The sequence below is a fragment of the Heteronotia binoei genome, chromosome 6, assembly GCF_032191835.1.
Source record: "Heteronotia binoei isolate CCM8104 ecotype False Entrance Well chromosome 6, APGP_CSIRO_Hbin_v1, whole genome shotgun sequence".
Taxonomy (NCBI): domain Eukaryota; kingdom Metazoa; phylum Chordata; class Lepidosauria; order Squamata; family Gekkonidae; genus Heteronotia; species Heteronotia binoei.
This window is the reverse complement of record NC_083228.1, coordinates 98,668,504-98,812,682: the sequence shown is the minus strand read 5'-3', so window position 1 is coordinate 98,812,682 and position 144,179 is coordinate 98,668,504. Positions and strand designations below refer to the sequence as shown.

Sequence of the window (144,179 nt, the reverse complement as noted above, 5' to 3'; positions counted from 1 at the left end):
ATTCCCTATTATCACCTTTTCAGATAATCCCATTTAACCTTAAGTATCCAGCCATTCCCATTCTTACCCCAGTCTAACACCTTGGAGCCGCCTTAGGCCATATTGCAACTTGGAAATTTCCAGGTTCACAGGACTAAGGTGAAGTTCATTGGTTAAAGCTGACACCCAATTGGATGTCACCAAAGGACTCACCATTGGCTCTGCTAATGTCCAGCCTTCATGGTCATCACAGAGCCTCCCATCTCTCCTCCCCGTCACCTCCCATCCCCTAAGGGGTCTAAGGGTAGTCTATTTAACCTCTGACCCAACTCCACTCATGTGTGCATCTAACAGTATCCCAGTTCCGCTGTCTAGATCCATCCCCAATTCTGGCCACAGTTTTGGGTCCATTTCCCCTGTTCTCTTATGTCGCCATTGGAACCTTCCTCGAAGACTACGATGGTAAATATTACCCTGTCTGTTTACCCTTATATGTTCCCCTATCAATCTATCTGTGTTTCTTAGGCCTGTGTGAATGTGTGATTGTATTGTATTTTTATCTTGTGCGGAAGAACTATTATTCTAAATAAATCACAATTGGTTTTATTAAATTAGAGTCCTTTTATTGAGCATTACCCTCTGGATGGTTGAGCCTGGTATATATTGGTAAAAAGATTCCTAGTGAGCCAGGTGCCCACCTAACTAATTCCCCAACCTCGTTTTGAGGACATTTTGGCTAACAACAGGGTGATTTTACCATAGAGCTTTAAGGGTGATTTTATCATACAGCTTTGCCCAAAAAGCAGAGCATTACCACATGTCACCAACATGATGATGGCACTTCCATGTGATGCCAGCACATCACAGTGCTCTGCCCCCACTCTCGGAAAGTCCCTCCCCCACCAGCAACCCTAGGTCATAAACAGTCCCTGGAAAGTCCCTGGCAACTCTAGGTCATAAACAGTATCATTTGCTAATTACTGCAGAACCAAAAACTGGAAGAGGCACAGCTACAGGGGCCAGTTCAAAAGCTGGCAACTCTAACTTGCATGAATCCATGTCAGTATAGTATTGTATGACTATGTCCAATGAGACTGTGGCTCAATGGTAGAATTTCTGCTTTGTGTGCAGATGGTCTCTGGTTCAGTCCTTGGCATCTCCCTTAAAAGAGTTCAGGCGGTAGGTGATGTGAAAAACTTCTTCCTGAGAAAGCATTCTTACAACTGCAACCTAAATCTTGAGAGTAGTGATCCATGATCATGTCAAAAAATGCTTAAAGCACTGGCCTGCTCCTTTTTTGCTCAGTTGCATATATGTAAATGAGAATAATGTCTGACCAGGATTTCATTGAGCTATGATAGGCATAACTGACTTGAGCAACTGGCCCATCATCCCAGTGGGCAGTTTGCCATGCCATTTTGTCAGTTCTGTTATTCAAAGTCCAGCCCTAACTTCAGTGGACTCTAAGGAGTAACAAACAAAAACACCATGGAACAATCCACAGAACAATGATTGCTTTATTTAAATAAGTTCAGTGTCATCAGAAAGGAACAGTTAACATTAAATATACCAGACAAATATATACAGCTTGGTATCAAAGGTATATGCAAAACTGTCTGTCTTTGAAAGGGGAAAAAAGAGTCACCACCGGCATTTGTATTAAAACAAAAGAAAGAAAACGGGGAAATGTAACAGGTCACACATCAGTCTCAGTTGGAAAGTTTCAGGATTCAAGTGACTCCAGGCAAAATGCCAAATATAAATTTGGCATCTTGGAAAACTTAAAGCAGCTCCTCTTGGAACAAAGTAACCCAAAGCTTGTGCTCAGTCCCATGTTCTCCAGTGGGATTTGCAGTTGGACCTCAGAGAACAATCAAGCCTTCCAACTAGACATAGTAATCTCCGTGACTCCAGAAAAAAAAAAGAGACAGTTCCTGTATGGCATTAGAATAGTCCCATTTTGATGGAACTTGGAGCTGAAGCCTTAAAATGGAAAGTGGAAGGGGAACATTTGCCGCATTCATGCCTCAACACTGCCCATGCCATTTTCCCAGACTGTATCCCAAGTTTTAATGGGCATGAATATGTCCCCAGGCTATTTTAGCTTTAAAAACTCAGGCATTTTGGCAGCATTTCTGTTCTCATGCTTGCAAAAGCAATCCAAACATTGGCAGTCTTGTCAAATGCAAGGCATGGTGGAAGTAATTCTCTTCTTCAGTGTTATAGCTTTGATGACTATTGTGCAATAGTTTAATTGTGGTTTAATTGTGCAATGCACGAGCATTAGTGAAAAAACCACAGCAACTCAATTCCTACAGCACACCAAACCATAGCTGAAAAAGCTTACCTGTGGTTTCATGCCACATCTGATAGAATAGTCAACATCCTGTCCCTTGAATAGAGGCTTAATGTAAGGAACTGGGCAGCTGAAGGTTTTCACCACATGGAGGTAAACAGTATCACCTGGTAAATCACAAACTGTTAAGTCTCTATTAAAGGGATGAGACATTTTTCTCCAGTCAGTTGGTGACACTATTGATAACCCACAAACTAGCTGGATCCTGTGTAAAATTTCTGCTAAAAGAAGGTATATCCATAAGCAGAACACTTCTGCCTCCTGCTGCAGCACAAAATGGCCCCCCAGATGCTGTTCCTGAAGAAGGGGGACCCCAGGAACAGCATAAAGGAATCACAGGGAGTGAGGAATCAGTGACCTTCCCCAGTCAGTACAAGTTTTCCACTGTCTGATGTTCCATCTGAATTAGCAAGCCACAGTTATAGCAGTTATTTTAATTTTTGAGACCCCTGTCCCATCCAAAGAGGAGTGCTAAGCAGATAGAATTACAAAAGCAAATGAAAAGGAGCAAAAGTCCTCCCGACAAAAAAAAAAAGGCCAATCTGTACAAATACATGCCCCACATGCAAGATGAATGATGCAAAGCTGCCCTGACCTATACCCTCAAAAGAAAGCTTCCTTTACTTTACTGAGCTTCTTTCAAAATGGCAGCTTAAAATAAAAGAAGGATGAGTAACCCCACAAATTGTGAACACAGTCTCTGCCGGTGGAAACAGATGCAGCTTCATTTCTTCATTTGTCCTTGACCCCAAAAGCAAATTCTACTCAGGTATCCTTTTGCAAGCTTATGATTTACAGATGTCTTGCAGCCATGTATGGCTAGCCCATTGTACTTCATAATCCCTCCTCTTGATGACCACATCTCTATGATGTCACTTTTTGTCTGCAAGTGCTCCTTGAAGAATACTGTCATTTTATGTAGTGAAATACAATCACAAATCCATTGGGCTAGCTGCTGATATTCTGGTGCTTGCCTCTGTCTCCCAGACACTTGCAAGATTCTAGAGAAAGCAAAGGCTATGTAAACTACTATTTTCTTTTAAAGAAATATTTACCCTTTTCTTTATTTAAAAGGGCAATCCCTTATACATTACAATGACTTGCTCAGTAGCATCCATGTTTGTTACCTCTCCTTCCTGCTTCCAGCATTACATAGGCCACCCTTTCATCTCTGGTGAATAAATTATCAAAGTAGGAGGCAAAACCAGTAATCTGCTGTTTCAGAAAATGCTGCCTCCTGAATACCTGCAAATGCTAGGAACTTTGGTGGATGCTTTCTGAAGACCCCTCACTACTGCCATTCAAAAAGGGTGCTTCAGGCATTTCCCCCAGGTCTGCATCAGCTGCTTCCTCTTGGATTGTGAGGTGAACATCTGGCAATGAAGACTCGCTCACACTGCTCCCTTCCATGGAGCAGAGGGTGCAGGCCATGCTCTCCTGCAGCATGTTCAGCATCATTGGGATCTGCAATGACTTCAAGTCTGAGATGGTTGACAGAGGTTTGATGGCTTGGCCCCACTCCCTCTCTTCATCTTTGTAAAGCAGCAGCAAATTGGATTTCTTTTCTTTCCTCTTGGATTTCATGTAGCCCAGTGTTATTCCCAAGAGAAAGACTCCATAGAAGGACATAACAATCAGGATATAGAAGTATTCATTTCCATTCCCGCTACTCTTCTCAGTAGTAGACATTTCAGTGGTATGACTGACAGCAGCAAGGACAGAGTGGGTCATATTGGGATGATCCATCATGAACATCGATGTTCTCTGGAGAAAGGAGGAACCTGGAACACAAATGGATTTAGGAATGAGAACCAAAATTTACTTCTATGAAAACAAAAGTTATGTTAGTGAGATGTGAATGAAAATATTTAGTCTTAAATTGAGATGTATTACTGTTTTGGCTGGTGTACACAGGTTCAGCTCTACAGGCAAATTAGGACATTGTCTCCGGGGGAAATTAGGGGTGTCACCGACCAGTCTCCTGTCCTGCCCACCCATCACTTCTGTATTGCTGCCTGTGCTTGGAGGCCAGAACACCTAAACCTCTTTGCCCTCTAACCTTTGCCACCTAAACCTTTTCCAGTCCTCTAACATAGCAAGTCACAAGTTCCCAACAGGAATTCCTCAACTCCTGTGGCATTCCCTCCTTTTTTGAAAGTTTGGCTATTATTTTACTAGCTCTGGCAATCCTGCCAATTGCTGTGGTTACCTAGGCAACCAAGATGATGACAAAACTCTTACAAGCAACAGGAGTCTGCAAAGAGTTTGGGAAGCCCTATGGAGCATGTGTGGCTTGCTGTGTTTTTAGAGATCTGGGGAGAAAGGGGACAAGGAAGGATTAGTTGTTCTAAATGGTGGGGAGGGATGGAGACAAGACAGTGTGCATGCAAAGGTACAGGGACATTTGGAGGAGGGGTGGTAGGCAGGGCAGAGGGGTGGGGTGCCATTTCATGCTCTTCCTCAGGCAGCAATGTGTCTTGAATTGGATATAGGGCTTAACAAAGGAGGAATATTTCAAGGGAGACAGGTTCAGGAGATCAGTCTCAATGATAGTTATGCCATAGCTGTATGAAGGCCAATGTAGTGTAGTGTGTAGTCAAATAAATTCTGGGTTCAATTCATATTTCAGCCATAAGCTCAACAGGTAGCCTTAAGCTGGCCATTCTCTCACCCTTGATCTTCCATGGCAATAATGGAATAATAATGCTGGCCTACTATACCAATTCCCTTGAAGAATTACTGAGATAATCTTATGGAAAGAGATTTGAACCCCAAGTATTGCTCTTATAATTTAACTCTATATCACCCCACATTGTTCCTTTCCTGTAAGCATACTGTCCAAATGGATATGTATATTATTTCATCAACTGACTTTCTTATGAGCAATGCATGCTTTTTTGTGTTAAGATCAGGCCTCAGATTCAGTGGGAGCTCACAGGAGCACAGCTCCTGCACCTTTCTGAGAGTTCCACCTCCTTGTCCATTGAATAGTATGTGCAGCTGCATAACAATGCCTGGATGAGCTCCACCACCTATTTTTCTACAAAATAACTGCTGGTTAAGACACATATTGAAATAGATGCCAGAAACAATGCTGGATCGTGAATGAACAAATGACCCCCTCCCCCAGCAATTCTCAGATACAAGAAATACATAAATGGGAAAGGCAGAAGTGGGGAGAGACTTATTGACAAAGCTTTGTGAATTGGTATAGCTTGTCAGCATTATACTAGAGGAAACAGTAATAGGAAAGTGCAGTGAAGCAAAAAGAAAAATTATTTGAACAACTTACGTGAGCCTGCAAATAATTTCTTTCTTCCCAGAGCTCCAGAGAAGACTGTTCCTGTCTCAGATTCCTGTGTTCTGAGAACTTTTCCCAGCTGAGGCCAGAATTAATAGTCTCTGAAGAAATGTTTCATCATGTGACATTGCGTTTACAACAGTTTCATGCTGGAGTCAACGAATGAACTCCAAGGCCTGTGGTTCAGCGGCTGAACTCCTGACACCTCTGTAAAATGAAAAGGGTGAGAATTCTGAGTCACGTTTTCCGTAACGAAGACCAGTGCCAGAGAGTTTGGGTCGGCATGCTGCACAGACATTCACAGTCCAACACTGAGTAATGTTACTTGCACTGAAAGCTGTTTTGTGTATATTAGCCCTGCTAATGGCTTTGCCAAGCAATACAGTGAAGTGAAAAAGCAATCAGCAGAAAGTCCCTTTCATGGCCATGTGCAAGTGCCAGTTTCTTCCTGGGGCTAAAAGATTGCCAAGATTCACAAGGGACCCCCAGACTTCAGGCAATTTCTGCTCAGGGGTGATCCCTGCATGGTTTTATCTTGTTGCCATTGTGAATGAAAGGAATATAATGCTTCAGTGCTTCCCCATACCATTCTTCTATTGTTTCTATCATTTTTTGTGGTGCCAGTGACTTGGGGCCTCTACTGCAGAAAAAGAGGGAGAAAGAAGTAAACAAATAAAACATAAAGACATACTTATTCATCAGTACACTGATATCCACAGAATTCTTTTAAGGAAGGATGAATAGAAATGTGGTGGTGGTGATGATCATGATGATAGATGGAGAGGAAGGGGGGCAGCCAGACAGATAGATGATAGATAGTAGATAGCTAGATGATAGCTAGCGGTAGGTAGGTAGGTAGGTAGACAGACAGACAGACCTTGGGCCAGAAAAGATAGATTAGATAGATGATAGATAGATAGATGATAGATAGATAGATAGATAGATAGATAGATAGATAGATAGATAGATAGATAGATAGATAGATAGATAGATAGATAGATAGATAGATAGATAGATAGAATTAGCCCTGTGCATCCTCACAAGCACTCACTGTGTTTAGACTGCAACCTGGAACTTTATGAGTCATGTTGCAGATCTGGCTGGAAAGAAATATTTTACTGGAAGCCTTGGTGAAAATACATTTTTGTCTTCATTGCAGGTAGTAGATAGTATATATGGTGAGCTATTTGTTAGCAGCTATGCTGAAGGGTTAAAAAAATGTCTGGAAAAATAAAGTAGACATAATAAGCATGAATGGTACATACTGTATTATTGTTCAGGGGACCCTGCTTGTAATCACTGCCAGTTAACTGGCTTGCACCTGTTTAGCTCAAGAAGAAACTGATATTGTTTAAATAACTATGTTACTGTATTTTCATTGACTGAGGGGAGGGACCTGCTGTTGAGAGATTTCTCCTCTCATGTTCTGTTGATGTTCCTTAACCAGATTCAGTTTGCAAGCTTAGAGTGCTAGGCAGTGGAAGAAGGAAGAAATGGAAGTATCCAGATTTTCATGGGGTTCAAATTTGGATTTTGAAAAGTCAAATCAGTCAGCAGTAGATTTTGTGATTGTTGAAGGAACAACTGAGAAGGTGATCTAGTTGTTAAGAGTGATGGACTCTAAATCTGGAGAACTGGATTTGATTTCCCACTCCTCCTCCACATGAAGCCTGCTGGGTGACCCTGAGCCAGTCCCAGTTCTCTCAGAACTCTCAGCTCCACCTACCTCACAACGTGCCTGTTGTGGGGAGAGGAAGGGAAGGGGATTGTAAGTAGGGTTGCCAGGTTTCTTTGTTGCTCTGGTGGGGAGATCTGGGGGGTGTTCCAGGAGTGGATGGGGACACTGAACGATGTGCTAACATCACCTGGAAGTGACAACAGTATGTCAGCAACATCAAGGGCAATGCCATGCTTTTTGAGCAAAACTCTATGATAAAATTGACCTCAATCTATAGAGTTTTGGCCCAAAAGCAGAGAATTACTCTCCCTTATGTCACTGACACACTGATGGCACTTCCAGGTGACATTTAGGGTTGCCAAGTCCAATTCAAGAAATATCTGGGGACTTTGGGGGTGGAGCCAGGAGACATTGGGGGCAGAGCCAGGAACAAGGGTATGGCAAGCATAATTGAACTCCAAGGGAGACAGCACACCTTTTTAAATGTCTTCCGTCCATAGGAAATAATGAAGGATATGGGCACCTTCTTTTGGGGCTCATAGAATTGGACCCCCTGGTCCAATCGTTTTGAAACTTGGGGGGTACTTTGGGGAGAGGCACTAGATACTATACTGAAAATTTGGTGCCTCTACCTCAGAAAACAGCTCCCCCAGAGCTCCCAAAACCTCCAGGTCAATTCCCCATTATACCCTATGAGAATCGATCTCCACATAGGGAATAATGAAGTGCTCAGCAGACTCCCCTCCCCCCCTTCGTTTTCTGGCACTCTGAAGTGAGGGCTTTGCCTCTCTACTCATGAGTTGCAGCCAACTTCTTCCAAGTAACACAGACACCCCATCCCAAGAGGAAGCCTTTCCAATTGGAAACTGGAGCCTCCAGAGGGGGAAAGTCACATGGTGGCTTTGGGGGGTGGGGCTCCCCCCCCCCCCGGCCAGCTGACTGGGGGTGGGAAGGAGGCTGGGAAAGAGGAAGAACCTTCGCTGGGACCTGGGGATTGGCAAGTCTAGTGACATTAGTGCATTGTGTGCAGTATCACTGTTGGGAAGAGATGGGGAAATTTCCTCCTACCAGCCAGCTGGCAAATGGTATCCCTAACTGGAAGCCACTTTGAGACTCCGTAGGTAGAGAAAAGCAGAGTATAAAAACCAACCCTTCTTCTTCTCTTCTTCTTCTTCAGCTCCCTGCATCACCAAGTGATTAAGATTATTTATGAGGATATTTCTGTCAAAATAACAAATGGATCAGTAAAGTTGTAGTAGGTGTCATATAGTTTGGAAGTGAAAGTTTTACCAGTGCCACTCCAAGCTAGAATCCTTTTCCCAGTTCAGAGAATCTTGGTATTGGCTGCTTCCAATCAGGGCCTGTAATACTGCTGAGTCTTTGTCCTTCTGCAATCATCTTCTGGAAGTTGAAGAGCCATTGGTGACATAGTGATTAGTCTGGCAAACTGGGGAGGTTCGGTTTCAAACTTCAACTTTGTTGTGCTCACTGGGTGACCTTGGGCCAGTTTCTCTCCCTCATCCCCGCTCTGTGTGTATGTGTCATCCATTTTGCTGCCTGAGGCAGAATATAGCAGAGTTTTATGCAGAAAATAAAGGCTAAATTGCATTCAGTCGATACTTGGTGGGAAAGGGGAAGATGAAACCTAAATCTACAGCCTAGCTTCTTCCCCTTAACTACTAACTGTTCTATGAAAATTCTAACCTTTGTGAAATTTGTACAACTTTGTATATTTGTACAACTGTGGTAAATGTGGCAGGGCAACCAGGAAAAGCAGGGTGAGCTAAGCAGAAAAGTGGGTTTTACTGACCGTGTCATCACTTGCCTATAAACCACTCCTCTTCTATATGGCTACAACTAAAAACTAATGCTGGGCTGACTATTAGCAAGCAAATATTTTCAACACAAGGGAGCTTTTGGGATAGCAAAATATTCCCACCAAATTACTCTTTTGCACCTTGTTTGCCCACTATCATTTTTTGTCTTCTCTTCCTTCTTGTCTTCTTTTTTCACATTATCCCATCCAATCAGATTTAGCATTGTGATGACACTGAGGGCAAGTATAGCCAATTAAGAGAGAGAACAGTGCTCCCTACATCACACTGTAGATGGGCAGGGAGAGAGAATGCATGTTGGACTTGAAAGGAATGGGAGCACGACTGCTGCTGTGGCTACTGTTGCCACATTCTCCTAAGTAAAAATGGATAAGATTCTGCAACCCTTTTCAAAATCCCTTCTCAAAATGATGGCACCTGGGGACCTCTTTGCGCTACTGGCAAATAGGGTTGCAAAGTTGGAAGGGGGGGGAGAGAGTCTGCTTCAGCTCCAGCCTCCTGAAATTTTGCTCTCTCTTTTTTTTTGTGCTAAATTCTTTTTTTTTTTTTTTACTCAGTACCCTTTCTATGTTTTATGATTTGTTTTGCTGGCTGCTTTAAATGAATGGATTCTTTGGGAAGGCAAGTAATCAGAGTATAAAATGAGCAAACTCTGGGTGGTAATTGGTCAGATGTTTCTATTCTGTTTTTGCAGAATAAGCTTAACCATTCATTCACTCTCTGCCATGCTGCTGTCTTCCTTTGTACTGAAATTACATGTCACATAATCCATTTTAGAAGCAAATGGACTAGACTGTTCTGCAGCCAACATGTGAAAAGACTCCTAGTCAACCATGCTCTGGATGTATAGAATAAATGTCATCCACAATGAATAACTTTCAGGGATGTTTATGTTAAAAAGACATTTCAACTTCTTGTCGGGATCTGACAACTCTGTTATATGATCTGGATGTTTCCCAGTCAGATCTTGCCTCTTTCTTTAGAGGTTAAACAAGCATGGAATTACATAATCAGAAACTTTCAGTGTTATACTTTAAAAATAATAATTAGAGACAAAGAGGCTGTAATGATTGGCTTCCTGTCTTCCCTTGACCCATGCGGCTTTGTTCTTATAGGATGTTGATTTTAAACCCATTCCCATACAATAGCTCAGGGGTCACTGATATTGCTCAAGAGTCCATTGAGATTTAATGTGGCAAAAATCTTTCTGCTACATTACTTTGCCAAGTCTGTATGTTTTTCCCCACCCTGTCTTTGCCTCTTAATAATATCTTTAATGTTGACTTAAGTATATCACATCTGGCTTTTCACTACCACCTCCTCCCATAGAGAGAGGAAGAAAAAGCAAGTTTAAAGATGCAAGAGATAAAGACTGTCATAAATCTAACTTGTACACCAAAGGATTGCTTGATTTGTTGTAGTTTTCTGGAAAGTGGCTGGTGCAAGGCAAAATCCAAGCCCTCTCTGCTCCCAATCCCTGAATAAGTGACAATCAAGTAGCACACAAAACACATGCTTTTCTTCCTGAAGAGAAGCGGATTGCTCCAGTAGTTTTTCTGAAACATTTATTTATTTTTATTACATTTGTATCCTGCCCTCCCCTGACGGGCTCAGAGCAGCTAGCTACAATAAAAACAACATAGTGACAAATAAAATCACAATAAAATCATTAAACATTTCATATAATTATACAATTTAAAACAATCCTTGTTCATTAGGGTTTGTAGAATCTTTTGGGCTCAAGTGCCGTGTTCTACTGGAGAAAGTTTTCCTTCCAGAAGTTTCGTTCTCAACTGCGGAGAACATCCTCAGTGGCGTTGCAGCCAGAGCAGGCGCTCTGACCTTCTTGGCTGCTGTGCATTGAGTGGGGCCAGGGCTGCTGGAGAGCTGCTATTTCTAGGCTGGAGGGGGTGTGGTGAAAGGGCAATAGGTTTGTGGATGTGCCCATTGTTTGGTGGGACTTCCTGGAAGGGTAGTGATAAGGAAACAGGCTGTTGAATGTGACCATTGTTCTGTGTTAATTGCTGGGAGGGTTGGGAGGGGTGTGAAGATAAGGAAGATGGTTGTTGACTGTGCTGATTGTTCTGTGGAATCCTTGTTCAGTATAAAGCAGCTTCATATGCTCAAGTGTATTGTTGAATGTGCTATACTGTCATCCTCTAGCACTCAGAATTTGACTAGTAGCACACATACTGAAATGGTTAGCCATCACTGAATTTTCCTGTATGAAGAAATTAAATGGGTCATGGTTCTACCTGCAGTGATAACGAAAAGCATCTAGCTGGGCATCCATAACACATATCATAGGGAAGAGTCAACTGTTGGCATGATTTCATACAAAAACATCCATGGAAGGAATAACAGCAACTGTTCTACAGCCACTTTGCATCCTAGGTGTATAATGGCAGAAGGAACTGAAAATTTCTCTACACTAAACCACTATCCCAAGGAAGATTCAACTGCATACTAGCTTTTCCCTCCCTAAAAAATCTATACATTTTCCCATCGTATGGTGTTCCAGAGAAAGAGGAAATGACCACAGCATTCATCATCGCTAGAGAACCTGTGCTAAAGCAAACATTCCTCGCAGTGAGCTGCAAAACGAGTTCTTGCAAGGGTCCGTGAAAATTGCAGCATTAACCCTTTGGGAAAGATCACCCTCCTTCTGCTGTGTTTATCTGCTAGATTCTGTTTTATGAGTCAGAGAGGATTAATGACATCAACCCTCTGGGTTTTCGTGATCCTTGAGATGCTAGTCCCCTTTCAATTCCCACTGGCCCTACAACCCCGTACATGTAGCTGAGTGGTGTGTATACAATTCTTTCTTATCCTTTTCTGAAGCAATCTGTTTAAAATCAGTGTAAAAGGAAGGGACAAGGGAGTAGGAGAGGTCAGGAAATCCCCTCCCCTCTTTCCAAAGCAAAGTTTTAGTAGTGAATTAAAAAAATGGGAACAGCATATTTTATTTTTGATTTATTAAACAGACATGATGTGGCTGGGTTGATGCAAAACAGATCAAAAGGTAAAGTATAGAGAAAATTCCTATTGCCAGATGACTGTTACATAAAATCATAGACCAAGTTCTGTACATGATCATTGATTTGCTTATTTCATACTCAAAATGTACTTTTAAGACAATCATTGTATTTATATTATAAACTGCCTTGAGTTCCACAAAGTACAAAGGCAGCTAATATATGTTTTTAATAAATACAATAAACAGTTTTATTGACATTTTAAACATTTATGTCACTATTTGTTTCCCATTGGCCTGCTTCACATGTTCCATAGAAAGAGAGAAAAGGTCCAATGTATTTGTATCTTTGTATAATGGCTAAATGGTCAACTGATACTTGAGAACTGAGGCTCTCTGAAGTCAGAGCATATTAGGAAACTGGGTCTCAACTGGAAGGTCATCATTTCTAGTTTCAGAAATGGGGTTCCTAAATTCAGCTGTAATACTCAGACGAATTTATTTCTCTAGTACATATCCATTGTTGTTATAGAGCACGTTCAGATGGCAAAATAAACACCTCCAGTGGTAAGTCACTCAGGCAAGTTTTGAGAGTTTCTGGAAACATTAGGGCAAAGCTTCAGTTTTTGCCTTTAAAAATACAAAAATCAGAAAAAAAAACTGAAAGAAAGTTTGGGCACGTTATGAATTGTGCTTTTCACTCAAGCAATAAGCTGAATAGAACAAAAGTTCTGGAACTTGCCGTTTTAAGGCTTGTACTGCTCTTCGTAGTAATGATACGGTGTGATTTCTCATGCGCTAGACCTCTTCCACAAAAAGGAAATTGAACAGCAGGGAAATCAAATGCTCTGACATTGGGGAGCCTTCTTAGGTATAAGTAAAACTGACAGATTCAACCCTGTACTCATTTCAGGTGTTTTGCTCTTGTGTGCAGAACAAAAATATTCCATGTGATTCCTTACAATTCTAATCTTCTGTTGAGGTTGATTCTTCATACATTGGTGGTACACAGGTGTTTCCTATATCAAAGACTCCTGTTTGATTGACATACTTCCACTTCAAACTGAATGTGCACACACTTCTGGAATTGTCCATGGATTAAAAAAATGAATGTCATTCCACTTTTTAATATGTTTTACATGTTTGTTGAGGAAAAATCGGTATGGCATTGTTGTCTCACTGCGGTTGTAATACAGCTGCCGTGTGTTAAGTATACAAAAATATGTATGTACTTACTACATGAATATTAATAGTAGTAATTACTAGTAGTAAGAGCAGTAAAGTGGAAAGTGTGGGGCACATACCCATGCCACAGCCACTATTTTCAGGAAGGGAGTCTGAAGAACTGAGCCAAATTGAGGTGACCAGAGATGAAGTTCCAGACCTACTGGAGAAATTAAAAACCAGGAAGTCTCCAGATCCTGATGGCATATGCATGAAGGTTTTTAGGGAACTCAGATGTGAGATAATTGATCTAACCCAGGATTGGCAAATGTGCAGCCTGAGGACAAGATCAGGCCCCTGGAGGGTTCCTATCAGGTCCATGAGCAACTTAGTGTCATCTGCTTTCTTCTCTCTCTCTCTTGCTTCCTTCTGAGTGACAGCTTGCTTTGGCCAGACTTTCTCAATTGCACAGTAGCAACAGAGCAAATCTCTATTTTATCCACTGCCTGCCCAGCACATGAAGCAACTTGTGCACAAATTCTCACAATACCTAGCCATTTCATGTTTTCCCTTGGGTTTTAGTCTCAATGAATTGACCATGAGATTTCAGAAATGTATGTCAATAAATCAAAAGTATGTTTGCAACTTACACACGCACACCTGAACAACACCTGAACAGCATACTCAAGATTGCTGTAGCACAGACATTGTCTCCAGATTTTGATGCAATAATTCAGAACAAGAGGTGTCAGTTATTAGTTGTTGCAAGAGTGCTAATCTTTTAAGCATATTTTATTTTAAATTTTATTTTTAAAATCTTTAATTGTGTTTGTCTGGGTTCTTTATAAGGTTTATATCTCCACCACCAGGCATTACATTTTATGACACACATGGCCAACAAGGTCTCATTTATGAACGCATAACAAATGAGTTCAACACCCCTGTTCTAACCCATATACGTAACTTATCAGTAAATTTGACCACTGTACTAGAAGACTGGAGAGTAGCAAATGTTATACCCAGGGGTCACTTTATAGAAAAATAGGTGGTGGAGCTCATCCAGGGATTGTTTTGCAGCTGCACCTACTATTCAATGAATAAGGTGGGGAGGAAGAGGGGGAACCCTCAAAAAGGTTCAGGAACTGTGCTGTGAGCTCCTGCTGAATCTGAGGCCTGGTTATATCCATGTTTAAATGCGGATCCAGAGGGGAATCAGAAAATTGCAGAACAGTCAGCCTAACATCTGCCCCAGGCAAGTTAGTAGAAGCTGTAATCAAAGTTAGGGGGACAAAACCTGTTGATGGAAAATTAGCATGGCTTCTACAAATGGAAGTCCTGCCTCACCGACCTTTGGGAGTTCTTTGAGAAAGTGAAAAAGCATGTAGACAACAGTGACCCAATAGACATTATATACCTGTACTTTCAAAAGGCTTTTGACAAGGTACTTCACCAAGGACTCTTGAGTAAACTTAAAAGTCATGCGATAAGAGGATGGGTTCTCTTATGGATTAAAAACTGGTCAAATGACAGGATGCAAAGAGTAGGAATTCTCACAATGGAGGGAAGTCCCACATGAATCGATATTGGGGCCAGTACTATTTAATGATTTCATAAATGATCTGGAATTAGGGGTGAGTAGTGCAGTGGCCAAGTTTGCCGATGACAGCAAATTATTCAGGATGGTGAAAACAAAAACTGACTGTGAAGAGGTGCAAGAGGACCTCCACAAACTGGGTGAGTGGGTAACAATGTAGCAAATGAAGTTCAGAGTTGGTAAGTGTTAGGTGATTCACATTGGGACAAAAATTTCAACTTCAAATTACTCCCAACTCCAATAATTAATGAACAAGTTAAAAAGTACTGGACCTAGTTCTATGCCCTGGGTACCCCACTGCTTACCACCTTCCCATGGGAAAACTACCCATTTATACTGTCTTTATTTCCTGTTAATTAACCAGACGTCCTCATAGACTGCTGAATTATGAGCTTTTGATGAGGACATTATTGAGAGCTTTCTGGAAGTCTAGGTAAACAGCATCTACAGGGACACCCTTGTCCACATGTTTGTTTACCCCTTCAAAGTCCTCTAAATTGGTTAGTGAGACAAGATCTTCCCTTACAGAATCCATGCTGATTCTTCTGCAATAGCTTTTGTTCATCAATGTGTCTACTAATTCTGTCTCTAATAACAGATTCCATGTTATATATAGGTATGGGCACTGGAGTCATGCTTGCTGATTTCATGCCTGGATTTATGTACATAAATCTACAGACTACAATTGAATACTGTAATTCTGAATGCCTGTTCATAGCTACAAAAGGAAGTGGAATAAGGATGGGTAACCAATAAGCAAAGATCTACAGGGATAAATATCTTCAAAGTTTAAAAGCCGACTCCAAGGATGATTTATTGCTGTATCTGGAAAAAAGTTATCCTGGAATTACAACTGTATCTCCAGGCTATAGAGATCAATTCTCCTGGAGGTAATGGCAGCTTTGAAGTGTGGACTCCATGGATTCCCTGCCTCAAATTCCACCCTCCCCAGGCACTGCCCCAAATCTTCAGAGATTTCCCCAAGCAGGGTTGGCAACTCTACCAGGTCGTCATTGTGGGGATAAAATGGAGGAGGCAACAATGATATTGTAACCCACTTTGAGTTGCCATTGGTAGAAAAGTGGAGATTTAACTTAGTACTATTCATTCGCAGAGGTCATGCTGTGATTACTTGTCAAGTGGTATTCCTTCAAGCAGCAACAGTTTCCCAGTTTTATATATTAAAAAAAAGTATCATGGGTCCTCATGCCCTTCCATCTGCCTTCCAAGTTAACACTGAGATCCCTTTAAAAATGTTGTTGTGCCTCAGAGACCATAGCAGTAGAACAAAGTTTTAGTTCAGTGGTACCTTTAAGACCAACAAAGTTTTATTCAAGGTATGAGCTTTTGTGTTCATACACACGTAAAGGTGCCAACGGACTCAAACTTTGTCCTACTGCTTCAGACCAACACAGCTGTCCACCTGGATCTAAGAACATGGCAGTTAAGGACCTATAATGCCCCTCACTGGTTCACACCAACAGCTCCTATATTATCAAAGATTTCAGGTTTTCACGGCTGGTAACATCATTAGGGTTTGTAGAATCTTTCGGGATCAAGTGCCGTGTTCTACTGGAGAAAGTTTTCCTTCCAGACGTTTCATTCTCAGCTGCGGAGAACATCCTCAGTGGCGTTGCAGCTGGAGCAGGCGCTCAGAAAACACCCTACAGACTATAAATTGCAGAAAGTCTCAGAACAACCAGCTCCTATATTGTCCGGGCCTTGGTACTGAGACAGAAAGAGAAGCTCTCAGCTATAAATGGAACTTATGTTTAAAAAGAAAGCAAGAGCATGTCCTGAGAAACTTGTTCAGCATTTATACTCAAAAAGCAAGACAACAGGAGACCTAGTGACATTAATGAAGTCTGGCATTTTCCTTTAAAAAAAACTGACATTCTGCAAATGCTTGCTTAAAAGTGCAGAAAAAAACACTGCATGTACCTAAGATGTGTGTGCCTTATGTTGGAGGAAGGTCTGGATACATTTGAAATGCAGTTCAGGCATCTGCTATCCATGTGAAAAAAAAAATCTGCTGTGCTATTAAGGTCACACTGACCTAGGATGCTCTTCTGTGATTAATGTGAAATAGTGAGGACAGCTTTTTTTAACACTACCAACCATTTTTCCAGAGTTTAAGCATACATGCAAAAGGGCAGTTTGTTCATGCAACTCTACAGAAACTTTGGGCTTGGACTACAAGAGCAGACTGGAGAACAGAGTTGGTTTCTGGCTTTTAATTTAGGCACATCGAGGGAGAGGTTTATAGGGAACTTAATGATAGGCACACGCTTCTCTGCTACCCACTTTCTCATCATGGGAATTATATTTCAAATGGGTGGGGTTTGAGGTGGCATAGTAGCTGGCGGTAGAGAAGGGAAAATTGGAAATGGCTCAGATTCTGATCTGTTTGGGCAAATTAGGGTTGCCAAACCCCAGCTGGGGGCAGGGGATCCCCCAGTTTGAAGGCCTTCCCTCCACTTCAGGGTTATCAGAAAGCATGGGGGCGGGGAGGAAAATGTCTGCTGAACACACCATTATACCCTACTGAGACCAATTCCCATAAGGTATAATGGAGAATTGATCTGTGGGTATCTTGAGCTTGGGAGGGGAGGGTAGAGGCACCAAATTTTCAGCATGGCATCTGGTGCCCCTCCTCAACCCCCCCCCCAAATTTAATTGGACCAGGGGTCCAATTCTATGAGCCCCCCTAAAAAGGTGCCCCTATCTATCTATCTATCCTTATTTCCAAATGGAGGGAAGTCATTTAAAAGGTGTGCAGATGGCAGCAGCATGAGGCTTGGGGAGAGGGGGTGCCTTGTGCCATCCCTAGGCCAAGTGGCGCCCTAAGCAGCCGCCTTCTTGGCCTACTCCCACGCACTGGCCGTGTGTGCAGTCCCTTTAAATGTGATTGCCAGAACTCCCTTTGGAGTTCAGTCTTGCTTGTCACACCGTTGCTCCTGGCTCCACCTCCAAAGTCCCCAGATATTTCTTGAGCTGGTCCTGGCAACCCAAGGGCAAGTTCTTTCCCCAATTGTCCCTTCTGTGGGTTATTAAAGTTTTATTACATTAAAGTTAAATCTGTACCGCACAGGAAGGGTACAAGTTTTGTACCAGGCCCAAAATTACAAGTTTTGTACCAGGCCCAGAAAATCCTGTTTGTGTTCCTTTACTTGCTAACATTTATGCCCAAAGTTCCTGATTCTGCAAATAAAGCCTATTTGGAAGAATATTCCATGGACACATCTTATCTGGATTGCGATGACTGGCTGATGAAAGATGCTGAGATTTTTGAACTGATTTGGCTTGGCTGGTTTCTTTTTTCTCTCTCTGTCCCTCACTTGGAATGTCTAATTATTCTTGGCAAGGTGGAAAAATGTTTAGAATATGCTAGTTCAGTAATGTGCAAACTATAGATCCATTTCTGATTTGCTATTGCTTAACAGAGCCAGTGCTGTAATTTCATGCAATAGTGTGGAATAAATGAACCAATGTGAAGTAGATCTAAGGCACAGACCATCCTCCCACACTTTGGGATTTTCCACAGAGTTTTTGACGCAGCTCAGCTTCTTAACAACATTGGATTTTCTTCTCCCTTACAAGCAGTATCATTTGTTGGACATTGTAAGGGAGGGGAAAATCCAGTGCAGTTAAAATAAAAATAAAGATCATTGCTAAACCAGAGGAATGATGTGGGTTCATTTTGGGTTTTTTTAAAAATTGTATCCAGTAATCTTCTAATGACATGCAATTAGGGTCTCAGTATCAACAAATGAACAGCTGGTGTGCAGAAATGTACAGAATTGCTATACATAGGTCGTTGTGTTTTTCCAAACATGTATAAGAATCCAGGGAAAAGGGAACAAAGTAAATGCTTCAGTATGATGCTTTCTCTTGAACCAGTTAAAAGAAACCTTGGTAGCATGTTGTTTAATAACTTTGTATTTCCAGAAAAATTACTTTGCACATGAGGCAACTGACACACAGAGAAAAGTGTACGTAATATGGAGATTAATGTCCAAAAATAGTAAAATGTTAAACTTGGCTTCTTCCTTGAATGTCCATTGTTCTTGTAAGCAGAACGGTTTTGTGAACATACTAGGAATAAGGCCCATTGTGGAAAAAAATACAGTGGGCTCTAGAAAGAGGCTCTGGATGAGTGCCCCACCACCACCATTGCCCATCTACCCACCCAAGTCAAGGCATTCACTCCACCCTCCTTTGGTTTCTTCCCACCCCCCAATTTCCCACTCCCAGCCCCCCATCCTAATACCACCTCCCCAACCACCTCTTCCTTTTAACTACCCTCGCACCCTTGGCACATCACTACCCACCCCCAGCCATGACATTCAGTCACCTGCATCCTTGCTGTTTTCCCACCCACCCCCAACCCTTGACATTCACTCACCACCCACCCTTGCAGTCTTCCCACCCACCCTGCAGCTGAAACAGATGCTGACTCCCCCCCCCACATGTGTTTGTGTCCTCATGTCTGTGGTGGCTGAAAGCTCTGAAAGAAGCCCAGAATGGAGATAAGGAAGAATAATAATTGGGGGGGGGGGCATAATGACAGTCAGACAGATGCTGAAGCTCAGCATTCCTTTTGTTTGCAGTGATTTTTTGCAGCCTTTTCCTGTCATATTCAGCCTTGTGGTGTTTAGCATCAGTGTGAGCTTGTGGCATTATTTGGGGTGTTTTGTCTGGCTTGGTCGTGTTATGGTAGACCATAGAGTATGCACCTCAAGGTGGCTATTTTCTATAAGGGAATTATTCTAATTTCAGCTTTCCATCTCCTCTTCCCTCTCTGCAGCCTCTACCTAGGAAAAGGACAGTCTTTCTCCACAGTGGAGATCAAAGCGGGAGGGAAGTGACCTCAGCTGAATATAATGACACAGAGCCCACCCTGCAAAGCTGTGTGCAGACCAATTGCATTAATTCAAGAGTTAATGATATCTTTCTATGGCTCCAAGAAAAATTATCATGAGGGATCAAGCTGAAAAAGACATATAAAACCATCTTTAGCCCCGTAAAGGATGAGTTCTCTTCAGGTTGTTTTATTTTCTGTGGATTGTCTCATCTGTTCATCAGCATTCCATATCACTTCAATGAAAATGGATTTTGTTTAGAAAGTGATGACTGCCTGAATCTTTACGTGAGCACACAGACAACGGTGTGATTTAGCTCCCTTGTAGTGTCTTTGGAACATAAGACTTAATTTTTTTTAAAGGGAAAGTATCAGTTTGAAATCCTGGAGGAGTGCCTATTGTAATTGACATGAATGAGTATTAAATTGTATTGTATATGTTATTGTATTGGAAATTTTGTATATGTCATTGAGTGTTTTTCACTTTAATGAATTGCAGTAGATAACTGTATCTTTTACATTTTCCTTCAGTGACTTTTTTGGATTGCTCACCTGCAGATAGGCAACAATGGTTCCCCAGAAGGAAATTGTTTGTTTGGAGTCTATGGCATTGTACCTGTCTGAGGACCCACCCTTCCTCAAGCCCCACCCTCTCTAGGGCTCCACCCTTCAAATCTCCAGGAATTTCCCAACCTGGAGTTGGCAACCCTATCTCCTTCTCAGACAACCATCCTGGGGCGAGGCTGAGGGGAGGAGGAAGAGAGGAAAAGAGGCAGGAAAGACAGTAAAAGTGGGACAGTCATTCCCTCTGAGAAACCCTCCTGGCAGTGCCAGGCCTTGCTGCCTCGTCCCATTGTGGTGGTGGCTCCCTGGCTATTTTGGTGGCCTTAGAATCGTAGAGTTAGAAGGGGCCATAAAGACCATCTAGTCCAACCCCATGCTCCAGGCAGGATCAGTCTAAAGCATCTCCAACAAATAATCATTCAGCTGCATTTTGAAGACTGCCAATGATGGGGAGCGTACCACCTTCCTAGGCAGCTGGTTCCACTTCTGAACTACTCTGATCACCAGTACTTTTCTGCTTGTAATTTGAGCCCATTGCTTTGAGTCCTATCCTCAGCTGCCAAATGGAACAGCTCCTTGCCCTCCTCTAAATGACAGCCTTTCAAATATTTAAAGAGAACAATCATGTCCCCCTCAACCTTTTCTTCTCCAGACTGAACATTCCCAAGCCCCTCAGCCTTTCTCAGAGGGTTCTTCCTCCAGGCCCTTGGTCATCCTTGTTGCTCTCTTCTGCACCTGCTCAATTTTGTCCACATCTTTTTTGAAATGAGTAGAGCAGCCTTTGGAGACTGTGTGTGCTGGGAGGCCATCTGTCTAGGCCATTGATGGGGCAGCAGCAGATATGATGCCTTTTGCAAGGCCACAGTAGAGCAGCAGGCCTTTCTGAGGCCGGTTGACAGAGAAGATACAGAGAAGCATCAGAGATGTGTCTATTTCTGAAGCAAGACTGTTTCGGCAATTTGTTCAACATTCCTGGCCTGCAATAGGTGAGGTCAGGGGTAGGGTGGCCAGACCGTCCCGGGCGCCCGGGAATGTCCCGGTTCTGGCCCCCTATTCCCGCCTCCCGGGCTGGCTATACCGGGACCATTTAGAGGTCCCGGTTTAGCCAGCCCCGGAGGCGGTGGGCCGCGGGCGCCGGTGGGGAAGGTGGCGAGTGAGGGAGGGAGCGTCCCTCCCTCGCCGCCTTCCCCGCCCGCGCGCGGGGCCCAGCGGCGGTGGCGGAGGCCTCTCCACGGCCTCCGCTGGTCGCTGGAAGCCCTCCAGAGACTCTGGAGGGCCTCCAGCGACCAGCGGAGGCCGCGGAGAGGCTGCGGAGCAGCCGGCGCTGGTCCCGGAAGGCCCTCCAGAGACTCTGGAGGGCCTTCCGGGACCAGCGCCGACCAGTGAAGGCCTCTCCGCGGCCTCCGCTGGTCGCTGGAGGCCCTCCAGAGACGCTGGAGGCCCTCCAGAGACTCTGGAGGGCCTCCAGCGACCAGCGGAGGCCGTGGAGAGGCCGCGCAGCAGCCGGTGCTGGTCCCGGAAGGCCTTCCAGAGACTCTGGAGGGCCTCCAGCGACCAGCGCCGACCCGCGGAGGCCGCGGAGAGGCCGGCGCTGGTCGCTGGAGGTCCTCCAGAGACCAGTGGAGGCCCTCCCCGGCCTCCGCAGCCGCCGCCAGCCTCGCCAGCAGCACCAGCCGCCGGGATGAGAGGCCGTCACCCGCCCTGGAAGAAGGTAAGCAGGGAGGGTGGGGGCCGAAAGCGGGGGGGGCTGGCGGGAGGGGGTGGTCTTCCTTCCCTCCCTCCCCCCTCCCTTCCTTTCTTCCTTCCTTCCCTTCCTTCCTTCCCTCCCTCCTCCCTTCCTTCCTTCCCTCCCTTCCTTCCCTCCCTCCCTCCTTCCCTCCCTCCCTCCCTTCCTTCCTTCCTTCCTTCCTTCCTTCCTTCCTTCCTTCCTTCTTTCCTTCCCTCCCTCCTCCCTTCCTTCCTTCCCTCCCTCCCTCCTCCCTTCCTTTCTTCCTTCCTTCCTTCCTTCCTTCCTTTCTTCCTTCCTTCCCTCCCTCCCTCCCTCCCTCCCTCCCTCCCTTCCTTCCTTCCTTCCTTCCTTCCTTCCTTCCTTCCTTCCTTCCTTCCTTCCTTCCTTCCTTCCTTCCTTCCTTCCTTCCTTCCTTCCTTCCTTCCTTCCTTCCCTCCCTCCCTCCCTCCCTCCTTATGTTCTTATGTGACACAGAGTGTTGGACTGGATGGGCCACTGGCCTGATCCAACAGGGCTTCTCTTATGTTCTTATGTGATGCAGAGTGTTGGACTGGATGGGCCACTGGCCTGATCCAACAGGGCTTCTCTTATGTTCTTATGTGACGCAGAGTGTTGGACTGGATGGGCCACTGGCCTGATCCAACAGGGCTTCTCTTATGTTCTTATGTGACGCAGAGTGTTGGACTGGATGGGCCACTGGCCTGATCCAACAGGGCTTCTGTTATGTTCTTATGTGATGCAGAGTGTTGGACTGGATGGGCCACTGGCCTGATCCAACAGGGCTTCTGTTATGTTCTTATGTGACGCAGAGTGTTGGACTGGATGGGCCACTGGCCTGATCCAACAGGGCTTCTCTTATGTTCTTATGTGACGCAGAGTGTTGGACTGGATGGGCCACTGGCCTGATCCAACAGGGCTTCTGTTATGTTCTTATGTGACGCAGAGTGTTGGACTGGATGGGCCATCGGCCTGATCCAACATGGCTTCTCTTATGTTCTTATGTGACAATACTGACTTTGGTGGACCCAAGCACTGATTCAGTGTAAGGGAGCTTTGTGTTTGTGTCTTCTGGTGCAATTTTGTTCTCAGATCCTGTATTTACTTCATCAGTATATGGGATAAGGCACTTTCTCAACTGTGCTGCATAATGCAGCCTATTTATTTTGTCCTGTTTGCTCTGTTGGCTCTATCTTCATCACTTTCGGGGTGTGGATCCCCCAGTGGGGTGGTCTCCCGACTCCCTCCGCCGGCTGTTTCTGATAGCCCTGCGCCCCCTCTTTCATTTGATATGTGTCCCGTGCGGGTGCCACCCTCCCACCGGGAGATGCCGCAAAATGAGTCCCCTTGAGGCTTATGGCGGCAGGGCTCGGGGGAAGCAAGCTAGACTGCTGTTCTTTTGAGGGGTTATAGAGTGTTTTGAGCCCGTCCCTGTGGCATCGGTCCCATCGTTGTAGGGCCCAGGGGGCCGGCGCAGCGGCCCGCTGAAGCAGCCTGTCGGTCACTTCCGGGTTCCTGTCCTGCATCTCGACCTGTGTTATTAGTGACAGGCTGCTTCGGCGGGCCGCTGCGCCGGCCCCCTGGGTCCCACAATGATGGGACTGATGCCACAGGGACGGGCTCGAAACACTCTATAACCACTCAAAAGAACAGCAGTCTAGCTCGCTTCCCCCGAGCCCTGCCGCCATAAGCCTCAAGGGGGCTCATTTTGCGGCATCTCCCGGCGGGAGGGTGGCACCCGCACGGGACACATATCAAGTGAAAGAGGGGGCGCAGGGCTATCAGAAACAGCTGGCGGAGGGAGTCGGGAGACCACCCCACTGGGGGATCCACACCCCGAAAGTGATGAAGGTGGCGCAGATAGAGCCAACAGAGCAAACAGGACAAAATAAATAGGCTGCATTATGCAGCACAGTTGAGAAAGTGCCTTATCCCATATACTGATGAAGTATATACAGGATTTGAGAACAAAATTGTTTCCGGCGGTGATATTTGGGGGATTTTTGGGGACATCACAGGAAGTGCTGTGAAGTCACTTCCTGTTTCCGGCAGTGGCATTGGGGGAAATGATGTCATTTGGGGGAAGTGATGTCACAGGAAGTGATGTCACTTCCCGTTTCCGGCAGGTGACGCGGGGAAATGATGTCACAGGAAGTGGTGTCACTTCCTGTTTCCGGCGGTGGCATGACATCACCGGAAGTGATGTCACCGGAAGTGACATCACTTCCTGTTTCCGGCGGCACGCGCGCTTCGCGCGTGCACCCCTGCCTCCCCCCTTCCCCCCCAAGGTGTCCCTGGCTGGCCTTCAGACATTATGGTCACCCTAGAGTCAGCCAATGGGAGGCCAGAGATAGTGACAGACAGTTCATGAGCCAATAGTTCATGCAGAAAAGTTCCAGCCAATGAGGGTGCTTGATTTTGCCACTACCACAAGGGAATTATGTATAAAAGCTGAAGCTGCCATGTATTGAATCAGATCATTGATCCATTGCTTTCTCAGAAACAGAGAGTTCTTTGCTGATATCTACTTTTTTTGCCACCATGTCACAACTTTCTTGTGATGACCCAGAAGGATTTTCAAGGAAAGAGACATTCAGAGGTGATTTGCCATTGTCTGCCTCTGTTTAGCAATCATGGTCTTCCTTGGTGGTTTCTGATCCAAATACTAACCAGGATCAGTCCTGCTTAGCTTTTAAAATTTGATGAGATCAGGCTAGCCTGGGCCATCCAGCTCAGGTGACACCAACTCTAAGATCCTTTTAACTGGTGGTACCTGAAATTGAACTTTCTGTATGCAAAACATGTGGTCAGCCACTAAACCATGCCCCCTCCTTAAAATGAAGCACTTCGGGCTGATAACAAAAGTACTTTGAATAACACGTTGGTGGCAGCTGATTCTGAGGATAAAATTTTCCTCTGTGTAGCTGAACTCTAACAGAGGAAATGACCTTTGAGTTTTGTTTTGCTTTTTGCCTTGTCTGCAGTATCTGTTTATCGCACATCTCTGATGATTTCAGGTGACTGTAGCGTGCATCTCTCTTGCCTTTCTCTTCACAGATGACATCTTGGAATAGCTCTTGGATAAATGTCAGAGCATTTAAAATTACATTAGTTTTGAAAAAGGGCAAATTTCTTCCTTCAGTATTACTTTAAAAAGAGTCACAGAGATCTTAAACCATCATGATGGCTGCCTTCAGACTGAGCCTATCATGCCTCCACCATCTTGCTCATTCCATTGTCCAGGGTATTTTTAACCTCTTGCTTACATGAGTCCAATGTAACAGTAAAGGCTGAGTGATCTAGCAAGGTGACAGAAAAGCAAATGCTGCCCGTGAACCTCAAGGGAAAATGTAGTTTCCTCAGCATCGGGAGGTCAATTTTTAAAAGTCATCTTTTCCAAGAGAAAGCACAGTAAGAAGTTGTGGCAATGTAAAGTAAACTCTGGATGCTATACAAAACATAAATTAATACCTGAAGTGTTATTATCATTATCATTATTATTATTTATAAAATTCATGTCCTTCCTTTCGGCTCTTACAAGGGCCACCAAAGCAGCAAATAATTAAAACATACAAGATAAAATTACATTATAAAAACATCAAAATCAACTCCCTCCCAAACATACATCATTAAAACATTATTTAAAGTTAAAAAACAGAGTTAGACCATTTAGTGAGTCAAAACATTGATGAGCCTATTGTCTAATCTGACTGACAGCTGCTTTCCTGGATCTCAGGTTTATTTATTTATTTATTTTGGGCAGTGCACAACATATCATATAAAAGATTGATTAAAACAGTCTAAAATTCATAAAAGTAGATATGGAACTAAAAGATGGTGCTATACAGTCCAATTGCACCTGTGTCTTATGGTGGGGAGGCAGTGGAATGGGAGTGCCGGGATGGAACCATCAACGCCCTTAACCATATGCCTGGTAGAACATCTCTGCCTTACAAGCCCCTTGGAACTGTAACAAGTCCCGCATGGCACAGATGTTAGTTAGCAGAGAGTTCCACCAGTTTGGGTCTGGTTGAGGATAGCCAGATATCCCTCAGGCCGGGGACCAACAATAGGTTTTGATCAGTAGAGTGCAATGCTGTCCTGGGGGTTTACCAGGAGAGATGGTCCTGAAGGTATGTAAGTCCTTGAACATTAAGGGCCTTAAAGGTCAACACCAGAACCTTGATGCAAACCCAGTAGTTCACTGGAAGCTAATACAGTTCACACAGCATAGGATGGATATGTGCTGTGTGCCAAGTCCCTGTAATGACTTGCACTGCTGCATTTTGAACCAGTTGGAATTTCCAGGTCAGCCTCAAGGGTATGCCTACATAGAGCAAGTTACAGTAATCCATCCTGGATGTGACTATTGCATGGATTACAATGGCTAAATCATGGCAAGTCAGTTGCCTGACTTTTTGAAGTTGAAAAATTGCCAGCCTGGCAACATTGGTGATCTGGGCCTCCATTGTTAATGAGAAATCCAGATCACCCCCAAGCTCTTAATGGTGGGTGAATTCAAGAGCCAGGAGTTGGCATCATATACCAGAATCCCCCTGGCCCAGCCACAGAGGGTTCTTTGAAGGATTCAGCTTCATTTGGCTCTGTTTCAGCCATCCTACCTCCAGCTTGTCAGACAAGCTGGTATCAGGCTGGTCACCCACCAACAGAAAAAGTTGGGTGTCATGAGCATACTGGTGACAACCCAGCCTGAGCCTCCAGACCAGCTGTGCGGGGGGGGGCACATATAATGTTAAATAACATTGGGGAGAGGATTGTCCCTTGAGGAATCCCACATACTAAAGGGAACCTGGGCGATAACTTCTCTCCCAGAGCCACCCTCTGTCCCTGACCTTGGATAAATGAGTTAAGCCACTTCAAGACTATTCCCACATACTCTAATTTCAGGGGGCAGTGAGTCAAACACTGCTGTAAGATCCAACAGCAACAGCAGCACTGACCTGCCTCAATGCATCTGACTGCAAGTTCATCTGTGAGGGCAATCAGTGCTGTCTCCATCTCATGGCCCAGGCAGAAACCAAACTGGAACAGATCCAGAAAACTCTGGAGCTGCTCAGCAACCACTCTTTCAATCACCTTGCCCAGGAATAAAAGATTCAAAACTGGGCAGTAATTGGAAGGATCCAGAGTTAGTTTTTTAAAGCGTGGTATAACCACAGTCTCTTTCAGTCCCTCTGGAAAGACCCATGAATCTAGGGTCAGAGTGATAATGTTCACCAGAGGGCCCCATATTTCTTGCTGCCAGCTTTCACCAGCCACAAGGGGCACCGGTCTAAGAGGCATGTGGTCAGCCTGACAGCACCAGAATCCTGTGAACATCAGCCCAGAAGAGCTGGCTGAAGCTGTCAAAGCTGAAACAAAAGATGACCCAGGGACCTCCTGTTCAATTACTGTATCAATATTGGCTGTGAGGTCACAGTGGAGTGACAAGACTGTCTCCACAAAAAAGCTTGCAAAAGCCTCACAGCTAATGGCCAAATTCCTAGAAATTTAAGAGATGTCAACAACTGAATTACCCTAAACAATTGTGCCAGGTGAAAGCTAGCAGAGGCAATGGAAGCTGTATAGCCTTCACCACCATCTCATAGAATTTCATTTAAAACCCTATAAAATATCCTTGTAGCCTTATCAAGAGTTCATTGCCAAACTTGCTCTAGTCATCTTAGCTCCTGTTTCATCCCCCTAAGGTCTAAAGAATACCAGGAAGATAGACTAAACTGGGAGCAAAGAGGACTTCAGAGAAACAGGAGTTCAAGTCCTCTTTTAGCTCATCCAATGAGTTGCTGAAGGACATCAGATCCCACAGAGCATTCTGAAACCCAGTTGGGTCTATTAGTCCAATGGGGTCCATTAGTCTTAAGATCTGTGTGGCTCTTTTTATCATTGAAGCCTTTCACAGCATCCTCCTTTTAGCTGAAGATTCCAGGAACCGAAGATGGAATCATGTGGATGTACATTTGATGCTCTGCACTGAGACACAGCCTCTCCCCTGCACCTAAAATACAGAGACATTTGCTTCTGTGAGCCCCTAAATTGGTACACAGTCACCTAAAATTGTAGTATTATTTCTTGTTAAAATTTGGTTACAAATATATACACTAGAATACAAAGCAAAAATCTCATTATACATTATAAATTCCGCAAGCGACATTAAATGTATTCCATGATATAGTCAATAAGTTGCCAACATTTTTTCATTAATCTAATTATTTGGTTGTTATCTAGTTATTCTATGCCTCATTAGGGACTGACTGCATAGAATCATCGAATTATAGAGTTGGAAGGGACCTCCAGGGTCATCTAGTCCAACCCCGTGCACAATGCAGGAAATTTACAAATACCTCCCCCTAAATTCACAGGATCTTCATTGCTGTCAGATGGCCATCCAGTCTCTGTTTTAAAACCTCCAAGGAAGGAGAGTCCACCACCTCTCGAGGAAGCCTGTTCCACTGAGGAACCACTCTAACGGTCAGGAAGTTCTTCCTAATGTATAGCCGGAGACTCTTTTGATTTAATTTCAACCCAATGGTTCTGGTCCTACCTTCTGGGGTGATGGAAAACAATTCCACACCATCCTCTATATGACAGCCCTTCAAGTACTTGAAGATGGTGATCATATCACCTCTCAGCCGCCTCCTCTCCAGGCTAAACATGCCCAGCTCCATGTGCAGGACAATATTTTTCCATAGTAAGTCCAGGTTTCTAATGTCACCATTTTTGTTTGCAAAGTTAAGAGTTCAAATATAAAAATCTACTATTTTCTTATTAGGGTGATATTGCCAAAATCTAGAAGCAGAAAAGAGAACCAGCCTAGCTGCTGTCACTGTATACAAAAACTGTTTCTCTGTACTGTTTAGGAATGGAAACATGCACGCTGGAATACCTTTCATTCTGTAACAGATGCCACTGATTAACTTTCATATTGCCATTCTCCAAAAATATTTTGCTCTGGCACAACACTGCATATTTTCACTGAGATTTCTTTACAGGTCTTTAAAGTAAGAGCAAAGGTTGCAAGATAGATTACACCCACATGGCTACAAATGTAAAACTTAATTTGATCTGCTAGGTCAGCATAGATCCAATCACAAAACCACAGCTTCTTTGCAAATAAACACAAATAAACATTGCTGAATTTTCTAAATAGACCTCTTTAGAAGATCTTAGCTTTTTGTCACTATTCTAGATATGTTCCTATTAGAATTTCCAAGGCAAACGGAGTAAAAATTATATCTAACAGTTTTTAAAAATTGTTATCCCAGTTATGAGACAAATACTATGAACGTCAGTGGGGACTTCATGCTCAGTGGGAGGAAATTAAATATGGCTCCTTTGGCTATTCAGAAGTTGGCAGCCATAGCCCATGTCAAGAAAATTATGAACATCTGAAAATAATGTTTAGTTTGGAAACTGTTGTGGAAACTAAATAGCTGTTTCTATTCCAGATATAACAACTTTATCTTTGTTACATGGTATGTGCAAGAAATCAAATTTCCTTCATTAAAGCGTCACTATATTTTAGGGAGTTCACGCCATAGATGAATGTCTCTAAAATATGTACTAATCACAATTTTGTTTAATGCTCAAAAACAACACAGTAAAACTGATACATATTTTCTGATTTGGTTTGTCTCTTACTTTTTGACTGGACTCCCTAAAGCAGCTTGCAATATTCATAAAATACATTTGAGTTAAAAAAAACCTTACTATTTCAAAATGAAAGCAATAAAACAAATAGACCCATGAGGAGAGACTGAGGAGAGCAAAAAAAGCTAGAAAATGAGATTTTCAAATACCTCCCCTCCCCCAAGGTTGCCATCTCTGGGTTGGGAAATATCTGGAGATTTGGGGGATGGAGCCTGGGGAAGGGGGGCAGGAACATCAGCAGCCATAAAGTCCACCCCCCAAAGCAGTCATTTTCTCTAGTAGGAGATTTCCTGGTGGCAACTCTACCCCCCAATAAAATTTTAATACATACAAACATACAACATTGTCTACACATGGAGAATGTTTAGTTCCTTATGACTCAGAGAAGAAAACCATAGCATGCAACTCTTCACTGATTTAGGCGGGTCATGATAGTCTTTGCCCATCTCCCTGCTTTTCCTGGTTCTTAGCTCTGTTTTCCATCAGCACTGAAACAGATAACCTTATTGGGTCAGATCAGCTATATGTCCATGTCAAAGGGGGTGATTATATTCATTGCTTGTTGTCCTATAGCTGGTGGGAGAATAGGGGTGATAGCAAAAGTACACCCTACTTCCCCTTTGAAACTGGCACTAAAATCTGTGAACTGACAATATGAAGTGGATCTAAATCCTTGGCACTGTATATTTGTAGTCCTTGTTTGAACATTATGACACTTTACAAAGAACTCAGAGCTTTGGAGGTTGAGCAGGTGTACTAGATGCTCATGGAAGTAACCAGGGCTTTTTAAATAGAAAAAGCAGAGCAGGAATTCATTTGCATATTAGGCCACACCCCATGAAACCACCATTGTTTCACACAGGGCTTTTTGTAGAAAAAGCCTGGCAAGAACTCATTTGCATATTAGGCTACACCCCCTGATGCGAAGCCAGTCAGAACGGTGTTCCTGTGCATTCCTGCTAAAAAAAAAGCCCTGGAGGTAATTGTCCTGCCCTCACTTCAGTGCCCCACTACATGAAATGCATGTGATGGCTTGAGTTTTCCATCTTTTTGTCTAGGTTTTCCTTGAACAACCCATGAGCACAAGCAAGATGTCATGCTACTGAAGGTATCAGAATAAAGCTAACTTGGACAAATACACTCTTAGACGGACCAATATAAAAATCAACTCTCTTTTTTTAACCTCTATATTTAACTTTCTGTTCTCAGGGTTACCCCTGAACACAATCCAGTTGTTACACCTTTTGTAGTCCCCTTGATTTCAATGAGAGCAATGTAAGTATGTGCTTAATTTAAATCAAAAGGAGTTAGAAATGTTTAATGTTGGTTGGATAATATCCTTCAGTTTTATTTGGCTATTAATAAAGTATGCAATGATGGTGTTTATATGTCTACTAATTATTTATTTTGCATTATTTTGTATAATCATTACTGTTCATAAGAATTCATGGCTGTATCTGAGATTGTTAAATCCAACAAGATGTGTTACAGATCTGTTCAGGGTATCTAGGACTAGCCATTATTAATATATGCAATTATTACAAAGAAATCAGATGATACTGCCAGACCATTATACCTATCTTTTCCTTCTCATCTTATTTCAGACTCAGTTTGTATGTTTGAGATTGCCTGCATGTTGTTTTCTAGTCAGGGTTGTTGTTGTTTTTTTGTGCCCAGCAGTGAAATAGCATGACTTGATAGATTTTTTTTTTTAAAGAGTAAATCGTGGGATCAGAATGAGAAAACCAACAGGAAACATTTCAGTTCTCTTGCTTCTAGTGGAAGTTGCTCCTAGGGTTTCTATCCTCCAGGTGGGGCTGGAGATCTCCTGGAATTACAGCAGATCTCCAGACTTCAGAGATCAGTTGCCCTGGTGAAATTAACAGCTTCAAAGGGTGGACTCTCTGGCATTATTTCTCTCTTGAGCGCCCTTCCTTCCCCAGACTCCACCCTCCCCAGACTCTATACCCAAATCTCCAGGAATTTCCTAATCCAGAGTTAGCAACCCCATCTTACTCCTGAGTAAAAATAGTTAGAATGTTGCTGAGTGGGGCAGGTATTACAGAACTTTACTGTGATTTCAGTGCTATATTAAATTTGATGTGGAACTGCATCTCTAATGTTGCTTCCAGCCCTTGTGGAAGAACAGTCCCTCAGCAGCTCCAAAGGATCCTTTTGTAGAAACAGATTTAAGATTGGGGGTGGGGGTGGGGGGGAGTGTACTAAGCAAAATACAGCATGTTAAACCTCATTATTTTCAGTATTGTGTCTCGTTCATTTCTCTCTCATGATCTGGATATTACCTGGGGATTACACAAGTATTCCATCTCCCACCCAGTTTGCTTAAATTGTGACATCAGAGGCAAGCATGATTGAATTTCCCATTATCGGTCTTTTCTTTTGTGTTCTCACAACATGGTGCCTATTTATGCAGTTCAGAAGTATAATGACATTTGCAGAACACACCAGAGTCTTTTAAAAAGTAGCCATAATTTTCTTAAATAAGTTATTGCATTATCCAATGGCCTGGTTAGACTTCACTGGCGGAATGCTTGTTGCCATAGTTACCTACAAGAAAAGCATACACACACAACAGACTGCAATGGAAATTAAATTACTGAGACATATCAGACATCTGGATATTGCATGGATATTATATTTTGGGCGCTGCATAACATTCTAATTAATTTAATAATCAATATATATGGTGATTTCCCCCATGGTCAGCTCATGCATACCTTTGAAAGAATTCAAATGGGACAAGATGTATTTTGTGCTAACTCTTCTAAAATGAATGAAATCACAAGGAAATAAGCCAACAGTCCATGTATTTAACATAACCAAGTTATATTTTTGTGTTGCACATGCAAGCAAAAAGTGCAATCCATAGTCGCTTCAAACAGCTTGGAAATTATTTAATACATTTTATTTCCACCACCACCATCTGGAGCTCCAGGCTACACTCTTGGTTCTCCCCTCCTGCATTTCATTCTGATAATAACCTGTAAGGTAGGTTACACAGACTGACCCAAGTGTTCACCAGGCCTAACCCAATACTCTTACAGTACTTCACAAGAATGAGCTGAGTTTGACACCCTCAGTTTTCCAGTGAAACAAAATTCATCTGAAGGTACAGTAAAGAAAAATGCAAAACTACAGTGATTTGGGAGCCGTTTTCCTGATCTACTCTATATGCACTCCTTCCTTATATGTTAATGAGGACTGACTACATGTTTTCTGGACATAATTTTTTAGGTGTTTTCTGTTTCTCTCCCAGAAGAATGGACTGTGAAAAGAGACATCATTCCTGCCAGGAAAGCCTGGCACTAAAAGAGCTCCGCTGATTGGGAAATGGTTCCCAGATCATTGCATGAATATTGTAGCCTGAAGTGTGGCACAGCTGGCAGATCTGTGAAATGGAACAGTAGCTGAGTTATACACAACAGGCAGGACTAAAGTAGGTATTCCATCAGGCTGATGATATGATTATGGTTTGCCTTGACTGAAGGAGAAGATGAAGCAAACTGTCAAACAATCCTCATTTTATTTTATAAATGTTATAAAGTGACACCCTGTAGCTTTCCTGGAAAACTACAGAGACAGACAGTTTTGTTTCTCCTGACATGGAGCTGCAGTGATGGAAAAAGGTGTACGGTACCTATTGCATTTCATATGGTTGAGCAGCTGTTAAAGGTGTGCAATTGGGGGGAAATGGCCCTGGGGTGCCAATGACCTGGAAAAAAGATGCCTTGTCCCTTCAATGGGATGTGATTTACCACGTAATGTTATTTAGTTCCATGCCATGAAAAGCTTTGGGAGGCCATCATCAATATATTCAGTGCTTTTTTGGGGTGTGGGGGGAGAAGCCCAGCAAGAAATCATTTGCATATTAAGCTATCCCCCTGATGTCACCATTGTTTCACACACACAGAGCATTTTTGTAGAAAAAGCCCAGTAGGAGCTCATTTGCATATTAAGCCACACCCCCTGATGGCACCATTGTGTCATACAGGACTTTTTTGTAGAAAAAGTCCAGCAGGAAATCATTTGCATATTAGGCCACAAACCCTGACACCAAGCCAGCCAGAACTGCATTCCTGTCCATTCTTGCTCAAAAAAAGCCCTGAATATATTTAATTCTCAATGTGGCCCCCATCTGTGGATACTTAAATCTGGACAGTGCAGCTACAGACAGACAAGCAGAGCCACCTGAAAAAAGTCCCAGATTTGCAAAAAAATCTGAAAAAAGTACATTCAGGGGTTACCCTCTCAAATGATAGAAGCAGTACATGTAGTTTTAATGGTCATGGTGAGAGTTGCTAGGTTTCTTCTGTTGTTAGGAAAAAGCAGGGGGGACAGGGCTTTTCCCAAGGCTGTTTTGGCCTCACATTTTATCTCAGTTTCCCGACTCTTGCCCAGGAGGAAAGACTCATCGGGACTAATTCTGGCAGTAACTGCTAGGTCACTGACCGTCACATGACTTGCACAACTCATCCAGGCCCAGTGGTGAGCAGCAGGCAACTCACTGTTCTTCTGCAGCAGCCACCACACAAAACCCAGTATGGTGTAGTGGTAACAGTGTCATACTAGGGTCTCGAAGGCCCAGATTCAAATCCCCACTCTGCTATAATTGGGTGAGTTTGGGCCAGGCACTCACTATCAGTGTCGCATGTCTCACAGGGTTGTCAGGAGGATAAAATGGAGGAGAAGAAAACAATATTAGCTGCTTTGGAAAGAAAGGCAGGGTATAAAAATAAATTATATGGGGAGCAGGGAATGTTGATGGATAGGAGAGAAGGAAGCAGGGAAAGGTTGAGGATATGGAGACTGCCAGGAAGAGGAAATAGTGTAGGGAGGGGTGGTAAGGGTTTTTGTAGGATCCCAACTTGTTTCTGTATATTAAGCCTCTGTTAAAGGAATAGTTTTTCTGCAAGCTGGTTGGCAACCCTATTGCCCACCTTCACAAAAAGTAATGGTGAAAACAACATGCAGTAAGATAGCTGATTATAACCATTTTTGTTGCCATTATTATTTTTGGAAAATAGGAGTTGGGGAGAATGAATCCAATTAGTCTACACATAGAGAACAAGAAGGCCATGGAGCATGTACAGCTCTTTAAGCTGCTTCCATAATAACAGCCAGGGCTTTTTTGGTAGAAAAAGCCCAGCAGGAACTCATTTGCATATTAGGCCACATCTCCTGACATCACCATTGTTCTACACAGGGCTTTTTAGTAGAAAAAGACCAGCTGGGACTAATTTGCATATTGTACACTGTAAACCTAATACAAATTTTAGCCAAGAACATAACGAGAAAAAAAAGGATGTACTTAAGAGTCTGCTTTTATACAGAGGGTTATTCTGGTTGCCTCAGTGGAGAGATTTTTTGGAAATTACATGTGGCTTAATTACGTTATGGTGATGTAGTATTTATAGAATTTAATTAAGTCGAGGGAGACCTGGGTTCAAATCCCAATTCAACCATGATGCTCCCAGGGTGACCTTGAGTGAGTTCTACTTTCTCAGCCTAACCTACCCCATAGATTAAGATAGAGGTGTGGACAGCCATTCATTGTCTCTTCCCTCTTACTGCTTGTCCCCTGAAGATGCCACCCCTGCTCCCACGTTACCATTAACCAACAAAAATGTTTGGGAAATGTATATTTTCTTCCCTTCCTGAATTGCCACTCATTTCAATGCTCCCCTTTAAAGGCGCACACACTCTGAACTTACTTTAACAAATGGAAAGCACTTTTTTGGGACACACTGTTGATTCATGTTCTGAACATTCCATTTCTTTACCTATATATTACTTTAAATGAAGTAAAAATCCCATGGAGGCACTGCATTTTGCAGCAGCCACTCAGATGGTTCCTCCCTGCTTTTCTTACAGCACAGTTCAAAGATGTCCTGCACCAGTAGGTTGCCAACTCCAGGTTTGGAAATCCCTGGAGATTTGGGGGTAGAGCCTGGGGAGGGCAGGGTTTGGGTTGGGGATTGACCTCAGGAGGGTCTAGTGCCATAGAGTCCACCTCCAACACAGCAGTTTCCTCCAGGGAAACTGATCTCTGTCATCTGGAGATCAGCTGTAATGCCAACAGATTTCCAAGCCCCACCAAGAGGTCAGCCAACCCTCTGTGCCAGAAAAGAACAGCTTGCGTTTGACATACCAACTGCTGTACTGCTGTCACGTCACTACCCACAATATTACCCTGGCATTGTAGGAAGAGAAGTCAACAGAAATATTTAGAATGGGAGGTCATTCAGCTGGCTCCACGCACTCAGCTGGCTCCACGCACTTCTTGCAAGCACAGGCATTTGCATGAGTCAATGTCTGCATTGCATTACAAAGGTAGAATTGATTTCTCTCTAAAAAAGAAAACTTCACTATGTTTAACTTTCCATAGCAGCATTCATTTTTCTTTTTGAAGTGCTGTTTCCTCAGAGCTTTGCAGAGAGAGCAGCACATATGAAGATATTTTCCAACACAGACTATTGCCCAGATTCTTTTGAAGGTGATAGTCTTTCACAAGATTGTACAAAATGCATACCCATCCTGGTTTTTAACCAACTCTTAAAACCCAGCGGTTTGGAACAAACGTTACACCAGTAGCTTTGAAACTATTCAACCTCCAGGGAACATTTCCCATACTGACTCATATGCTGAAGAAGTCCTACATATCTCCTGGGGAATCACAGCATGTTTTAGATTCTGCAATGCTCAGTTCACATAGTACATTCATAAAAGATGTTTGCCCTCCTGTGCTTAAAAAACGAATAAATGGGTGCCATGTTCCTTCATCCTATCTGAGGGATCCCCCATGAAGGCTTTACCACCCCAAACAGAAGAACAAAACAAAAACATGGCAACAGTAAACAAATTTTAATATTATAAGTTCACTTTAAAAAAATATTTTGCATGCTATTAGTTGTCTGCACTGTTTACATTTTTCCTGTTTGTGGCAGTGTATCAGTTTACAGAGTATCAAAATGGCTGTGATAGATGGGCATGTGACGGAACCGGCCCGATTTTGCCTTCAGACCCGGTCCCGTCAACTCCCTATTGAGTCGCCAACTCCTGGAGGGAGCTATTTCTCCTCCGGCCACTTGGGCTCGCTGCCACCACCTGCTCAGTCTAGGGGTTCAGATTGAGAGGAACAGGACTCCCAATCCCCCTCTCCAGCTATGAGGCCAGGCCTCAAGGTCCTCTGCCACCCTGTACTTGGGTATCACAGAGACCACAGCACTTCTTCGGGGAACCCCTGGAGGATTGGCACCTTATCCAACTGCATGCCTTTCCCCTTCCCCGGGGCCCCCTTCATAAAGCAGCGTGGTCTAACGCGGTTGGGGATCTATGTGGTACAGAGTTTGACTGCCAGCATTCAAAACAGTAAAAATGTTTAATAAGAAGAGAAAGAAAAACAAAAACAGTTACATGTAAAAGTTTAGCACAGCACCTAATCAGCAACAAGAAGGGCAAATAAAAGGTGGGTTCAAACGCATCCTCTCATCTCTGGTGTAAACTTGGTCTACCTTGTGAATTACTTACTCGGTCTGACTGCCTGGGGTCCTCCTCCTCTTGAGTAGGCCTCTCCCACAGTCAGGAGCCCACAGACTCATAACCTCTCTCTTGAAGGGCCAGCTGCCAACTGACTTTTCCCGCCTAATTCAAATAAATAGAACCAAAAGAACTTCCTGCCCCTCTAGGAGGCTTTCCCCCTAGAGTTGCTGGTTTAACTCCGGAAGGGAGGGGGTGGAGTGAATGGAAGGCTAGGCCACACAGCCTGCCTAGTAGTTTCATGTTCCCCTCCAACCAAGCACCAACATTAACCAAGATGGCATTTCTCCACAGAGCACATTGGCACTGTTCCACAAAATAACTTTGAAGAAGAAGACTGCAGATTTATACCCCGCCCTTATCTCTGAATCAGATTCAGAGTGGCTTACAATCGCCTATATCTTCTCCCCCAACAGACACCCTGTGAGGTGGGTGGGGCTGAGAGGGCTCTCACAGCAGCTGCCCTTTCAAGGACAGCCTCTGCCAGAGTTATGGCTGATCCAAGGCCATTTCAGCAGGTGCAAGTGGAGGAGTGGGGAATCAAACCTGGTTCTCCAAGATAAGAGTTCACGCACTTAACCACTACACCAAACTGGCTTTTGAACTTTGAAAAGGCTCTGTGTGATTCACTGTATCCCCTACACCCATGTACAACACTTGATTTTTTTGGCAGAATGCCTGTGTAGCAGTCAGGACACTGAACTGGTTAAGAGTAAGAAAAGCTTTGTTTGTGGAACTAATCAACAGGATAGGAAAGAGAAGAATGGAACATAGTTTCCCTGTTAGCTGAAAGAAAGACTTCTAGGCTGTTCTAGAAGAAAAACCTAAGGATAACATTCTACAGCCAGACAATGAAAAACCCTTTTTTACAAAGAAGCTGCAATCCTGTCTAGCTAGAGCTTGCTGCCCCCTGCAGGATCTCCTTCTTTGTACAAAAGACATTGCTTCCAACAGAATTGCCTAGAACAGGGGTGGCCAGTGGTAGCTCTCCAGATGTTTTTTGCCTACAACTCCCATCAGCCCCAGCCAGCATGGCCAATGGCTGGGGCTGATAGTTGTAGGCAAAAACATCTGGAGAGCTACCATTGGCCACCCCTGGCCTAGGATATGACCTAGTTAGAACACAGTATCCTCCTGTGGCTACATGTTGTGAGGGAAGGTTGTTTACCCAGAATATTATTCAGTAATATTTATCTTTTCGTTGAAAAACCCGATAAGCTTCTTAGAAGTGTAGGCTTGCCAGTCCCCAGCTCCGAGCAAAGGAGCCCCCAGTTTTCCAGGCTCCCCCCTGCTGTCAGCCAGCTGGCCAGTAGGGGAAAGCCCTGCCCCAACAGTCACAATGTGCCTTTAAGCTTTAGCAGGCTTAGAAGACACTTGCAAATGTTTGTGTTTTGGAATGTGTGTGTGCCTTTAAATCTCAGCAGCAGGAAAGCAGGGGGCGAGTTGAGCAGACAGAGCCATCAGTGTGTGAGGCTGTGAGAAAGGCAGAGAGCAGAGTTCCTCTGTTTTGCATTCGCTTCAGAAGTCATTTCTAGTAAAATGGATAGGAAAGAGCTAGCTAGAACCAGACTATGAGATGGAGGAAAACTAGGCTGCTCTCCTTTCCTATTCCTGTCTGAAGAAACTGTTTGAAATACAGCAGATTGTTACATTCAGCAACTCCCAGGAGTAAATTGCCTCAGTGAGATCATAAAAGTGGGGGCTTGCAAACTCTGTTTATTTGGCTACTTTGTGAGTGTGTGTGCATGTCCCCTGGAAATACTTCCAAAGTTTGACAAGTGTACATGTGGGGATATGACAAATTTCACATGCATTTAGTGGAAGTGCAGTTGCCAGAATTGGGAAAAAAAACAGGATGAGGAAATGAAGACTGTATTCAGGGGAACTGCACTGCTGTATTTTACTTTATTTCCTTAAGGGAAAGGAAAGTCTCCTGGCTTCATCCCCTAAGTCCCCCGATATTTCCTGAGTCAGACCTGGCAACCCTAGAGAAGTACAAATAATATAATGAACTCAACACTAGGTTTTTCAAGAATAATCACTTGCACGTGTAGTAAAGTTCTGCCCACTCAGTCCCAGATGGAGACCCTGGGTTCTTTATTATTCCGTTTCACAATTTCTTCAGTGGTGTAAGCTACAACAGAACAGTATCCATAATTAATTAATACTTTAAAATACAATTTATGATAATAATCTCATATCAATTTCATTTACAGGCTGACCTTCAATCAAATAATATCTGGCCATTGTGTTGTATGTTTCAATCAATATTCCAATCTCTAAAAAAAATCATTAAATGAATTATTTCATACAATAGATATTATATATATAGAACAATTTCCAGTAAACTATTTTATACAATACCTTTATTCTGTTTCAATTTCTTTTATTTCATGTACTAAAAATAAACAATATATTTGTTCAAATATATTATTCTAGCCATATGTGCTTACCAATCTATTTTCTGTAACCTCACTCTCTATGGAATCAAGCCTTCAATCAATTTGCGTCTTAGCCCGACTTCAAGTTGCTCCTGTTAATATGCTGAAACTTATCTCACTATTTAAAGGGACCGTATGTCAATTACAAGAAACAGCTGAAATCAATTTGTTGATTCAGTCCGTGGGGAATCAAAGTTTGTAAGCGATGTTTGTAAAAAGATTCTCTTCTCAAAAGTGTAGAATGAATAACCTAAAGGGTGTGTTTATTTATTAATATGTACTTGTGGTCTTAAATATGTCAGCATGTCCATAAGATCTATAAGAACACGAATAATAGAACATAAATCCACAATTAGAAGGGGCATGATGGAGATGGCTCTTGTGAGCCACTTTAATGAAAAAAACCATGTACCAGAAGATTTTAGATTCGTGATTTTAGAGACAGTTCAACATCATAGATACAATAGAAAAGATATTCATTCTATACTTTTGAGAAGAGAATCTTTTTACATACATCGCTTACAAACTTTGATTCCTCACGGACTGAATCAACAAATTGATTTCAGCTGTTTCTTGTAATTGACATATGGTCCCTTTAAACAGTGAGATAAGCTTCAGCATATTAACCGGAGCAACTTGAAGTCGGGCTAAGATTCCTCACTCTCTGATTCCATAGAGAGTGAGGTTACAGAAAATAGATTAGTAAGCACATATGGCTAGAATAATATATTTGAATAAATATATTTAAAGAGTGAAAGAAATGTATCCTATAGTAATTAATTATTTTGATTATTGTTTATTTTTAATACATGAAATAAAAGAAATTGAAACAGAATAAAGGTATTGTATAAATAGTTTATTGGAAATTGTTCTATATACATAATATCTATTGTATGAAATAACAATTCATTTAATGATTTTTTTTTTAGAGATTGGAATATTGATTCAAAAATATAACACGGTGGCCAGATATTTGAAGGTCAGCCTGTAAATGAAATTGATATGAAATTATTATCATAAATTGTATTTTAAAGTATTAATTAATTATGGATACTGTTCTGTTGTAGCTTACACCTCTGAAGAAATTGTGAAACTGAGTAATAAAAAATCTAGGGTCTCCATTTGGGACTGAGTAGGCAGATTGATTGGGTCAATATGTGTTCTGGTCGAGAGAAAGAGATTGAGTTTCTTGATGCTCTCAATGACTGTGCTATAGAGCAGATGGTCTCAGAACCTACCAGGGATGGGGCGATCCTGGATTTGGTCCTAAGTAATGCCCAAGACTTGGTGAGAGATGTAAAAGTGATTGGTGAGAGATGTAAAAGTTGTGAGAGATGTAAAAGTGATTGCGCCGCTTGGGAGCAGTGACCATAATGTTATTGATTTCACCGTTTGTATAAATAGGGAGTTGTCCAAAAAGACCACCACAACCACGTTTAACTTTAAAAGGGGTAAATACACTGAGATGAGGAGGCATGTGAGGAAGAAACTGAAAGGAAAGGTACATACGGTCAAAACCCTTGGGGAAGCTTGGACGCTATTTAAAACTATAATCCTAGAAGCTCAGATAAAATACATACCACAAGTTAGGAAAGGCACAAACAGGCATAAGAAAAGGCCTGCGTGGTTAACAAACAAAGTAATGGAAGCTGTAAAAGGTAAGAAGGACTCCTTTAAGCGGTGGAAAACCAGTCCAAGTGAGATTAGTAAAAGGGAACACAGGCTGTGGCAAATCAAATGCAAGACTGTGATCAGGCAGGCAAAAAGGGACTATGAGGAGCATATTGCAAAAAACATAAAGACCAACAATAAAACTTTCTTCAAATATATTAGAAGTAGGAAACCAGCCAGGGAGGCAGTGGGGCCCTTGGATGACCATGGGGTAAAAGGATTACTGAAGGAGGATAGGGAAATGGCTGAGAAGCTAAATGAATTTTTTGCCTCCGTCTTCACTGTAGAAGACGAGAACTTTTTGCCCGCCCCAGAACCACTAATTTTGGAAGGGGTGTTGAAAGACCTGAGTCAGATTGAGGTGACAAATGAGGAGGTCCTACAACTGATAGACAAATTAAAAACTAATAAGTCACCGGGTCCGGATGGCATACATCCGAGAGTTCTGAAGGAACTCAAAGTTGAACTTGTGGATCTTCTAACAAAAATCTGTAATCTTTCATTGAAATCTGCCTCCGTTCCTGAGGACTGGAAGGTAGCAAATGTCACCCCCATCTTTAAAAAAGGTTCCAGAGGAGATCCGGGAAATTACAGGCCAGTCAGTCTGACTTCAATACCGGGAAAGTTGGTAGAAACCATTATCAAGGACAGAATGAGTAGGCACATTGATGAACACGGGTTATTGAGGAAGACTCAGCATGGGTTCTGCAAGGGAAGATCTTGCCTCACTAACCTGTTGCATTTCTTTGAGGGGGTGAACAAACATGTGGACAAAGGAGACCCGATAGATGTTGTTTACCTTGACTTCCAGAAAGCTTTTGATAAAGTTCCTCATCAAAGGCTCCTTAGAAAGCTTGAGAATCATGGAGTAAAAGGACAGGTCCTCTTGTGGATCAAAAACTGGCTGAGTAATAGGAAGCAGAGAGTGAGTATAAATGGGCAGTCTTCGCAGTGGAGGACGGTAAGCAGTGGGGTGCCGCAGGGCTCGGTACTGGGTCCCATGCTCTTTAACTTGTTCATAAATGATTTAGAGTTGGGAGTGAGCAGTGAAGTGGCCAAGTTTGCGGATGACACTAAATTGTTCAGGGTGGTGAGAACCAGAGAGGATTGTGAGGAACTCCAAAGGGATCTGTTGAGGCTGGGTGAGTGGGCGTCGATGCGGTTCAATGTGGCCAAGTGCAAAGTAATGCACATTGGGGCTAAGAATCCCAGCTACAAATACAAGTTGATGGGGTGTGAACTGGCAGAGTCTGATCAAGAGAGAGATCTTGGGGTCATGATAGATAACTCACTGAAAGTGTCAAGACAGTGTGCGTTTGCAATTAAAAAGGCCAATGCCATGCTGGGAATTATTAGGAAGGGAATTGAAAACAAATCAGCCAGTATCATAATGCCCCTGTATAAATCGATGGTGCGGTCTCATTTGGAGTACTGTGTGCAGTTCTGGTCGCCGCACCTCAAAAAGGATATTATAGCTTTAGAGAAGGTGCAGAGAAGGGCAACTAGAATGATTAAAGGGCTGGAGCACTTTCCCTATAAAGAAAGGTTGAAACGCTTGGGACTCTTTAGCTTGGAGAAACGTCGACTGCGGGGTGACATGATAGAGGTTTACAAGATAATGCATGGGATGGAGAAAGTAGAGAAAGAAGTACTTTTCTCCCTTTCTCACAATACAAGAACTCGTGGGCATTCGATGAAATTGCTGAGCAGACAGGTTAAAACGGATAAAAGGAAGTACTTCTTCACCCAAAGGGTGATTAACATGTGGAATTCACTGCCACAGGAGGTGGTGGCGGCCACAAGTATAGCCACCTTCAAGAGGGGTTTAGATAAAAATATGGAGCAGAGGTCCATCAGTGGCTATTAGCCACAGTGTATGTGTGTATATAACATTTTTTGCCACTGTGTGACACAGAGTGTTGGACTTGATGGGCCGTTGGCCTGATCCAGCATGGCTTCTCTTATGTTCTTATGTTCTTATGTTAACTTTACTACATGTGCAAGTGATTATTCTTGAAAAGCCTAGTGTCAGGTTCATTATATTATTTGTATTGTCTTACACCATCACTCTATTTGTTTTTAACTGTAGAGAAGTGTCAGGGTTGTTTGGAAAAAGTTTGAAAGATACTGCCTTATACAAATGTCGTTGGGGTCCAAACAAGATCCGAAGTGTGATATATTCTCAAAAGCAGCTGTGAGTAGGGATCGGCACAACCAGGGAAAATGTGGTTTGGTTTGTGACCCATGGGATGCGCAATTTGCAAGCCACAAACCATCACAAACTTTCAGCCACCAAATGAACAAGTTCAGTTTCTGAGATTTGTGATGTGGTAGAATGCTTCCCCCCTCTCTGGTGTTCTAGAAACACTACACTCACAGGGGATCTCCAACTGACTCTTCTCTACTTGCCCTCCAGGTTTGGTGAGGATTGGATTTATGAGGTTCAAGTTATGCCCACACACCACAAAAAAGAAAGCGTCCCCAGGAAAGTGCTTTCTGGGGAAATGACAGGCACAGGTTCAAGCGGGAGACATCCAAGTTATAGGGGACCTTCCCCAGATGCTACTCTCAATGCCCTCCAATTTATGTTGCTTTGAAGATTGGTGAACATTTTGACTTGAATGGAGACAATCTGTCTGGAAATGTATCAGTTCGCGAACCACCACACATGCCACAATCAGCTTGAAAGTTCATGGAAATTTCATACCGGTTGACCTTCCATGAACTTGACTTTGCAAACCTCAAACTGGCCAAAATTCATCATGATCTTTAGTTCATTATCCAGTTGTGCCCATCTCTAGCTGTGAGGACATGTGAATTGAGGGTGTGGCATCAGGTGGGGGGGGCTCTCATACTGTACCCTTTCCCCATATTGTGCTTATGGTTTCCCCGCCCTCCCTACCAGTGCTACTAGCTGCCCAATGGGACAGTTTCACTTTGAAGAAATGATACAGGGAGGCAGAGTTAAATGCAATTTTGTCGATGCTGCAGTCCCTATCCATATAAATCCCATCATCAGTTTTTTGAGGCCAGCACATTAAGGATCTGATGATGGATTCCCCAACATCATATGTAGTTTGGCCCTCAGAAAGAGTTCTTTCTATAGTCTATCACAAGATCACACTGCTCAGAATCTAGCTTTCAGTAACCTGAGTGTGCTGCACTAGGTGTACACAGAATTTCAACTTTCTATTGGGTATACATTTCAATTATTTTGATACCCTCATCTACAAATTAGATCAAACATCTTTGTATACACAAACAGGCACATTATAAGCAGTCAGAGGCCAAGGAAGGAAGTCTATTTCATCTTTTTTACTCTTTACTGGTTTAAAGACTTTCTTTCCTTTTTTGTTTTCCATCTAGTTAAATGCCACACAGTTTTCAAAAACAGATCTAAATAATTTAAATATGTTTCTTTGTGATGGTGGAAGCATTACAGGAAATCAGCCCAAATGATCTGTTGATCATTGAGATTTTGTGTTTATTACCCTGGGAAATCTTTATCAACAATCATTTTAACCTCCTGATGATTTCTTTATTGATAGCTTCCTCTAATAAAACATTACTTCTCTCTCTGGGTAATCAGATTTCACTTTAGATATGGCCATCTTTTGTACTTTGCTCTACTAGACTTCATCTAGTTATTGAGAAGGATCTTTACTGTGGCAACGGCTCTTTGTTATTAGCACACAGCTGGTATTGATTCTCAGAACTACAAAGTGTCCTACGCTCCAACACTGACATTTGATATCATCATGGAAAACTCTTTTGGCAAGCCTCCTGCTGCAGGGAGGCCAGGAAGGCCCAGTCAGCTGGTGGAACCAGGGAGTTTTGTAGAACTCATCTGGAAAACACATGCTTTTGGGATATGTAAGTAAATATGAAGTGCATATTTAAGACTTTTCAGTTTCATTTTTATATCTACTAGGCTGAATGCTGTACGTAGCAAATATTGGTGCTCATTGAATACATACACACATTATAAAAGAGGGGGATACATACACACAAATGCAGCGCTTTTAACAAGAATATATAAGAGCATTCTAGAATGTAATTGAACAAAGCAGGAGTCAAGTGGCAGCTTTAAGACCAACCAAGTTTTATTTAGAACGTAAGCTTTCGTGTGATCTCTAAGCACACTTCATCAGACGAGGGGATCAGGTATTGTGAGCTGAAATACAAGCAGTTTGTTGATTAAGAGTGCAGTCTGGTCACATGGTAAAACAGTGTGGCTTGGCCATTTGGTCTGGATAGCCATAAAAGGTAATAAGCTCCTCTGCCAATTGGTGTTTCTGTAAATCTAGGTGAATCACAAAAGGACATGCATTTCCCAGTTGTAGTTGATGAAGTGTGCTTAGAGAGCACACGAAAGCTTACGTTCTAAATAAAACTTGGTTGGTCTTAAAGGTGCAACTTGACTCCTGCTTTGTTCAACTGCTTCAGACCAACACGGCTGCCCACTTGGATCATTCTAGAATGTAGTTAGTGAGGTATAAAAAGTGGAGGGCAGTCTTTTAAATTGATTTATATTTCTTGTGGCTATGAAATCTACAAGTCAATCTAAGTATTGCTTGCATATATCATCACTGATTTCCCAGCCCTAACCATATCCCCTTATCACCTAAGAAGGAAAGCTATTTTTAATGTATAACTCCAGGAAATGTTTTCATGCACAAGTCATCACATCACAGTGGCTTATCAGGTGGAGGGATGCAAGAGTGCTTCCAGAAATGTCTTTGTAGACAGCTAAGGTCCAGTAAACTGGGCCATTAACCAGTGTGATGTCAGCACTATGTAATTATTTTTCAGGTAATATCAGTCTTGTCATTTGCATTCCTGGACAGCTGAACTGATTGGTTTGAGTCTCTAATTCAGAACATCTTGTCCTGTGAATACCCACATATCATATGTCTATATTAGGTATGTTCAATAAATATTAAATAATGTTAAAAACTTGTAGGTCATTATCTGTGCTAAAAGATTGCATCAATACTTTCTGAAATGCAAATGAAAAATAGTTGGGGAGAGGGTTGGTAGTTTTCAAATTAGTCAATATTCATTAAACAGTTTAAAGTTGTAATATAAATATTCTTACCAATTTCCATTTGTCATGCCAGAAATTAAAAAGATGGCGTAAATCTGTGCTTGAAATATTGGTTAGATCCCAGTTTTCTGTGAACAGAGTGAAGTTACAGAGGGTAGTTTTGCCACATGCCTTCTGCAACTCCTTACAGTCCCATTGTGTGTAGTGCAGCAGGGGGAAAGGGGTCTGTGGCTAAATGGGAAAAGAGCAAAAACAAACAAACAACCACCACCATTTTACTTTTGCACTATGGAACTGATTTGCTGGATGCAGCTAAAACCCTATGAACAGAGAAAAGCTCATACAAAAGTAAAGGAAAGCAACTTCTGCCAGTTTTTCCTTGTTCCTACATCCCCTGTGCTATACTGCAGGGTACAGGGATTTGAAGAAGGAAGCCAGCAAAAATCTCTTCTGACAACATGCTTCATTTGCAGAAGGCTTGAATTCAACTCTGTGTAGGAAAGGTTAATGCCCAAATAACTCCATTACAGTATATCACACAAGATCTTAAGTTGCCTGTTTTAAAATTATTCATCTGCAAAATTTGTATCCCACCTTTCTGCCCCTACAAGGACCATCAAGGCAGCTAATAATTTAAAATGTGCCTAATAAAATCACATTTTAAAATGGTTAAAATCACTCCCAACATGTATCATTAAAATGATTAAAAACAGGATATCTACAAAACATAAAAACAGCAATTAAAACATTGGTTAGGAAAGAGAGAGAAGGCCAAAAGAAACAAAAAAGTATTTATCCACTGACAGAAAAACAACAACAGAAGGAATCAAGAGAGCTTTGGTATCATAACTCAGAAGGCCCTCTCCCAGGTAGTCACCCACCTGATTTCAGAAAACAGGAGCATCTGAAGCAGGACCTCTGAAAATGACTGTAGAGGTTGGGGAAGTTCTTGTTTGTTTGTTTTGATTTATACCCCACCCTTCCTGCAAGTGGGCTCAGAGTGGGCCACAACAATAAATTACAAAAGCTAAAACAGAAATAAATATCAACATAATTAAAACAATTGATTAAAAAGGTAGGCATTGTACAGATTACAGTTCAACCATCTTAAAGCCAAGAGTGGTTGGACCATAGCCGAGCTATGAAGGTCTTATTAGTAGCAGCATTCATAAGGGAGTAGGTGGTCCTTCAGTTACGTTGGTCTCAAACCATATAGGACTTTGAAGACCAAGCCCAGAAATAAATTGGGAACAAGTGTAGATGAGTCAAGACTAGAACAATATAGTCTCTACAGCCCACTCCAGAGCTCCAAATTAGAGCTGACTTATAAAAATAAGAGAGTAACTGTTTTAGAAAAAAGTGAAGTACTGGACTCAAATTTTGTTCTCTTACTACACACTAGCACAGCCAGCCACCTGAAACTCTTTGCCAGATATCCCTTGTTTGTTTGTTGTCTATGTCCAGATTAGATTTATTCTCTTAAACAGCCCCCCCCCCTCGGAAAAACAGCTGCTGGAATTCTCAAGAGGGAAACAATGGAGAAACACATGAGATTCTTTGAAACAATATCATTTTCTTACACTCATGACTTCAGAAAAACTATTTCGAATTCTTTTTTTCCTTCTTTAATTTGAATCCACTTATTGCAATGCATCCAGAATCAAGATTTTAAAAGTAATGAAACTCATAACTTGTGATATGTTACTTTTTAGTTTTCATTAAAGTCTCATTAGCTATCCAGCTTGTCTTATGTAGTTTATAGGCCATCTGGTACCATTCTTATTGGAACCTTTCAGATAAGGCAATTCATTTTTCACTGGTGAGGAATTCAAGATAAAAATTGGTAGCTTGGGCAGGGCTACTTAGTAAAACTCGTTAAATTATTGGTTTAATTGATTACTACAGCAGCAAAGTGCACAATTGTGTATTGGCAGAATTTAGTGAAGCCAAGGGACTCTTATCTTTTACCTAATAAACATTTTGCAGTCAAGGTTCTGCCAAATAAAAATACAAAAATGATGCTAAAAACATACAACTGGAGAAAAAGAAGATACACTGTAGGCTCCCTGGGAAATAAGCATACTGCAATCTTGCTTCTTTCAACAGAACCTACTAAACTAGGTTTAGGCAGCATTTAGTTTCATGTCCAAACAGAGCCATATCGTCCCCCACTACTTAAGGGGGTGGGGAATTATTTTCCTTTAGCTGTCCCACCAAAATTTCTGTCATCTGCACTTTAACTTAAACTGGGGGGTGGGGAAGAGGAGACAAAAGGACTACCATGAACTATCATCACATAACACTAACATCATTTAAATAATCAGGTTTAGGAACAAAGTATTTCAGATGCATAGGGCATACAGCTAAGGTTCCAATACAAGTGAAGGGAAACAGAGAAAGGAGCATCTGAACACTTTTTCTCCTCCCAACCATTTTCATTACAAGAACCTGCCTGAATGACACAGGGGTTTTGGCATTGACTTCCCTCCTAGACGGTGCCAGGAAATGAAATTTCTCCTTTCATTCTCTTCCCAGTCTGCAGACTCACAGCAGACTTACTTGGGAATTGTCTCAGGCAAAGAAGAGGACAGCCTGGCGAGGATCCCAGAGCTTAGCTGAGGCAACTGGCAGTCTCTTCTTCACTGTCTGAATGGGACAGAAGAGGACTGTGAGTCATTTGTTAGTTTTTAAACAAGCCTTAGTAATGAGTTTTCTTTTGTTGTGATTGGAAAGTGAGTCCTGTGCAGTGTCGATTTCAGAGAGAAAGTCTTCAATCTTTTTCACAGACTATGAGGGAAGGAAAGAGGTTCCGGAACACTGTTCCAGCACATTCTGCCAGACAAAAAGCCCTGTTTTAAACCAGATGGAAAACTTAAGCACTCCTACAAGTGAGAGAGTAGTTTCTTGCCTTGTGTTCAGACTACTCTTGTGTGAAGTTGGGACCTGATTGAAAGGTGGTTCCCATTCACACAGACACACATGTAAAGTACCTGCGTCTTCCCAACAATGCATGATAATAATTTGATTACAACTCAGAAATGGAATTATTTATTAACATTTTCAAGGAAAGTTGATTCCTGAGTTGGCCAGGTGTTTAATCACATCTCATATCCTGAGCAAAATATACTGCTTTCATGTAATTTCTTTCAGGCTCAACCAAAGTCCCTTAGCCAACCTTTCAAATCAAAACAAGTGTTTATCAAATGGGATTGGTTTAACCTTATTTTTTTTTTAAAAAAAAAATATTTTAAGAAGCTCATAATAGTGTAAACAGGCAATTCACCTTTTGTTGACCTCGAAAAGGAGACATACTAATCATGTGTCTGGATTTTTTGGGGAACTGGCATGTTGTTATCAAGAGGAAATGGTCCAACATACAATAACATCTTGTCAACTTTTGTTGCTAGACAGAAATTTAAGTCCCATCAATGCTGATTTCAGTGGGCTTTGGATCAAATCATTCTCCATGAATCAATTGGTGATTGTCAAAGATCATAAAGAACATCCCTGGAGTCCTTCACACACAACACTCCACCAAGGAACACATGATTAGCTTAAATATTAATTCTTCTTGATGGACGGACCAGTCCTGGAAAAAACCTGAAAGCTCATTTCACAGACACTTTCTGCAGTTGGCCTGTCCTTTGAAACTTCACTGAAAACAAAACTAAAACAAAGGATTTTTGTGCAACTTCCAGTATTTTGTACTGTGCATTAATCCAGAAATATGATGAACATTTCATTTTTACATCCATTTTCAGATTCCGACGTTTAATAATGCTTATTCTTATGGCTAAAATTTGTATTAGATTTACAGTGCACAATCAGCTAGAAATTGAAAAAAGCAAAACAAAACACTAGAGCACCACCAAATGCATTCAATATTCTAAGAAAATAGAAAGTGAGCTGCAAAGGATCTGCAGTTGTACTGACAGATCCTCTGAGAGTTCCTCCTCACAGAAGGTGCCTGGTTTTGACCCCCTTCTGACTACAAACTCTCACAGACAGCAGCTTATTTCAGTTCTGTCTCCCAAGGAACTCAGCCGCACTGGCTGTTCTCAACTCCTTCCAGTTACTTCACAACAACTGTTCACCTTAAGTACTCAGTCTTCACCTCACTGTTCAGTACTCAAGCTCCAACTCCAACTGAACAGAATCTAAGACCCTGAGGCATTTTACTTCCCTCCAAGTGTCTCTCAATTCATTACATTTCTGTTACCATAGCTGCAGCCCAGCTAATCACTGCAATGCTGTTCCCAGCTTCCAGGCTAACTTGCCTGAGTTTGTCACAGCTTAGTCTCTAGGCCCCTAATAATCTTTGTTGCTCTGTACTCGCTCTATTCTGTCCACATGCTTCTTGAAGTGAGGTCTCCAGAACTGCACACAATACTCCAGGCCTGACCAATACAGCATACAGTGGGACTATGAAATCTTGCAATTTGAATGTTATGCTTATGTTGATACACCCCACGATCGTGTTAGCTGCTCATATTTAACCTACAGTCCACACATATTCCAAGATCTTGATCATACACACTGCTACCAAGAAGTGTATCCCCCCCATCCAGTATGCATATTCCTCATGTTTGTTACCCAGATGTAGAACTCAGTATTTATCCTTGTTAAATTGCATCTTGCTCACTTCCACTTACTTTTCCATTGTGTTCAGATCTCATTAAATTCCTTCTTCTGGTGTGTTCACTGCTCCTCCCAATTTGGTGTTATCTGCAAATTTAATTACCCCTACACACCCTCATCCAGATCATTGATAAAAATATTGAAAAGTACTGGGCCCAGAACTGAGCCCTGTGGCACCCCACTGGACACCTACCTCCATTCAGATGGAATGCCATTGACAGCTACTCTGACTGCGGTTCTCCAACCAGTTCCCTCTCTACCTAAGAATAGGTAGAGTCCATAGTCCTCTAAGTTTACCCCTCATAACATCATGGGGAACCCTGTGAAAAGCTTTACTGAAATCCAGAACATTTTTGTGAACTGAGTGAAAGTGGAAGCTGTTTCTGTGAGAGCTAGTCAATAGGCATATGATTTTTATCTCACTACAGATGCTAATTTTCTATCCCTTCTCTAACCAGACTTATTTTTGCACTGTATCTTTGCATCCTGACTCTCTTCTTTGCAACATTCCTTCTACCTCCTGACTGTAACATAAGGGCTCAGAGCTCTCCATTCCTACTTGTATCTGATGAAGCCAGCTTTGACTCTTAGAAGCTTACACCTGCCAAATCTTGTTGGTCTCTAAAGTGCTACTGGACTCAAATCTCACTGTTCTACTGTGAACCAACATGACTACTCTGAAACTGTAAACAAGAAAACTTTTTTCATTTTGATGTATAAGACTAGCTGACTCAGATTTTTTTCCACAAGGAAACATAAAATTATGTAATTCAGACCTCTGGTATGAAGAGATGCTGTCTAGGAACAGTTTTACTTGCTCATATTCTGCTAAAAACCCAAAAGCATACTCAAGATGGGGTAGTTCAGAGAGACCTCCCTTTTCCCCCCTTGCCATGGGAACAGAGAATAAAACCATTATATTGACTGACAGGTCATGGTGATGCTGAAAGCAGGTGTGTTTCTATGTTTAGACTCTCCCCTTCCCTGTTAAGTTACCGATCACCTTCCAATTCCTGTCATTATGACTCACTTTACTAATTAATCTTCTGTGGGGTAAAGACTGGAGCTAAGACCCTTGAGTGAAAAGCTGGAAACAAATAACTTGTGAAACTCAATTTTAATTTTATTTTTGAAGTGTAAATGTCCAATTACAAATAAATAATTCATACAATATAACTGAGTTATGATAGACACATTTTCAGGCAGTTCAGAATAACAACCAAGATTAATGAATTTGCATAAATAATCAATTACTATAACGAAACAACTGGTCATCCAGTTAATTTTCAGCTTTGTCTAATGTGTATAAATTCTTTCCTTTTGCCAGTTTAGAAGACAACAGATGAGTACAATTCTCTTACAAGCCCAGAAGAACACAAATATCACATACCTAAAAACCATTTTTTTTTAAAGAGTCCAATGAGGAAGAGGAAATCTAAAGGAGGAAAAAGGGAAACCTTGTGCACGTTGGCAACGAACAGTTATTTTCTATGGGTTTCTATTATATTGAAACTGCCATATAAATTCTCATGGATGAATCACATTAATGTCACAACTCCAAAAGAATTCCTCATTGTTATTAAAAGCAATGGCCTATAGTATATTTACAGGCTTCATTGTGAATTTTAATTGCACACTGCTTTTAGCCTTAACTTCAGAAAACATTGAACTGCTAAAAAGACAGCTTCCCCTTGAGGTAAATAGATGTGGTTTCTGTAAACTGCAATAGCAGCAGAATCAGTAAAACTGTTCAAGGTTTTTCTGGCATATAGAGGTACAATCCATCACTGCTTCTGTTCTCCTTTCAGTGAAACTTGCATGGGTCTCTGTCACAAATCTTAATGAAATGAATGAATTTCGGGCAGAAGCAGCGCTGGGTCGACATCTTCTCCTGCCCATCTATGAAACAGCTTTGCTTATCCTTGTTACAAGATACATGCAATATTTGGAGCAAAATGGCTTATGATTAAACCCCGCAGAATTTAAAAATGCTTAAAATGAGTCACTGTCTTGAGTTTCTGTGTACATTCTATCTCAGAGAATGAAAATCTCCTTTACTTGTCCAGTGATATCTGAGTGACTCCCTTGTGGCAGGACCCCATATAGCTACAAACAGTGTTCCCAGTGAGACAATTATTAAGTGGGAAAGACTCACACAGTCAACCCTGCCCACATACCACAGCCACATGGAGAGACAGCTCCCAAGCCGTGAAGAGGCTTTAATTTTTAATGCTGCAATCTATCTTTCATAACTTCTGTAACTGGAAATAAAAAATGCCAATGAAGAGGAACAGCACGAGAAGAACAACATAACCCTTCTGTCTCCATCTGTTTTTTCCCTAATCAGCAGCAACATCACAGTAGCTTTGCAAAGAGCATCCTTTCTTACCATCTCTCCCTGTGGGGGTATAGATGTTGAGCAGAACAGCTGGAAAAGGGAGGTTAAGAAGCTCCTCCCCCTTTCCATTTGTTCAAGATTTCAGCCTCTCTTGTATGCTTTTCATTAAAAGCACATAAGCCAGCTTGGGGGTGGGGGCTATTGCATATGTCATTTGCATAACTTCTGATTTGGCCCTAAAATACTAGAAATTTAAAATGTATAAGAGGCTATCTTCCAGCAGTAAGTGTTTAAGTTTTTAAAGTTTCAGAACATGCTTCCAGATCTAGTTCCTAAAAATATTACTTTCTACTATCTGTTGTCCCTTGGCAAGCACCCATCATGGTTTATAGCTAGAGGGGGTCAAGCAAACTAAATACAGTTTAGCAAGTCATAAGGTATTAAAGGACAACTAGGGAAAATTCAAAAACAACTGCAAGGAACTCCTGCATTATAATTTTAGTGATCAAAAGGGGAGTGATCGTTTCACTTTGATTGGTTTGGTCTTACTACCTGAATCTGAAAAGCAGAAAAGAACCCACATGTATTAAAACCATTCAGCGAAAGTCATGAGACTTTACAAGTAACCAAATGTTAGGCTATTTGGTTCCTTCCCTGTGAACATGGAAAAGCTTCCATATGAATTGCCATATATAAAACACCCTCAAATAGAGAGCACATAGTAATGCACACAAAAGCTAAACTGGTTTCTATTCCTAAAGATAAAATGTTAGTATCTAATTCATAAACTCTAGCAATTGGCAGGGATTGGTCCCATGGAACCAGTAAACATGGAACTTAACATTTACTAAGAATAGATTGCTTTGTTTCATGCTGCAGTACAAAACCCCTCACAAATGTCATCCCTGGATTATTAAAAAAGATCTCCATATCATCATAACATAATAAAGGAACCAGATACATGGAAACTCAACATTAAACAAAAACATAAAATATTTGCAAAGGCCACATATGTCAACTGTGTTCTATCTACAGAGGGCATGTAAGAGCCATAGATTTCAGTTACAAATGTTTCAGTTACAGATGCATGGCTGTGGGTGCTCATGCCTTTTAAAAGGTTTTTTTGATACTTTTTGAAAAGATTTTAATAAATCTACTGGAATTTCATTCCATGATGCCAAATGAACAAGATTCTTGAGAGGCAAAACCAGTGCAAGTTATTTCCATTTGCTAAGCAATGACTCAAAATGTATTTTAGCTATTACAAAACATCTACTTGTCAATATGAAACAAAACTCCACAGGTGAAATCCACATATTCTCTTTATATTTCAAAATTTATTTTCCAATTAAACCACAACTGTAAATTTGTTTCCTGAATCTGTCAAGTTAAAGCTTTCTAAGAGTAACGATAAACAGTAATAATGAATTGTATCAAGTACAGGGGACGGGCATAATCCAATGCTAAGTAAGCATTTCTGAATCATATTGCCTTCAATGGGAGAAAGTTAACTGCTTCACAGTGCCATCGAAAGCAAGTTACAGCATTTTAAGTCATACATACAGCATAAGGTAGCACTGTAACTTTCCCATTGCAGGTACCAGGATCTAAAATTGATTAACTCAGATTGCATTGTATCAAAAGTCTTAAGTATCTAAAGACCCATTACCAATACTACAATTCTTATACTTTTTTTAGGAAAAGAACTGAATTCTTACCAATTAAAACCTTGCACAGTTGCACAGATAAAGTTAACTAATGGATGCCGTTCATAATATCAAGCGTCCAATACGATGTGTTTTTAATATCATAATGAAAAAACATGCTGGTGAAAGGCTCTGCAAATATAGACTAAAGTGGTACCCAGAATTTTCAACTCAGCACACTAATCTGGAGATCCACAAGGTTCAGCTGCACATATAGAACTCTGGAAGAAACAGGGACTGCACCATTCTCTTGAATGTCAAGAAAATCACTTTTACATTCATCCCCAATTGCCTGTGCAAAGCTTTCTGCAGTTAGTTTCTACATTTATGGAGGCCAACATGTGAATTTATAATGAAAGCTATTTTCAAACTAAATATTTTGGGCACAACAATGAAACATACAAATAAATGTGATACAAGTTATGATCCCGTGCATACTTAATGTAGAAAGATGCTTTATGAGAATGAGCAAAACTGATGTCCAACATAATGTACCTAGAATTAAAATTTCCACCAGCATTCACCCACAACCTGCATATCTGAAAAGTTCCCTTCACAAAGAGCACAATCCACCATCAATTTTTCTTCTGCAAGTCCTATCGTGACAGATTTGCACGAATGCAACTTCAACATGTTGTGTCTGGAAATTTGCAAGAAAACTTCATAATGGACTGTATTCTTGAACATTTGAGCATCAGCTAGCCTTGAACTGGACTATAAGTTTTGATTTATACAAAACAAGACAGCAAGCCTGAACTGTAAAGCTGGTAAAACTCTTTATCATTTGAAAAAGACAATGTTGAACATTGGGATGCATTTATTTTTTAAACTGAGTTCTCACTATTTTTTCTCATTATTTTTTTCTTTATAAAATGGCCTCAATAATTTTTGAAAAGTAAACTATATCTGTTAGACAAATTGAGCTTAGATGTAACATTTGCCATGTTAAAAGAGAAAACTTTGCATGAATAAAGTCTTCAAACGGCTTGTTCTGCAGGTACACCTGCTTATTTACAATGTTTTGCCATGACCATTTTTCCTTATTTCAGATAAAAATAAAATATATAGGTCGGAGGAAACTGTCAGGCACATACTTCAGCTGCTGTTCAATAACATCAGAATATCAGACTATTTCTCTTTTAATTTTATACAAAACAATTGCACAGCAACAAATAATCTGGTCTTCTGGCCAACAATGATTTTTTTTACCTATAAGTCATTTAATTGTTCATAATTTCACATTGATATTTCTTTAAAATTTAAATACTTATGTAGAAAAGGCCCCCCAAGCTAATCTTTTAGCCAAGTTATCCCTCTATATATCTAAACTTCAAAAAGTTACAAACAGAACATTATACAGGATTTATAAATCAGGTTTAAAAACTTGAGGCTTCAAAATCATGTTTGTCCAAAAGGACTTTTAGGAAAAGTCACACACTGACAAGGTAGCAAAGGAAACTGGGGAAAAAAGGAGACAGACACACAAGTTTGCTGCCTTAAAATTTTACTAATCCTGCCAGTTTAAAGATGTTGATATTTTCAGCATAAACTGAAAGTGATGAAAGATGTTTTTATATTGGTCCCAAGTGATGAGACATGTGATTCAAGTATTTCCTATTTGATCTGAGCTCACCATAGCAAACTGGTGCAAGAAAAGAGGAATTATTTTACTTTTGTTCCATACATTTGATTAATATCTGCCTGGTAGTGTGCAGTAAGCTCTTTACGTTTTAATTTGAAGGCATCCGTCACCAAGCCAGTCTCTGGTGTCCAAGGGTCAGGGCACAAACGAATTTTCAGTGGAATTTCAAATTTCTCCAGATTTGCTGCAATGACAGAAAAAAGTCAACTTAACTGACAGACAATTTAACATATTCATTATATTATATTTCTAACAGCTGACTGCTGCTTACAGCAATTACGATATCTTAGGGATACAATTACGATATCTTAGGGATACATCAGACTGTTTTGCTCTCACTCAATAGTGATACTCATGTGGACAGTGCATGTGGGCCGACTAAGGGCCTGCATGCTTGAAAGCTCAAACAGTTCTACACAGCATTTGTATATCAGGCTGTAGGGGAAACCTGAACAATGAAAGGAAACAAGTAACAGTAATTAGTAAGCTATGTTTTGGCTCTTTTGATCATTTTTATATGGTGCTGCTACTTCTCCATAAACATTAGAACTTTGCCAACCAACTTGGTTACACATGTCAAAGCAAGCTAGCAGCGGTGAAGGATATGGGAAGTGTCACTCAAAACAAAAATTAAACATAAATCACGCATGGCAGAAAAAGAATGGTGACTAATAAAACTTCAAGAAGCAGAATATAAATACATAGATCAAATGTCCCTAAAGTTCTGTGTAATTTGTTATTCCATAAAATCAGTCTAGAATAGGGATGGGCACAAACTAGCCCATGAACTTAATTTCACAACAAAAATCATCTGGTTCATGGTTCATGAGCCAAGGTCCATGAATCTCGCTTGCAACGAACCCCCCATGACCTCTGGCTGTGATCACACACACTCAATAATGCACTTTCAATCCACTTTCAGTGCACTTTCCAACTGGATTTTACCAGTTCACACAGTAAAATCCAGTTGGAAAGTGCACTGAAAGTGGATTGAATGCATTATTTTTTGTGTGTGATCACAGTCTCCATGTGGTTTTTGGAGGCTCAGGTGGGTTTGTTGTGATGCATGTGTGGCGTCCGTGGCAGACGTGTTGCCACAGATCAATTACAATCAGCAAATCAATGGGGAAGATGAACTTCTACTGCTCTGAAAACTTCAATAGTGGTCTATCAAAGTCCAACAGACAGTGCTGGCCACCAATAAGAGAGCTCAAATTCTGCTCTATAAGAACAAAATGGTACATATATCCCCAAGCTCACAAGTGACTATTTTTTTGCAGTCAGCAGCAGGCATGCCATGTGGCAGTTAGAGGCGGAGAGGGAAGAGAACTGGAAGTCATTCCTCAGTGTGAACAGCAGGGTTGGGTTGTTTGGTTACTCTGGACTCTGAGGCACCTGTCCTTCTGCTCAAGCTGAAACTTGGAGAGAAGAATTGCAGATTTATACCCCGCCCTTCTCTCTGAATCAGAGACTCAGAGCAGCTTACAATCTCCCATATCTTCTCCCCCCACAAGAGACACCCTGTGAGGTGGGTGGGGCTGAGAGGGCTCTCATAGCAGCTGCCCTTTCAAGGACAACCTCTGCCAGAGCTAAGGCTAACCCAAGACCATTCCAGCAGGTGCAAGTGGAGGAGTGGGGAATGAACCACAAAACAAAACAAATCTTGATTTGTCTGGTTTGTGCCCATCTCAATTTTAGAAGGCATATGAACGACAGTATGATTAGCAAGAAGAAGAAGAAGATGAAGATATTGGATTTATATCCTGCCCTCTACTCCGAAGAGTCTCAGAGCGGCTCACAATCTCCTTTTTCTTCCTCCCCCACAACAGACACTCTGTGAGGTGGGTGGGGTTGGAGAGGGCTCTCACAGCAGCTGCTCTTTCAAGGACAACCTCTGCAAGAGCTATGGCTGACCCAAGGCCATGCTAGCAGGTGCAAGTGGAGGAGTGGGGAATCAAACCTGGTTCTCCCAGATAAGAGTCCGCACACTTAACCACTACACCAAACTGGCTCTCCAGATGTTGCAAGAGAAACCTGCACAAGCACTAGTTGGTGTTGATGCAGCTAAAAACAGCATTCAGGACTTCCAAAAGGGGTACAGCATCCAACCATCAACACTCACCATTTCCATTTCATTTATTAGCTTCTATGACCAAAGGCCTTAAGCTCAATCAGGATGTAACAATCGTCAAAACATGCATTGGTATACAACAGATCTAACCATATTAACAGAATTCAAATGTTACAGTCAAAATATTCAAATCTAAAGGTGAATAAATGTTAAAACAGGAGTTTCTAATAAAACCTATCATACAGTTAAGTAAACCTAAAATAGTCATGTTAACCACATATATGCCAGATTCCATTACCATCAGATCAATCCAGATTTTTGTTGTTTTACAGATAAGATTATCGTTAAACATTTTGTAACAAAATAGGTGGTTTCAGAATCTGCCAGCAATATCTGCCAGCAAATAAGGGACCACCCAAAGTTCAGCTGGTAGTTGGTGTTTAATAAGAACAGGAGTCAACACTCAGCTAGTTCTACTTGCTATAAAGAAAGAGATGAAGATCTATACTGTCTCAAAGCACTGCTGGATGACCTACCAGAATTTGGTTATAGAATTCGCCCCCCCCCCTCCTTTCCATTGCAATTTTGTCTTTTGCCTTACATAAGCCCTCTTTACACATAACAAAGTTCTAAAATAATAACACAACAATTCAGAACAGGGGTATCAAAATTATGGACCACAACTGACCCTACCAGCTTTAATCAGACCCATGGCTCCTTTCTCCTCCCTCTTCCCCCTCCTGTCCTCAATCTTTGACGCTCTAAGGCTGCCAAAGTTCCCAGCTTCTTCTGCTTTGTCTTTGCCTGTTTCAGCAGGAAGCTCTTCTGGGCTTGCAAACCTTCAAAGAAAATGTGGAATGAACTTCCCATTAAGGTCTCTGCGTCCAGATAGACTCAGACTGTTTCGAACAATAGAGTCTGTGTTCTGGGACTGGAATGATGGGGTGCAGCGTGGAATGACAACCCCTGGGAATAGCAGCAGTATTCTGAGAATGGAATTCCACTCTGGGGGGCCTCATTTCAATCCCAGAATGCTTCTGCTACTCCCAGGATCTGTTATTAAACTCTGGGAGTGGTCATTTCAGTTCCAGAGTAGTCCATCTGGGCCCTTGAACTTGTTTGGAAGTTCTAGCATGGGAGTGCAGCTATTGTATGCCCAACCAAAGAATGGTACACTCCTATCTGGGATGGTCGTCCTCTTCCACTGAGTGCACAGCTTCAGGAGTAACGCACATAGAGCAGTGAGGGAGGTAGGGGACACCTGCCTGGGCAGCCAGATCAGCCAAATCAACCCTGGCGATCAATGGGGTGACAGATGTTGTAGCCAGATCACCATCACATCCATGTTTATAGTTTTAAATAGCATTTTCTTTTATTATATAATTGTATTGCCTCCTACTTCCTACTACCTGGATTCCTATGAACAATGCCTAATAAAGGTTTCAGTATCAATATCTGGGTCCAGAGACCTTAATGGAAAATACATTCAGCATTTTCTTTGCAACACTGTCTGTGCTGCAAAGTATTTCACTTGACTGGAGCTCAAGTAGTTTCACTTTCACTTTGTATGGCCAGTTGAAGATGTTGCTTCCTGGAGTTGGCTCCTTGCAAATAAAGGGTTGAAGCTTTGAGCCAGCTTGTCTCTGCTGAATGGACCTGAGAACTGGTGCCTAGTGAATACTCTAACTTGGGAACTCACAGTCAAGGGGGGATATTACACTGGAGAACCAGTGCCAATCTGAGTAGACTGGGTGGGGGGGAGAGAAACTTACAAATGCCCAGCCATTTCATGTTTTCCTAGGTTCAAAGTAGTTTATATTTTTAATTTCTGTGATCCTTGTGCTTTTTCTTGATGTTTTATTTTAAAAACTTCAATTGCCAAATTCCACTATTCCCCCACCTTTCTATTTTAAACAAAACATCGCAAGAGTTCTAAGCATGTTTTTATAATATCTTTGTGTTTGTCTTCATCTTTTATAGAGGTTATATCTCCACTACCTGGTATTCCATGTTATGACATGTATGGCCTGGCCACACAAAGTCCCATTTATGTCTGATCTGGCCCTTGTAACACATTAAATTTTGTTGCTTGCTTTCAGCAGCTCAGATAATTACTGACTATTTTATAAATTTTGAAATATTCTTTCTCATTTTTTAAATTCCAAAGATATAGAACATTAGTGGTATACACTGAGATTCCAAGAATCCTGAGAATAAGCCCCATTCAGTAAACATGGGTTGGATTCTTGCTAATGTCCTCTGGTGCCCTAATATTCTCATTCCCTTGTTCTGGTGTTGCTTTAAAGTGAAGTTGATTCCCAAGTCACCATGTAGGTAAGAAGTGCCCCACTACTTCCTAGATCCCTGGATAGTAGTAGGGAGATGCTGACTGCTAAGTGTCAGTTTCCTAAAAATGGTGGTGTAGTATCTACCCTGAACTGGATTTTCTCTTCCACTGCATGGATGAGCAAAGGTCTCTAACCTGAACAAAGGTCTCTACCCTGAACATTCCAAGAATTCTCAGTTCAACTGCCCTTTTTCTGGACACCAGTATTGGATTCATTTTAGCAAAACCACTATTCCACACAACTTCTGATAACAAAAACTAATGTAATTTTAGGGAGATTCTTCTGTATATCTAATTGTTTCTTTTAAATGCAGTACTTCTACATTTTTAATATTTGTTTTCATGGAGAAAATGAAACACCCAGTATGTGTCCTTTGCTTACCTGTGTGAGCAGCATTTGCTAAAACGTTTTGTACTTCTTTCTCCATTTCAGCAGAGTTACATATCTCTTCCCAGGTTCCTTTAAATCCTCTCTTTCTTGCTAGCTCTGTAAGTTCTTTATGGTTTGGCACAACAAATCCAATGATGTAAGACTGGAAACTAAGATGACAAAGATCAATCAGCATGAAATCAATTTTTTTTGTTCTTTGCTTTATGAAACTATGAGGTTCTGTAACACTTCATCACATTTTTTTGAATTTTTTTTTAAATTAAAACTAACAGGGATGCTGCTGAAGACAGTGCCCCAGTGGCAAGTTCACCACATTCACACACCTTCCACTTGTGCACAGCAGTTATGCATATAGACATTACTGCTATACAGGATGGAGAGGTCTGGGATAAAGGGCCTGCATCAAACCATCCAAAATCCTGCACATTTTGCATGGGGAAGAACAAAAGGCCTAGCTACACATGACAGCTGCTTTTCTGAAACTCTGAAAGTCAACTCTCACAACCAGCTCAATAGAAAGGAGATGCTGGATTTGTTCTGATTCTGCCTGTCTTGCATTTTTGTTCTCTTCTTAGATTTATCAGGGTGAGTGGGGAAGACTCATAATATGAAAGTTAACAGCTCTTTCCCCCATCTGAGATGCAGAGATGGTTTGCCATTGTCTTCTTCTGTACAATCTTCCTTGGTGGTCTCCCTTCAAATAGCAACCCTGCTTAGTTTCTGAGATTGGGCTGTATACCATGCCGCCTTCCCTTACTCTAATCAAAGTTGTGTGATTCTAAGTCCACAGCATTATAAAGCTGAAATTTACTTAAGATGGCACTGTTATTTGTCTAAACATTTATATTCTGCAATGGATGAGAACCCAGCTCTCAGCTGATCACCAATCAACTGAGAGCTGGCTTCTCGCCAACAGAGAGGTGCAAAATGGTTTGGTAGCTGTTAAGAGTTGCTCAATGCAATCTGAACACATCGCTGATCAACTCACAGTACAACTGTGAATCTTTGATCAGGTAAGTTTGACTGCCAAAGAGGTTCAATGAGAAATCTGTGGCATCCCTAAAAGGTTCAATACATATAACAAATTAGATCTAATGTTAAAACAAATGACAATAATAAAAAGTTCAATAATCCACCATATTACATGTGGTACAGAGATTTCTGAAGAGCCACCCACAATTAAAAAGCAAACAGTGCTTGTTCAAAGACTTGTAATGATTGAGTTAGAAGGAATCTATTCTGTTAAACCTTGCACTGTCTATACATATTAAAAAAAGGTGTTCTATAAGCACTGAAAAAAGTCTTGAATACTTTGCCATTTTAGCACAAATAATAAGGTACTCCAGCTAACTTACCTGTTTGCATATACACAAATATTATCTACCAGTGGAAGATTTTTCAAAGCTGCTTCAACTTTACCAAGAGAAATGTATTCTCCCGCTTGAAGTTTTACAAGATCTTTTTTACGATCTAGAGAAAGTAGAATAAAATAAAAGTTATTCATAACAAGATTTGGCATGCTTTAAATAAAGATATATGAGACTCCTTATAGACCTATAAAGGTTTAACACTTTAAGAAGTCTTACTATATGCTTAATCCTTTTTGAGTAATAAAACTGGAATTTTAGCAATAAAACACAGCATTACAAATACAAATAATATGTTTACTTTGTATTAAATATTTTGTCTAGTGAATCCAAGGTCTTGTGTTAAATTTCAATTACATTTTCTTTTGTTTCTAGTCATTTTTATACACACACCCAAACATATGTCGCAATCCAAAGAATACTTTTGTAAGAGTAAGCCCCATTGCATAGACCTGAGTAGGATTCTGAGAAGACCTGCTTAGGATTGTTCTCTTAATCAACTACTCCAAATGTAACCATTCTCACTCCTTTCCCCCCTCCTCTTTACTCCCTACTCTTAGATGCCTGAATGTGCAGCTTTTACTTCTTGTTGATAGGCTATGTTGGAGAAAAGGGGGGGCAGTACAAGGAGTCAGTAGTTTTTAACTATCTAACATGGAAAATAATAAAAAATACTAATGGGGGGGGGGGACATTAACAGTTTGATCTACTGCACATTTTGACAGGATAAAATCCCAGTGAACTCAATTTGTTTTAAAAGTGTTTAAAAAGTGATTTTTTTTAAAAAAAAGCCTATTTGTGTCTATCCCATCTTAACTGGCCAGTTTAATTTTAAATACATAGCACTTGATCAGGGAGAAGTATCTATGGTATGATCTTGCTACAGTCAAGAACTTTTAATGCCATTCAACTCAACAGAGAAGACCATAAACTCTCCCATTAAGTCACAGTAATATCAAAATGCCTGAACGTTTGCATATCAATCATTTATTATGGTCATAAAACATACAGCAAATTGTTCCTGTCTCTAAAAGTACATTTTGAAAGAAATGAAAGGTAAAGTGTATTCATGAAGTAACATTTAGCAGAAGAAACTATTTTATGTATGAAATATGAAAGAATTTGAAATAAATTATAGAAGAATTGTAATACCCCCAATATCCATGGAAGCAAAAAGTACATTAAGCCAATAATATACACATTAGTAACTCACCAATAATTTTTAAACACCCATCGTCATGAAATTCCCCAATGTCTCCAGTGTAAAGCCACCTCTGTCCATTCTCATCTACCATAAAATCTGCTTTGGTTCGTTCTCCATTTTTGTAGTAGCCCATTGTCACATTTTGGCCTCCAATAAGAATCTCACCTCTAGGATGTGGTTTATCGGTGTTAAAGTATCCACCTACAGCATTTTTATAAAGTAGAAATATTAACATATATTCCTGTACAGAAAAGGGCATTCCAAAACACAGTATAAAATTTTTTCATAGAAAAATGCAAGATCTATGCATATAGCAACAGATAGGCCACAAGTTTTCATCTGAAATGGCTAACCACAAGGCTTATACAGATGATAACTTAATTGGCTACATTACGGAAGACAGTTCTATCTCAGAGGGTGTTTGTAGGAGGGTGAACTATCTAGCTATGTGTTTCTAAATCTCTCTGTTTTTAAACCTGTGTGTTGTTTTCATCTGCTAATAAACTTAGATGACTTATGTCTTTGTATCTTGTAGTTGCACTTTTAATTGTTGTGAAACAAAGGAAAGAAGGCAGGATATAAATATCTGAAATGTGAATAAAATATATATACTTATTATGGTCACAATTGCACAGTGCACTGAGCATGTGAAGAAGCCTTCATCTGCATACACATTTTCTGACGGAACTCTGCACACAAAGGTTGATGTACAGGGGTTCCTAGTGCTACAGCTTTGTATCCAGCAGTTGAAGCTACATGTACAGTTCTCAACATTGGACTGAGAACTGTATATGCAGCACCCACAAAAGGCTGATTCTGTAGGTATGGTAGCAAAATGATGGAGTCACTGGCCAAGTAAACTTGCACCCTTCCAACCCTGCTGACTTCAATGGATTTAAAGGGGTATAACTCTGCTTTGGACTGCACTGTCAAAATACAATTCTAAACAAAGTTATACCTTTTAAGCCCATGTAACACACCAACTCTAAACCTGGAGAAAAATTAAAATGTACCAGTTGGCATGCATATGCCATGAAAACTGAAATAATATCTGTATTTTCCCACCTAACCCCAAAGGCTTAGATGAGTTAAAATAGAAGTTTCTCAATTTATACTTCCAATCTAAGTCCCATTTTATTGAATGGAGTTTACTTCTAGGATAGAGTTTTTAGGATTGCAGCCTGTGAGAGCAAGTGGCTCACAGGAACTTCTGTAGACAATAGCCTACTTCATTACATGAGGCCATTTCACACATATATACTAACACAACAACAAAATGAAGCAATTTCTGATAGAGAAAATTACTTTTTCCAGCAAAGAGATTTGGGTATGCTACGGATCTGAGAATCCTAGTTAAACAAGATTTGAACTCAGGTCTTCCACATTTAAAGCATGCACTGCCCACTGTATTGTGCAGCTCTCAGGTTTTTAGCTCCATTGCTCAAGTTTTCTGCAATTATTTAATTAACAATGGCTTACAGAATTTCCATCACTGACAACTTAGTACTTAGCTCTGTACTTTAAAAATTCGCTTCTAGAATACTATATTCATCAAACACTGCAAGCCTTCTTGCATGTTCCCTTATTAATATTTGTTTACCTAGAAAAATCTAAAGTGTGTATCATAATTTAAGAAGGAAGTAATTATATTGTGCGTGGAGAAATTATCCAAACTGCTTAAAATAGTACAAAATAGTACAAATAGTTCAAATATGAGTATCTAAATATAATTAATAATATTTCAGTTTCTTGGAACAGAATTTTAATCACAGCTTCTTTGCACAACAACAGAAAAAGGATTTATTTAAAACTTTGCAAAATTATTAACAAAACAGGCCAGTAAAAGAACAAAGTCATGAATATTTTTTCTTAAAGATCTCCAGACATATATTATTTATTCTTATTAACTGGGAAACTCATACTTATTAATTATACAGAGGAGAAGGTGTATTACTCTGCTGCAGAAAAATTACAAAAGGAATTTTGTGGCATTAACAACATTTTATTCCAGCATAAATGTTTGTGGACTAATCTATCTGTCAGCTTTTAAATTATCTGGACATTTACCTCCTATTGTATATGCATGACATAAGCCTCTATATCTATTTTGGAGAAAGCATTTCCTCAGTAGTGATTTGAGCATAGCTAGAACTGCTCATCAGAGGCCAGAAAAGATCATTATAATTGTGCCCTATTACCAAAAGAAATTGGAGAAAAAAGATCAATGCTGAAAAAGCTAAAAACATGTTTTTAAAAAAGAGAAACAAAATCTAAATTCAACAAAAGTTCTAAATTTGCTTGCTGGACTTTATTACCTGGTTCAGAGAATGTCAGCCATCAGCTACAGTATTGTCAAATATCAAATGCTGACAAATATGTCATAATGTTAGAGATGCCAAACTTGCAGTGAGTCTCCAGCAGACTCTTCTCTACCTGCCAAAACCATGACAAGGAGCAAGCAGAGCAAGGGCAGCTGATGGTGTTAAGCCCAACTGGGGTGGGTGGGTGTGCCCAGAAGCATGGTAGTTGGGGATCCTAAGGTTCCAAGGGCAAAAGAGGGGGGACCCTGCAGGAGCTGGAAAACCATGATGAGGGGGCAGGCAGAACAAGGACATCTGATGATGTTAAACCCAGCATGGGGGTACACAGAGACACAGAATTTTAGGATCCTAGTGTCCAGAAGGCCGAGCACAAAATAATAGATGCATTTGAGATGTGGTGCTGGAGAAGAATCTTGAGAGTCCCTTGGACTGTAAGAAGATCAAATCAGTCAGTCCTAAGGGAAATCAACCCAGACTGTTCCCTGGAAGGTCAGATGCTGAAGCTGAAGCTCTAATACTCTGGCCACCAAATGAGAAGGGAGCACACACTGGAGAAGATCCTGATGCTGGGAAAGACAGAAGGCAAAAGAAGAAGGGGACGGCAAAAGATGAGATGGTTGGACAGCGTTACTGATGTAACAAACATGAATTTGAGCAGACTTCGGAGGATGGTGGAAGACAGGAGGGCCTGGTGTGACTTTGTCCATGGGGTCACAAAGAGTCGGACTCGACTTTGCGACTGAACAACAACCAAGTGACCGGAGTGCAAAAAGGGGATCTAACAGAAGGTCTAGCACAGGAGGGGAGGGGGGTGTAGAGTTGGAAAACCATGATGAGGGGAAGCCACAGCAAGGGCAGGTGATGATCCAGGGATCCATAGGGCAAAAAAGAGGGGAAGAAATTGAGGGTTCAGAAATCCCACTAGGAGGGAGTGTGAGTCTTTAGCTAAGGAATCCACTCGCTGAGCCCCTCTCCTTGATTTGAGCAGGACAGGTGCCTCAGAGCCCTAAGTACGCACCAAACACCCACAACCCCAGTGCTTTCACACTGAGGAATGGCTTCCGGTTCCCTTTCCTCTCTGCCTAACTGATTGTTGCAAGTAAAAACAGCTGCATGTGAGCTGGGGGTATATATCCATTTTGCTCCCACGAAGCAGGATGCGAGCTCTCTTTTTGGCAGTCAGCACTGTTAATGGTCAGCACTATTCGGTTGATGGACAGCTGGTTTTCCACAAAAGAAATAATCCCATACATTAAAAACCAGATATCATGATTATAAGACACTGCTTGGCTTGAATGTGACCCTAAGTGCCAAGTAGGAAACCAGCATGAGAAAGGTATTTAGTAAGTGGTCCAAAGGGCTGATTTGCAAGACATACTTCTCTCACCCCAACAAACATCAGCAGTGGATTTATTAGGGAAGCAACACTTTGTTTTGGTCATGCACAGAAGTGATTGTTTTCTTCTAATTAAGTTCCTTTCCCTACACCTGGCCCTCTTTTCCATATGTCTACTCCAATAAAGTAATACTTCAAACATGGTATCCTCTCCCATTCCATAAATCAGGGTGTTATCAAGGGATATTGATACATTAACAACACTCCCATCAATAGTTATCTCTTCGGAAAAGCCATAAAACACCTTACACATTCATTGCTTTTCATCCAGCAAACTCACCAAAATTCTGATCTTGGGCACATATGTCACTCAGCTTCAAACAGTTTTCCGATATTATGGGGACCCAACCCCCATTGCATATATGTGTTCCAACGTCAGCCATGCACATCAAACATTGGTCGCTCTGCTTTCCATGGATTGAAACTTCAATATAGGTAAGTATCACCTACCCTGAAAAACTACTCCCTGCTACAATCTTTGTTTCTTGGTTAGACCTTATATGCTTGATTACTGTGTATCTTGTATGCATGTTTTGCCCTTCTATTAGTTTCAATAAAACTCTTATTAGTGGAACATCAGCCTGGTGCATTTAAGAATCTCTCTAAGGGAAATCTCCCAGTAAAAGTTGGTGCAGATCTCATTGTTGCTCCCTCTTGCTAAGCTAATTTCCCCAATAATTAATAGACCATTCTGAGTAAGAGTTTTTGGTGGAGAATGTGGGCAAGCGCCCTACTTCTCTGAAGCATCATGAGTCAACATACAAGGCTTTTGAGTGTGGACATAGAGAAGAAAATTTCACAGAGAAACTTTCACAGGATTATAGGAGTATGAGTGTGGTTCTGTGTATGTGTGGCAAACAACAAACAAGGTGGGAAACTTCTCCCCTTTCATATCCTCTGCCACGAAGTTTAGCCGCCCTATCTGGACATGCGTTCGTGCAAGCAACCATGAGCTGTAGTAGATCACAAGGGAGTGATGCAAGGCTTAGTTTCTGGGCTCTCCAGGCTACCCAATAGGCTCTCCAGCCTACTCAGCTATTGATAACATTGGAATATTAGTGATTTGTTTCAGTTGGACTGAACTTGAAGCTTAAAGGGGCACTGTTTCAATGGACTCTAATGACAATGAACAGTTCACAAAATTTGGTTTAGTAACAAGTACTTTATATCATCCACCCTACCTATTAATTCTTCTCCTAGGTCCTCTGGCAGAGGAGTGATCTTTTTTCCTTTGAACTCCTTTCAAAGAGCCACAGGACCAGAAGGACCGATGTCAGACAAGTTACATGCCAAGATTTGGTTCAGGGTCAAAGAAGTATATCCTTCAGCCCCCAAAACTCCTGGGGTGCTTCTTGGTTCAAGTAAAGAGACGGCTAAGAAAGCAACCTGAGGCTGAAGGCTGGATAGAGTACGATTAAGGGAACAAAGCCTTCCTCTTTGCCCTGTGGGTCCACACTTTTTCAGTTTATTTCTAAGGTATCACTCCTTGCAATTACCCCACATACACTAGAATAAGGCTATGAAGCTTGATCTACATATACAGAAGAATGAAGTGGAATCCTGAAGTGGCAAAATGGGCTATACCTCTCTACAATGCAGGCAGGGTAGTGGTCACAATGTTCCCCATTGTAAAAATTCCCTGCCCAAAAAAAACACACTACCAAGCCCTTCACGTGCTTTCCTAGTTCTTTGCATACTAGAAATGATTGACACTGATTAACTTTAAAGTGTAATCCCTTATTGGCACTCTGAAGCAATAATACAGACCATCCTACCACTTCAGCACTCTGCCACTTCATTCTGCTTCACAAACAAATCAGGTCCAAGACTCCTTAGAAATACAATAAAATAATCTCCCTCTTTAAAATGCCAGCAGAGTACATAGAACTGCATACTCTTACAACACCCACCAGCACTTATGAGCTTTTTGAAGGGGAATAAAAAAGCATGTGCAAACAACTATCTTCAGTAACCCTTCTGTAAAATTTAGGTGTTAAAATATAGTAGAAGGGGATCCTTCTAATTTCGCTTGATCTTCTAATTTCACTTGGGAAAAACTCATTCCAGTATGATTTCTCTGTAAATTTCTATATAATTTAGCATTTCTATTGCACATTTCAATTCTTCTGAATTGCTTCACACTCTTCAGAAGTCACAGGAAGCTATTTCATAACTGAGAAAGAAGAAGTTCTTTGAATATATTATTTCTTCAACTGTGGCTTGGCAAAGAAAAGAGAGACACCATTCAGAAACGGAGGTCAGCAGATCACGCAGCACTCTTCTCCCTATTACCCACCTAAATTCTCATTCCACAGCAAATGGATTTTAAAATTCAGAAGAGTATTTGAAGCAACAGCAGAAGCTCTTTCTAAAAAGTACGTCAGAACACAGATAGCCAGTTTGGTGGTATGGTTAAGAGAGTTGGATCAGTATTGATGGTGATTGATGATGATGAGTTGGATCGGTATCTGGAAGACCGAAGTTTGAATCCCAGCTTGTTCCATGGAACCTCACTATGAGACCTGGGGCCAGTCACACACACTTAGCCTAACCTACCTCACAAAGTTGTTGTGAGGATAAAATGAAGGCGAGAAGAGGAGAATGATAAAAGCCATTTTGGGTTCCCACTGAGGAGAAAGGCAAGTTGTAAATAAATTAAATAATAATAAATAATACAGACGAGCCTGTGATGACACAGAATAAAGATCTTGGAATCAGAGTCTTACTCATCGTTTTAAACCACACACACCCCTTTTAAAGTTTGTACTGAATGGAAGAGAATGATCTTCTCACATTTATTAAGGTATTATGGACAAAGAAAACCTTCCTACCTTCTTTCCAATTCACTAGTTTGATTTCACAGCACACCAAGGGCGCACCCACTCTGCCTGTTGTATAGTCCCAAACTGAAATTGAAAGACAATGACATTAAGATCAGAGGAGGCTTGTTGTAGTTTACTTACATGCGGAGACGAAGAGCCCATGGTTAATGGAGCTCACTTTGTGGAGGCACTTGCTGCCTCAAACTTTCTCAAAGGAGGTGAACTGATATCTGATTAGGTTCAACAGACTAGCAAATCCCAGGCAGCGGAGTGCTTTGTCTGCCATTTAAAAATCTTGAGCCAATACTGCTCTGTGGTAGTTTAAGGAAATGCAGTCTTAATTTTTTTAAATATTAATTTTATGTAAGCCATAGCAGAAGGGGGTGAGCACTGTAGGATACAAATGCAAAAATCAACTATAAAAAATGCTACAAACAACTACTAGAACTCATAACAGTTTCGAAAGCAGTTTGACATTCAGTATCTGGGCCTTCTACTTGAGGAAAAACTAAGCTTGAGTGAAGTTTCACTGTTCTTAGGTCTCTGACAGAATGCTTCATGGGTGATTTAAAAATACATTTTTATTCAAATTGCCATCTGCAATTTAAATTATTTAACACATATATGAATAAAAAGAGAAGATATGATTTCTGAGTATTTCCTTTCCCTATTTCTCACTTGACGTTGTTCAAAAATTGGACTCATGCAATCACTTGCCATTACCACCACATAAAAGGTCAATTTGTAGTAATCTGCAGAAAAGGTACAAGGTAATTTATGTGACCTCCAGGAGGTTCCTTTGCAGAGAATCAAAAAAGTAACAGTTTCAGACTGAACAGTAATTCAAAATACTTTTTAAGAAGAAGTAGAACCAATCTTACTGTTCCTTCTCAGCATTTAAAAATACAACCCTCTTCATCCACCCCACATTTTAAGATATGCAGAACTATGCTAGTTACTAGGAGTTCCCACAGGCCCCAACCTACTGAACACTAATTGGCATTCCATTCAACACATTCTACTAACTTTCAGTTATTGTTCCAGCCCCAGAGGATTCTGTTAGGCCATATCCCTGTCCCACAGGGCAGCAGAAGCAGATGTTCATAAATCTTTGTGTTGCTGCAGAAAGCGGAGCTCCTCCACACAACAAGACCCGAATCTTCCCACCTAGCAGCATTCGGACTTTCCGAAAAATAAGACTAAAAAAAATAAAAAGGAACAGTATGTTTTGGGAAAACAAAGACCTTGTATAGCTTGCACCATCCAATTAAAAAAAACCCTTTTTTAAAAAAATCAAATGGCTTCTTAGTGCTAATGGGGCGGCGGGGGGAGAAATAAGGAGTTGTTCACAGAGACAAGAATGTTCTTCTTGCTCAGCATTCCAGCTAGTTAATAACTTTTAACAGAGACTTTTCATTTAAGAAAACTTAAGAACATAAGTCATGTTGGATCAGGCCAATGGTCCATCTAGTCCAACACTTTGTGTCACACAGTGGCCAAAAAACCCTCCAGGTGCCATCAGGAAGTCCATCAGTGGGGCCAGAACACTAGAAGCCCTCACACTGTTGCCCCTCCCAAGTGCCAAGAATACAGAGCATCACTTGCCCCAGACAGACAGTTCCAACAATATACTGTGGCTAATAGCCACTGATGGACCTCTGCTCCATATGTTTATCCAATCCCCTCTTGAATCTTACTATGCTTGTAGCCACCGCCACCTCCTCTGGCAATGAATTCCATGTATTAATCACCCTTCGGGTGAAGAAGTACTTTTATCCATTCTAACCCAACTCCTCAGCAAGTTCATTGAGTGCCCACGAGTTTTCATATTGTGAGAAAGGGAGAAAAGTACTTCTTTCTCTGCCTTTTCTATCCCATGGATAATCTTGTAAACTTCTATCATGTCACCCCTCAGTCGACGATTCTCCAAGCTAAACTTCGGATGAAGGCATAATCCTCCATACCAAATTACACTTGCTATGCCACTGCTGGCTAGCACAAGTTTCTTTCCAAACATTTATTTAGTTAGTAAATTTATATTACATTTTCCTTCCACTATTGGGAAGTACATTGGATTCACAGGAAGTCTCCATTCAGGCAATGACTAGACTCATACCAGCTTAAATTCAACAAGGCTAGGTTATCATATGCCTCCCAGGCACCAATACCTGTTACTGTGTTAGTCAACCTATCTAAATCCTTTGCCTCTTAAGAAAGCTTACTTACCTGTCACAGAGTGGAGTCGTGTAACCTTTTGAAATCTGTTCCATCTTGTAATTGTAAGCCAATAGAAACAGATTACGCTGGAAACTGGACATTTCATTAACTCTACTCATGACATTTTTGTAGATTCGATCCATGATTTCCTAATTAAAGGAATCGATTACCCACATCAATCAAGAAAGATAACTGTACAATAAAATTAGCTTACTGAGTAAGACTGTGAGATCACACTATTGTTAAATCAGATTTCAACCTAATGTAACAGCTAAGCATTCCAGATAAGACATGTATGCACACTTAGGGAACTCCCCAGAAATGAAGAAAAATACTACTTTATAATCTTTTTTTTAAAATCCCATGGCCTTATGGGGACTGAGCATACTCATTGCTCTTTGGGAGGCACAGAATGTTGAGGGCAGTTAAGGAGAGGGAAGGAAAACAGTGAAAATGGAGGTAGGACATATTTCCACTACCCATTTTTGGGGTCAAAATTTAAAATGTAACATATATCACATGATAAATTAAATTCTTCCCTAAGCCTCACTAGCTAATAATATTACCAGAATGCTAAATCAATATCTCCTATGAAATATAATAAAATATTTGCAAGATTTTATTAATAACCATGCCTCTATTTTTCAACACTATTTCCTAAAGATGAATTTGTTTGTTCAGGTTAGTTCAAGTACTGAAGCTTGCTTCTGATTTACTGATTTACCCACAGAACTATTTTTGTGACAGTATCCCTGTAGAAAATGCACAGTATATTTATTTTAGACAATATAACACAAACAATATTTTTATTATTAAAAATTCTGGGAAATCATTCAACTACACTGATTTATCAGGTAAGCTCTAGAAAGAATTCAGCATAATTTTCCTGAGGGGGAAAAACCCTGACCTCTGGCATGTTTGTATGCATCAGCCAACAGAGGAAGTAAGCAATATGTGGGAACTTCTCTCAAAAGATTGTCCTTTTATGCTATATTTTTAAGATGTATATTTTAAAATGAAGCTTACCGGCACAGCAGCCATTAGAGTTGGCTTCAGTGTAGAAACATCACCTTTACTTCCTTTTTTAATTTTAGAGGACTAAAAGAAAGTAAAGTAACTTAAATTCAGCCCACTTCACAAATATCACAATTTGCTTGATAAGAAAAGATTCATGTTTATAACATCATATTTCACCATATCTAACTAGACAGTAAATATCTATGGTAATAATTTGTCATAAATATCAAAACGCTAATCAAAATACTGTTTTAATATTTAGATATATATTGGGCAAAATTTAACATGAACCCTTCACTGGTATGCCCTGATTTATGCAATCACCCTACCTGGTCACTTAGAGTCTGAGGTGATGAGTAGCCAATGCGGCATCCATGGGCCAAGCAAACAAGTTCAGCACTTAACTCCAGAACATGAGCAAGAGGCAGGTATCCAATGTAAGTATCTTTCTCTCTGAAAAATATTATAGCATGTGCTGTGTTAATTATTGCATCCCCCACACCATTTTTTTTTAATCCTACTGTCCATACAAGGAGTTCAAAGGGCATATTCCTCCATTTCATCCTTACAACAAACTCGTGACATTGGTAAAACTGACAGAGAGAGACTAGCTCAGTGAACTTTGTGGCTGAGTGCATATCTGAACCCAGCTTTCCATAATCCAAGTCTAGACTATACCCTCACTAACCAACGGTTGCCACTCCACTGCTACGGCTTCAACACTGTGATCCAAATCCTACCCTGCTATGGCACCTTTGCAATACAGACATATTGTCTTATGTAGCAACAGGGAGATGGTGAGGATGAATAATGCTGGCTCTTTTTAACTGCAACCAAGGGCTCCTGTTAACCATCTGATTGGAGGCTCTCTTCCACAAGCCCTCTCTTCCTTAGAACAAACCTCTTTTTTTAAAACTTTATTATGATTTAATACTGGAATACTGTAGGTATCCACAAAAAATCCATAATATAAATAAACCATTTGTTCCAATCATCAGATTATGAAAAATGTCCTTTACTATATACAAATTTAATATAGTATAATTTGGCTATATTTTAAAATACCCTTGACTTCACAAATTCAACACAAAACAACACAAAACTAATTAAATCAAAATTATTGTGACCTGAACAGTGGTGTTTATTGGTAAGAGGAGTCCTACGTCTGTGATTCCATGTCACCAGATAAGCTATAAAATTATGGACCACAAACTAACAAACAACTTAGGTGTTGCTGTCGTTATTTTTAGACATATTTTCAACAGCAGACTCTTCCTTTATACCCCTTAACCACTTAAACAGCTATCTTTGAATACCTGTACTTTAGGTTCACAGTTTAAGTACTTGACTTCCCAAGAATTCTTGCATTTGGCAAGAATAATTGGAACATTACTGAAATAACAATATGGGGCAATCAACCAATGGAGCAGGAGCTATGACATTACAGTAGACATTCCAATGACTGTAGATGTTCTTTGACCTAATTAATCCATTAATTAATAATTAATCAATTAATTAATTAATTCATAATTAAATATTGATATAGCTGTTTCGACTGTCTTCAAGACCCCTTCATCCTCGACTCCTGATAGGGCAACATGTCCAGGTATTAAACCGTCATGCCTTGCATTTGATTTCCCTGTTGAACATTCATCAGATTCTAACTTTGGAGAAGCTGTTACATTCCCCAAAAAAATTGGAACCCTTGTTGTTGATTGGTCAACATAGACTAATAACCTGCTTTATAACAGTCTATAGTAATTGGGGACTCCACTGTATACTGTACAGACCGAGGCCTACACTACTTATTTGCTGAAATAGAGTACTGACCTAGACCTCCTGCAATCTTGTACAGAAGCTTGTCTGCACTAATGTTAAGATGACACACTCTTTTCCTTTAACCAAGATTTAAACCACAATTCAAACTATTGAGACATTTTTTCCTCTTGGAAAATGCAGTTTTATTTGAAACATGAACCACGTTTGTCACCTCAGAGAGTGCTGGCCAAGGCAAATGAAAAGCCTGAAAAATTCCTTCAATCCCAAATGGCTGAGGTTTTCAACTTTTACAATAAGGTTCACATTTCAATAATGAATCATTTCTGAATATCTATCTGAAAAGTAATTGTTCATTTATCTGGCTTCCAAACAATTAAGAGTGCTGATCTTTACTGAATAGTCAAAACTAAAGATCAGTAGATCAAAATTCCAACTACACAAAAAGTTTATGTCTGTGTAAATATAAGTATTTTGTTAATTTATTCCAGATCTAGAAATAAAGCCTGGTTAAGTTGAGCATGCAAGCTTGGAAGAAAGGTGGGCTAACAAATACTTTTGAGTAAATAAATAATATATTTTCCTTAGCGTTTGTAGAATCTTTCGGGTTGGAAGGGGTTTGAAGATAAGGAAGATGGTTGTTGACTGTGCTGATTGTTCTGTGGAATTTGCTGGTTGTTCTGAGACTTTCTGCAATTTATAGTCTGTAGGGTGTTTTGCAGAGCTGGGTACCAAGATTGGTGGATGAAAATGCCTTCTTCCTTTCTGTTAAAATTGTGCAGGTGTTTGTAAATCTCAATAGCTTCTCTGTTCAGGCGGGTATGATAATGTGAGACCGTAGAAAGGAATTCCTTATCTTCAAACCCCTTCCAACCCTCCCAGCAATTAACACAGAACAATGGTCACATTCAACAGCCAGTTTCCTTATCACTACCCTTCCAGGAAGCCCCACCAAACAATGGGCACATTCACAAACCAATTGCCCTTTCATCACACCCCCTCCAGCATAGAAATAGCAGCTCTCCAGCAGCCCTGGCTCCACTCAATGCACAGCAGCCAAGAAGGTCTGAGCGCCTGCTCCGGCTGCAACGCCACTGAGGATGTTCTCCGCAGCTGAGAACGAAACGTCTGGAAGGAAAACTTTCTCCAGTAGAACACAGCACTTGATCCCGAAAGATTCTACAAACCCTAACGATGTTACCAGCCGTGAAAACCTGAAATCTTTGATAATATATTTTCCAATTATATTGGAAATGTATCCTCTTGTGTTAATATAGGAATTGTTTCAATCATTCTAGAAACGTAAAAAAAAGTTGACCATGGATACATGGCAAGATTTCATGCTTACCCCAGATGAGGAATCCTTTCAGCCATTCCAGTTATACCAGAAATAAGGTTACAATGTGAAATCATAACTCCTTTGGGAATTCCTGTAGAACCACTTGTGTACATAATGACTGCAATATCTGATGATACTGGTCTCATCTTCTGTTTGTTCAGTGACACTGCAAAACAATAATAATCAGGAAAAATGTAAAAGCAGCTGAACATACAGAAAAATTGCAAGCATGATTTAGTGACTATAATGATGAATAAAGAAGTTACAAGAGTAATTATTCTATTATTTTAAAAACATCAAGATGTCCCCGAAGAACTGGATTCACCTTACCTAAACCAACCAATCAACCACCTAAGTGATACCTAGCAATAAAGATTCCACAACATACTGTAACTTATTCTAGCTTTACATCAGTTAGAAAGTTATTTCTCTGCTGAATCTGGTCTTTTCAGTAAGGTTGGACATTTTTGCTCCTCATCCATGGCAGAAGACACAAATTGTACATACAAACCAGAATGTAATCTGGGAATCCTGCTGTGGAGACGGGAGGAGTATTAGTCAACACATCCATAAAACTGATAATTTTCCTGCCTTTCTCTCTCTCTTCCATATTTTAGCCATAAAGTTAACACTGGACAAACATGCAAATGAGAGCTTCTGTTTGGTTTGGTAAAACATCCTATGCACACTGAAACTTAAGGTACAACAACCATCAGCAGCAATAAGGAACCATGCACATGTATCACAACAGCAGATACTCAGCACCTACCCTCTAAGCAGGATATGTTTGTGTATACCTAGAGATACAGCAGCCTTCCAGAATTACCATTCCTTTTACCTTTCTCACTCCCCCCCCCTCAAAAAAAAAACCCCACTACCAATACAAGAAGGACAAAAAGATGATCAACCAAGTACATACTATTTTCTGCTTTTGCTCCCATAGCTTGAACAGATAGCATAGTGTGAACAATTACACCCTTGGGGAATTCTGACCATGTTGTTGGTTTGCCATCCACAGTAATAATATGGCGCAGTCGTGGAATCTGAGTTGCAATACTCTGTGGAGAAGGATACATACACACATGTTTTAATTGTTCACAGTCCAATACAATTTGCCTTGCTTTTTTAACTTTTCAAACACTTAGAATATGCAACCTTCTCACATTATGGATCTGACAAGTCTATTGCTTCCTGGAGTTTACTCAACCAACCTACTCATGTACCTCAATTCACAGAAATCAAGTGTTTCAAGATACTATGGCTGCAGAATCTCTCTTATCAGAAAGAATATTCATACACTCTATAGATCAAGATGGGTGGTCATGTTAGTTTGCAGTAGTAGAAAAGAGCAAGAGTTCAGAAGCACCTTAAATAATAACAAACTTCATGGCAGGGCAAGAGCTTTAATGTGTCACTGCTCACTTCTTCAGAAGCCATGATATCTGAAGAAGTGAGCAGTGACTCATGAAAGCTCATACCCTGCCACAAATTTTGTTAGACTCTAAGGTGCTACTGGGCTCTTGCTCTTTTCTGCTCATACATTCTATAATATCAAATCCCATCTGCCATTAGGTGCCAGAGTTCTTACTACCACTATAAAATCCTTTAGTAAATGACAACCACATTGTTATTAAGAAACATATGATCTGTGAATTATATTTTTAATATGCCATGAGTGGGTTATAAGTGCACTGTATCAAGGTTTTCACTTATGAAGTTCATGTTTTTAAAGGCATTTAATAGCTTTCTTATTGGGGGGAAACTGAGACAGAATAATTTCTATATCAAACTACATCACTTCATACTTCCTTTTAAAAATTACTAGCCTTTTACTCAACTCTTGTTAGGAGTATTTATGTTATATAAATATCTAATCAATATAAGCAGCATATCTGCAGAAGCATACAAACAGATATCTGCAGAATCATATAAGCTAAACTTATATTTAGTGCCTATGAAACTAGGAGAAAGGACTATACTAGAAGCCTAAACTAGGGTTGCCAAGTCCAATTTAAGAAATATCTGGGGGCTTTGGGGGTGGAGCCAGGAGACTTTGGGGGTGGAGCCAGGAGACTTTGGGGGTGGAGCCAAGACGAAGGCTGTGACAAGCATCATTCAACTCCAAAGGGAGTTCTGGCCATCACATTTAAAGGGACGGCACACCTTTTCAATGCCTTCCTTCCATAGGAAATAATGAAGGATAGGGGCACCTTCTTTCGGGGCTCATAGAATTGGACCCCCTGGTCCAATCCGTTTGAAACTTGGTGGGTATTTTGGGGAGAGGCACTAGATGCTATACTGAAAATTTGGTGCATCTACCTCAAAAAACAGCCCTCCCAGAGCCCTAGATACCCGCGGATCAATTCTCCATGATTTTCTATGGGAATAAATCTCTATAGGGAATAATAGAGTTCCCAGCAGACATTTCCCTCCCCTCCCCCCGCTTTCTGATGACCCTGAAGGGGGGGGAGGGCCTCCAAACCGGGGGATCCCCTGCCCCCACCTGGGTATTGGGAACCCTAGCCTAAACCCATCCTGTGGTGTGTAATTATCAGACAACTAACATATTCAGCAAGCTAACAAACTGTAAGTAGAATTTATATTTCTCTGGTATTACATTATAGTATAAGCAAATCTGTATATTAAAGGGAGGAAAGAAAATAATATCAAGTTCTACAGTATTCATATTGTATTTTGTTTTATAATATTAAAAAAACCCCTAAAACCTATGCATACAGGCACCTAATCATACATAATTACTCCTTACCTTTAATTTTGTTTGCATCAGTTCCCTGCTAGTAATAATAGTTGTCACTTCAGTTTCATTCAATCCATGTACTATTGCAGGGCCGCCCAGAGTAGCATATAGTGTAACAACTGAAAAAAATAATGAATTAGCAATGTCCATGACCTCAACACATACACTGCATGCTGAAAACACTCTCAGTACAGTTGCTTCAAAGGCTGCATTTCCTCAAAAGAAGTGTGACTTGGCTTCTTATGCCCTATAGCAGTATCTTTTACTTCTGTATCCAAATACCCTGAATTTTGAATCATTCATGTTAATTGTATAGTAGTAGGAAAGTTAAAGGACTACACAACTAAATAGTATGAACAGACTTCAATTTTACACTTTGTATATCTACCATTCCATGCTATTAGAAAAAAACAAGCACGTGTATTATGCTGTATTTTGAGAATATGATCCAATTTAGATAAGTACAGGAGTGAACTTACAATAGTTACTCGGACTTTACTTTGAGTCTATTGGAATACTCTATGGTCTTGTTATTTGTAATGATATATCAATATGCAGAATGTATGATCTTTATTTCTTTATCTTCTCTTTTTACCTATGTACCTTTCACTTTTATCCTATTTCTATTCCCCCTCCCTTTTTATGGAAAATTAATAAAAACCTTAACCCAGGGAAAAAACAAGCCGTGAACCCATGAGGACTTGTAGGGGAGAATTTAATTCCCCTTCTCTCGTTTTTACTCATTAGCCAACCCACCTTTATTTGCCCCCATATCCAGCTTTCCCCTTTCCTCCCGCTGGCAGCCTTTGCCCAGGAAAACTATGGAACAATAGCACAGCTCTAGCTGCAAGGCTGGGCCTAGCTGGATGATAGAGAACCAGCAAGGAGCTGCTGGGGGACCTCACTTTCCCCTGCATCTCCCATTACACTTTAGTTTCTCTTTTCTTCCTACTGCGTCCCCCCATAACCTCACATTTTCCAGCTTTCTTCTCTCCTGCCCACCTCTCCACCCAATCTACCTTTTATCTGCCCTCTTCTTCAGCTGTATTTATTATATGCTTCGTTTATACCCCATCTTTCTCCACAATGGGGAGCCAAAGCAAATTACACCATTCTCTTCTATGCTATTTTATCCTCACAACCCTAAATGTATATAAGGCTAAATGTATATGACTGGCCCAAGACACCCAATGAGCTTCCATGGCAGAGTGGGAATTTGAACCTGGTTCTCTCTGATCCTGGTCTGAAACTCACATGGCATCAAGTTGCCTTTTTGTTGCTACCAAGCCTTGTCCCAATGTGTCCTCTCCTCAAAGGCCAAAACAGCCTTGGAAAAGGCCCTATCCTCTCACTCTGCCTTTTACTGATGAAAAGCAAGACTGCAACTGGCAATATTGTGGTTGCTTAGTGCTTTATTTATTTATTTAGATTTTTCTGCAAAACTGGGGCTTTTTCTCAGATTTGTAGAACTATTTGTTCATGGCTTCAATCTTCAGATTCAAGCATTGACAGATCTGACCATGCTGAGAACTGGATACGTTGAGAATAATGAATTGTAACTAAGGAGGGGGCGGGATTACAGACCAACTACTTTCCCCTAATACATGAGGACAAACTATAATACTGACAGTCACTAAATTTAAAAAGAAGCTAAGATTTAATAAAAGTGACTCTGTATGTGCAAAAGAATATGTCCAGCACCTGGGGAAATGCTACATGCTCATTTGTTGGGGAATGTTACTTTCAGATACCTTCTTCCTTTCAACAAGTAATTCTCAGTGTCAAAACTGAGTGTGCTGTTTTCTGCTTGGAAATGGATATCCTCATACACAACAACGTATAATTCAGCTCATCACTGTATATAAAGATTTCTGGGTAAAAGCCAGAGGATTTTTTTCATGCAATGCAACCCACAAAAAACATTAATTTGGGAATTCTCAAAGGCTATTGGCCTAGCTTTACTCAAATAAGATTAAGAAAACTTTGTGGACACCAGGTAGGGTTGCCAAGTCCAATTAAAGAAAAAGCTGGGGACTTTGGGGGCGGAGCCAGGAGACTTTGGGGGTGGGGCCAGGAGACATTGGGGGTGGGGCCAGGAACAAGGATGTGACAAGCATAATTGAACTCCAAGGGAGTTCTGGCCATCACATTTAAAGGGACAGCTCACCTTTTTAAATGCCTTTCTTCCATAGGAAATAATTAAGGATAGGGACACCATCTTTTGGGGCTCATAGAATTGGACCCTCTGGTCCAATCGTTTTGAAACTTGGGGGGTATTTTGGGGAGAGGCACTAGATCCTATGCTAAAAATTTGGTGCCTCTACCTAAAAAAATAGCCCCCCCAGAGCCCCCAATACCCACGAATCAATTCCCTATTATTCCCTATGGGAATTGTTCTCCATAGGGAATAATAGAGTGCCTAGTAGACATTTCCCTCCCCCCCCCACGCTTTCTAAAGGGGGGGAGGGCCTCCATACCAGGGAATCCACCCTCCCTGCCCCCTCCCTCTCTCACACAAATATTTACCAGATCTTTTTCCGGAGAACTCTTGCTGTGAAAACGAAAGCAAAGAAAGGGAGGGGCCGTTCTCCGAAGCCCTTCCTGTTTCCTCCTTCCTGCCCAGCCTTAAAGGGGCAGACGTTTTACAAACTGCTCAGGAGCTCTACACCAACACGAACCCTACAGGTATGTTCTCCCCCCCCCTCCACCCCCCCACCCCCCCGCTTCCCGATTTCTGGAGACCGGGGGATGAAGATGCAAACCCAGAAGTCTCCCGGCAAAGCGGGGGGGGTGGGGGGGTGTTGGGAAGCCTACCTAGTTTTGTGCTCTGCTCTTTCACCCTCAACAAGAAGTTCTTTAGGTCCTCCTCACTTTCTGCCATTAGAGTTGTGTCATCTGCATATCTGAGATTGTTGATGTTTTTCCCAACAATCTTAATTCCAGTTTGTGCCAGCATTCCGCATGATGTACTCTGCATATAAATTAAATAAACTCATACCCTACCAGAAATTACCCTAATTCACAAAGCTCATACCCTACCACAAATTTTGTTAGTCTTCAAGGTGCTACTGAACTCTTACTCTTTTCAAATGTGTTTGTGTGTGTGTGTGTGTGTGTGAGTGAGTGCAGAGAACTTTATTTCCTCCTGTGCCCCAATCTGAAGTCAACCCTCTCTTCCCCTTCTCACAGTTAGTTTTCACTGTTAAAGGAAACTGTGAGCTCCTGTCATAGAAGGAACAAGTAGTCTTGCTGTGTGTCTTTACATTCTTTAATAATGAGTAGGACTGCCAAACTTTGTAGAACCTTCATTGATGGTAGAATGGTAAACTATTGTATCTGGTCTCTGCTTTTTCATTGGCCATCTACTGGACATATTTAGAAGTCCTAAAATTTAACAAAAATTCTGTCAGAAAACTTTCCTAGAAACAGCCATGAAATATTCAGGAACCTACAAACCAGTAATAATATATATTTGCTAAACTTAATTCACATTCTAAGGCCTACAAAACGTGAACAAAATAAGATACATCGTACTGTATTTACAACTGTGAAAAACACAGGTGATCCATATAATAATGTACAGAGGTTACCATATGAATCAATCTGAGATTTTAAATTTTCAGTAAGTCCTTTTTTTAACAAGGCAATGAATTTTTGCCATGGGTTTTCTACAGATTAAGGGCCCAGTCCTGCCTGGTAAAGGGCCCAGTCCTGCCCACCACCAGAGCATTACCAGAGTCCTGTTCCACTTATTCATATAGGTGTGTATACATATGGCATAGGAGTCTATTAGGTTTATGTACACTTCCCTATCTCCGTGCAGCCTGCCATTTCAATACAAGGAAAAAGTCTAGTTGTTGATATGAAAGATGTACATGGATCTCAATATATGCAGTGGCCCCTACTGCTTTCACGCACAGTCATACGTAAAGAAAGATAAAGAGGCCACTGCATGTAAAGGGAGGTTCTTTGCTGGCTGGCTGCCACAGCCAACTTAACACAGCTGCCGCCGCCACATTGCGTGGCTGAGGAGGGTGGGTAGAAGGAAAAGAAAAGTGGGGTGGGGGTGGGTGGGAAAGGCAGTACACAGCTCCCTTACAAAGATATTACGCTCAAGTAAGATTTCAAAATAAATAGAGTTCTTTGGCAATATTTGAACTCAGGGAAGTTTGCTTACACTTCTAGGGTTGCCAAGTCCCATTTTTAAAATATCTGGGGACTTTGGGGGTGGAGCCAGGAGACTTTGGGGGTGGAGCCAGGAGACACTGGGGTGGAGCTAGGGGGAGAGGGGGAAACGGCGCCGGGGAGCGTCGCTGCGCTGCCGTGGCTGCTCCTCCGAGATGGGCTCAGGCTGGGCCCATCTCGGAGGAGCAGCTGCCGGGGGGGGGGGGCCGTCGCGGCGGCGTCGCGCGCTCCGCCTCTGCATTGGAATGGGGGGGGGGTGGAGGCGGGCCAGGAGCGTGGTGAGCCGCGAGTCCGGGTCCTAGAGGGGCCCGGATTCGCGGCTCGCCATGCTCCTGGCCTGCCTCCACCCTCCCCTTCTCTGGTTTGGCTGCTCCTCCGAGATGGGCTCAGGCTGGGCCCATCTCAGAGGAGCAGCTGCCGGGGGGGGGGGCAGCGCGGCAGCGTTGCGCGCTCCGCTCCGCCTCTGGGTTGGAATGGGGGGGTGGAGGCGGGCCAGGAACGTGGCGAGCCGCGAGTCCGGGTCCTACAGGGGCCCGGATTCGCGGCTCGCCATGCTCCTGGCCCGCCTCCACCCTCCCCTTCTCTGCTTTGGCTGCTCCTCCGAGATGGGCTCAGCCTGGGCCCATCTCGGAGGAGCAGCTGCGGGGAGGGAGGGGGCGGCAGCAGCGCGGCAGTGTCGCCCGCTCTGGGATGGGGTGCCCGCCGTTTCCCCCCCTCCCCCCGCTTCTGTTTTTTGGGGGAGCGGGGGAAGAGGGTGGAAAACCTGGCATCCCCCGCCAGAGCGGGAGGGTTGGGAAGGCTAACACCAGGGCTCTGAAACTAAGCAGACAACTTGGAAATGAGTTCTTATCAAAATCTGAATATACAACCTTCTTCTGAACATTGTGCGGTCACTCCTGAGAAAAGCCTCTATGGAAGACTTATCCTTGCTGTAGCATGTTTTCTATATTATTCTCACCTGCTTCCCAGCAGCAGTAGTACCAGGACTTTTTTTGAGCAGGAATTCACAGGAACGCAATTCCGGCTAGTTTGGCATCAGGAGATATGGCCTAATATTCAAATGAGTTCCTGCTAGGCTTTTTTGTAGAAAAAAATGGATGCATTGAGAATAATGAATTGTAACTAAGGAGGGGGCGGGATTACAGACCAACTACTTTCCCCTAATACATGAGGACAAACTATAATATTGACAGTCACTAAATTTAAAAAGAAGCTAAGATTTAGTAAAAGTGATTCTGTATATGCAAAAGAATATTTCCAGCACCTGGGAAAATGCTACATGCTCATTTGTTGGGGAACGTACTGAGTAGTACTATGTGTAGCAATTCTCATGCCAGAATGGCAACAATAGGAGAATCTCACCACACCTGAAACAGCTTTTTCCAACTGCAATTGAGGTCATAATATGTTCACTGGCTCTCATTTCCCAGATACTATGTTTACAGTACTGCATGCATCAGTTGCAATTACTATACATGCTAAAGGAATGTGAAGTCCTTCTTAAAGTCAGCCTCACTTCTCTGCTCTGATCATATTGAAAAACACCTCACAACCAAAACTGACTGAAAATGCTGGTAGCATAATCATTAAGCATTTTCACAGAACTCAACTCCATGGCAAGCCAAAACTGTGTGTATAACTCTAAACTGAGTTTACTGCAATGTCCTCCTGGAATCATGCAAACATCTATAAAACTGGAGCCATATAGCCCAATCCTATGCACTGAAATCAATGACCTTGGACTAGCAACCCTATGCAAAGTTAGGTGTGCATAATGAGGGGGAAAATGCAGGTCTTGCAGCTAATACTTCAAAACTCAAAAGTAAGCTGGCGAACTTAAAAACAAAACAAAAAGACTATTTAACAATGAACCACAGTTCCAAATTTTTGCAGAGCAAGTACACATGCACATTGTTTTCTTTAATTTGGTGGGAGCAAAGTACAAAAGATTTGCTTTATTAGTTCCCATGAGCTCTTTCTGTTTAGCACAGTGACCCCTGTTATGTAAACATAAGACTCCCCACGCCAACTTTCTGCAAGATTGGGGGGGGGGGAGTATAATCTCTTGAACAATAACTGATACATTTATTCATTCATCTAAAGAGTGTGAAAATATGATGTGAAAATCATTCAGCAGTTAATGATGGCAAGAAGTATGTGCCGTTTACAAAGTGATGTACTGACGTCATGGAGAAAGAGATGAAGTGAGCTCCAGCAGCTGTAAGCCATTATCATGCAGCCTGATCTGCCGAGTTACCATTGATCAGTCAAAATACGTAACACATCCTTGTGCATACATGAAACATGATTAAAAGTTGCAAACAACTCTATAGTAAAAAACATCCAGCTGCATGATCCAAGGCAACCCCCCCCCCCAAAAAAAAAAACTCCTTCAAAGATAATTTTGCCTAGTATGAAGCTGGTCTCAAATAAAATAGCATACTTAAATGTCCAATGCATAATAAAGCAAACAATAAAAAGCTAGCTGATTCTAGAATACCATGGGTTGGATCCCATCTGAATTCTATGCATGGAAGCAACTCCCCCACCTCTGCCTTTATGCTGCAGCCTGCAATACCCACAAAAATACTGCTCACAGGGAATAGGAGCAACAAAAGGCTGGCAGTGATGGGTTACCACTGCAGGGCAGGAAATAGGTGAAAATCACCTATATCCCCCTTGCACACCTGGATCTTTTCCACAAGATTCAACCTTATACAACAATCATAAGAGCCCTGCTAGATCAGACCAGTGGTCCATATAGTCCAGAATTCGATTTCACACAGTAAATGCCCAGCTGCAATGGAGAGCTGACAAACAACACAGAGAGACCAAGGCTTTCTCCTGATGTTGTGTCCTAACAATGATATGTAGAGTTTTTCCTTTTAGTCACTCTGGCTACAAGCCAATAATAGCATACAGAAAGACCTGTTGCATCATGGTATCTGAAGATAACTGAAAAAGGAAACACTAAACTGTTGTTCATGTGTACTATGGACACAACTGTCACTGATCCCCAAAGAAAAACATGAGGAGTACCTCAAGCATTTTGATTTTTTTTTTTAGAAACATACAAAACTAAAGAAAGGTTCAACAGAAGTTTATCATACTAACCAAAGTATGAAGAAAGAAGAGATAATTTATCCTCTCAAATAATGTTAGACCTCAATGACATCAGCTGATCAATGACACTGACAGGAAGTAAAGTCAGGACAGACAAAATCAGGCAGTGCTTCACATAATGTGCAATCAGGTTGTGATTACATTGCCAAATGATGGAGTGACAGACACCACCTTAGCTAGATTTAAAAGGGGATTAGAAACAAATTCATAGGTCTTAGCCATAATGACTAAATTCAATCTTCATTTTCACAAGCTGGACAGCGTGGGGGTGGGGGGCACAGCAGGAGAAGGTTGTTGCTTTCATCCTCCTTGCTGGTTGAAACATCTGGCTGGTCACTTCTGAAAACAGGATGTTGGACTTCAGTATAATCCAGTAGAGCTCATTTCTTTAACAAGCTTTAACAGGAAGAATTATGGGAGAACTTCACGGTTTGGGGGGTTTTCTGTTTGTTTCATTTTGTTAAATAAGGTACTATTGTTTGTAACCACTAGGTTAAAAAAATAATGAGGTACTTATTGTATGCTGATGCATGCACATTTTATAGGAAAAGAACACAGAAGTTTGTTGATTAACATACACAAAAATAAACACAGCAAGATTAAGCCTAGCGTATGATGAACATAGGAAGAGAATTACTTGTCCAAAACTGGAATAGCAAACATTTTTCTTTGCAAAAATTCAATTCATGCTATTTCCTTGACTGCAGCGCAGTGTTTAGAAACGAGTACGTGAAAAGCATATGACTATATTACCATCTGCCAGAAAATAAGTCAGCCAAGTTCATTCATTTGAGATCATGAAGTGATGTGTCATGCTGTGAGCTGAGGCACGTCTCAAGAACTTGAGATGTCCAGCTAAATCCCCCCCATCCCGTCCTGATACAGATGCAAACTTCTCTACAACAGATGTTTCAATATTTTGCTACATTTAATGTAACAAATGAAAGCTTCCTTTTGAAAACTGAACAGTTTTTAATGGGCTATTGAATTTGTCAGATAACCTCAGGAAGAAATATTTCTTAATATTTCTGAAGCTTCTTTAAATAGACAATATTTTGATGCTTCAGGTTCTCAACTATAATTTTAAAAGAACTAAGAATTCAGCACAACTGTCCATAGATTCTGCCTTCCCATAGGGCATTCCCAAATGTATTTTATTCCTTTCAAGTAATGTTTCTGCAGTGAATATCATTGTGAAATACATGTGGAAAATATTGTGTCAGACTGAAAATCCTGAGATTTTTCAGAAAAGATCAAGAAGCAGGAATCTACTATCCACTCTGTACAAATGATGTCCATGTTATTGCAAAATGTATATCTCTTATTGAAATTTGAAAATGAGGAAGAACAAGAATGTTACATGAAACAGACTAAAACTTTGGACATGACATATATATTGAACAACGGGAAAGTATGTGGACAAAGGCTTTGAAATTTACTTTAAACTCTAATCTTAAGAACTTTTATAAGATGATGTATTGTTGGTATATGTCACCAGAGAAGTTGTCTAAAAATATACAAATATACTTATAGTTTATGTTGGAAATGTAATCATCATACAAAAAAACCCTAGACACAAATACAAATATAATACAAAAAAATTAAAGACTAATATACAATTGAAGCGAAAGTCCCTCTTGTTAGGACTAATGGACAATCTGTTAGAAAGAAGCCATTGAACTTTATTTCTATACATTACTATGGTAGCAATAATATTATATGCGCAGAAATTGAAGTGTCCAACAATACCTACAATAGAACAATGGCTGGAGAAGATTTGAACCATGCAGTAACAACTGAACTTACTGCACTGATTGGGAAAAAGACAATTAGCTCATTCATTACAGCTTGGAAACCCCTTATAAACCCCTTATAAACTGTTTACAGGAAAAAGACAATCATCAAAACCACAAATCATCAAGTCATTATTAAAATATTAAGCTAAAAAAATAGTTATTTATTCTACATATAGAGCAAGGAAAAACCTCTGTAATCAATTTGTTGCAAAGAAAACTGGAAACCTTCTACTGTTGTCCATGTTGGTGCTTTAAACATTGACCTGAATAATAAGAACCAAGTAGACTTTCCAGTTGCTTCCTACAGTTTCCACACAGAACTTCAGAGGAAGGAAGGAAGGAAGGAAGGAAGGAAGGAAGGAAGGAAGGAAGGAAGGAAGGAAGGAAGGAAGGAAGGAAGGAAGGAAGGAAGGAAGGAAGGAAGGAAGGAAGGAAGGAAGGAAGGAAGGAAGGAAGGAAGGAAGGAAGAAGAGTCCTGGCAAATATGGCTATCTGTTCCCTTGCAGCAGGGCGCTTTTTTGTAGAAAAAAAAGCCCAGCAGGAACTCATTTGCATATTATACCACACCTCCTGACATCACCATTGTTTCACACAGAGCTTTTGTAGGAAAAGCCCAGCAGGAACTCATTTGCATATTAGACCACACCTCCTGACATCACCATTGTTTCACACAGAGCTTTTGTAGGAAAAGCCCAGCAGGAACTCATTTGCATATTAGGCCACACCTCCTGACATCATCGTTTCACACAGAGCTTTTTGTAGGAAAAGCCCAGCAGGAACTCATATGCATATTAGGCCACACCCCCTGGCACCAAGTCACCCGGAACTGCATTCCTGTATATTCTTGCTCAAAAAAAGCCCTGCCTTGCAGCAATTTTCCTCCCCATGAAGTCTTAATCCACAGTTACACACAGGCAGTATGCTGAAAAAAGGGGCAACCTATATCTCACAGGTGTAATGTAATATTATTTCAGACTAGTCCATATTATCTGGGTTTAAAAATAAGTCCATTACAAAAGAACACTACAAAAAGAAAATGATCGAAACAATTGCTAGGCAGGTAGACCTCAATACATCTGAACTGTTCTTCCTCTCCTTGGATTCAAAGGTACATGGCAGAGTTGCTACTCAGCCCTTCTTGCTGCATCATAAAGATGCAAAAGACAACCCTGAGAGTGATCTGAGTCATACACTCACACATAGTCACTTTACTCACTAACATCGCACAATGGCAAGTGCAATCTTACAGTGCAATCCTAAGTAGAGTTACCCATTTCTTGACTGCATTGCACACAGTCAGATAACATATAAGGAACAAGTGTCCTGAATTAATTACTCCAAAAAGCTGACCTGAGCGGTCCTGGATTGCTTGTACAATCTATACAGCACCTGTGATACTAAGGCATATGTTGCATTTATTCAGAGAAGTTACAGCACTGAGATGGATGCATTTCACAGCAATACTTCGTGAGACTCAGGAACATGGACACTATTACTTTTTTGTGCCAAATATTTACTCCCTGTTGCTGCAGCACTGTAATGCTTCCTATAGGTACTAGATGACAGGTACCATAGCTTTTATGCCACTGCATCCAAAATTTTCAATGAGATGCAAGTTAGGCAGCATTTATTTTCAAACGTAGCAGACATACTCATTGTTTCTCCAAAAATGGAGAACGAGTTTACTACAAAAATCCCGCTCAGCTGTGCCTATAGCACAGTGGCAAAAAACAAAACCATTTATTCAAAAAGTGTTTGGTTAGCTAGCCTGTTCCACCTCATCTTACTTTCTAGCTGACAGAACCACCAGCACCAGGGGTACTGGCTTTACTTTGATCCTCTCAGCCAGAACCAATGCAGCCATACCAGCTCACACAGCCATCCAGCAGCCAGATCTTGCCACTGGCTCAACTCTACAAGTAGTGTTATACTGGTAGAACAGGCCACCAACAACCACCATACTTATTCTGTTTTGATCCCATTTAAATTTTTTTCTGAGTAACACCATAATGTAGTTTTAATTTATTTTGATTGTTTAAGTTCATTGTTTTTAATACTGCAACTCAATATTATTATTTTTAAATTATTGTTAGCTGCCCTGAGTCCACTTGTGGAGAGGGTGGGATATAAATCCAAAGAAAATAAATAAATATGCACTACACCTGCCAATATGCAAAACCCTGCAAAAGTCAAAAGGTGATGAAACATGACGGTTCTTCAAAAATACAAATTGTACATCCAATTCTTAAATTAAAAATTAGAACAAACACATAATTCATGTAACAGGATCTAGTTCTTACAGCAATAATCTCAAGCCAGAGAAAGAAGCAGCGTCCAGTAACAGCAATTACAACATGACCCACCAGGAAAGAGCTGCCAAATCCAAAATGATTTCTGCAATTGCTTTAAATGGCCTATTATGCCAGCCTAACTTACAGTTCAATCCTAAATGGAGTTATACATTTTTTGACTGCAATGGGCTTAGAAGGGCACAATTCTGTTTAGGACTGCACTGTTAATTCCTTTATATCCATGGCTTACAGAATTTAAAAGATGAAAATGTCCTCTGAACAATATACTTTCATTTGTATATGAATCTTATGATTGCCACCTTGATGGATATTTTAATTGGTCTGATTTATGTGCTGGTGAGCATTCAAGATACAAAGACATAAAGGCCTTAAACCAATATGGTTGCTCTGTTTCCTACCAGTTCCATTACTCTCTGCCTTGCACCAAATGTCAGCAGCACGGGAATATGGGAAAAGTCTTCAGAATGAAAGGCACATTGTTTATAGTTACATTAGCATCTTTGTTAAGTGACTATAGCCATTCAAGTGATCTGAAAACTTCACTGATATACAAAGGTTGATATTCCTCCCAGGAATACTTTTGAGAGACCAGATTGGCCATAGCCATCAACCAGAAGAGGAGCAACCACAAGGAGCTTACTTCCCACCTGTTCCCTCCAAGGAAGAACTCTTTACTGAGATGCACAGGGACTGCAAAAGAAAGGAGGACAGCACTCTGCCACTGCTGACCCAGAGACCTCTGGGAAAATACACCTCCATCACACCAGAAAAGAAAGCTAGTAAGGGAACATTATCTTAATCTCAACTGGATACAAATGCTTCAGAAACTGATTTCTGTTCTTAGCCTTCTCCCTTCACTCCCTTTACCAAGTTGGCCTTATCCACCTGAGGGCAGGGACTTGTGTCTCTTGACTGATGTAAGCTATTTGGGAGACTGCTATTTGAAAACAGGATATAAGCAAAATGAAGAAATGAATAACACTGCCAAAGAAAATACCTACGCTGATAGTTGTTCATGAAACAAGCTTGTGCAGCGATCATCCATTCTGCTCGAGTCTCACAGAAGATGGCGATGGTTGTCTTTGGTTGCTGGCCTAACACTGCTAATCCTTTCCCAAAGTTATTAGCTTTATTGTAAACATCTTCATACGAAAGCCAGCTATATTTTCCAAGGATGACCTGATAAAAATAATACAGACTTTTATTCAGAATTCAAGCCTAGGCAGTTAGCTGCTTTCATGCAGCCTTTACACAGCACAACCTGTCCATCTTTTCACCCTTTCCTTCCCCATGTCCAGCATTAAGATGTAAGGCCCTTCAAGGCCCTTTTTGCTAATGCCTACCTGAAAAGCCTTTTGAACAGATTCAGTGCTACACAAATAAGAGAAACCAGCAATAAAAAATGCAACAGGAGCAATGAGGGATTTCCAAAGATGTTTGTATTGTGTTCCTGTGTCCCCCAATCAAAGGAATCAGGATAATGCCCCCCCCCCAAAAAAAAACCCCAACTTTAAAACTATCTATACAGACTTCTTAAGAATAATGATTCAGGAAGCTGAAGAATCCCCTCCAAAAGCAAAAAGAAGCAAAGCGTCCTGTCACCCATAGAATCAAGTGGGCCTGTTCTGTTTTTTCAAGAAACTCAGTGGCCATGAAACCTACTTGCTTAGCTATCAGGTATTTATGGCCTATAAAGACATAGAAGAATTCAGCTGTCTATGGAAGACACTCCACAGAATGCCCACGGAGACACTCACTGCCTGCTGTGCAAAGGCCACAAAAACACAATTCTTCACTCAGCTGCTCTATTTTAGAGAAATCTGTATTACCAATATGTTGAGCCATCTACAGAAATCAGGAATACTTATGCTGTACTGAAATCTTATTTAAATATGTCTTAAATGTATTTGCCATTTTCTAGGATTTCATCACAACTACTTAAGATGCGTAAGTTTTGATTTCAGGTTTGAAAAGCCACTAAAATTAATTTTGTTTCATAAAGGAAGTAAAGATGAAGGCAACTTATGTCTAATAAGCACACTAGCACTTTTGCTGATATGTATTTATAGTAAGGTTACCAGATCAGGAAGATGGGGAAACCCCTTTACCATTCTAGCCACCACTCAGTTATGCCAAAGGCAGTCCATGTGCTGTTTAGCCAAGCAGTAGCCAATCATGTCACCAGTGACATTAAACAGAAAAGTGTTCCAGGTGCCTCATCTCGCAGTTTTATTTATTCAGTTTTGCTTTTTATGCATCTAAACTGGTACTGTATAAAGAGCGCCTTCCCTATGAGAAAAGGCTGAAGAGTCTGGGACTTTTCAGTTCAGAAAAGAGACAGCTAAGACAAAGAGAACTTTTTCTCCCTCTCCCAAAATACTAGAACTTGAGGGCATCCAATCAAGCTGATGGGCAGTAGGTTCAGGATGGACAAAAGGAAATACTACTTTACACAGAGAGTGATTAAAATGTGGAATTTGTTGTCAGAGGATGTAGTGACAGCCAAAGCTTTAGGAATAAGCAAAAGACAGATTAATGGAGGATAAGTCTATCAATGGCTACTAGCCATGGTGACTGAGGGGAATCTCCACATTCAGAGGCACTAATCCTCTGAACCAGAGCCAGGGGACAACATCAGGGGAAGGCTTTGGCCTCTATGCTCTGTTGTCAGCCATCCAGAAGAACAGAGCTAGGCCACTATGTGAGACTAGGATGCTGGAGTAGATGGACCACTTGTCTGATCCAGAAGGCTCTTCTTTCCTTAAAGATGAGAAAACAGCTAATGTTGCCATTTACAAAACCTTGGTAAATTTTTGACAAAAAGTTAGCATTAAAAGATAAATACTGCCCTCTAGTGTGCAACTAGAAAGGAAAACTGGATTAGAGTTGGATGAAGGTGGAGTGAAAAGTGGTGGGAGGAACATTAACAATTTGAGATATGTAGATGAGGCCAGATTACTAGCACAATATAGTGAAGACTTCAGACATCTACTGATGAAGGTTAAAGCAGAAAGTGCCAAAGCAGGATTACAACTGTACACCAAGAAGACAAAAGTAATGACTACCAGACAGTTACACAACTTTAACACTGATGAAGAAACTGAAATTATTCAAGGTTTTCTATTCCTTAGGTCCATCATCAACCAAACAGGAGACTGCAGCCAACAAGTCAAAAGGAGATTTAGACTGAGAAGGAAAGCCATGAAGGAGACAGAAAAGTTACTTAAGTGTACAGCAACCAAGATTAAGATAATTCATGCCATAGTATTCCCCATTACTATGTATGGGTGTAAAAGTTGGACAATGAAGAAAGCTGACAAGAATAAAGGTTCATTAGAGATGTGATGTTGGAGGAGAGTTTTGTGGATATGATGGAATGCCAAAAAAACAAATAAGCAGGTTGTAGATCAAATCAACCATAAAAGCCCAATAGATGAGTCTATCATACTTTGTTCAAATTATGAAGAGACAAGACAATAATAATAGGAAAAGTTGAAGAAACCTGGAATAAAGGAAGACCCAACATGAGATAGACTGATTTAACAAAAGAAGCCATGGCCCTCAGTTTGCAAGACCTGAAAAGGCTATAAACATAGGTTGTTATGGAGATCATCCATTCATAAGGTTGCCTTACATTGCACGCAACCTGACAGCACTTAACACACACAGTATGCAACACTCATTAAAATTTCAGTATATAAACAAACTATATACAAGTAAATTAAACTACTATATGGCTTCTACGTGGTTAACTATGCAATTTACACAAAGTTAACCCAGTGATGTGTGTTTAGACTGAAGTAACTCTGCATAGAATTGCACTGTAAAAGCTGCAATCCCAAGCAGGTGTGTAAGGGAACAGGTCGTATTTAACTCAATTAAGACTTAATTTTGAGTAACCATGAGAAGAATTGTAGTACGTCATTCTGATGGCTTTCAGTAATGAAATATGTACTTTTCAAAATTCCATGCTTACTCAAATTGTAAACCACAAACATCACTTAAAGGGTGAGGAAGATTTGTATGCTTAAGACTGTAGCCACACTTATTTTGGAAGCCAACTTAATAAAGACATAAGTTTCATCAGCTGGAAGTGCTGAGCTGTTTGTACTTCTTATCCCCCATTTTTTTTTAAAAAAAACCCTAACTAGTGCAGATTTTAATCATTTTTAAATAGTGGAAGAAAAAAATTCAGTCAAATCTGATTAATCAAAGAACTGAATAAAAACATAAGAAGAGCCTTGCTAGATCAGACCAGTAGTTCGTCTAGTCCAGCATCATGTCTCACACACTGGCCAGCTAGTTACTCTGGAGGGCCAACAATATGGCACTGAGGTCAGGGCCTTCCCCTAATGTTCTTCCTGGCACTGCCATTCATAGGTTTACTGCCTCTAAATGCAGAGGTTCTTATTAGTCACCATAGCTGGCAACCACATACAATACATATCAATGAATTTAATGCCCTTTTAAAGCTTCCCATGCTTGTGGCCATCGCTATATCATCTGGAAACAAAATCTATATTTTAATAATTTTGTTGTGTAAAGAAGTATTTCATTTTGTTTGTTCTAAATCTACTGTCCACTAACCTCACTAAAAAAAAAAAAAGTAAAGGTAGTCCCCTGTGCAAGCACCAGTCATTTCTGACTCTGGCCTCAAATTGTAATACTTTGGAAGAGGGAGGAAAAGGTTCTCTGTCCAATCTCTTTACCCTGCGTATAATTTCATAAACCTCTGTTTCCTCCATTAGTCACCTATCAGGTCCCTTGATTATTTTGGTTGCCCTCTTCAGTATTTGTTTGTGCTGTGTCTTTTTGAGATACAGTGACCAGTATTCCAAAAGAGGCTACACCATAAATCTATATATAAGAACATAAGAGAAGCCATGTTGGATCAGGCCAATGGCCCATCCAGTCCAACACTCTGTGTCACACAGTGGCCAAAATATATATATATATATATATATATATATATATACACACACACACACTGTGGCTAATAGCCACTGATGGACCTCTGCTCCATATTTTTATCTAAACCCCTCTTGAAGGTGGCCATGCTTGTGGCCGCCACCACCTCCTATGGCAGTGAATTCCACATGTTAATCACCCTTTGGGTGAAGAAGTACTTCCTTTTATCCGTTTTAACCTGTCTGCTCAGCAATTTCATCGAATGCCCACGAGTTCTTGTATTGTGAGAAAGGGAGAAAAGTACTTCTTTCTCTACTTTCTCAATCCTTTTACAATTATCTTGTAAACCTCTATCATGTCACCCCGCGGTCGACGTTTCTCCAAGCTAAAGAGTCCCAAGCGTTTCAACCTTTCTTCATAGGGAAAGTGTTCCAGCCCTTTAATCATTCTAGTTGCCCTTTTCTGGACTTTCTCCAATGCTATAATATCTTTTTTGAGGTGCGGCGACCAGAACTGCACACAGTACTCCAAATGAGACCGCACCATCGATTTATACAGGGGCATTATGATACTGGCTGATTTGTTTTCAATTCCCTTCCTAATAATTCCCAGCATGGCGTTGGCCCTTTTACAAGGATATTACAAATAAGACTTTAAAATCTAACATGGTTCTGTTATAGTATGAAAGTGTGTTCTACTAGCAAGCATATCCAACATTGCCATTCTATGAAACAAAACAGAATAACAACAAAGGTGCCCATCAAATCACCGGCTCTAGGGTTTATCTGTGCGCACATTTTAGAAAGTCTGACTTCCTTTGTTCAACTTGCTATGCCAGACTCTGTAATTTTCATAGACTAGTGTTTTCAGGCGGGAAAACCTTGAGAGGCTTTTGGAAAAAAATTAACCTATAATTCTGCCAGCTACCACATGAACTCCAAGGCTACATTCAGTCATTAGATTAAACTAAGACAGAGCCTGAATAGGCATCAACCATGGCTGTTGTCAAGACTCACGTAAATGCCTTGCTGCTCCCTCCTCATTCGATAAAGAGGTCTTGGTTTAAATTTAACTCATTTTACTTGTGATGTACAAATGCAAGAACTGTAAATTAAACAATTAAACAGAACAAAGTTAGAGCCCAGTGACACCTTTATGACCAATGAAGGTTTTTTTTCCAAGGTATGAGCTTCTGAGTGCACGCACACTTTCTCAGATACAATTAAATGGAATTTATTTGAGAAAGTGTCCGTGCACACAAAAGCTCATACCTCAAATAAAACTTTGTTGGTCTTTAAGATGCCACTGGGCTCAAACTTTGTTCTGCTGCTTTAGATTACACAGCTACCTATGTACATTTCTTAAACAATTACTCATATACAACACAGGTTACTGGAGTTTATATCAGGATTCCTTCATTGTGCTTCATCAGAGAAGAACCAGAAACATGAGTCCAGAAACAAGCTGGGTTCCTCTGCATTTCGACTTAGCATGAGGCCTTGACATCATGTCTGAATGCAGCCCAAGTAAAAGCTGAAAGAAGGCACTGAAGAAGAATCATAGAGTTGGAAGAGACCTCCAGGGTCATCTAGTCTAACCTCCCTGCACAATGCAGAAAATTTGCTAATTTCCCCCCGCCCCCAAACACACCCAGTGACCCATTTCATGCCCAGAAGATGGCAAAAAACCTCCAGGATCCCTGGCCAAACTGGTCTGGAGAAAAATTGCTTACTCACCCAAAGTGGCAATCAGCATTTCCCTGGGCATGTAAGAAAGGGCCACGAGAACTAAGCCTTTGTTTAAAAACCTCCAAAGGAGAGCCCACCACCTCCCAAGGAAGCCTGCTCCACTGAGGAACTGCTCTGTTTAGCTGAAAACTCTTAGAGGCAGTGGGAGGCAATGTGTGTACTTGTGGAACTTGTCTCCTTAGAGGGAGATGTGATTTGCCTCATCTCCTCTGTAGCAGACTGGACAAAATCAGTGGAAGAGCTCTAACAGTCATCACCCCTAAGCTGTCACACAATTGTGGGAAGGATGGGTTTGCTTTCTTGGACTGAGGATGATAGCCAAAGTGAGGTCTCCCTGTTCATTCTGCTACAGAGAGCAAGGAGTAAAGAACCTGAAACCTCCTCCTCCTCCATTGCTTCCACTGTCCCTACATAAAAACTCACACAGAAACCACAACAGGAGCAGACACCTGCTTCCAGAGCTATATAGCCACCCTACAAGATTCTTCCTGACATAATCCTACAAAAAAATGAAAACTGTTTTGTTGGGGGACAAATACACACAGGAGCACTAATGGGCACTTTATGCCCAAAAAGATAAAATGTGGCTTTTTAAAAAAGCCCTTCAAGTGAATACACCTAAAGTCTTCAATCAGCCCATTTTTTTCTCTTTCTCAAGATAAAAATAAGCAAGTTTCACCATTTCTAAGCTTTCTGGTAGTTTAACAACTTGTGTAACAGAATGACCTTCAGATTCCTAATACTAAGCATTCATTCCACTAAGTATACTTACAAAAGAAACTAAGTGATAAGAATGCTAATCTAGCCTCAAAAGCTCAATTTGTAAGCAACAACATGCTTTCATTTATTCTTCAAACTAACCAGGATCAATGTTTTGCACATTTACAGACCATGTACACTTGCTGTTCATTAATAGTAAATGGTCCACAAATGTTGGCTTGCGACAGCCCAGGCTGCCCACTATTGCCAGTGGCCCTTACACTCTCAGAAGCCCATGGCCAGGAGAAGAGAACTCATAGCAGTCTTTCATTTTGTAATCAGGATCCTTACCATCTTGTAATCAAGATCCTCCAAGTAAGGGCAGTGGCAAATTGCAATATTTATCCACTGAGTAGATTTTTGTCCCACACTTCCTCAAGCTCAGGGTGGCCTTCCCTTCTTCATTTTTTTCCTTGCAGCAACCCCCTTAAATAGGTTAGTCTAAAAGCATTCTATTGGTTCAAGGTCACCCTGTGAATGCCATGGAACCGAGGGGATTTGAAAAGGGGTCTTCCAGATCCTGTTCCAGCCACTATACTACAGAAGCTCAGTATCAGATCAGCAGTTTGCCTAAAAATGGTAACAGAATGGGTGATTACAAACTCCTTTCCACTGCAGTGCTTTGAAATCAACACAGAAAAGTTCTTTTGCTCACTGAGCTATTCCTGTAAGCATGCATAGATGGTTGATGAGTGCAGCTCAGAAGACAGAAGTCCAAAGCTTGTATTCATTCTATGAAGGTTAGGTTGATTTGTCTAGATATAATTATTAACAAGCACTGTAGTAATTGCCTTCCCTCGATCCATAGAACAACAAACAGAAATGCTACAAGTGGCGGTGAAGGTCTGACCAAAAACTAGGTCCTGTTCTGGATGTGACTGTTCTGAATGTGGTTGCATTTCCCCTAAATAAGCACATTCTTAGCTTGGGGGTGCTGCTGGGCCTGAACTTCCAGCTAAATAAACAAGTGGCAACCAGGGGCACCTTTCATCTGCTTTGGCTAGTAAGTCAGCTGTAGGCCTTTGAGGGAAGGAAAGATCTCACCACCAGCAAGTGAAGACTTATGTTTGATTGGTGTTTCTTCACTAGCTTTTATTAGCTCTCCTCCCTTTGTGTGTATTTTTATGTGTTTATATTATGTTTTAAATAGTTTGTATACATTTGTATTTTAAATGCTTTTTAATGTCGGAAATGTTTTAATGTCTGCCACTTTGGAGAATCTGAATTGAGTAGAAAGCCAGCATATAAATGTTTTAAATAAACAATGCAGATGGCAGTTTAAAGTAGTATTTTGCTTCCTACTCAAATTATATGATTTGCCAGAAAATCAGAAACAGAAGATTATAAATGGTCAAAAGGTATAGCAAAGAAAAAGGTAATTTGGCCAAAATATGAAAACCAGATAACTGTTGAACAGAAATGTTAAGGTCTGTAGTGAATGTTTGCACTGTCAGAATTGAAATGGAGATTTTAATGCAGGCAGCAAACAGCTCATGACAGTGTTTTGGAAAATGCATTGACAACATTAGAAGTACTGAACTGAGTTTCTGTGCCTTTAATAAGCCTAACAAGTAGAAATTCAACAGATGAAGCCTCCCCCCTGCCTTCATGCAAGGGAAGAAATGTGCATGCTGAATTTCTGTCCACCATATCACTTTTAAACACAAAGAAGTCTTCCTTTCTCCACCTCTGAATTTTCAACCATGTTTAGCTTTGTCTTCTAACTTTATAGAGGTCATTATTCCTTCACAGGCATTATAACTACTAATTACTCCTGTGCCCTTAAAAAAAAGATCAAAATGAAAGCCTCTTTAATTACAGCATCTATCATTATTAAAATTCTGCTTGTCGTGAGACATTTAAAAATACAAGTCCTACCACAAATAAAGGTATGAACTGTTAGAAAAGAAAAAGTTACCCTCGTTTCTTAGCTTTTTTTCCAGAAGGGAAACCATTATTTCAAAGCACTTTAAAATAGGAAGGGGGAAGCTTATATTATATTATTATTTCACATTTTATATTAATTCCTAGGCATTTCCATGGCTCTGTCCATCCCATCCTCCCATCCAAACACAGGGAATAATCTGCAAATGCTATCAATCCGGTGCCTGAAGACCTGCTAGGAGAAAACCAGGAATATAACACTTTGTTTCATGTCATGTTTTGTAGAAAAGAAGTGGCACAAGCAACTTTTGCCACTTTTTCTCTTCTCTAAAATGTTGTGCAAGAGAAAAGGCCCAAGGAATTTAGAGAGGGGAAGGTTACACCAAGCACAGAGGTCTTCTCTAAAGGTTACTATAATGCACAGAGAACTAGGGGGTGGGATTTTTATACTGGCCAAGGACACTGGCAGAGGAAGGGCAGTTGCACCAGGTGACCTGGCAAGAGGATTTGTAAGCTAGTGCTTATGAAAGCAAGGTGGAACCCAGTTCAGCCATTCATTACAGTAACAGATCCTCTAAAACCAGGGGTGGGGAGAGGACCTGGAATCAAAACTGAAGTGCAACTGAAAAATCATCTCCACAATGCTTTTCTGTTTCATAAAAACTGCAATGTGATATATGGACAAAGTGATCCTCCAGGATACTGCCGCCGCCATTACTCTTTTGTCTCCTGTCCTTCCAGACTGACAGACCTCTTGTAAGCCCAGGAAAGAGACAGAGATAGCTTTTGCAAGCTTTTTATTGTACAGCCACTGGAAAGACACTCTACAGGGCCTGAGAGATACTTGCAAGGGAGAAAGAGTTGACCAGCCATTATTATATCTACCCCTGTATAAAAATGGTGCTAGAACTCCAAATGGGAAGCCTTAGAGGCAGCTATCACTTCCAAGCAAGGAAGCAGACACTGCAAATTATCTGTTCCTGACCCAAATGTGTAAATATGAAAACACCCTAAAAATATGCATTTCCTTTTGGTAACACATCTAATTTGACGATCTAAGTGGTCCGCCCTCTCCTGAAAAAGGTTACATCAGATCCAGCCAAATTGGCTCACTATCGGCTGGTCTCAAATTTGCCCTTTTTAGGCAAAATCATTGAGAGGGCTGTGGCGTTGCAGTTACAGGGTTTCCTGGATGACGCTTTCACCTTAGACCCCTACCAGTCCGGCTTCTGCCCGGGCCACAGGACGGAGACGGTGTTGGTCGCCCTCATGGATGACCTCTGGCGACATCTGGATCGAGGCGGCTCGGCGGTATTGCTGTTGTTAGACCTATCGGCTGCGTTCGATATGGTCGACCATCAGCTGCTGACCCGCTGCCTCGCCGACGCAGTGGCTTTCCTCCTTCCTTGAGGGTCGGGGACAAAGGGTGGCGATTGGAGGAGAGCTGTCCCAGAGACACCTACTTAACTGTGGGGCGCCTCAGGGGGCAGTTCTCTCCCTGATGTTGTTTAACATCTACATGCGCCCCCTTGCCCAGATTGCCCGGAGGCATGGGCTGGGTTGCCATCAGTACGCTGATGACACCCAGCTCTATCTGTTGATGGGCGGCCGGACTGACGATGTCCCTATAAACCTGGACCGGGCGTTGCAAGCCGTGGCAGGTTGGCTTAAGCTGAGTGGGCTGAAGCTGAATCCAGCGAAGACAGAGGTCCTTTGCGCAGGTCGCGGCGGGCTGAGAGAGGAGATCTCCCTACCAGCCTTTGACAGTGCGTCACTAATACCAGTGCGCAGCGTCAAGAGCCTGGGAGTGCTGCTGGAGCCTTCCTTGACAATGGAGGCACAGATAGCAGCCACTGCTAAATCCGCCTTTTTCCATCTTAGGAGGGCGAGGCAGTTGGCCCCCTTCCTGAAACGTAACGACCTGGCAGCAGTGATCCATGCAACGGTCACCTCGAGGTTGGAGTACTGTAATGCCCTCTACATGGGGCTGCCCCTGTACCGAACTCGGAAACTGCAGCTAGTGCAGAATACGGCAGCCAGGCTGTTAGTGGGACTACCTCGATGGGAACACGTACAGCCTAGGCTGCGGGAACTGCACTGGCTGCCAATTGTGTACTGAGTTCGTTACAAGGTGCTGGTTATTACCTTTAAAGCCCTATATGGCCGAGGACCTGCCTACCTTAGGGACCGCCTCTCTCCATATGTTCCCCAGAGAGCACTGAGATCTAGTTCTCAAAATCTTCTAAAAATCCCTGGACTAAGGGAGGCCAAACTGAAAACAACGAGGGAGCAGGCCTTCTCAGTAATGGCTCCGCATTGGTGGAATCAGCTACCAGAGGAGGTGCGAGCCCTGCGGGACCTCAATCACTTCCGCAGGGCTTGTAAAACTGTCCTCTTCCAACTGGCTTTTAACGTGGAATCCTGGAAATGACACCTGGCCATCTTGATATATATGTATTGTACTGTAGCACCTTCAATTTATACTGGATTTAAATTATTTATCTAACGGCATTTTAACTGTATTTTATTGTATTAATTGTATTTTATTGTAATCATGGTATGCGCCATGTCCTGTGAGCTGCCCTGAGCCTCCCCTGGCGAGGAGGGAGGGATATAAATAAACGTTTATTATTGTTGTTATTATTATTAATTTATATATAGTGTAAAACTACTACATTATTCGACTATGAACAGTGCAATAAATTCTGTCCTTTCATACTTGCAGGAATTTGCAATGTGTAGCCAAGCCTTCTGAGACTTTCAGTTCATCAGGCAGGCATCCCTCAGATTGATCTTTCCAAGGAGCACAGCTTTATATTTATGAAGTAGTTTGGAAGATCAACAAGCTTGTGTTCTTCCAGCAAAGTACCAATTCATTACACACAGTGCATGCTGCTTAAGATCTCAACTCACTACAGAGAATGCCAATACAATAAAACTTTAAGCTTTTCCTCCCTTTATAGTAAAATAACAATAAACAGAGGAGTAATGTACCTTTTTAAAAACTTTTCCAGATGGCTGGATTTCATCTTCTTCCTTTAAGATTTCCCGTGTTCCCAAGAGTTTTTTATCCTTAAATTTACTTGTGGCGTACTTGAAAACTTTGTCGAGCGTATCACATCCAGGATATAACACAGATGCTAAACAATGCAAACTGTTAACAGATCTGTATGCACTACCTGGCTTGTTATTCACTGGTTTTGCTTTAATTTTCCTTGATTTGGCGATGGCATATCTTGATCCAGAAAATATATACCATGGGATATAGGTTATAATTGTATATATCAGGATTACAAACTTTATAACATGAAGAAGAAAAGGGTTGATATTATGTTTTAGCTTCATTGTGTCCATTTCTGAAGAATATAAACTATGCAGAACAGCTTGACATATCACATAGAGATCAACAAAGTCCTGAAAAAGAAGGGGAACAAAGAAAATATATTCTCAGATACAGAAAGCACTTATTTAATCATTTCTGGTCACAAAAATACTTATTTCTGGTCATTTCCTCTCCTGCATGGAGTCTTGGAGTCTTTCCTCTAACTGATGCTAGAATTAATTTTAACAAGTTTGCCAATTCAGATACTATAGAGAACTATAGTTATAGTTAGAAATTGTTTAAATATTAGTAAAACTAAAACAAGGATGGAGTAAGAAACCCCTTATGTGTCAGGGGAAAGGAGAGCATGTACACTTGTGGCATATTTACAACTTGATTTGGTGGAATGGCTTTGTAACATATACATTAAAACGGTTTCTTTGTATCCCTAAGTGCAAGATGTGCTGATGTAGACATTTATAAAACCTATGTATTATTTTAATAGCATTTCATATCCATTTTCTTAAAATATACATTGAAATAGTTTCCCAGCTGTAAAACAGATTTTGTCCAAATATCTCACATGCATTAGCAACAAATTTTTCAGGATCCAGATAAAAAGGTACCCAGGAATATCATTTCAGACGCTTGGATCCACCAGAATGTTTCCACAGACTGAAGGATTTCTACCCACAGAGTGCAACTGGGGACTCCAGCATTTTGGGGGGGTACAGGGCTATTTTGGGCTGCAGTGTGGGGGGAGCAAGAAGACACAGTCCATGAACAGAAATCATCCATGAAAATGGTCTAGTACATCCAGGTCAGATTTTGGAGCAATTCAAGACGCAGAGAAATTTCAAAAAGGTAGCCCAAGACTCTGAGTCAACAGGGTTTAAAACCCCAACCCTGAAATGTTACCAGAATCAAGTTGCAAAAGACCAACTTGTTTTAAGAACATTGGTACAGATTTTATATCTCAGAATAAATAGAACAATGTTACACTTCATCTGTCTACAGTAAAAGGGATTGTGCTTTTAGCACAGACTATATATGTATAAAAGTGAGGCCCTCAGCATGTAAAATTAGTGATGTAGCCAAAGATACTGGTGGGCCTGAGGTGTAATCACTTCTATTTGCACCGGAACCCTCCCTCCACCTGTGCTCCCCAAAATGTACCTTGCCAGCCTAAGATTCAGGAAGAATATCATAAGAGATCGCATCTTGTTCTATGTAATCAATATACTACACTGCTACATAAAATAATCAACTGTGATTTTTCATAGATGTGACAGGTTCAACATACAAAACTCAAAGAACTATTACTTGGATTAAAATTTAGGAGTTACCTAGTCCCCCTCTTGCTTCAGCACCATAACAGCATGCAATGCAGGGAAAGGTAGTTGGGGATTTCCTACTGCAAACCTCACTTCCTCACCAGACCCTGACCAACTGAACACAGAAGTGCATGTAAACTCTGCAACGCACTGTGGATGGATTGAATTTTCCCCTTGTGTTTTAGCAATTTGGGTCATTATTTAAACAAAATCTGTGCAGGGCCCAATATCAAGACCATATACATAGCTTTCATTGTAAATTATTAATTTGGTAGGAGGAAATATTTCCAAAGTATACTAGCGAAGTTATGAACTGTTTACACTTTAATACTTCCAAACAGTCCTTTATTACAGACAGGAAGGGGTATTTGAGAAACTACTCAAATAGTATTTAAGTTTCTTACTTGTTCACCTTGGCTACCGAGCCATATTGCTATCTGATGCAGCCATTTATCATCTGTTTAGTTCACTAATAGAACTTGCATTGCCACCTTCTCTAGCAGCTGTAATAAAAAAGAACAACACATTTTAGTTAAGTAATGCAAAGTGTGAATACTGATGGAAGGAAACGCTGTCAACTTTAAAAATGTTAAAAACAAATTTTATTGTAAAAAGCCAGAAGCAATTTGCTGGAATAAAATTTTATACATAACTCTGCCAACGTCCAGCCGACGGGCTCATGAGAGGTGGTACTTCTATCCTATCAGTAAGAATCCTACCAAGGGAAAATCAGTTTGCTCCCAATGTGATATAACTGCCAATGTCATATTGACACTACCAACCTGATCTCCACTCTTCTACCCTATCCTCATTTTTCCTAATGTGTCTTATAATTTAGTCTGAAAGCCTGGAAACAAGGACCTATGTCTTTTCAGTGATGTGAGTTATTTTAGGAGAAGTCTAAAAAGTAGAATAGAAATATAATGAATAATCAAGAATGCACTGTAAATCTAGATTATACGCCATGTTTCAGTACAATAAAAACTGTACAACAGGCCTCATTTTGAGCAGGAGCTCACAGGAGCAGAGCTCCGGAATCTCTAAATTTTATTGTGCTCTTTCTTTCTTACCCCCCCCCCCCCCAAATGCTTTCTTCTGGGCTCCATTGTTCAACCCTGCCGTGAGAATTTTGCTGAATTCTAAGATTTGACAAACTTTCTAATATTTTTTCCCCACAAAAAATGGGAAAATAATCAAAACATTTAAAGCAGACAGATGGAAATCTTCATCACGCAACTGTGGCCACATAAGAGAAAGTAATTTAAAAAATATGATGGGAGTAAGGTTTTAGTGGACAATTATAATTTAAGAAGCATTTTAAATAGTTCCTGTTTGTAAATCACATTTGCTATTAATCCTATATGCGACTGTTAAAATTTTGGTTATTATTCTCATTGACTCCTGTAACCTGATCACGATACTGTACTATGTATGGTTTTGCATTTTTTCAATAAACTTGTAAAAGAAATTTTTTAAAAGGGGAAAAAAGAAGCATTTTAAGGTAGATGCTGAGCTGATATAATTCAGTACACCTTCCGGTGATGTTAAGGGTGTGTGGCATATGCAAATGAGTCATGCTAATGAGCTCCAGCACCTTTTTCTATGAAATGACCCCTTGTATTTAACAAATACAATGGTATATGGTATAGTGGTTGGGGTCAGTCCAGGATTGGAGAGCTTTGCCAGGTATTCACTATCACATACAAAGCTATTGCCTTGGTTCCTTGTATCTCCAGGACCATCTCTCCCCAATGCTCCATCACAACAACACTCATCTGAGCAGGACCTTCTGCAGATACCACCCTGCAAATGGGCAAAAATCACCAAGCACATGCATTCTGTGTTGTGGTACCCACTTTATGGAACAGCCTGCCTAATAAGGTTAGCAATGCTCCTACTTGCCTGGCTTTCTGCAAATTATGCAAAACTGAATTTTCCAGGATGGGCTTTTATACACAGGTAACAGAGGTGTACTCTAGTGATTCAGAAGGATGCTTTGGTAAAGGGATAGGGACTGGAAACTATACTACTGTGAATAGTACATAATGTCTGATGCTTTATGTATGCTCTTGTACAATTTCAGCATTGTTTAACATGTTGTGTTCAAATGCTTATACTCTGGTTTGGATTTCTGCAATCCAAACACTATTGCATTGTTTACTGGATGTCCCGTCTTGTTCTATGTAACACACCTGAAGTCTCAGTGAGCAAGACAAGCTATAAATAAGGTAAATAAATGTAAATAAATCTAGTTTATATAGCTGAGACAAAAACAGAAGCTACAACAGTTATATTAGTTTTATTTTAAAATGAAAAAGAATTCTAAAAACTGTATGATTAAATTTCTGCCTGAAATAAGCTAACAAAATTACTTCCATATCCAGTCCCAACTGCTGCAATTAAATTCTACCAGTAGAATGGAGAACTTAATAATTTTCTCAGATGTGCCACTTTAAAAAGCTTGCATACTGATTTACAGTTTGTAATCAGCAGCCACAATATGAGACAGAGTTAGAAAGTAATTTAGATCCTTGTAGACATCAGTAGTTTAAATCTGTTTAACCATGTGCTGGATTGTGGTCTGTAACTTCAGACTACAGTTCAGTTCTCAAGTCACTTGTTCTGGAGCACAGATGGAAAGACTGGCTGCATTTGTTTATTTAGTATTTTTTTATCCTGCCCTTCCTCCAAGGAGTTCAAGGCAGTGTACATTGTTTTCCCTTCTACCACTGTATCCTTACAAGGGTACTGTGGGACAAACTGGACTACGAGAGACTGGCTGGTCCAAGGCCATCCAATTAGCTTCATGGCAGAGTAGGGATTTGAACCCAGCTCTCTCAGATCCTAATCTGAAGCTCTAACCCAGGGGCAGCCAAACTGCAGCTCATAAACCACATGTGACTCTTCAAGGGCACCAGTGCAGCTCTCCAAGCTGCTTGCCCCCCCCCCACCACTTTGAAAGTGGAGATCAAGTAACTTAAGTAAAGAGTAGGGTGAGCAGGCAGTCAATAGGTCCTGTCCACCAGCAGCTGCTCCCAGCAGCCCTCAGTTAGGCCTGGATGCCTGGGGGTGGGAAGCTGCTGCCTCCTCTTGCCGCTGTCACAAGCCAGAAGGGTAAGTACTGCGTGGATGTGAGTCCTCTCGTTGGGCAGGGGTGGCTCTCCAGCATCTGGCATTTAGTCTATGTGGTTCTTGTATGAAGAAAGTTTGACCACCCCTGCTCTAACCACTATATCACTGACCTGGCACTGAATTCTAAGAAGTCCGCCATCAGTCCAGTATGTCTGCATCACTTTTGCCCCTCCCCTAAAAAACAGCACTATCTCAGGGTGCCTTTACAAGTTCAGTAGCATGACGGCCTGCGCAAAGCCTTGCTGCTTGAAGCACCCATTCTTGAATATATCTGAAACCATACTGCAACAAAACAACATATTTTAACATTGTTGTAATGTCCCTTTTATATCTCAAAGTACCTAGTATTACTGGTGGTTGTGAAGATTGTTTACAGGTGGTCTGAACAGTTTAGGGCAAGGCTAAACCTCCTCAAGGGCAGCACAGGCACTGCCTACTGCATGATTTGTCTTTATTCTCTCAAGATGCATTTTTCCTTCCTTTAATTAAGGAGGCTGGTGTGATGGCATCACTCCAGGAAAGCCTATTCTAAGAAAGTAAATTTAAAGAGCAGCATTCCCTGCATTCTATGCTGCTCACAATCACTGTGTACATTATAGCATATTTTCTGATACAAGTTAATGAGGTTTCCAATACCACATTATAGTGACCAGTTCTACAGAAGTCAGTAAAACTTAGTTTAAGACAAAATGCATCCAAGTTTCTAGTAAAAACAAGGTTTGAAAAAATAAAGGGGAGGGCAGAAAAAAAAACCCATTGTGTTGTTCCTCATCTTTCCAGATCAAGTAAATTGAAATTTAGTCAGGAGTTCTGAGAAACTGCCTGTTGCTAGAGCTGATCCCTATTATCCAATATAATCTATGATTTCACCCATTACTTTCAGAAGTCCACTTCTTACATTGGGGGGTGGGAATCCATAAAAAATGTGTTTACCAGCTGATCTGATAATCTTGTAACAAACAATAAAGTACAAGCATCAAGTCAAAGAAACCTTAAATGACTTATTATTGTTGTTGGTACTGACAGGGCAGTTTCCCGACCTTTAGTCTCAGCTGGAGTTGCCACAGGTAACACTGTCAAAATCTGAAAGACAAAAAACTTAGAATTAAATACAATAATTATAAAACAGTAACTTAGTGCTGCCCTTTCACCTAAACAAATGCAGTAACCTAACAGAAAAAGTCTTCATCAGGCCACTTCAGAAAGAATAACATCTGTCCACTTAACATTTAAGTGTGTATCCTGATAATATGGCTCAACAGGTACTCAAGGACACTCGCGACTAGATAAGCCTGAACTTCTCCCTAAGTAAGCTACACCACATACCAATTCCAAGTTTAACTACTTCATTACAACTGCTGCTGGCCATGCAGCAACTACTTATGCTTACTGACTTCTAGCCTGTGGGTGCATTTGGCCAAAATGTGCAGAATTCAGTGTTCGGAATAGCATAACAAACAGCTCTTTTGCTAGCTTGCTAATATCCTGCTTTGTGGTGATAGATATACACAACTACCCATGGGCTGCAACTGGCAGGACTTCCAAATAATATTCTTACCCCACTACACCATCAATAATCACACAGAGAAACACTCCAAGTCACAACAGTTTATATGGTTGGAAGCTAGAAACATTATTTAAGTAGCCTTAAATTTCATGACAGAAGAAGTTTCCAACTGGGGTGACGTTGCTTTCACAACGTTTTCACGGCAGACTTTTTATGGGGTGGTTTGCCATTGCCTTCCCCAGTCATCTACACTTTCCCCCCAGCAAGCTGGGTACTCATTTTACCAACCTCGGAAGGATGGAAGGCTGAGTCAACCTCGAGCCGGCTACCTGAAAACCCAGCTTCCGCTGGGGATCGAACTCAGGTCGTGAGCAGACTTTAGGACTGCAGTACTGCAGCTTTAACACTCTGCGCCACGGGGCTCTTATTTGATAGAAAAAAGGAATATAAATATAACAATTATATATTTCTCAGAACAAAAATATTGTACTTGATGTGGTACAGTGCTTAGAGTATCATACTAGGATCTGGGATACCTAAGTTCTAATGTCAGCTATATCACTGAAGGTTGCTGAAAGAAAGGAGAATGATGCAAAACACTTTGGATCCCCATTTGGGAGAAAGGTGGAGTATAAATGAAATAAATGTATATAATAGTAAAGGAGAATTCAGTTTGGGGCATTAAAGAACGACAGGCTGAAAGCTCTCCCCTCCCCCCAACAGGTCAGATACTCTTGAAATCCAGTATTTCTGTAAATTTTGCTCAAGCCTGGTTAAGATCACACATCAACAAGAGAGTAAGTATCAGAACAACTGCAAATGATTACATGTAGTCATAATGAGAATTAAATGTCTTTTGTGAGCAAGCAAAATTTACGTACTTTCTTTGCTCAAGCAAAGTAACTAGAATTGTCCTAAGAGGTGGTTTATTTAATTTTAAAATTAACTTAGATTTCTAAGAATTTAGAGCAATCAAGAACTCAGTACAATGAGACAGTTCTGAATCATTGGGGATTATTTTACTTTGAGATAAAATTGGAAGAGATCCACCAGTTTTAAATATACAATTTATTTGTAATTCCTTCTAAAATTGGGGGGGGGGGACTAATAGGTTGAAAAAGCAATACTATAGCTTCTGCCCTTAACTGGCTCTGACCAGTTACAGCCACTTCAGTAGAGATTTCCCACAGTCTCCATTCTCTCCAACCTTTCAAACACAACACCACAGGGCCAGTGACAGGCAACCCACCACTGGCCCATGTCATAGCCTACATCCCAAGTATGCTGTGTCTGCTGGGGTTCAGCTGCAGAAAGATCTATGGATCACACCTAACAGGTTAAATAACTCAGTATTGTACTTGATATAGGATTCAACTTTATCTCTGCTTGTGAATTTCCAGGGGGCACAATGTTAGTTGGTGACAAAAGCAACATGCTGGACTAGACCGTTTGATTCAGCAAAGTAATTAGTTTCTTCTTATGACCAGGCCAAACAATTTCCTCTGAAATTAACAGGATTTGAAGCCCAACATCTCCCCAAAGCAAATTACTGAGTTCATTAGAGCTTCCTTGCTGGTAGAATATTTAGGACTGCAGTCAAAGCATACAGTCAATTGTGTCTTACAGCCTAATCCTATGCATGTTTACTCAAAAGACCTGAGATCAACGGGGCATACTCCCAAGCAGGTGAATACAGTACTTGAACACATGTGATCAGGTCTCTAGATATTCCAATAGGCAATGTTTCCTTCAGTCTTAGAGGTATGGGACCAACTGACCTGGAGACAAATGTCATGTCCCTTTAACAGAAACGGGCAGCTTAAATTTTCATAGCACAGATTAAGGGTGGCTAGCGGTAGCTCTCCAGATGTCTTTTGCCTACAACTCCCATCAGCCCCAGCCAGCATGGCCAATGGCTGGGGCTGATGGGAGTTGTCAGCAAAAAACTTCTGGAGAGCTACCGGCCTCCCCAATATCCCATTAAGCCTCTGTGGTTGTCCCCACAGCAAGACATTTTTTTATTTCTTCAGGCAGTTAGCAATTCTATTTATAAACCATATGCTGGGATGTTGAACTGAATACTAAAGTCACATTAAGTGCTCCATTCCTGTGTGTTTTACATGTTGAAGTGAAATTTACTTTAATGCTTACTGATCAGTAAAGACTTTGGATTACAGTTTACATGTAATGTATGATCACAGAAATGAAGTATTCTCTTGATTGACTTTTTTACAAAAATTACTACTACTGTTTAAAGACCACCTTCATTCCAATCCAAACTCATTAGGTTACTGGGTAATGAGCAGGACAGAAATTTATTTTAACAAATCCAGTTTGCTGATTATTCAATTTTTTTGCTGTTATTAATGTATGTTCACCATACAAGTGGTTACCTAGCACAAACTCCTTATAATTTTACTACCTGCTGAACTTTTGCAACTATGCATTATTCAGCTGCACTTCAGGAAACTACTCTAAATAAGAGAAAGGTGTGGTAAGATCTTTTTGCCAAAACAGACATCCATTAGTAGAGCTAATCAGAAACATACATTTGCTTCTCAGTAAATGTCCACCAAATAATTCTTCCTAGGTGGATAGAACATACACCCTGTGGTTGCTGCATCCTTTACTACATTTAGGCAGAGCAACAGCAGATACTGGAGGAACTGATATCTCCACCCAGTCAAAAAGTCTCCACCCAAATGAATTAGGGGGTGGGGGTGGGGGATGGGAAACTGTTAAATGGGCAAGGCAACACAATTAACTAGAAAGTCTTCACTATTAATCCGATCCTCGTTGCTCGTGGTTTAGGGCCTGAAATAGTATTCCACATGATGATTGCACATCTGCAAACATTCCGGGAGGGGGAACTAGCAGCCGCCTTGAGCTTGCTTCGGCGGGGAGGGCGGGATACAAACGAAATAAATAAATAAGCATCACGCTCATATCCTCTTAAATTCAAATAGAGAAAATGCACCCTCTAGCGACAACCAATGAGGAACTCCATTTGCTCACATTCTGCTAGATATATATATATATATATATATATATATATATATATATATTTTACATGTTGAAGTGAAATTTACTTTAATGTTTACCGATGCCTTTTAGAAATCTGCGCCCTGCTTTGCAGCAAAGCTTACCTTTGATCCGCCAGGATAGGCGGCCAGGCTTCGTCCCGTCCCCCCCACCCACCCAGGGTACCAGGCAGCACCCACTCCATTCAGACCCTCACGCTCAGGGGTTAAAAGCAGACTCCGAGTAGGAGGCGTTTCCTTGGAAACGGAAAATCCGCTTTGTGACGCGCCGTGCGACAGCCGCGTCTCTCCACCCGCACCTGTGACCCAGACAAATTAGATCGCTCTTTTTCCACAAACCCGAAGGTAGCGGGGCTCTCTCTAGCAGCCCGCCGCAGCCGCGCACTCCGAGAAGCTCCCCCCTCCCCCCCGCCGACTATGTCGAGGTTGCCGCGAGCTTAAGCAGCGCTTCCGGTAACAGTTGCAAGAAATGGAGGCGGTGGTAGCTATCTAGTGCATTCCACAGGTTTTCGATTACAACGATAAATACGGCTTGGGAGAGGAGGTTGTGCGTGTTAAGGAAATTAGTTCCGGGACTCTGCAAAAATTTCGTTCTAAACCAGGCTTAGGGTATAATCAAGTTCTCATTCAAGAAATCGCCACACATCTGCTAGATTGATTTCTCAATATACTTGGGAGTTTTCTCCGATCAGCATCAAATATTCCAGACTGAGTCTTTATTTAGAACCTAGGCTCTTAATCAGACCTTACCGCAGCCCAAAGTTGTGTCCCAAAAGAAAAATCATTCAACTACCCAGCTTGATGTCTACTATATAGATATGCAGTCTTCAGAGCTGAATGTTTATTTCTGTTCAAAGTCTATTTCCTTAATAAATTAACAAAATTACTGTGAAGTTAATAGGAAATATATAATACAATCAAAATCGGAGGGCAGGTTTCAACATGGCCTTGCAACCCAATCATGCTAACAAAATACTAGATCTTGGGCCATTCTCTCCCAGAGCTCTTATTGTCTTAAAAATACAGTGAATGTAGAAGTGGGTCCCACTTCAAGTTTGATCATCACTGCTGTAATTCATGTTGAAGACCTCTACCTGCTGCCAGCCATGCAGTTGTTAAAGCCAGTGTCAAGAAATGGTGGCAACCCTACTGCTTGAGAAACAGGCATGCCATCTGCTTATTTTATACCAGCAATTTCGCACCTTGTATCCAGACCAACACAAGAATAGTTGCGGGGGGAGGTGAAATGAAACTGTGCAAAGCATCAATGTCACATCTAGGTGAAAACCCAGATGCGACGTGTGTCAGCAAGTGCTCAAAAGCATGACAGATTTGGTGATGTCATATCCACTCCTTGCTCCATCCTCAAAGCTCCCAGGAGTGCCAGGAGGCAGCCCGGCAGCCCTATTCAGAAAATATGTTTGCACTGTCAGCAACAGTGGTCGCCAGAAGTATGACAAAATGTAGATCCAGCACAATTTGAAATGCTGGGATTCAGCCTTGAAAGATGTGCTCAGTGGTATCATTACTTCACATGCAAAATGCCCTTCTCTTGAGGTTTGTCAGACTGTATCACCAATGCATGTAGGATTTGGGATGAGACCTTCCGAAATAAGAGTGCAACCATTAGGTGGACTTTATTGCGATTGCAATAAAAAAGGCCAACGCCATGCTGGGAATTATTAGGAAGGGAATTGAAAACAAATCAGCCAGTATCATAATGCCCCTGTATAAATTGATGGTGCAGTCTCATTTGTAATACTGTGTGCAATTCTGGTCACCGCACCTCAAAAAGGATATTATAGCACTGGAAAAACTAGAATGATTAAAGGGTTGGAACACTTTCCCTATGAAGAAAGGTTAAAACGCTTGGGGCTCTTTAGCTTGGAGAAACATCGACTGCGGGGTGACATAATAGAGGTTTACAAGATAATGCATGGGATGGAGAAAGTAGAGAAAGAAGTACTTTTCTCCCTTTCTCACAATACAAGAACTCGTGGGCATTCGATGAAATTGCTGAACAGTCAGGTTAAAATGGATAAAAGGAAGTACTTCTTCACCCAAAGGGTGATTAACATGTGGAATTCACTGCCACAGGAGGAGGTGGCGGCTACAAGCATAGACAGCTTTAAGAGGGGGTTAGATAAAAATATGGAGCAGAGGTCCATCAGTGGCTATTAGCCACAGTGTGTGTGTGTGTATTTGGCCACTGTGTGACACAGAATGTTGGACTGGAATGGCCATTGGCCTGATCCAACATGGCTTCTCTTATGTTCTTATGTTCTAAGTCCCAGCATGGCTTGTTTTAGAAAGTAGGCACAGCCAAAGTAAGATGAAGTAAGATGAAGGTAGCAATATTGGTTACCTGTTGTTTCATGCTAATTGGCAATAAAAACTCTTATCTCTACAGGGAGAGACTACATTTCTAGTTAATCAGAATTAACAGCCACAAACAGATCTCCCTACATTAATTTTAGAAAGCCATTTTACACTAGGACCATTAGAGCATCCTATGACATTATGTCCCATGATGAGAGAAGAGATCTTTTCTTTTGATTTTCCCTGAATCCGCTGCTATTCAATTGGACTGGACAGCTGAGTTCTTGAATTTGGACAGAAGCTGAATAAACATTTTCCTCTGCCACATCATTATCTTCCACAATGAAAAGCCCTGGCTTTAACCAGATAAAGAAGTGATCCATGCCTGTGGCTGGCAGCACTTCTTGCATTCTTCCGAAGCCCCTCCATACACTGTTTGAGATGGGGTAACTTAAACTGCATAAAATGTCTGTGTGGATGGGCAACTAAATTGGTAACAGTTTTAGTCTAGCTTCTAAACATAAAATATAAAAATATTTTTATTTAATATTTGTATAATATTTTCAGCGTTCATGACTCTTTACAGCAGTGAGCCCCAGTTTGGTATCTGTCGGCATTATAATGCCTGCTGGTGTGCTTCCTGGCACCCACTTCCTTTTTCCTCAAAGCAGCTGTTCCTCTAGTAAGGAGCCAATCTTGGGTTTTCTCAAGCAGGAGGTGTATCAGATCTCAAAAGGCATCACTTTTGGGACTATAGGAAGTGCCCGTTCAGAAATCACTACCCCCATCACAATAGGATGTTCTGCTTAGAACCTCCAAACATTTTATGATTGCCCCCATTGTGGCCATTTTATGCGCCCACCAATCTTTTTTTAAATTCCAGAAGTGCTCACAAGTTCAACACTGTTGAGGAGCCCTGTTTTACAGTACTGGAATGCAAATGCTCAAAGCTGCTATCATGGTCACAGGAAATAAGCATCTTAAATAGGTTATGAAAAACTATCTCCTTTCTTTATACAGGATTGATAGTTTTAGGATTCATTGTCTGAGTGCTCATTTGATATGATGAGGGGCCACAAGAGCTCCTGCAAGAGGACTCTCCCATGGCAGGGACTTCTAGAAACCCTACAGCACTAGATAATAAAAATATAATATGGCGTTGATATGCCACGTACCCTTGCACTATAGGCCAAACTGTATTGCAGTGTTAACTGGATATCTCTTCCTGTTTGATTGTATTCAACTTAAACTATATAACCTGCCTTGAGAAAGGTGGATAAAATAACACAAATATAAAATAGGCAGGGAAGAAACATCATCAGTGGCTCAGGCTACAGGAGCCGCTATATGTCAGGAAAGTAGCAAAGGAAGGTCAAAATTAAAACAAATGGAATTTTAATTGGATTATGTGGCTGCTAGACAAGTGATGTAAGCCCCTTCCTCACCATGCACATAAATTCCATTCTCTGCTTCAGTCATAGCAAACCATGGTTACTCTGAACCAAGAAGTACATGAGAGGAGAAAAAAGTGGTATGAAGCTCTGTGATGTATCAGGCCCTGCTGTAGTGATGAAGTGTCCCAGTTCCAGTAGCAAAGTGTCTGGAACAAGAGAACAAACAGGCAAATTCAACAGACATGCAATTTCAGCAACAGGTAAGGAAGCCAGGGCACTAGTCTCTCCACATCCCTAGAAAGCATAAGCATAATTTCCACAAACAAATCTATATAAATAGGAAGTTTACAAAAAGGGGGATACAAAAAAAAGCAATTATTAAGGTAGAATGCCAGCAGGGGGTTGAGAGCTATCCAGTGTATTTCACTGAGTGCAATATGTATTACTATCTGCCAGCTGAACAGAAGCCATGGGTGCACACTCAGTGCAACGGGCTCCTGGTTATCAGGGAACGAGTTTGTACCCTCAAGGCCAAGGTGGCTGACCTGGAGAAACAGGGCACAGTGCTTAAGAAAGGGGGAATATTCCCTTAGAAGGGACCCCTTCTACTGTTGCTGAACAGGTATTCCTTGACATCAAGGAACTATCCCTGGGCAGGGTGGGAAGGGGCTCTTAGTAGATGGTGAATCAGTCCTTAGGAATGTAAATAGATGGGTTGTGAACCCATGTCTTGACTGCATGGTGATTTGCCTGCCTGATGTGAAGGTAATTGTCAAGATAGGCTGGTAGACAGTGCTGGGGAGGAGCCAGTGGTTGTGGTACATATTGGCACCAACGATGTGGGGATGAAATCATGCGGTTCTGGAGGAAAAATTTAGGCTGCTATGCAGGACACACAAGGCCAGGACCTCCATGGTAGCCTTCTCAGAAGTGTTGCGTGGTCCACATGCAGGACCAGCTAGACAGGCACAAATTAGGAGTCTCAATGCATGGATGACACAGTGGTATAGGAAGAAAGGGTTTACATCTGTTAGGCACTGGGATGCTTTTTGGAACAAGCAGGCCCTGTACAAAAGAAACAACCTCCACTTGTCCCGAGAAGGAATCAGACTGCTGGTGCTTAAAATCAAAAAGGTGTCAGAGCAGTTTTTAAACTAAATCCTGGGGAAAAGCTGACAAGAGATGGAACGTCTCTGGACAAGATCAACCCAGTAGATATTGTTTACCTAGAATTCCAAAATGCTTTTGATACAGTTTCTCATCAAAGACTCCTAAGTAAACTCAGCAGTCACGGGACAGAACAATTCCTCTTGTAGATTAAAAACTGGTTAATTATAAAAGGGCAGTTTTCACAGTGGAAGTGGGATCCTGGTGGGCAGCCATGTTGGTCTGAACACATGGAATTCACTACCACAAGAAGTGGTGGTAGCTATAAGCACAGCTTCAAGAGGGAACTGAATAAACATATGGAGCAGAGGTCTATCAGTAGCTATTAGCCACAAGGTATAGATGGAACACTCTGTTTGGGGCAGTGACACTCTGCATTCTTGGTATTTGGGGGACCACAATGGGAAAGTTTCTGGAGTTTTGGCCCTGCTGGTGGATCTCACGATGGCATCTGAGTTTTGGCCACTGTGTTGGACTGGATGGGCCATTGGCCTGATCCAACATGCCCAAAGGGTGATTAACATGTGGAATTCACTGCCACAGGAGGTGGTGGCGGCCACAAGTATAGCCACCTTCAAGAAGGGTTTAGATAAAAATATGGAGCACAGGTCCATCAGTGGCTATTAGCCACAGTGTATGTGTGTATATAAAATTTTTTGCCACTGTGTGACACAGAGTGTTGGACTTGATGGGCCGTTGGCCTGATCCAACATGGCTTCTCTTATGTTCTTATGTTCTCTTACATTCTTAGAAAGGAAGGGAGTCTGCGATCCCCTCAAACAAACCAGGATGGGCAGCACAGTAGCATAACTATCAGTTCCTTTACTGTATTTAGTTTTCAAGTCTGGCCTTGCAGTATCTTAGCATAATTCTTAAAGATGAAGGCGTCATACTTGACAACAAAAAAGTTAATCACACATTACTATAAATAGGCCACCACTTTCTTTTTTACTGTTTGAAGAGCATCTATTTTTCTCGAAAATGGGATAGTTCTGGAAACCACTGCTAAACCATAGCTCCAGAATGCATTTTTAGGTACAGTGATAAATTTTCAGATAGTTACATAGTTTTGTATCACATGTGTACTATCATTAATGAGTGTCATTTTATCAGATAGCAATTCTAAGGAGAGAGTCAGCTTGATATCCAGGCACTATGTGAGATGGGGAACAGAAAATCAGTCTTTTTTTTTTTTTAGAACTAAAGATCAAGGCCCTGAGTTTCATGAGGAAGTAAAGATTGTACCACTTCAAACAGCTCACATAATGCTCTCCGGCAAAAAAACAACAATTCCTGTACACAAATACACCAAAAACTAGCAAGGCAGAGAGAAAGGTTTTAATTTTTAAGTACCTCCCCCACACACAAAACATGCCAATTTGCCTTGTGTGTGTGATGTGGAACATTTCCTGCCAGCATAGGCTGCTTTAATGAGACAAGGAATTGGCTATACTGGTCATCAAGGGGCAGCCTTACCTAATATTTAGATTAAGACATGGTTTAAATAATGCAGTTTTGTTTTTCCTGGCAATTCCAGGTCACAGGGAGTTCATTTAAAAAATCTGAAATAAGCCACGATTATCTTAAATTATTATGTAACCCATGAATCAGAATCAGGGTTTTCTTCTTTTCCCCAAGATAACCATGTCTCTCATTTAAGGGATTCTTTAACTCAGTCCGCAAAGAATTAACCTAGCAGTTGCCCAATATACATAAACATACATATGTACAGGGTTAGTGCCAGTACAGGGGAAGCCAGAATTAATATGTTCGCCCCAGTTATGACCAAACATACTGACTTTATACACATTTGCTTCAAGGGATTAAAATAAATGAAACAAATGACATCAGAATTGCAGTCTCAGTGGTGTAAATTCTGTTGGAGAATGGTACTATGACATTTTCACCTCCATCAGAACTTTTAAATCCTGAAGAAAATTCAGATATGGATGACAGTCTGGGGAAGATACAGGCAAATTCTGATGGGATAGATGATCTGACATTCCAGCTTGGAATCCCACCCTCTACCACTTGCTGAGCCTCAGAGAGTTATATCCCCTAATGTTTAATACTTCTGACCTGGAGATTGTGGCAAATAATGGCTCTAGACAAATTATAACCACATTTAAATTAATTATCAAGTAACTATACTTTTTGTCAATGATGTTTTATAGATCAATATAAGGAGATGAGGGTACACTTTGAAATTTGTTAGTGGAATCTTTTCAGACTAGTAATGAATACAAGGGGAATATAAATGATTCTGTCACATTTATGGAAGAGAACATTATGCAGAGATTCTGAATTTTGTCACCCTGTTACTGAACCACAGCTGAGAGAGCAAGCTAAAAAAAGATACCTCAGTATCAGCTATATATAGCTGCATAGTGAAGAATTCTTCCATTCTTTCATAGAGGAAAAGGTCCTTTGAAATTTAACATTGTATTGAAATGGGAGGAGGTTGATTAGTAGTAATTTTTCTGAAGGTATGAAGAGGTTTGTTGGGTTGGATTTGAGGAATTTTTAAGATTCTGTAAAAGTTTGGACTATGCTGCAACAGTCTGATTTGCCTCAATGCAAGGCAGTGTCTATGAATGTGGCTCCATCCTTCTGATGACAAAGATCCAGTTTCCTGATCAAAGGGATGTATCCTATGGACAAACATTATTGTGTCCATGTGAGGAAACTGTGCTGTGATGAAGCCAGCATGGTCTGTCATAGATGCATCCAGCTCACCTCTTTCCCTTTCCATACATTGTTTCTGTGATCACATTAGTGTGGCTTCAAATAGTTGCAAATGTAGATTGTGAAAACGTGTAATCTGTGTAATTACTTTTTTACTGCACCCCATCCTTTTTTACTGCACCCCATAGCACCAGAAATATTTAATGTGTAATTTTAAACTGGAATGTTTTTAAGGTTAAATGCTGTTTTTAATACCTATTGTATAATTTATTGTATTGATATGTTGTTAGCCGCCCTGAGCCTGCCTCAGTGGGGAGGGCGGGCTATAAATAAAATATTATTATTATTATCTGCAAACATGCAGTGCAAAATGTTGACTGTTGATCCTCCTCCTCATCCACCTTTGTCCAAGCCAACCAAGAGGATCCACACATGGAAGTAGCTTGCCACCTACACACAACTAGCTAGATCAGATATTAAATCCACATCCAGTGTAACAGATAGACTACATCTATATTGTGACACACATCTGATTTACCCCTCAGTTTAGCAATCCCACATGGTGAAGAACTTGGGCTTTGACTATGCAAAAGAGGCTTTGCTGACTGCTCTCCTTCAGTCTCTGATCTCATACAAGTGAATGAGAGCTTGAATCTGCACCCTGCTGCCTACTGGCAGCATAAGGATACTGCATATGCCAGTCTGAGGGACAAGACTTTCATGGGAGAGGGGAATCCTGCACGTCCTACAGTTCCTTCCATCTGTAGGAATCATCTCCAGTCATGTTCCTTCTCCACTTTATGAATAGAGGACTGATGCCAAAATCATGTCACTGGAGGATTCCTAGAAGGTATCTTAGATGTTGAAATAAAATCATCTTGTAGATCTCATTTAAACCCAGTGTATAGTGTTGCCTGCAGAGGGCATGCCTCTGAAGTGGTCACAGGTGAAGTATAATTATTTTCCTAGTTAACAAATTAGGGTACGGTATGATTCAATACATGGTAATGGTGCCAATTTTGAATTTGTATAATAAATACACAAACCCTAAATTACTTAGCATAAGTAAAAACAAACAAAAAAGGCATGTCACCTTGTAGACAGAACAGCCTGTTTCAGGAAAAACCTAGTTCATCAGGCTCAAATCCTCCACACACCAGAAGTGTGGGCTGCAATCTCATTTAAAACTAACATTAATATTTTCCTTCAGAAAAAAAAACATTCTTTAACATTTAGGATAATCTGTAATCTTTAGGATAATTTGTAATCTTATTACAGTATGGATCATGAATAACAGGATTGAGCTGCATGGCTTCTGGAGCAAAAACTGTCTGTAGAGTGGCTGCAACCATATGAAGAGCCACCTATGCATTTTCCTGCATCTATATTTACAAGTCTATAAATAGGGAGAAGCCTCTCCAAGACCTTATGGGCAGCTGTTAAGTGTTTCAGTCCACATGTCATCTTATTTCTATGACTCCTTAACTTTTTTACTGAAAATGGCTCCAAACCACAGGTTATATAGGGATGGAGAGACAGAAAAAATGACACTAAATTCAAAAAATTTGGGAAATTCAAGCATAGATTTATAGCTATCATTATTTATATGTAGCACTATCAACACACACATTGTTCTACAGCATTTCTAGGAATGGGTAAGAAAGTGTCCAAAAAGCCTTAGAAATGTCATTTTAAAGAAAACGGAATTTTAAAATAATACCTTTCTACTTTTAAAGTATTTCAAAAACAGTGTCACAAGCATAGTGCCAGTGAAATGTATTCTAGATATGCACACAGCTCTTGGATAACTTTTGAAAGCATAATTATTTCACACAAATTAAACTTTGCCTTCTGATCATTCTCTCCTAACCCACCCCAACTACGTATACCAGTCAAAGAACAGTTATAGGACACAAGATACATGACTCCTAATATCGGCAATTGTATTTAAAGCTGCCACAGAAGGCCCCAAATTGAATAAGCATGCTGAAGGAAGTAGTATATGAATGAGCTCCCTTGCTGTTATTCACCCTGGTAACAACCTGGAGGTGGTGGAAAGCTGACTTATGGCAACCTCATTGGGTTTTCAAGGTAAGAGACATTCAGAGGTGGTTTGCCATTGCCTGCCTCTGAGCTGCAACCCTGGACTTGCTTGGTGGTCTGAACTGAGCATTCCCAAGTCCCTAAGCCTTTCCTCATAGGGCTTGGTCTCCAGGCCCCTGGTAATCCTTATCACTCTTTGGCACCCCCTCCATTTTGTCCACATCTTTTTTCTAAGTGAGGCCTCTACAACTGCACCCAGTATTCCAGGTATGGCCAGACAAATGTGGTATAAAGCAGGATTATGACATCTTGCAATTCGGATGTTATGTCTCTGATGATACAATTCAAGACTGCATTAGTCTTTTTTGCAGCTGCATCACACTGACTGCTCATATTTAGCTTACAGCCCACCATATACCAAATTGTTGTTCACACACACTGCAACCCAGAAGTATATCCCCCATTCAGAATGCTTGCATTTCATTTTTTTCCCCAGATGTACAATTCTATACTTATCATTGTCGAATAGGATCTTGTTCATATCTGCCCACTTTTCCAATGTGTTGAAATCTGTCTCTATCTTCCAGGGTGTTTGCTAAACCTCTCAATTTTGGGTCTCCTACAAATTTAATGAGTAGTCTCCTCAGCCTCTGATCTTGATCATTTATAAAAATACTGAAGTCCCAGTCCCCAAACCAAGCCCTAAGGCACCACACTGGACACCTCCCTCCAATCAGGTGAATCTCCATTGACAACTACTCTTTGGGTACAATTCTCCAATCAGTCTCCTATCCACCTAATTATCCTAGACTCGTCTGCAGTAAGAGCCCCGTGGTGCAGAGTGTTAAAGCTGCAGTACTGCAGTCCTAAGCTCTGCTCACGACCTGAGTTCGATAACCCCGACGGAAGCTGGGTTTTCAGATAGCCGACTCGAGGTTGACTCAGCCTTCCATCCTTCCGAGATCGGTAAAATGAGTATCCAGCTTGCTAGGGGGAAAGTGTAGATGACTGGGAAAGGCAATGGCAAACCACCGTGTAAAAAGTCTGCTGTGAAAACGTGAAAGCAACGTCACCCCAGAGTTGGAAATGACTGGTGCTTGCACAGGGGATCTTCCTTTTTCCTCCAGTCTGCAGTCCTCCAGTTTATCCATCAGAACATCATGAGGCTTTACTAAAGCTTTACTAAAATCCTGGTAAACAACATCAACAGTGTTCCCATGATCCAGTAAGCCCGTCACTCAATCAAAGAAGGAAATGAGGCTGGTCTAGTAGGACCTGTTGGGAACAAATGTGGGCTGACTTCCCCAGATCACCACGTTGTCCTTCAGATGCGCACAGATTAACCCCTTTAAAAAATGCTCCAACATCTTTCCAGGGAGAGAGGTCAGACCTAATGGCCTGTAGTTTCCTGAGTCATCCTTGCTTTTTTTGAAGACTAGGATAACATTCATCCTCCTCCAGTCTTTGGCACATCTTTCATCCTCCAAAAAGCCTGAGATGATGGACACAGGCTCTCTAGAAATTTCTTTGACCACTCATGGGTGCACACTATCTGGCCTGGGAGATTTGTATTTATCCAATGTAGCCAACTGCCTCTCAACAACCTCTCTGTCCATCTGTCCATGTCAGCTAACAGCCCACATGCCTTGCCTACTACCATCTCTCTACTATGGACCTGTCCTCTTCCTCGGGAGCGGGGGGGGGGGGGGACGGGGACTGAAGCAAAAACAAGCACTGAGCCTTTCTGCTTTCTCTATGTTCTATGTCAGAGCTTCTCTATTTTTACCCAACGGTAGGCCTAGCACCTCTTTTAACTTGAATTTGCTCCTATATATATGAAGAAGCTTTTCTTGTTAGAAGAAGATGATGATATTGGATTTATATCCCGCCCTCCACTCCGAAGAGTCTCAGAGCGGCTCACAATCTCCTTTACCTTCCTCCCCCACAACAGTCACCCTGTGAGGTGGGTGGGGCTGGAGATGGCTCTCACAGCAGCTGCCCTTCCAAGGACAACTTCTGCCAGAGCTATGGCTGACCCAAGGCCATTCCAGCAGGTGTAAGTGGAGGAGTGGGGAATCAAACCCGGTTCTCCCAGATAAGAGTCCGCACACTTAACCACTACACCAAACCGGCTCTCCCTGGCCAGTCTCAGGTCACTTTGAGCTTTGGCCTCTTTGATAGCTGACCTACCTTACCTAGCAATCTTCTTCAGAGGTACGTCTTTCTCTCTTTTTATTGAACATTTTTTTTTCTTTCACAGCTCATGATGGAGTTCTCTGTTCATCCACACTGGGTTCTTGAATTCCCTACTGATGTTTCCATCTTGATGAAACAGTGATGGCTTGAGCTTGCAAGAGCTTGTTTTAGTAGAGCCCACCCTTCACTTGCTCTTTTCGCTTTCAGCATTCTTGTCCATGGAATGACTCTCATTACACCTCTGGGTTCATTAAAGTCTGCCCTACAAATCTAACATATACATTTGGCTACAAACAACCTTGAACCCCCAGAGCAAAAGGAATTCCAGGAAGATATGGTCACTTCTCTCAAAAGTCCCCACCACTTTCACTTCATCTGCCAACTCTTAATTGTTGGTTAATATTAAGCTGAGTATGGCCAAGCCCCTCGTAGCTTCCTCCAGCATATAAAAAAGGAAGTTGTTGGCCAGGCAGATCAGGAAGTTGCATGACTCTTAGCCAAGTTGGTCTCCCAGCACACATCAGGAAAGCTGAAGTCACCCATAACTGCAAGGTCATGTTATTTGGATACATTGTCAAGTTGCTCAAAGAAGGCATCATCCACCTCCTCATCCTAGTCAGGCGGCCGTGTTGCAAAGTCCAACTGCAATATTGTTTGTCCTTCCTTCCCTTATCCTCACACAGATACTTTCCACTGGGCTGTCACTTGACGTGGGGGAAGAGTCCAGTCTTTTCTGACAAGAAAACCCTCTTTTCACTCTACCTCCTCTTTGACCTTTTCAGTTTTTCTTGAACAACCGATATCCATCCATTACGATATTTCAGTCAAGGGAATAATCCCACCAAGTCTCTGTTAAGTCTGTTAAATCATATCTCTCTGTCTGCACTGGAAACTTAAGCTTTTCCTTCTTATTGTCCAAGCTTTGAGCATTGGTCCATAGGCACCTTCTGCTCCATTTGACCTAGCCTTCCCAGGTAGGCTTCTGCAGTTAGCTCTCCTTCATTAAAATCCCTATGTTGGGCATCTTTTTTCCCCGTGCTGTCAATTTACAGCCCTCCTGATGACTATCCAAAGGTTCCTGCCAAACACATTATTTTTCAACCCTGATAGGTGAAGTCCATTGCGAGCTAGTAGGCCATCTTCCAGAAAACCTAATCCATGGTCCCAGAATCCATATCACTCCATCTGATATCACCAAAGCAGCCAGTGGCTCCCAAGAACTTCATGGTCGGCCTGCAGGTTGTGTGATTTGTTCCCTCATGAACCATCACAAATGGTTAATAATTTGTAAGTTTGATAAGTTTTGGTTTCCAGCCTGCAATATCTCTAATCTTTGCCCTGACAAGCAACACACCTCTCAGGCTAGGGCATCGGGCCTGGACATAGGACATTCCATATCCCTCAACAGAGAGTCACAGAGGACCAACATAATCCTTTTCCTTTCAATGCCATTTCTTCATCTCCCCATGCCCTCCTCATTCTGTATTTCATCTCCTTGTGGTTCTTCCTTTTCTCTCCTCTCCACCCAATTCACTTTGGACTCTCCCCCCACTTCAGATAAAATTAAAGCTATCAGGAGATCTGACAATGTATTTTCCCAGATAGCGTGTTGGATCCAGACTAAGTATTTGATTAGCAGAAAGGAACTTTCCTGCCTCTCTCCTTCCACTGAAGCCCACTCCATAATATACTGATTTTGAGGAATCTGGTTCCTGAGGAACAACATGCAGGGGGTTTGCAGCCAGAAGGGGGAATCTGTGGAAACAACCAACTTAGCCTGAATCCAACCCATAGTAGGTTTGGGAAAATACTTTCATGTTCAGCTGAATAACATGTCTGAAGGAAGCCAGAACAACAGTAATGCAAGAGAAAACTTTAATCTCCTTCCCTTACAACATCCCCCCCTTGTGTAGCATTGTGGCTGGCCTGAGTTAACACAGCAGGCCTTCTGCTTATAACACCACTCTATCCATTATATTCAAGTTACTAGGAGAATTTGTAATTAACAATGTGCTTTTTCTGCTGGAAGGCTGCTGAAAAACAGTGTCTAATAACCTTGCCAATACCAGAGTGAAGAATATCCTGGAGTTTAAAAGCAACTGGTGTATTTCATAACAGCTAAACTCTGAAAACTTTCATGTTTCAATACGAATTGTTTATCCTTACTGCTACCAGCCACTATATTCCGGCAGTATGCTTTCTTTAAGTCTGAAAAATTTAAAACCATGTAATAAGGATGATGTATTCTGGTAAATGGAACATAACCACCAGTTTCTCAACAGTAACTCTTGTCAGAATTAGTACAAGCAGTGATCTATATGGCTCATTTCTAGTTAGTAAATGAAAGAGAAGCTAGTAGAAACTGGGTGAAGTTATTTAAAGGATGTAAAAAAAACTAAAGGTAGTCCACTGTGCAAGCACCAGTCGTTTCTGACTCTGGGGTGACGTCACATCATGATGTTTTCATGGCAGACTTTTTACGGGGTGGTTTGCCATTGCCTTCCCCAGTCATCTACAAGCTGGGTACACATTTTACCGACCTTGGAAGGATGGAAGGCTGAGTCAACCTTGAGTCAGTTACCTGAACCCAGCTTCCACCAGGATTGAACTCAAGTCGTGAGCAGAGAGCTCAGACTGCAGTACTGCAGCTTTTACCACTCTGCACTACAGGGCTCTTATTTAAAGGAAGTACACACTGCTAAAGGAAGCATACACTGCTGATATTTTCATATGATTTAATTAGTGTGAATTTTAATTGGAGATTGCTCATATGTACTATTTCAATTAAAACACCTGAAGTGAAAGCAAAGTAGGTAATACAGTAAAACAAAATAATGTTTCTCACAGCCATTTTCTTACAAGCAAAGCAGTATATTGACAGCATGTACACTATTACCTGCTCTCAGAGGTAAATGAATTCTCAAATTGTGTTATGGGAAATTCCTGAAACAAGCTTCCTGAACAACTGCTTACATACCTTTAAGCATCTTTCTCTATAGTGCATTCCTAGTGGAGGTGGATTCTTATGTGGGTTACACACACTGAAATCCAATAGCCTTGACCTCAGAAAATAAGCAAAAATGCTTCCTAGAAATCTCTGCAGCATGCTGGGATCAACAGACAAGCTGATATAGAAAGAGTCTCCTGATGATAGAAAACCTGAAAAACCAACACTGTTCTCACACGTGCTCCAACAAAGAAAGCCTTTGCAGGTACAGCAGCTCCAGTGCGTTCATGGAGCTCTTCCACCCTCAAACACCTCTTTTGTTGACCAGAGATTCCCTATTGAGTTAAGTTGAGGGGACAAGTCCTACAAAGGATGTGTCAGTTGAACTGTCTCTGTTGAACAAAATGGAAGAGTCTGCAGAAGTTTTTTGTAAAGTGTTGTAAAAATGTGATCAATTTGCAGCTGACTTATTGCAACCCCAGCAAGGAGTTTTCAAGGCAAGTGAGAAACAGGTAGTTTGGCATTGCCTTTCTCTTCAGAGTTTTCCTTAGTGGTCTCTCTTTCAAGCACTGACCCTGCACAGCTTCCAAGATATGATGAGATCCAGCTATACCATGCCACTTTCATTCCTCTGCAGATATCAGAACTACTGTTTCATTTACTACTTACTACCTTACAGGTGTCCAATGAAGAACAAATATATTTCTTGTTTCTCCAAGTACAGGGTTTCACTGCCTATTCTATGCAAACAAGGAATATCTCATTTATTTCTACATCAGAAAATGTTTGTTGCACACTTTCTGTTGGACTTGTAGGACACAGTCTGAGTGCACAGAGCTGTTTTCTGGAATCCTAGCATACACATAACAAGTTTTGGGTTTACACAATTTTCATTCTAGCCAGCCCCCAGAATCCTGGCAAAAGAAAATTGTAGAATGTTGTATACAATAACATTAACAGAAGAAAACAGCAAGAGTCCAGTAGCACTTAAAGACTAACAAAATTTGTGGCAGGGTGTGAGTTTTCACAAGTTCGAAAACTAACACCCTGCTACAAATTTTCTTACTCTTTAAGGTACTACTGAACTCTTGCTCTTTTCTACTGCTACAAACAAACCTATCCCGATCTATCAACATTAATAGAAGTTGTAGTTTCTTTCCCAAATATTCTAATAGACGATGAAATATTTCCCCCCTTTCTGTTGCTGGTTGCCAGGGAGAAAAAAATTGACAATGGGATGAAAGGGAAACATGGTGTATTCCACTCCCCCCCACAGAGTGGTCACAGATTTTTGTGGCCTTTTGTGCTGAAGTTTCATCATTCATAAATCCATATCAGAATAGTTTCTCATTCATATGTGTATTACTGATTCGTAGCAGCAAGGCATAAAGTCACCTATCTGCAAAAAGATTAATCAAGTACAAACAGGATTCATCACACTACACAACATGCCTGAATTAATTCTCAAAAAAGAAACACCACATAGGAATACAACCAGTGATGTGGATCACATCAAGAACCTGCAGCTAAATGTTGCAGGGCAATTATATTATATAATTCTACAATACAAGCTGCTATTTAATTAACCTGGCATGATTTCAAACTAATTTTAATGAACCATCAAAATATAAGTGAGCTGCCACTTCAGTTTTGAGGAAGCAATCAAATACTGTATGAAAGAAACAGTATACAGCTACAAGGGTCAGCCTGGCCACAGAAACTCAATGAATATCTTATCAGCCATGTTTTCTGGAACACTAGCATTTACAGCATTTTAAACCTACTGTATATTCAGGCAGAGGACTTGGAATGAACACTATCAGTTTTTGTTGCTGAGATCCTCTTTCTTTGGAATTATAAAACTAATAATTATTATAATGAGTCTCAATTCCAAGTGTCTGCATCTGGTTAAAACAGCACAGATTACAACCACTGTACAAGCAAAGATGACTTGTTTACATTATCCTCCCTGTCCTGGCACCTTCTGACTACAGTACTGTGTAGGAACATCAAAGCCTAAGGATCCTGTAAGCAATACAGAGCCTGTAAACTCAACTCAAGTTTCCAACCCACCACAAAATAGTTATGTTTACTACACCTTATCTGCATTTATTGCCTGTGTTATTGACACTCATCACTGTATACTAACAGACATGCATACTCCTAAGTATGGTTTGTGTTAAAGCTGCACTCACTCAAATACAGAAAAGACTTAATTTCTATCATACTTTAATCATCCTTTTGTACAAGGCTCAAATGATAGACTAGAAATGGTGAAAAAGTATTCCTTCTAAGCATGTTTACATTTAGTTGCACACATTTCATTCATACTCTTGTACACTGATGTGAGTAGAATTTCCTTAGCCAGGTATACAGAGCATTACCACTCCATATATGGAACTGCAAATCTAATTTACATTAACGAATGTGACAACAGAACCAGTCTGGGTGTGTGCCTGCATCAGTACACCACAAGTATTTGTGCAACTTTGCAGAGCTGCTTTCAGCCCTGGTTCTGTTACAGATCTGAAAAGAAGGTCTTTTTACATCCATTGTTACTATTACAAGTAGAAGTTGAAAGGTCATCAAGGTGCAAGTTCACCCTTTCCTATTTATCCCTTGGTTAGTGGCGATCCTAGATCCAGGGCATTCAACATAATTAGATAGGGGCCATTCTGTTTAGGAGTGTACTGCGGGACACATCTAAAAGAGCTATCTTTCCTCCAACACAAGTCGGCAGCCATACTAGAGATCATACATTCAACATCGAGCAGGACATGCATGAGCGAAATCAATCTACTCCAAGGAAAATGGAATTGCCTACGTGTACTTCAGCGTACGCTTATTCAGGATTAATCACCCCAGAACAAAATCGTGCCATCTTGACATTACAGTCCCCTCCCTCGTTCCTCCAGTTTACCCAATGCGTGAAGCCATCCTGCCTTCCCTTCCTCCTTCTCCCACGTGCAACTGAGATCTCTTCCTCTCCCCCCTCCCCCATTCCGGACAGGCCCACGGGATTGCCCCTCATCCTGAGTCTGGAAGGGGCTTCCTTCTCCGGGCCGACCCCTCCTGCCTGGCCACCGTTCTCCCCCTCACGCTTTCGCCCCCCGGCTAGCTCTGCCGCACTCACCGCCGCGAGGGAAGCCAAGTCGGCGCGTGTGCCGAGAGGGACCGTGGCCTGGCAAAGCACAGCCTCACGTCAGGCGGGCCAGCGCCACGGAGCCAATGGCGGGGTCCGGCAGCTGGTGTCCCTCTCCAGTCCACTCCCGTCCTGTCCCGAGTCCCGACCCCTCCCCGTCCTTCCTCTCCCAGCTTGCGCACCTCGCTAGCGCCGCTGCTTCTGCCGCCGAGCATCCTCATTCCCTATGCCCGAACGGCGCCTCCTCATTGGTCCGCGTCGAGTGGCGCGCGAGGGGCTGGCTCTGCTACGTTCCAAACGGCTGTGGCTGCGCGAGCTGGAGGGAAGGAAGCGTGCGCGCGAACTGTACAAGGGTTACTATCGGTCAGGCGCCGCTCGGGGTCACGGGCGCGGGAGGAGGCTGGCTGTTTGTGCATGACGGAAGAGACCCGCCGGGACGAGTGCTGGAGGGAGCAAATAGAACAGAAAAGGCTCAGGATGCCGAGGCGGCAGACAGACCGCTAGATAGGTATCTCCGTGCTTAAATAAACCAAACATGATCCTTAATTCCCTTTGGCTGTCTGATGCATTGGTATAATTATATTGAAAGTACGTTAAACGGCTGATATATTACTCATTATGCAAATCAATATGGCTGGCTGCTCACCCACTGCCGTGTAACTCCAAATCTAACCAGGTTATTATTACATAACAACATAATCCCCAAATGCCATCTAACCCATCTGCATACTGCTGGAGGAACTTGAATGGAGCACATGAAACCAGATTTTGACGGTTTTCTTCATTTAGAAGACACAATTTTTAATTAAGGGTTGGGGATATCCCACCCCCTCCTATGTTGTGCTCTGCCACTTATCATTAGTAGAAAGACCAGTTTACAGCGCAATCCTAAACAGAGTTATATCTTTCTAAAACTATGGATGTATAACTTTGGGGTTGCACTGGCAAAAATGCATTCCTAAATGCATTTATACACAAGTAAAGCTCACTATTTTATATTGCAATTAATTTCTAACAACAAACGGTGAGTCCAGCAATGTTTACTTGGAAGTAAGTCCCATTGCTGTCAATGGGATTTCCTTTGAGAGTTGCAAGTATTTCGCACAGTCAGGCTTTACAAAATGCAGGGTGACTGTGCAGGTTCCATGTAAGTTGTGAACATCTGACAGTAATGAACAAAAGTTACATAAATGAATAAATAATAATAGATCTCCACAGTGCTCTGCAACATGGTTTCAGCAGATGAGGATCAACTGCCTCAGTCTCACTGTCCCGCTCTGTTATGGAATAATGTACAAAGGGCCATGGAATATGCCACCTCCTTTACAAATACTTTTCTAGCCCTTCTGCTTCACATTAAAACTTCAAATAAGCAACACAGGAAGCTGTTACCTATGGATATGAATTTATACTAATTGCTTTGCTACCTAGAGCAATTTCATTTGCCATAAGCTTTGCAACAAACAGATGAATTACAGGTGGTGAACCTCCTTGAACATGCCTGGAAGCTGGATTGGTCTGAATCCTTTCCAAGCACGTGTGTGGGGTGTATAAAGTTAAGCACCTGTAAGTTATATTTTTGTGATTCCACTGCTGAAAGCACAAGTATATCAGCAGCAAATGCAATCACTAGGTGGAGTGTGTTTCTGAGCCTGTCTCAGTGGTCTTTGATGTGGATTTTTCAAGGATTTGAAGAGAACTTCTGCAACTAATTCTGTTTTAAGCTCTTCACTTTTCAGAGGCTTGCCTACCTTTCATTCTGTGGTTATTATACAATAAGGTAGGTAGGTATGCTAGCACAGGATCTTAGTGTTTTTACTGCATTACACACCCTAATGGTAAATATGCTCAGGTTGTTTGTGGGTAAAACCTGTTCATGGAGGGAAGGCCTGTTGAAACTAGCCTAGACTAGTTATCCTCAAGTTTTTCAGCAAAGAAATTGGAGATCCATAAGACATTTGGGACCAAAACACTTGATAGTTTAGCACTGTGTTCTACTAATTAATTTATTAATCATAGCCTGTTTGATATTATATATTTTCACAATATTGAGTTTACAACCCTCAAACCATTACAAATATATAAAGCCAAGAACATATGGAGTCTGACCATTTGTTCATCTGGCTCAAATTATCTACCATGATTACAAAGAGCTCTTGACACAAGAAGGGTTCAGTATCAGCTACCTGTGATCCTTTACCTGGAGAAGGTAGGCATTGAACCTTGGATTTTCTGCATGCAAATCATAGAGTTAGAAGGGGCCATACAGGCCATCTAGTCCAACCACCAGTTCAATGAAGGATCAGCCTAAAGCATCCCAGACCAGTGTTTGTCCAGCCGCTGCTTAAAGATTGCCATTGAGGGGGAGCTCACCACCTCCCTTGGTAGCTGATTCCACTGTTGGAACAGCTCTTACTGTAAAAAAGCTTTTCCTGATAGCTAGTTGATACCTTCCCACCCTTAATTTCAACCCATTATTACAAGTCCTCTGCTCTGCTATCGACAGGAACAGCTCCCAGCCCTCCTGTAAGTGACAGCCCTTCAAATACTTATAGAAAGCAAACATGTCCCGCCTCATCTTCCTCTCCTCCAGACTGAACATTCCAAAACAAGCTATCAGAGGAAATAGAACCCTAATTTACTACTCTGTAGACGAACACAGCCACAGGTAGAGTTGTCAACTTTGGGGGTTGGGGTCTGAAGTTCTATTAGAACTACCAACTGATTTCCAGACTACCGAGATCAGATACACTGGAGGAAAAGGTAGCTTTAGATGACAGACCGTATGGCATCACATCCCCACTGAGTTCCTTTACCCTCTCCAAGCACTGCTCCCAAGTCTCCAGGAATTCCCCAAGATGGCCCTGGTGACCTTATAAGCCTAATATCAAACCTCTTCCAGTTTGTTCCCTTTGATTTCAGTAAACACATGTTGGCTTAAATTCAAACATGGTTGTTAGAGTGGGTTGTGAACTGCAAACTGTTATGGAGAATGAAAGGGAGTGTAGTGGAGTAGCAGTGAAGAACTTCCATAGATATTCATGAAACTGTTCAGAAACTACAGCAGAAATCTGTGAACTAAAGTCAAACAGTTACATATTCCATGGAACTAGGGAACATCAGTGTTTCAGCTTTAAGATTTCAAGGACACTTGGAGTTTCCACGAAGTTCTCACTCTAGTTGTTTCTTATTGATAAGATTTAGGTGAGAGAAACAAGGCAGCATAGTAGCCTGCACAGTTTGTTCACAGAATCATCAGTAATCTCACACATGCTTTTTTTAGAAGGGGATATTCTGTCTGGCAAAGCTGGCTCATGCTTACTAGAAAAATAGCAGACCAATTAATGAAATGCAAATGTACTAATGTGGATTCAAATGTGTGCTACAAATAAGTGTTTGAAATTTTTAAAATACTACCATCATAGGTATGTGGACTCATTTGAACTGTAAATTAATTTTTTCACCAGAAGGAAAATTCTTCCCTATTTGTTTCTCTTTTTCCACCAGTGATAAGCCAGACTTTTTCATGAATACCAAGAAGCTGACAGATTCTGAAAAGGCACTTCTTCAGGAATTTCCAAATGAGAGTTGGCAACCCTTAACAGCAAGACATATGAAGTTCCTTTATACTGAGTCAGCCCACTAGTCATTGTTGTCTACTCTGACCAACAGCAGCTCTCTAGAGTCTTGTGCAGAGCAAAGCATTCCTCAGCATCTACTCTTGCCTTGAGATCCTCCAAATGGACATGCCAGGGACTGAACTTGAGATCTTCTGCTCCTTTACCCTCTCCAATGAACATATGAAGCTGCCTTATACTGAATCAGACCCTCGGTCCATCAAAGTCAGTATTGTCTACTCAGACTGGTAGCAACTCTCCAGGGTCTCAAGTGGAGGTTTTTCATGCCTATTTGCGTGGACCCTTTTTAGTTGGAGATGCCAGGGATTGAACCTGTGACCTTCTGCTTGTCAAGCAGATGCACTACCATTGAGCCACCATCCCTCCCAAATGGACATGACAGGGACTGAACTTGGGTCTTCTGTATTCAAAACAGATGCTGTCCTATCCCTGTGAGTTATAGTCCCTCTCCTAACACAAAAGGGCACCATTTCAGACTTTTGGAAGGGTGAATGGGCTGGGTTTATAGCAAAGTTTGAAGACCCATTCATGAATATATTCTATATTCAAGGGAGGGGGAGATATTTGCGCTTTACTATTTGGTTTTAAACTGAAAGTGTTTTAACTGCTGTTGCAAGCTGCCTTCAACCACAAAGAAAGACCGAACTTTTTAAATAAATAAAATAAGATGATGTTGCAAAAAACAGCAGCTGAAGAACATTAATTTTAGATACCTTTTTTGGCTGCATAATGCCTAATATCAGTGCAGGTCAAACACTAATTTGAGGGGAAGGAGTAAAGGGATTTGCTCTTTCACCTACATAGGTCTAATAACACAGAGGTCCATTATATTGTTGCTAACCATAGTTACGCCATCATAACACCAATTGCCAGAGATAAAGGTGCTGGAGATAAAGGTGCTCCTGAAGGATAATGTGGTCTGAGCCAAGGGTAGGCGTGTGACAGTCCCTCCACCCTAATTCCTTTGTAAAGTGGATCCTGCCAAAGCTGAGCTGCTTCAGTTTTTTCTTCTTCCAAGCAGGACCGAAGCTAAAATATCTCACAGTGTTTCTCCATTGGGGGCATAGGAGAGGAAAAGGCAAGTAATTCAGTGGGAAAGTCAGGCCAAAAGGGTTGTTAATGTGTAATGTGTAACAAATAGGGGAAAGATCAGCAGACAGGGTAAAGTCGACAGATAGCATAAAATGAGCAGACAGAGTAAAGTCAGTAGGTCAGGTAATAACCCTTGTCAGGCTGTTCTGAGCTTGCGTTATCTATTGCCCTTTTCTCAAGGGTTTATTTGTATGGCACTGTTTTGTTTCATTGACAAGGAACAAATTCTGAAGTGAGTGGAGGACAGTTCTCTGATGATCACCTGACCAAGTTGAGACAGGAACAGGCTGCAATGGGACTTTGGGATGAAGAGGATATAGACCAAGGTGCCTTACAGTGCCATCCTAAGCAGGTCTACTCAGAATCCCACTTATCCGTTCAGTGGGGTTTATTCTCAGGAAAGCATTCTTAGGATTACATGGTTGTTTCCTTCGGGGAATTTTGGGAATGATGGGTCACAGTTTTCAAAAGTAAACATGTTGCAGAGAAGGAAAGAAGTAGGGCAATGCTACCCATGGATATGGGTGGATGGATGGACAGACCAACAGATACGTACATTGATCACATTCTTAAATATTGTTGGATAACCCAGTGTTTTATAGTTTTGCAAACTCTGCACCATATTGAATTTTGTACTGCAGATCCTCTTCCTGATCTTCATGTTTCACTTCTGGTCTGGAGTGTAGAAAGCTCCCATACAGATTTGGTCTTACATAAGGCATTGTAGATCTAAGCCTGATTCTCCTTTGCAGCAAAGCCAGCTTTGAAAGCTTTGAAGATCATAGTCCAAAACTTAGAAGGCAGAGCTGGACAAAATTAAAGAAGTGATCAGATTTGGAAAACATTATATAAAACACGGAAATACTGTTGTTGAAGTCATATATTATTCTATATGTTAGTCTGGATATTATAGTGTAGCCACACTATCTGTCTAAAAATACTGAGAGAGAAAAGTATCACTGTCCCTAAGGTTGAGCCATAAAAGCCTGCTAATATCTGTTGTGATTTGGAGATGCAAGATGCTTTGAAGCACATCAGGAAGTTCCTAGGATCCTGACATCCATCTATTTTCCCAGGGAAGAGAGCCATAAAATGCACAATGAAGTCAGATTGCAGGATAAGTATTTCCATGGAGAGATAACCATTTGCCTGCCTGTGGAGAGGGGATGAGGCAAGATGGATACCTTTAGTAAAACTTGGTCCAGGTATGGAGATGTGTGGAAAGTGCACTCTAGGCTGATTGGAAGGAGACTGGGGTATACCTTCCCAAGTGAGCTAATTCCCTAAATCTGGATAAAGACTGAAACTTCAGTTAGTCTTGGCCTAAATGTGTTGTCCAAATTCTGGGAGCTAGATTCCTCTGCAGCCAGCATGGCATAGTGGTTAAGAGCAGTGGATTCTAATCTGAAGAACCAGGTCTGATTCCACATTTCTCTGCATGAATCCAGCTTGGTGACCTTGGGCCAGTCAGAGTTCTCTCAGAACTCTCTCAGACCTACCTACTACACAAGATGAGGGTTGCAGGGAAAAGAAGGGAAGGTGATTATAAGTTGCTTTGAGGCTCTTTTGGGTAGAGAAAAGCAGGATATAAAAATCAATTCTTCTCCTTCCACTTTGCACAAGGGAGGAGGTGGTCTGGAAGTACATTTGTTCCACAGATACCCAGGCAGGGATATAGGAGGTAACTGTTTGGTAATGGTTAAAGTTAGTTTAGTGTAATGTTCCTGTTCTTTTCAGTAGATCTGTAGCCGGTAGGCATGATAGCTATTTTCCTAGTCTGTGCTCATAACTTAAGCTATAGCAAAAACTCGGTTTAAGAAAGCAGACTGTGATTCAGCTCCTCCTCACACATGCCTTCGATCACTTGCTCATGCACCCATGCTTGCACATGGGATGACTGAAGTAACTGGAAAGTTCTGCCCTTTTGTACTTATTATTGACTGATTGATTGATTGATTGATTGATTGATTGTGACTTATATCCCACCTTACCTTGTAAGAGGGCTCAGGGTGGTTTACAACATGTCATAAAACCACAAACAATAGAGCAAGTAAATATTGATTAGAACAAAATTGATACTAAATGAATAATTTTAAAATACCAATATATAGTGGCAGGTCAGTGGTTAGTTCCAATTCCAGAGTAGGCTAAGCGTATGCCACAAGGGGCAGTGGATCAAACTGATGTAATTAAAATACTGCACCTGGCCCCCATGATATAAGTGGCACCCTTAAGCACTTGAAGTAGGGAAGGCCAATGTTATTTGACATCCGCTGCCTCAACCAAAGGCCTGGCAGAACAGCTCCATTTTACAGGCCCTGCAGAGCTGTAACAAATCCCACAGGGCCATGATCTCAATTGGAAGCATGTTCTGCCAGGGCCAGGGCTGTAAAAACCCAGGCCCTCACTGAGGCAAGATCTTCCAGTCCAGATAGTGCTAGTCTGAAGAACACAAGGGTCTTCAGGGCATAGATGGGGAGAGACAGTCCTGCAGGTATGCTGGTCCCTGGTCGCATAGAGCCTTGAAGGTTAATACCGTAACCATAAACCTTACTCTGTACTCAACCGACAACGAATGCAGCTGGTGCAGCATTGGCTGAATGTGTACCTGCACAGACATCCCAGTCAGCAGGCACACAGCTGCATTCTGCACCCGCTGAAGTGTCCGGATCAGGTATAAGAGTAGGCCTGTGTAGAGTGAGTTGCAGTAATCAAGCCTGGAAGTGACCATTGTGTGGGTTACTGGGAGGGAAGGTAGGGGACCAGTTGCCTGACCAACTATAGGTGATAAAAGGCTGATCTGGCTTAAAGGCTTTACCAAGGTTGCGGTACAATGGGAGGCTGAGTTCTTAACTTGGGGTGGTGGCACAATGAACATAGTTGCCATGCATACAGATACACATGTAAGCACAAACAGACCTAGGATGGGTTTATGACAACATCTTGTTCTACGCATGGCTTTTTTTGTAGCAGGACCTCCTTTGCATATTAGACCACACACCCCTGCTGTAGCCAATCCTTCAAGAGTTTACAGGGCTCTTAGTCCAGAAGGATTAGATTCATCAGGGGGTGTGGCCTAATATGCAAAGGAATTCCTGCTACAAAAAAAGCCCTGGTTCTACTTATTATTTATATATTAAATTAAGGTTTTTTTACCACCCTTCCCTGCTTACGTGGGGCTCAGGGCAGTTCACAACAATTTAATTCAATGCAATATACAATATAAAACAAGTTAAAACCATAAAAAATGCAATATTTGAACACTCAAACATTCTAAGAAACAAGATGGCAATGTTAGCATTCAGTCATGGGGGTCTGTCAAGCAGATGTAAAAACGTCGCTGCCCTCAACCAAAGGCCTGGCAGAACATCTTAGACTTACATGCCCTGAGAAACTTTAATAAGTCAGGCAGGGCATGGATGTCACTTGGCAGAGAGTTCCACCAGGCTAGGGTCAGGGCAGAGAAGGCCCTGGCTGAGGCCAGCAGGATATCTTTTGGGCTGGGGAACAACAGAAAGTTCTTCTGTGCTGATCTTAATACCCTTTGGGAACATACTGGGAAAGGTGGTTCTGAAGATACGTGGGGCTTTGACCATTAAGGGCATTAAGGGTAAGCAGCAAAACCTTGAATCTGATCCAGTGCTCCACCAGCAACCAATGCAGTTCAAGTAGCACTGGATGTATGTGTACCCTCTGTGGGGTTCCCATAAGGACCTGCACTGTCGCATTTTGTTGGAGCTTCCAGGTAGGCTTCCCTCCCGCCCTGGTGGGGGACCCCAGGATTTCCACCCTTTTCCCCCGCTCCCCAAAAAAACAGAAGCGGGGGGAGGGGAAACAGCACCGGGGAGCATGGCGAGCCGCCCCATCCTGGAGCGGGCGAGGCCGCCGCGCTGCTGCCGCCCCCGCCCCACCCACCGCAGTTGCTCCTCCGAGATGGGCCCAGGCTGAGCCCATCTCGGAGGAGCAGCCAAGAGGCGGCAGCAGCGCAGGCAAAACCAGAGAAGGGAAGGGCGGAGGCAGGCCAGGAGCATGGCGAGCCGCGAATCCGGGCCCTTCTAGGACCTGAACTCGCGGCTCGCCACGCCCCCGGCCCGCCTCCACCCCCCCTCCGATTCCACCCCAGAGGCGGAGCGGAGCTGGCGAGGCCACCGTGTCACTGCTGCCCCCCCCGCCCCACCGCAGCTGCTCCTCCGAGATGGGCTCAGCCTGAGCACATCTCGGAGGAGCAGCCACAGCGAGCGGAGAAGAGGCGGCAGCTGCGCAGCAGCGTCGCCCACTCCGAGACGGGGTGGCTTGCTACACTCCCCGGCGCCATTTCCCCCCCTCCCCCTAGCTCCACCCCAGTGTCTCCTGGCTCCACCCCCAAAGTCTCCTGGCTCCACCCCCAAAGTCCCCAGATATTTCTGGGATTGGACTTGGCAACCCTACTTCCAGGTCAGTTTCAAGGGAAGCCCTATATAATGTGAGTTACAGTAATCCAGCCTGGAAGTGACTGTTGCATGGATTACTGTGGCAAGGTCAGGAAGAGACAGATAGGGGGGCAGCTGTCTGACTTGGCGCAGATGGAAAAACATCCCAACAACATTGGCGATCTGGGCCTCCATAGATAAAGTGGGGTGTTGCATATATTCTATCTCCACTCAAGCGGAGTGTATATGGTGCTGGTGCTTCATATATACAACTCTGAAGTAGGATAAATGGTTATTATGTGCTGCCTAACAAACCTCACAGGGTTGTTGTGAGGATAAAATGGAGGAAAGGAGAATGATGTAAGCTGCTTTGGATCCAGGCTAAATTTCCCAGTGGCAGAAAGGAATTTTCCTGCCTCCTCCTTCCTACTGTATTGCACTGATCTCCACAAAATGCTGTTGCTGGGGGATAGTGAGCCTTAAGGAATTACATGGGAGGGGGGCAGTCTACAGGGAGAAGAGGAAAGTGGGGGAAATTGCCAGTTTAATCTGGATTCGATTCTGTGAGTTTCCACTAAACTTTCAGCTAATGAAGAGGGGGATTTTTTTTTCACTAGTCCCCTCCTTCCCCTGCATGCTCCCAGAGCACTCTTCATGCTGCTACTTTATTTTTATTTATTTTATTAAAAGTAGTTTTATCCTGCCCTTTTCCATGGCTTACAATGCACAATTAAGCATCATTTAACAACCAAACACCAAACTGCAAGTCTCCTGTCCCCCAGGAACAGCATTTTGGTGAGCATTTTGTCTGCAGCTGGACAGGGAAAGTGAGAAAGTCCTGGTCCACTGGAAATCCCTTCAGTCAGTGGAAATTTCCATGGATCCAGTCCCATGTATAGTAAATTACACCAGATTTGGATCTGAGTGAGCAGAGTATGTTGGGTTAAGTGGATCAGCCTATTGGCTGAGTTCAAACGACATAACTCAGTCACACTAAGGTTGGGTTTTTCACTGCCATCACATGCAAGCACTTCAGTCATGCAGCTTGAGAGAAAATATGGCAGAAGCAGACAAATTGACAAGGTGCCAAGAAAGCTATATGTCCAGAATCCTGAGGGAGTGTATAGAATTAGCAGAACTAGAATAATCAGTAGATAGAACAGACTAGCTAGAACAAGCAGGTACCCCAAATACATCCAACTTCACAATTTTTTTCCTTCTTTTTGTAGTGTATATTAGTAGAAAGCTGGCAGGAATGTATGTAAGTGCCAATGTGTTTAAGAAAGGGTTGCACTCCAAGAACTTTTTGTATTCATGTTTTTTATGCATTCCTAAATCGTGGAGAAAATCAGAATGCCTAGTTCAAACAACAGATTAGCCAGGTCCTGAATACCATAGAAGAGCCTAAATAATATTTTTATGAGATTTTGTTTCAAACAAAATAATATCAAATAAGTGATTGTGGAAAGATTTAAGATTCTACTTCAAGGCCCTTATAGGGTTTTTTTCTGTTCTGTGGAAGCTGATGGTGTATGTCCATGATACGTTTGACTAGCAATGCAAAGGTGATGGGGACAGAACTTAATTTTGGAGCCATAGCCTTGAACCAAGCCATCTGTTATTCTTAGTCTTTCACGTGGAAGAGAATGCTCTGCACCCATATCTGGACATTGATCCAAAAGCTGTTATGATAAACTGAGCCAATGTGATAGAACTAAAAACTCACAGAAACTTTGCTCTGCGAGAAATCTCTGTCCAAACTTTGTATCACTGGAACATATCCTAAACAGAACAACGACCTTGAGCTCCCCTCCTCTTCATCTCCTGCACTCTATAATGGGAGCATACAGGTCAAAAGTACATGTGATGCTTCATTTGCAGGAATTTTTCTCTATGTCTTTAATCCAAAGCAGTTGTGGAGAGCTGCAATCACAATCAGAAGCTTGTACAGGAGGAGGGGGTGATGATCTTGTCCCTTGTGGGTAGTTTTTCTTCTCAAAATTGCTCCCTCTGAGTTGCCTTTTGCCCTTTCAAGGGAAAAAAGTACATACTCTCCAGATTTTCATCCACAGGGCATAAAGCAGTTTGGAGGGTTAATTTTGATATGAAAAACTGTCCTCTGGGGGGGGGGGGGGGATGCAATCACCCTCCTACAGTGTGAACTTCTGTTCAAGACTGTAAACTACCATAACTGCTTCGGGTGAAGAACAAACGTCAGAGAAAACATTCATATGACTGAGCATCATGCGTGGTTTGATGCTTTTTTAAACAAATTAAGACATTCTTTTAGAAAGGGCAATTGAGAATCTTTAGTATGCAGCCCTACTTTCTTTCAAGCTGTACCACTGCATTAGTAAGAACACTCTTAATGCCACACATTTATAATTATTGCTGCCACAGGATATTGTCATGTAGTTAAAAGCAACTCTAGGTTGGCTTCATAGAAAACTGCCAAGAGGCAGATTTCATGAAATTCTTCTAGCAACTATAGAAAAGACTGTTGAGAACTTTGCCCTACCCAGAGATTATGGTCATCATCACTGCATGTTCTCCTCCATGTGTCTCCTTCAAGTGAAGTAAGGTTACTATCACATGAGACAGTGCTGATATCCCCATTCCTGCAATGTGCTCCTGTTAGCAGTCCATATGTCCACCTTCCTGGCCTGCTTTTAGTGGTAGCTGAAGATATGTTTATTTGAAAAAGCGTTTGGAGGCTATCAGTTGCTGTTAGTCATTACAGCTAAAGTGTGTATTCAAAGGCAGTATTGTCAGTGAATAACAGTTGTTTGAGGCCTAAAACCAGGAAGGTTATTGCAGTGTTTCAAGGAGGAAATGGCTGGTCACTATAAGAAAAGACCATGTTGGACTTGATGAATCATTGGCCTGATCCAGCAGGGCTTTTTTAGTAATGAGTTTTAACAAGATAGCATCAATTGGTGAGTAATCCTGAAAATGATTGGCCTAGGTTTCTGTCTATAACTATCTACCATCCAATAGCTACTTTAAATCTCTGTTGTTTAACCATTCAGTACCAAAGCATGATATTTACTAGGTGTGAGAGTGAGATGGATGCAGAAAAGTGGACATGGGTGCTATAATAATCATATGACTGTGGTACCTCTTCGGTACATTACTCCTCAACAGGAGAGATTATTTAATTTTTCACTTCATTTATACCCTGTTTTTCTTCCCAATAAGGAGCCTCATGGCGCAGAGTGGTAAAGCTGCAGTACTGCAGTGTGAACTCTCTGCTCATGACCTGAGTTTGATCCCATCCTTCCGAGGTCGGTAAAATGAGTACCCAACTTGCTGGGGGGAAGCGTAGATGACTGGGGAAGGCAATGGCAAACCACCCTGTAGAAAGGTCTGCCGTGAAAATGTCATGATGTGACATCATCCCAGAGTTGGAAACAACTGGTGCTTGCTTAGGGGACTACCTATACCTTTTTTCCCCCTTCCCAGTGGTAACCCACAACAGCTTACATTGTTCTTCTCTCATCTATTTTATCCTTACAACAAGCCTGTCTAGTAGGTTAGGCTGAGAGTATATGATTAGTAAGGTTGCCAGCTCTGAGTTAGGAAATACCTGCGGAATTTGGAGGTGAAGCCTGGGGAAGGTAGAGTTTGGAGAGGGAAGGAATCTCAGCAGTGTATAATGCCATGGAGTCCACCTTCTAAAATGGCCATTTTCTCCAGGGCAACTGATCTTGGTCATCTGGAGATTAGCTGCAATAGCAGGAGATCTCCAGGTGCCAACTGGAGGTTGGCAATCCTAATGATTGGCCCAAGGTCACCCAGTTTATTTAAACTGAAGATTTTCCATGTATTAATACAACTTTTTAAAAACCCTTAGGCAGAGGCAGAACTGAGTCAGCTGGGCTGGGAGAAAGAACCCAGGAGAGAGTTACTAAGAAGGTATTTTTTGGACTTTCCTAAACTGCTGAATTACATGGGAGCATTAACTGTTGTTTTGTGAGTTTGAGGGTGACTGGGTGATTTTAGCCAGCTGGAGAGTGGTGTTTTTGTCTGGATCTGTATTGGGTCTTTTGTCTGATCTGTTGCTCATTGAGCAACAAAGATCCATTTGCCTGGAGCTAACTGCAGGCTTCACCCACTACTGTTGCTGCTGGGAGGCAGGACTGTGAGCCTCTCAACTGTAAGACTCCTCCTAGACAGGAGTGCAAACTAAAGGTCATGAGCCAAAGAGTTAGAGTCAAAGTGCTGTTGGCCTGGGGTCAGGCCTGAGGACCCTGCATCATTCTAGATATCTTTAAACAACCAGTTATGAAGGTGGAAAGCCAGCAGAGGAGCAGGGGTGGGCTTGCCAGTC

At 41.4% G+C, this 144,179-nt stretch overlaps 2 protein-coding genes across 3 annotated transcripts; both read right to left on the bottom strand.

The window, feature by feature from the left end:
• Positions 1–1,478: 1,478 nt before the first annotated feature.
• KCNE4 (potassium voltage-gated channel subfamily E regulatory subunit 4) lies at positions 1,479–5,688 on the bottom strand. The gene is made up of 2 exons (XM_060242192.1): positions 5,628–5,688; positions 1,479–4,116 (listed from the first exon to the last, which is right to left on the bottom strand). The coding sequence occupies exon 2, from the start codon at positions 4,088–4,090 to the stop codon at positions 3,590–3,592; it is 501 nt and encodes a 166-aa protein (XP_060098175.1). The 5' UTR covers positions 4,091–4,116; positions 5,628–5,688; the 3' UTR covers positions 1,479–3,589.
• Positions 5,689–52,158: 46,470 nt separating this feature from the next.
• On the bottom strand, positions 52,159–130,950 carry ACSL3 (acyl-CoA synthetase long chain family member 3). Of its 2 annotated transcripts, none has more exons than XM_060242190.1 (17): positions 130,702–130,950; positions 109,310–109,352; positions 105,542–105,640; positions 103,476–103,895; positions 92,184–92,361; positions 79,776–79,885; positions 77,928–78,066; positions 77,018–77,174; positions 74,223–74,346; positions 73,903–73,974; positions 72,886–73,025; positions 71,686–71,858; positions 70,669–70,743; positions 64,130–64,321; positions 62,905–63,019; positions 61,541–61,698; positions 52,159–56,924 (listed from the first exon to the last, which is right to left on the bottom strand). In XM_060242190.1, the coding sequence occupies exons 4-17, from the start codon at positions 103,833–103,835 to the stop codon at positions 56,761–56,763; spliced, it is 2,157 nt and encodes a 718-aa protein (XP_060098173.1). In that variant the 5' UTR covers positions 103,836–103,895; positions 105,542–105,640; positions 109,310–109,352; positions 130,702–130,950; the 3' UTR covers positions 52,159–56,760. The 2 variants fall into 2 exon arrangements, with proteins under 2 accessions (XP_060098173.1, XP_060098174.1); XM_060242191.1 differs by having other exon boundaries at positions 109,203–109,352; positions 130,702–130,946.
• Between the last annotated feature and the right edge of the window lie 13,229 nt (positions 130,951–144,179).

Excerpts from the sequence above, each read along its gene's own strand:
- ACSL3 (XM_060242190.1), bottom strand. The coding sequence starts at position 103,835 with ATGGACACAATGAAGCTAAAACATAATATCAACCCTTTTCTTCTTCAT. Across the intron at positions 74,347-77,017 it reads GAAAGGATTCCTCATCTGGG|AGAGAAAGATACTTACATTG; the intron begins GTAAGCATGAAA and ends AATATTTTTCAG. Across the intron at positions 73,026-73,902 it reads CTCTAATGGCTGCTGTGCCG|GAAATCATGGATCGAATCTA; the intron begins GTAAGCTTCATT and ends TCCTTTAATTAG.
- KCNE4 (XM_060242192.1), bottom strand. The coding sequence starts at position 4,090 with ATGTTCATGATGGATCATCCCAATATGACCCACTCTGTCCTTGCTGCT.